At 39.9% G+C, this 144179-nt stretch overlaps 3 protein-coding genes and 1 long non-coding RNA gene across 5 annotated transcripts; 2 read left to right on the plus strand and 2 right to left on the minus strand.

Annotated features, from left to right (window-relative positions):
* The first annotated feature begins 1037 nt into the window (after positions 1 to 1037).
* Positions 1038 to 49655, plus strand: SLC26A4 (solute carrier family 26 member 4). Its single transcript, XM_069462177.1, has 20 exons — positions 1038 to 1201; positions 2689 to 2828; positions 10102 to 10212; positions 12248 to 12432; positions 13024 to 13188; positions 19268 to 19420; positions 19513 to 19595; positions 25022 to 25169; positions 26077 to 26190; positions 29913 to 29990; positions 30132 to 30227; positions 31445 to 31551; positions 34608 to 34677; positions 37042 to 37134; positions 38159 to 38254; positions 38884 to 39114; positions 40773 to 40827; positions 45164 to 45309; positions 47340 to 47423; positions 49632 to 49655. The coding sequence occupies exons 1-20, from the start codon at positions 1038 to 1040 to the stop codon at positions 49653 to 49655; spliced, it is 2343 nt and encodes a 780-aa protein (XP_069318278.1).
* A 21099-nt stretch (positions 49656 to 70754) lies between these two features.
* LOC138376845 (uncharacterized) lies at positions 70755 to 72047 on the minus strand. The gene is made up of 2 exons (XR_011231754.1): positions 71924 to 72047; positions 70755 to 71406 (listed from the first exon to the last, which is right to left on the minus strand). It is a non-coding gene; the product is annotated as an uncharacterized lncRNA (long non-coding RNA).
* Positions 72048 to 72099: 52 nt separating this feature from the next.
* Positions 72100 to 86977, plus strand: CBLL1 (Cbl proto-oncogene like 1). 2 transcript variants are annotated; one of them, XM_069461401.1, is made up of 6 exons: positions 72100 to 72163; positions 77032 to 77199; positions 80628 to 80728; positions 81146 to 81229; positions 82304 to 82377; positions 85238 to 86977. In XM_069461401.1, the coding sequence occupies exons 1-6, from the start codon at positions 72151 to 72153 to the stop codon at positions 86271 to 86273; spliced, it is 1476 nt and encodes a 491-aa protein (XP_069317502.1). In that variant the 5' UTR covers positions 72100 to 72150; the 3' UTR covers positions 86274 to 86977. The 2 variants fall into 2 exon arrangements, with proteins under 2 accessions (XP_069317502.1, XP_069317504.1); XM_069461403.1 differs by having other exon boundaries at positions 80631 to 80728.
* Positions 86978 to 93641: 6664 nt separating this feature from the next.
* SLC26A3 (solute carrier family 26 member 3) lies at positions 93642 to 130645 on the minus strand. Its single transcript, XM_069461945.1, has 21 exons — positions 130587 to 130645; positions 120659 to 120875; positions 120017 to 120156; positions 118506 to 118616; positions 118082 to 118254; positions 116618 to 116782; positions 115252 to 115404; positions 114498 to 114580; positions 111118 to 111265; positions 110893 to 111006; positions 110711 to 110788; positions 106954 to 107049; positions 105827 to 105933; positions 104680 to 104749; positions 104496 to 104588; positions 103155 to 103250; positions 102602 to 102835; positions 100754 to 100808; positions 96609 to 96751; positions 96412 to 96477; positions 93642 to 93665 (listed from the first exon to the last, which is right to left on the minus strand). Exons 2-21 carry the CDS (start codon positions 120787 to 120789, stop codon positions 93642 to 93644), a joined length of 2280 nt encoding a protein of 759 aa, XP_069318046.1. The 5' UTR covers positions 120790 to 120875; positions 130587 to 130645.
* Positions 130646 to 144179: the final 13534 nt, after the last annotated feature.

Below are 144179 nucleotides of genomic sequence, written 5' to 3' on the forward strand. Positions count from 1 at the left end.
GCCCGCATGAGAAATTGGGGGGTGAGTGAGGATCCGGGTGGCCCCTGCGTGATGGCCAGTAAGATTCTCAGCCTTTCCTGTTCGGGAAAGGGAAGGAATGCGGGAGGGGTAGGATTTCTTTCCTGATAGGATCGGCAGGGAAAGACCGCAGCCTGCGTGTCCTTCCTTTCGACCATGGTGTCTCTATTGCTCCGTAAATAAAACGTCCCACGGCCGTGTGCGAGAGCTATAAAGGCAGCGGGACAGCGGTCCGCGGGGCATTCGGGGCGCGGAGCGAGCAGAGCAGGTGAGTTCAGCCCGGGCCCGCGGCGTCGCCTGGGAGCCACCGGTGGCTGAGGATGGGACTAGTGAGGGGGCACGGAGCGGGCGGGCAGGGGGCAGAAGAGCCTTCTTTCTGAGACGCTGAGAGCAAGGAGAAGACTAGGAAAACAGGACGGGGGAAGAGACTTGCCGCACGCGAGTAAAGTTCTGCCTCCGGGAGAGCTGCGACCGTTGCTGGAATTTGCCCGCAGCGCACGCGGCCTCGGGCCCGGGGAGCACGCCCCGAGGGTCCCACGCCGGGCCCGGGGCCTGCGCTTCTCTCCCAGTGCACCCCCGAAGCTGCGTCCTGCGTCGGGTGCGGGGAGGGAGGGACGCTCACAGTGTCCCCTTCCCGCCTCGCACGCGCCCCCGGCCCCTGCCCCAGACCCAGTTTGGGGGAGATTTCAGGACGCGGACAGCGCCCCAGGAGCTCGCGGGAGGGGACTGAGTCGAGCTCCGGCAGCCCCCAAAGCGAAGCTCACTCCCTTCGAAGTGGGGGAGCCCCGGGCAGCAGGTGCTCAGGTGCCCCCCTGCGGGCTGGCGGGGTGCGCCGTGGGGCGGCGAGACGCGAACGCCGGGGGGCTGCAGGACGCGGACCAGGCTCGCCGGGGTCAGCTGCGACTGGTGCGGCCGGGAGGCAGCTAACAGGTGGTTCCGTCTTTCTGCTACTCGCTCTCCACCTGCGCTCGTCCTCCCTTGCGGCATCTCCCTCCCTGCTGTCCTGAGACTCGCAGGTCATGGCTGGGCCCGGAGGCAGATCCGAGCCGCCGCAGCTCCCCGAATACAGCTACAGCTACGTGGTGTCGCGGCCGGTCTACAGCGAACTCGCCTTCCAGCAAAGGCACGAGCGGCGCCTGCAGGAGCGCAAGACGCTGCGGGAGAGCCTGAGCAAGGGCTGCAGGTAGCGGCCGCGCGGGGCGGCGGAGCGGCGGGCCGGGGCGCCGGGCGGGAGGACGTGCCCTGCGGCCGGGCGGGGGATGCGGGCGGCCGGCCCGGGGCGCCGGCGGCTTCTCCCAGAGGCCGGACTCTGGGTCTCGGTCCTCAATGCTGCCCTTCCTGGTCGGAGGGTGGCTCCATGGTCTCCAGCCCGAAAGGAAACTCACCGTTGGGGGACTGGGTCCTGAGAGCCCCATCTCTCTTTTTCCTCTGTCGAGGAAACCTGGAGTGCACCTTGGGGTACAGTGGGTCCCTACTGCCTGCTTGTGAGGGCCCAACTGTGGAAAGGGGGAAGAGCGGCGATAGTTTAAAGGACCTGATGGGTAACCTGAGCAGGAGTCCTTTGCAGGCGGGAGACATTCTGTAAGGGACCCCGGAGGAAAGCTAGACTGCCGGAGAGCGTGTGTGCTCCAAGCACTTCACCAGGAGGCAGTGTGGGGACTAACACCGTCAGTCTCTAAACCCAAATGTGCCGTCCGTAAGTGGCTGTCACAAACATAGGGAATTTAGAGAGCAGTTAACTAATGGCCAGATTTCCTTTTTTTAAAACCTTTTAGTATAGAACATTTCAAATATTAATATATACAAAAGTAGACATAGTAGTATAAAGAATCCGGGTTGCATGATTTTACTCGTCACCAGGCTTCAACAATGATCAGTTCAAATCTTGTTTCATCTATCACCATCCACTTGCCCTGCTCCAGTATTGTTTGGAAGTAAATCCCATATTGTGTATCTTTTTTTGTCTTTATAGATTTTAGTATGTACTTCTAAAGACTCTTTTAAAAAATATAACCACATTCCATTATCACACCTAAAAATAATTCTTAATATCAAAAATTGAGTTGTTAAAACTTCTTATAAATGTCATAATGTTAAAAAACCAATTTATTGAAATCAGCAGTCAAATAATATCCACCTACTTTTGATTTTTTTCTTTTATCTATAGGTTGTTAAATTTTAAAAATACTAAGTAGGAAGGTACAAAGTATACATTCATGTTAAGATGTTTGTAAAAACTAGCTTCAAGCTTTTATTGCCAATATATACAGAGCATGTTTGTTTTTCTCTAAAGGAAATAATAATAATAATAATATGGCGCCTGGCTTAGAAGTCTGAAAATTAATCTCCATCTAGAGACTCCACATTAATCAGTCTCTGGCTGGACAGGAAAATGAGTTCTTGTGTAGGGATATTTTCTCAGAGGATAAGAAAGGCCGGAGGGGGTGGAGAAAATTAATCCTGTCTTCTAGTACAGTACATTTAAAATGATAGATGTTATTCTTGGCAAAAGCATGGTAAGCACTTCAGTGTTAGTATTTTCCATGAAATTCTTATTCTTTTTCTAAATAGTTATAAATATCAGCAGTGTTCATTTCATCACTTTGTTATGGGCAATTGGTTATGGCTGAGATTGGATTGGAAACCCAGTTTCCACTTGCTTTTTGACAGTTGTTCAAGAAAGAGAGCCTTTGGTGTGCTGAAGACCTTCGTGCCCATCTTGGAATGGCTCCCCAAATACCGAGTCAAGGAGTGGCTGCTCAGTGACATCATTTCGGGAGTTAGTACTGGACTAGTGGCTACGCTACAAGGTAAGATGTTGGTGGATTAGCTTTCGAGTGATGGAGAGTTACAGTCTCCAGCAGCAGTTCAAAACTTTCCTCAGCTACCATGAGTCCGTACCAGATCCTTGCTCACCTTGCAAGGCCTTTGTCTTTCCTCTAGAGCCCCTCAGTAGAGAAATTCACCTCTTTTCTCCTCTTCCCTAGAGTTCTCTTCCTGGGACACTGTGCTGCTCCCTAGCTGCATGGCTCCAACTTACAGGCATATGCTATGCAGTGGCCTCCCAGTTTTAATTGACCACAACTCACAGTATGAAATATGTGTCACATTGTGATCTGTACACACATATCTAAAGTTTTGGCTGGGTGCGGTGGCTCATGCCTGTAATCCTAGCACTCTGGGAGGCCGAGGCAGGAGGATTGCATGAGGCCAGGAGTTACAGGTTGTAGTGAGCTGTGATGAGGCCACTGCACTCCAGCCTGGGCAACAGAGAGAGACCTTGTCTCACAACAAATAAATAAATATATAAATAGTAAAGTTCTGCAAAATATTTATCATCACTGCAAGTGATACACTCTGATTTTTAAATTCTGTTCTATTCTTATTTTTTAAAAATGTTGATTGCAGCCCATTGAATTATTTTATAACCCACACGTGGGTCTTGCCCTACAGTTTGAAACTGCCTTAGGGGAAAGCAAAGGAAGTATCTTAGCCTGGGCTATATACATGAGTGTTTTTTCTGCTCTGCTCTTTTTTTTTAATCCATCCTCTTATTTTAATCTTTGGGAAAGTGTTCCATCATAGGTGGTTTTCCTTTCTTTTTTTTTTTTTGACACGGGCTTTATCCCATAATATTTCCACAAGCATCTTAGAAATTTGTTGCATTGTTCCTGCATAGCAGTATGGGCATTTTACTGTGTGCCTCATCCCCATTATCTTGTTTGTGCCCCCCTCACCATTTGGTCCAATTCCCCAAAGGCCCTGAACCATGAAAACAGAAAATTCACTTATTTATTATAATTTTATGGAGCACCTAGTATATCCCACACACCAGGCATGCTGACGTGAATAAGATGCACCACCTGCTTGCAAGGAGCTCATAGTCCAATGGAGAGATAGGTGATAACAATTCAGTGTGAGAAGGGCTGTGGCAGGGTTGCCCACTAAGGGAATGCAAATGGGGCACACTCAACCCAGCCTTGGGGGATCGGGAATGGCTTCCTAGAAGTTGAGTTCTCAAAGCTGAGTTTCCCTGAAGGCTAAGACTGAGTTTGCCAAGTGATGGGAAGTAGAGCGGAGTGGGGATGGCTTGAAAATAGACTATTTCAGAAGTTAGTAATAAATGTTGAGCAATATTGTGAGCTAAAATTTGGCTGTGGAGCTCTCATGATTACCCAGAGCAGGCCAGGTAGATTCCCACAGAGCAGGAGGCTGTCCTATGTCCCCAGTGAGGGACCTTAGCCTGATGGAGCATGTTTTCAATCACGAAGGCAGATGGAGGGGCACGGGTGGAGCGGGGCAGAGGGATGGGTTGTACGGTCCACGGGTTAAGCAATGCCGAGTGTTCTACACAGTCGGCTACAATGGCTGTGATGTGGCAACACCCTGTGACTCCAGGGGGACAGGAACCATGTATAATTCATGTTTGTTTCGCAGGTGTCTAGCACAGAGACTGGCACATAATAGATGGCGTATTTAGAGAAGAGGACTGATTTGCATTTGTTATAATGAATCATCTTTATATAGGAAAAATAGTTTTCAAGCTCCATGTCTCTCCAGTTTTCATAGATGAGTATCTTATATAAGAATTAATTTTGTTTAATAAATATTGAACACTCTACCAAGGGCTTTGGCTAGTTACTTCATTTAATCCTCAACAATCCTGCTAAGTAGGTACTACTATTATCTCCTTTTCAATAGATGAGCAATCTACTAAATCTTGCCTAAGGTCACAAAGCTGGTAAGTGGTTAAACTGAGGTTTAATCCTGGAGTCTAATTCCTACAATCTTAATTTATACACTGTGAAGTTCCTTACTTTATGGCTAATATGTTTTTCCAGAAACGTTATCTCTATGAAGTTATCTTTGTAAGGCAAATTTCTGGGAGGTTAATCTGGCTCATTCGTACATTCATTTATCATTCATCTGCTTAATATTTACAGACTAATTCTGCATGCCAAGTGTTCGGCCATAGGGATTCAGTGGCATACTAACAGGCACAGGTCGGTCCTGACCTCATGGCGCTCATTTTCAGAGATAGAGTTGGGAATTAAATAAGTAGATAAATAGAAAAATAATTATAGAAGATTGTGAATAATTATAGAAGATTGTGATCTTCATTGTGGCAGATTAAATGTGCTGTACTAGGGATTAATTTGGGAAGGGAGGTCTATTTTAGATACAATGGTCAAGGAAGACCTTGTTGAGGAGGTAAAATTTAGTCAGAGACCAGAGGATGACAAGGAGGCAGTCCTGTGACTAGCAGGAAGAAAAGTGTAGTAGGTCAAGGTGCAAAGGCCCTAAGGCCAACTGGAGTTCAGTATTTCTGAGGAGGAACAAGAAGAATTCTAGTGTGGGTGAATGCGGTGGGGGAGGGTGGGTAAACAATGAGATAAGGTTAGTCAGGGCTGGGGTTAGGATGAGAGAAGGGACAGGCTCACTCTCAGGGCATTTTCTCTTTAAATCTTATGCCCTAGGGACCTCACTTGCCTCACCCTATTTCTAGCCCTGTGGGGATATCGCAGTGAATTGGAGGGAGGACAGGTGTGTCAGCTTGAACCAGATCAGGCAGGATATGGAGAGAGCTGCAAGATCTGAGAAATATTTTTGCAGCAAGAATCACTGACATGTACTGATGAGTGTGGATGAAAATCACAGATGCCTCCAAGGTTGTTGGCTTGAGCAACTGGGTAGATAGTTACATCATTTATTGAAATGGCAAAGACTGTCCCAGGAACAGGTCTGGGATGGAAAATCAAGTTTCCTTTTGGACATGCTAAGTTTGAGATGCACGTGAGATACTAAGATGCCAAATAGAGAAGTTGGAGCTACTGCAAGTGTGAAATTCAGAGGAGAGGTCTGGACTAGACATAAAATCAGGAAAGCATCACTTTAGAGGTGATATTTAAAAGAGTGGGAATGCCTGTGATTACCCAGCAAGAAAGGCAGATGGGGAAGAGAAGGGGACTGGAGTACTTAGGGGTTAGGAAGATGAGGACAGGCGCCACCGAGAGCCCAAGAAAGGTGAGCACAGGAAATCAAAGAAAAAGGACAATCACAGGAATGGGGGCTCAGAAGCCAAAAGAGAAGGTTTGGTTTTCTTTTTATAAAAAACAAAACAAAACAAAAAAACAATGGACAGAGAGGCAGATAGTGTTGAATATGTCTGAAGGGTGGTGTATGATGAAGGATTACAGACAGTTTTTAAGAAGTTTTGCCATGAATTGGAGGGAGATAAGAGATGCTGATGGAATGAAGGAAGGGCTTGTTTTTCTTTCTCTTTTCTTTCTATCTTTTTCTCTTCTTCTTCTTCTTTTTTTTTTTTTTTTTTTTTTTTGAGACTGGGTCCTGCTCTGTTGCCTGGGCTGGAGTACAGTGGTGTCACCATGTTTCACAGCAGCCTCTAACTTCTGGGCTCAAGCGATCCTTCCACCTCAGCCTCCTGAGTAGCTGGAGCTATGGGCTCTCGCCACCGGGCCCAGCTAGTTTTTTTTATTTTTTGTGGAGACTGGGTCTTACTTTGCTGCCCAAGCTGGTCTTGAACTCCTGGCCTCAAGCAATCCTCCTGCCTTGGCCTCCCAAAGTGTTGAGATTACAGGCATGAGCCACTGCACCTGGCCCTGTTTTTCTTTTAATATGGGAGATACTAGAACATATTTGTGAACCGGTAGAAATGACCTTGTAGAAATAAAAAGATGTTATGGTCCAAGAAGTAGAGGAGAAACAGCTAGAAGAAAAGTAGTGAAAGGGGCAAGTGTGGACAAGTTTGAGAACAGAAGTAAGAGGATCACTCCTTAAAGGCAGGAGGGTTATGTCTTCCGTTTTCAAAGGAAGAGTGACAGTCCAAATAGCGCAGATGCAGAGAGATTTGGCAATTTGCTAAAAACCAACTTGGAAGTATCTCTTGTGGGGGCTATGTTTTGGATTAAGTATAAGATATGTCTCTTAACTTTGGAGAAGGGGTTGGACAGTGTGAGGTAAGTAGGGAAGCGTTAAGTAGTCGTCTGAGAGAGAGAAAAAGCACCTTTCTGAGATGTAATCCGACTGCCCGGCAGCGCTGAGTGCCTATCTGGGACTAGTGGCCACACATTTCTTGAGAAACTGGTCAGCCGAGGTGTGGATGCCTCCAGTCCTGTTTATCCAGCTGCTCGGAGGCTGTCATGGAAAAGGTAGGCGTTCAGGTTCAGCCAGATTGGGGTTTTATTGGAGAAGAAAAAAAAACGAGAGACAAAGTGAAGCAAAGGAGTGAAGAGTATTTGCAAAATTCCTTGGAATCTGGGCAGGGCAAAGATGGAAATGAAGATAGGAGGGTGCCAAGAATAAGGAGACAGTGGACCAGTTAATGGATTAGAAGCCTCCTGGGGACAAAGAAATGTTGCAAGTAAGGGTTTGGGAGTTAGTGCGCTGGAAGGCTCGGAGGCTGTAGCTGGGGAGAGAGTGGGAGGCTCAGAATTGAGATTTCAGAGGCGGTGATGCAGTTTCCAGTGATGACAAGGTCCGTGGTACAACTGTTGGCTGGGAAGCTGGGGAGTGGTGGAAGAACTCATCAGAGAAAACAGGCTCAAGGGACTGAGAAGCCAGGGCGTTGCTAAAGATTGTGGGATCTTTCTGATTTTTTGAGATTAAAAAAATTGCCGTTAGGCAGTGAAAGATTGATGCAGCCTTTGTAGTGCTATCTTGATTCACGGCTAGAAGCAGTCTGCTGCCCACTTCTATTTTTGACATACATTTATTTGTTTGTTTATTTACTTATTCATTCATTTAAAATAACACAAATTTATTTCTCCAACGTGAAGGCACCTGCAGATTCAGGTTCTGGTGAGGGTCCATCTCCTTGCTGTGTCCTCACATGATGGAAGGCTTTGCCTTTGGATGTTTTCAAGTGTCTGTTAGCACCTGCTGTATCAGTGTATGCCACCAGCATGGGCACCAACACAGAGATTTCATAATTTAAATAAATGGTTTAGGTCTCTTTACAAACTTTATAATTTTAAAAGTGTTATACCAAATTCCTTATAATAAAGATGATTACAGAATATTTGAGAGCTGTTGCCCCTAAATAGGACACTCTATACAAAAACTGAAAAGTCTCCATTTTCCAGGCATATTAAGAATTGCAGAGCCTAGTTCAAAGACAGTTTGAGAAGCAGTTCACATATTAGGACAATTGCACTAATAACGCACATTTTTCTAGAATGCAGACTCTACAAGGGTGGAGACTTTGTTTTACCAGTGCCTGGCACATGGCAGGTGCAGAATCAATAGCTGTTGAATGAAAGAATGAATGCTCACTGTAGAAAATTAGAAAATACATATAAGCAACATGAAAAAATACCTCCTCCGTAAACTAGAAGTCTCCTCTGATCCTACCATATAGATAACCCATTAATATTTTAGTAAATATCCTTGTAGACACATACACATATTAAAGTATAATGAAACATCTGGAAATAATAACCACTAAATTCAGGATAGTGGTTGCCTTCAGTTACCTTCAGAGAGTGGAGAGAAAAAGAGAATGTGATTGAGGAAGAGTATAAAAGAGTTTCAACTGCAACTGGCAATAATTTACTTCTTAAGCTAGATGGTGGATACATGGGTATTTATTATGTTATTCGTTGTCTTTTTTGCATATCTGAATTACTTCATATTATACTAAAAATCTCTCCAGATTTTTTTATGCATACAACATACATGTTTACTTTTACAAAAGTGGGACATACATATGTATCAATTTTGAATCTTGATTTTTCTCACTTTTTTTCCTTTTACTTCTCATCTCTCCATGTTAATAAATGTACTTCTATACATGACATCAATTTCATTCCATAGAATTAAAATGTATGAAGCATAATTTAGTTAACCACTTCCCCCTGTTTTGGGACATTCATTCAGTAAATAATTTTGACTGCCTGTGGGCCAGGATATTTAGGTTGTTGCCACTTTTAAAAAATTATTATAAATGTAATCCTTTATTAATGGCTCAAAGGTCAAAGGGCTTGATTTTCTTTCGTTGTGAGTGAAAGGTGAGGAGGTAAAATGGAGTAAGATGTGCTGACAACCTAAGTATTTAACGAAGGAAAATACTGTGTCATTATCCTCTTCCAACCCCCATGTATATGGAAATGTTGATTTCTCTATAGCCTGACACTCTCGGGCTTTGAGTCTGCTGGCATAGCCTGGTGGAGGAATTGACCACCTTCACCATGGTCACGTTGTCTTGCCTGCTGCTATATATAATTGCCATATTTTTTTCTATGTTTGGATCTAACTTTTCTTCCACAAGAAGAAAGGAGAAAGAGTAACACAACACTGACTGTGTCCCTCAGAACTCAGAGGAATACTGAACTCAGAAAAAACTGTTTACATGCAAAATGGTCTGAGCCTTTGTACTGAATTGTTCGTTCGAGTTTTTAATCAATGACTGACTTGATTGTTTTTTCCCACTGATCTGATCAGTGGATGACTGAGTGACTGATCACTTGAGTTGATTGATTGGAGGAGCTGATGCCCATAGATGCAATCATTTATCCCAACTGATGCGGGTGCTGTTCTGCATACTAGCATAGTCACGGGCTATGTGCAAAATTAAAAGACAACCGAGGACAGGCTGATGTGCTGAAGCTGTAAATTGAGAATATCTGTGAAAAGGTTGTTGCAGTAGAAAGACAGATACTCCTCTACTTGCCATGAGGTTACATCCCACTACACCCATTATAAGTTGAAAATATCTTAAGTCAAAATGCATTTAATACACCTAACCAACCAAACATAATAGCTTAGCCTAGCCTACCTTAAATGTCCTCAGAACATTTATAATAGGCTACAGTTGGGCAAAACCATCTAACACAAAGCTTATTTTATAATAGAGTGTTGAATATCTCATGTAATTTATTGAATACTATACTGAAAGTGAAAAACAAAATGGTTGTATGAGTACTTAAAATATAGTTTCTACCACATGCATATTGCTTTTGCACTACCATAAAGTAAAAAGTCATAAATTGTACCCTCTTAAATTGGGGACCATCTATATGTCATAACTTTTGTTTGTGAATGTAATTATCTTGGATGTACTTTCAGGAATGGCGTATGCTTTACTAGCTTCAGTTCCTGTTGGATATGGTCTCTACTCTGCTTTTTTCCCTATCCTGACATACTTTATCTTTGGAACATCAAGACATATCTCAGTCGGTAATTATAAGCATATTTTATGATTGTATTTGTTCATGTTTTAAGCGTTTTGGCTGTATTATGTGCATTATGCTTCTATATCTTCGTTAATGTTTTTTAGGGAAATAGGGAGTCACTGCTTTGCCTACTTTTTCTATTCAATGATGTTAGTTAGCTTTCTTTTTTTTTTTTTTTTTTTTTTTTTTTTTTTTTTTTTCTTTTGTTGAGACAGAGTCTCACTTTGTTGCCCAGGCTAGAGTGAGTGCCGTGGCGTCAGCTTAGCTCACAGCAACCTCAAACTCCTGGGCTCAAGCGATCCTACTGCCTCAGCCTCCCGAGTAGCTGGGACTACAGGCATGCGCCACTATGCCCGGCTAATTTTTTCTATATAGATTTTTAGGTGTCCATATAATGTGTTTCTATTTTTAGTAGAGACGGGGTCTCGCTCAGGCTGGTCTCGAACTCCTGACCTTGAGCAATCCACCCGCCTCGGCCTCCCAGAGTGCTAGGATTACAGGCGTGAGCCACCGCGCCCGGCCTTAGTTAGCTTTCTACATAACTTTTTTATGAAGAGGAGAAAATCGAAAGACTGACATTATAGCTTACTTTCAAAGTTTAGCATGCTTTGATTTTTAAAAATGTAATAAATTTGACTGCATATATAAAAAGGGTTCTCTTCCAAAATATAAAATGACAGGGATGAAAATCTCACAAGATTTTGAACCAACCATTTTACTCTATTAACTTACCATGTACTAAATTATGTTCATAAAATACATATTCATTATTTCATTAAAGAACATACTTATTTTAAGTTACTTATATCAGGAGACTGGCAAAATCTTGCCAAAACAATTTAGAAGCTAAGCTTGGCTTTCCTTCTTTGTATGGCTCATAATAAGTTTTCCTGCCATTCCTAAAATTTGAATTCTCTTTTGCCAGAATGTACTAGTAAATGAATGTCTTAATGCTATTTTGTGACTTTGACATTTATACTAGAGATAATTTTGCTTCTACATCCATCTGCTGGCTAGACACATCTACCTGGATGATCCCCTTGAAACAAATACAACCATCTACTCTATCCCCAACCCATGTCCCTGTCCTTAGTTGTATCTCCCCCAGTGTCTATCATGTTGCCTTGTCTGGAGAAGGAGATCAGGAAGAAGTTATCGATATGATAGGTTGAGAGAACTTCCTCACCTTGAAGAATTGATCAGTATCAAATGTGTGACCAGATGAGGACCATGGAAGCTGATGTTTCTCTTTGGTATTCTACACATTTAGACACTCCAGGTGACTGGGTTTCAGTTTTGAGTCTGCCCAACCTAAAACTTTCCATGATCAAAGGACTGGATCATCATCATCATCATTATGGATAAAAATATCGGTAGTGAATGAAGCAATTGCTGGAAGAAAAGAGTAGTTTTATAAAACATAAATCTTACAGATTGGCATTTGATATGAAAATAATTTGTCTTACAAAAAGAAAAACAAAAACTATACACTCCCTTTGCTGTTTCTTAATCCTAATTTGGACCCTGTGATACTGATCATGGTACTCAGGTTCACAGAGATCAAGACATTGGACACTCTAGGAAATTAATGAGATTATATGGAATAAAAATTAAGTGGAACAAGTAAGAACTCTATTTACATGCTACTTCTGCCAGGAAACCTTTTTACTGATTGATTGATTTTATTTGATTTTATTTTTTTGGTCACCTATGATAACTCCTTCATGCCAGGAAACCTTGATGACAACTCTAATCTCGGCCTCCACCCCCTAAACACACGAGAATCATGAGATTAGACGCCCTTCCCATGTACTCACAAAGCACCCTGAGTGCTATATAATAATCACCTACCTACGAGTTTCTCTCACCCATTTCTGGGTCACAAATGCCTCGAGACATCTGCTTTTCAGCTTCTTTTGTGAACAAACAATATTTTTCTAGTCACGGCTAATTATGTCACACATCTTTCCAATCCTGTGTAGATATGTTGAACATTTGTAATTAATACCTGATTAATCGTGAGAGACTTTTTTCCCCAGGACCTTTTCCAGTGGTCAGTTTAATGGTGGGATCTGTTGTTCTGAGCATGGCCCCCGATGAAAACTTTCTCGTATCGAGCAGTAACGGAACTGCGTTAAATACTACCACGGTGGATACTGAAGCTAGAGATGCAGCAAGAGTGTCGATTGCGAGCACCCTCACTCTTTTGGTTGGAATCATACAGGTAATGGACTTACGAGTAAAATATAGATCCATGTAATTTTTATTTGAAATTAACCTTAAAGCCTATGGATTTACAGATTCTCCTAAAAGCAAAACAAAATAATTTCCTGGCTCCCAAAGTTATTTTTTGTTTTAGGTCAGATGCTAAACTAGTCAGCAAGACTCCACTTATTAAGGCTCACTTATCATCAAAGTCAGAGACAGAAAAAAAGCACAGAAGAATATGTGTAATTCAATTGAGGATGAGAGAAGGGAAGTGTTCCGGAATCCATAAAAGAGAAAAAAAGTGTTCTGGTGAGCGGAGCCGCAGGACCTGAAAGTCATAGAAATAAGCTACATGATTTTTGCTTTCCTTAGTACTTATATAGAAATACTTCAGGGTTTATATTACATGTTTTCAAATTTTAGAATGGTGGAGGGGAGGGGAGAGACAGGGCATTGAGAAATTCACATGTATCCTACAAGTATTTTTGTGCTGTAGGCAGGATACCAGTGTTTTAATTGGTGTTAAGCTTAATTTGTTAATATTTCCAGAGAGTTGGTTTGTCTCTCTGGCAAACATTTCATTTTTTCTTCCTTCTTCTTATCCTAGTTGATATTTGGAGGTTTGCAGATTGGATTCATAGTGAGGTACTTGGCAGATCCTTTAGTTGGTGGATTTACAACAGCTGCTGCCTTCCAAGTTCTGGTTTCACAGCTAAAGATTGTCCTCAACGTTTCAACCAAAAATTATAATGGGGTTCTCTCCATTATCTACGTAAGTGTTGCTTCTTACTCCAGGGAAGGGTCACTCTTCAAAAAATATACTCTCTCTCTCTAACTTGAGTCTGGAGAACCCATGTTCCTCTATGCATATTTTGGGAGCCATTGAAAGCACTTTATTGCTTCTCTGAAAGAAGCGTTAAATCAGGAGTAGCATTGAAGAAGGCAGATTTGGTTGGGTACAGTGGCTCACTTCTGTAATTGTAGCGCTTTGGGAGACCGAGGTGGGAGGATCACTTGAGGCCAGAAGTTTGAGACCAGTCTGGGCAACATAGTGAGACCCAATCTCTACAAAAAAATTAAAAAATAAGCAAGGCACAGTGGCATATGCCTGTAGTACCAGCTGCTTGGGAGGCTGAGGCAGAAGGATCCATCAGCCCAGGAGTCTGAGGTTGCAGTGAGCTATGATGATGCCACTGCACTCTAGCTGGGGTGAGAGAGCGAGACTCTGTCTCAAAAAAATAAATAAAGGCAGATTTGCAAATCATTGTTCTCAATTGGTCAAAATGGTTTCTGAAATAATTACTGCACTTAAGTCATAAATGAAAACCAAGTGGTCTGATGAAGTAAAGACTGGTCTAGGATGTAGTAGACTTGAGTTTAATCTCTGCTTTGCCTCTGACATGCAAAGTGACCTTGGACACATGAGGTAGGGTAGTGACTGCAAGTTCAGATTTAGAGCTGGTTGAAACTGGATTCACTTTTTTTTTTTTTATTTCAATAGATTTAGTGGGTACAAGTGGTTTTTTGGTTTCATGGATGTATTGTATAGTGGTGAAGTCAGGGCTTCTATTGTACCCATCACCCAAATAATGTACGTTGTTCTCAACAGGTGGTTTTTGATCCTTCACTCCACTCCCACCCTCCCTTTGGATTCAAATTCTGACTCTGCTACCTACTAGCCATGTGAGCAAATCACCATGCCTTAGTAATAAAAACCACCTCACTGAATTGTTAAATAAGAATAGATGAGAAGCACTCAGCTCAGGGCCTGGCACATAACAAGTACTCCAAAAAAAAAAAAAAGTAGTTATTTTGAAATTATTTCAAAGTGTCTTTTCTTTCTTATTTATGAAATGAAATAATTAGAAATGTAGCTCTCAGGCCCTTTCTTACCATGGGAGTCCATAAAATGCATAATATAAATGTCTCAGCAATTATAGATGAAAAGGAACATCAGATTCAAAGATGATTCAATATGCAAAGGAGATGCAGAAGGAGGATGTAGATCGCACTAATTTGATTTGAAAAAGTTCTTGGATCTAAATATATGTTCTATATAAAGTGTGTTATTGGTGCTTGAAAAATGGTGATAATAGTAACATGAAGTCATCCTAACTTGGGGGGAATGATACTACATAGAAATAAAGTGCCAACATTAAGAATGGAGTTTATGTCCTTTTATGACCCATCTATTAGCTTGTAAAACAACGTAAGGCCAACACATATCTAAGGATTAGTGAGGTTGTCAGGAATAGGCTCGATTTTATAACAGAGCCATAATCCCACATTACTCCATCCATTCCACAGATATTATCAAGTGCTTCCTACGGGCCAGGTACTATGCTAAGCAGTGAGGATACCTAGAGGAGGCAGAATAACAGTGATTAAGACTATGGACTTTGAACTTTAACAGACTTGATTTGGAGTCTTGGTTTCACCACCCACGTGACCTTGGGCATGTTATATTTAATGTCCCTAAGGCTCAATGTCTTCAATTGTAGAATGGGGCTAATAATGGTAGCAATCTCTTAGAGTTGCGGGGATTGTTTGCTTCCACATTAATTTGGTCATTCTTAGTTTTTTTTTTTTTCCGTTTTCCTTTCCAAGTCCTCAGTTCTCTTTGAGTCCTTTTGGCTGCCTTATTCCAACAGGATCTGTCACTTTTGCAGCTGATGACACATCCTTCTTTTACTCTCTGCCCATCAGCTGTTCATTCATTTATTCCTTCATTCTCATTCATTCAGTTTATCTATTCAATCAACATTTATTGAGTAAATAATGGGAGTTACATAGGGAGTGAACCCACCCTGTTCACTCCCTATGTAAACCCACTGACTCTTGAACCGACCAGAACATCCCTTACTGAGCAGACTAAGCCCCTGTGTGAACGTTGCCAGCCCTGCATCTACACAGATGGCAGGAGGCCTAGACCAGTGGTTGACCCAGGTCTCTGGCCATGGCTGGATCTTTACAGAACACGGAAAATGGTTCTTCTGGTCTCCTAGGATTATGTTTAAGAAGACACTTCCTGCAAACGATTTCACTTTTGACAGGAATAAAAGTTACCAGGAAACACTAGACCAAGGTCAAAATAGTTCTTAAACCAAATACAACCATTATGTGACTTATCCCCGTTGAATATTTTTCTTGAAGTTTCAGTTTAGTGTGTGTCATAGAATTTTGCAAGAAATTCCTCACAGGCCAGCCACATTGGATGAAGGTATTTCAATCATTCCTGTGTAGTGGTGAATAGAACCTTGCTCTTCTCAAAAGAAAGAATCAGCAAGTCTGGAAATGATTGCATAAGTGTTAAATGAGTCATTCAGTCCCCAACAGAGAATTTTGCTTATGGCATTACTATCGCAATCATTCATGAAAGAAGCCTTCAATAAATGCAGAGCAGTAGTGCATTCTTCCAGGAAGGACTGTAAGGTTATTGTAAAATACTTTGCCAGGAACGTTGTTAACATCCCTTAAGCTGTTAGGTTGTACTTTGGTTTGTCCTGCCTTCTCCCTTAAAGAAGTACTGACAACTGGAAATAATGAATGTAAACATTTGGAGGAGAAAGTATCAGGGAAAAAAGAAAAAATCTTAATTCACAAATGCTAGAGATGCTGGATATGGGATGGAGAAGGCAGAATGACAGGGTGTTGGCAACAATTTAGAATTAGTAATACCCTAGATTCCACCATGTAGCACCCAATTATCTAAGTGAATCTCCGAGTCCACTTGTCTGATTGTCTTCCTATCTCCGTAGACAAGGGTCAGAGTTTTGAAAGCCACCGTTAAGCTTTATCAGACTTGTTACTTTGAACCTAATAATATTTTACTATGTAGAATTTATGTCATTAAAATAAAGAAAGTAACACTTTCAGGGTTGATCTGTATGTATATACACAGAAGATCTGATAGCAGGAAATGCCTGATAGCAAGAGGTGATTATGAAGGGTTTGTTATATTAATGGAGATAAACTTAAATAAATTCAGCTCCAAAAGTTAACTGATAAATTCTTTCATATGCAGTATTGGGCATGATTTGTCCTTATTGCTTCATACACCCAGGTAATACTGGGCAAAACAAAGAATTTATCTAGATGAAATGGTCCTAAAATTCTCCAAACATGGTAGGAAATATAGTAAAATATTGTCCATTACTGAAAAGCTCATTATCATAATTTGAACTATTTAGAACTGTAGGCTAAAATACAGAATCATATGTGTATCCATATTTTAAATATGTTATTATAGTAAGTATTTTAACAGTGAACTAAACTGGAAATACCATTCAGTGCTTTCTTAGAGTCTCATTTCTATCTTTGAGTACAATCTGATGATTTCAGTTTATATGGATGAGTTTTATTTCTACATAGATTGAACTTTCTGTTGTAGAATTTTTTGTAAGAGACCCTGAATGAATATTCAATATGTATACAGGCACTCACATATATACTCATATGCCTTGCTTGATGTAGTTGTGTAATATAAACTGATTTTGGTTTTTGCACCTGACATTACATTTATTTATTTATTTGAGACAGGGTCTTGTTCTGTCTCCCAAGCTAGAGTGCAGTGGCATCATCATTGCTCACAGCAACTTCAAACTGCTGGGCTCAAGGGATCGTCCTGCCTCAGCTTCCCAAGTAGCTGGGACTCAGGCAAACACCACCAACCTTGGTTAATTTTTGTAGTTTTTGTAGAGATAGGGTCTCACTCTTGCTTAGGCTGGTCTTGAACTGACTTCAAGCAATCCTCCCACCTTGGCCTCCCAAAGTATTAGGATTATAGGTGTGAACCATTGTGCTGGGCCTTATTTATTTATTCTTAGACAGGGTTTCACTCTGCTGCCTGGGCTAGAGTGCAATTGCATGGGCTCACACGATCCTGCCTTAACTTCCCAAGTAGCTGAGACTACAGGCATGCACCACTGTGCCTGGCTAATTTTTTTGTAGGGTTTGGGTCTTGCTATGTTGCCCAGACTGGTCTTAAACTCCAGGCTTCAAGCAATCGTCCCACCTAAGCCTCCCAAAGTGCTAGGATTACAGGCATGAGCCACCACACCCAGCCTCATGTTACATTTTTAATACACCAGAGGTACTTTTTATTCAAAGGTCTAAGTGACTCTCATAGATTAAATGGGTATCTACTAGTGATTATTTTTATAAGATGAGAATGTTTTTCTGATTGGGATACCTATTCTAAATGTTTTATCTTTTAAGTTTTGATTTTTCCATCTTGAGTTGAAAAGTAAACCTTTATTGTATAGACAATTAATCAAAATATTATACCTATCTCATGCATTAATGAGAGTCACCATCAGAAAATTAATTATGTAAAGGGCCAAATAGCAATGATGACCTTTAAGCCTCTGAGGAGGCAGGGTTATTTGTTCCTATGTTAAATGCCCTGAGTTCTTGTTATTATGTCTGTTTGTGGTAATTTACCCATTTTCTTTTTCGCCCTGCTGTCACTCTGTCATCTTATTGCTGTCAGTGTATCTGCCTATAGCAATTTTCAGTGACTCTGGAAAGAAGACAAAGTAAACTTGTTAGTATTGGGTTTAAAGTAAGAGCAAACTTTTACTCTGAGTGAAGAAAGTTAAAGAGACTTCCTGCAAGTTAAATGCCTGAACTCCAGTCCAGGCGCTTGGTGGAATGGATTTTGCTTGCACAATAACTTCTCTCCCTACTCCTTTACTCTTGAATGTGTTCCAGAGAGTTGAAGTTGCTGGCAAAATGACTCCTAGGTTACTTAATGTTCATTATACATAATTGGTACCAGATTGTTGTAATTATGTTAAGAATAGTTATTCATAAAAATAAGTAAAATACATGTTATAAACTATAAGGTGCTCCATTCTTTTATCTTCATATAAAAATATATCTATAAAAGGACTCATTCAAAGAAAAGTAATCTTCACTGGGAGATTACTTGTCTCAGAGAGTTGTCTCAAAGATACCTTCTCAAATCATGCCTCCAACAGGACAGAAGTCAATATAACAAAGACATCAATGTTCTTGCCTGGGATTCTTCCTTGCTAATTTCCTTAAAAACATCCTTGATTCCCAGAAACCTCCCGTTTACAAAACAAAACTCTTTAATAGTTTTTCTTGAACTGGCTTGTCTGTATACTTGGGAAGAGTTACTTTTATTTAAGTTATCTTAGTTCAAGTTTGATAAATAAAGCGCCACGTTTATTTCCAAAAATTTATACTTGGCCTATCTATCAATTCAATAGCTTCTCTGTGCCATAAAGAATGGATCAGTCCACCTGTATCCACATAGGAAGTATTTTAGAAATTTTTTGTTATTATCTGTATCATTCAGGTTTAGAGAAGAGCTTTACCTAAAATTTTGGCTAATTGTGACCAAAACAAAAACAAAAAGAAACAATTGGGAGTTTTGAGTTTGTCAGCCTTTAGTCTCAGTAATACCCTATCAACATGGTGAAAATTAGGCCACTTACTTAGTATCTATAAAACCACCTTAAAATATAAACTTTTCAAGTTTTTCTTCAAGTAAAAGTATGTGTATAATGATACTTTTTCTTTTAAAATATCTTCAATTTTATTATAAAAATACAGACAAGCAAAAAGAAGAATATAAGAATCACCTGGTTTTACCTCTCCAAGTAAACCATTATTAATAACTTGGTGTATGTATTCATTGCAGAGACTGCATGTACTTAATGGTCTCTGTAGTAACCAACACATTGTTATGATGCTTTTACATGAAGCTTTCAGGTGTTGTTTGATGATGATATGGTTTTTAATGTGGGAAGATTCATGCGAGAAATGATTTTGTATGTGTGTCCCTGTAGCAGGAAGTATATACAATTATTTTCTTTTTACAGACTTTGGTTGAGATTTTTCAAAATATTGGTAATACCAATCTTGCTGATTTCATTGCTGGATTACTCACCATTGTCGTCTGTATGGCAGTTAAAGAATTAAATGATCGATTTAAACACAAAATCCCAATCCCTATTCCTATAGAAGTAATTGTGGTAAGTAGAATATGTAGTTAGAAAATTCGGTAAGAAATTATTAAAACAAGTGGAGTTGTTTTGAAAAAAAATCCCCTTTTGTTTTATTTCAGACAATAATTGCTACTGCCATTTCATATGGAGCTGACTTGGAAAAAAATTACAATGCTGGCATTGTTAAATCCATCCCAAGGGGGTGAGTATGGTGTTCCTCTTGGACAACACTAATATATTAAATCAGTACTTACCATTTAAATGAAACCTTTTATTACAAGCTTCATTTCCCTGATGCTCCTTCAATCGTCCTATTTGTGTGTGATCTTGAAGAAATACCCATTGTGCAAACTATCAAACAGTTATGGATAGATAAAGTTCAAGTCATTTGTTTAAAATCAGGCCCTGTGTACTCTCTCTTTTTTCTTCATTATCTTCAAATGGGCCGAACATATATAGTTAACACATGACTCCTGATTTAAACTCATAATTACAACATAATATAAATAGAATCATGATTTAGTAACATTTATTGCACTGTGAATGATCTGCTTAAGGAATCAAGGTCATCTAGTCTAAATTATCTGTTTAGTTTGTTCATCTTAGATAATAATTATAGCATTTGTACCTATAAATAAAATGCAGCATCTTCAAGGGGAGTTTTGTAAATGTTTGGTAGTTTGATGAATTAGAAGACTAAAAACCAAGGTCCTTCATTCATCTCTGTCACCATCTAGTTTTGTGGTCCCTGGGAGGTTCTCCTGTAAGACAAAGGTGATGACAACAGCCAAAACCTCAACTCAAGCTTGTTGTAAAACGCCAGGGAGATAGCTCATAAAATGCACAGAGTGGACAAATTGCCCTACACTATAATTTTATCATATGGAATTTAAAAGGAATCCCAGATCTTGATTATACTTGTAACATTAACTCACAGCGTTTATGACTAGACCTGCTGTTTATCAGTAAGTACTCATTTACTCTCCCTTAACACTTGCGAGGGACCTTGTACCAGTCTTTGTTCCATGCTCTTTTTTTTTTTTTTTTTTTTTTGAGACAGAGTCTCGCTCTGTTGCTGGGGCTAGAGTGCCGTGGCATCAGCCTAGCTCACAGCAACCTCAAACTCCTGGGCTCAAGCGATCCTCCTGCCTCAGCCTCCCGAGTAACTGGGATTACAGGCATGCGCCACCATGCCCGGCTAATCTTTTCTATATATATTTTTAATTGTCCAGCTAATTTCTTTCTATTTTTTAGTAGAGATGGGGTCTCGCTCTTGCTCAGGCTGGTCTCGAACTCCTGACCTCGAGCGATCCACCTGCCTCAGCCTCCCAGAGTGCTAGGATTACAGGCGTGAGCCACCGCGCAAACTTACCTTTTTGAAAGCATCATATGAGACCCTATTCTTTGGTATAAATATCTATATTTTAATTATTTTTTATATGTTGATGTATATATTTAGATAGGATATATATTTCTTTACATATGTAAAAATATCCAGATTTATGTGTGTGCGTATATTTACTTCTCTATATACCTGTAGATGTTCCCAGTGTGTGTGAAAACTGCAGAACCACAGGCTGCGCCCCACTGTCTCCTGGTGGCAGGGGTGGCAGCGCACCCAGATGCCCCCTAGTGGTGTAACTCCCGTGAGACTTTTCTGATACAGATTCCTGGTTCCCATCCCAAACCTATTGAATCAGGCTTTCCAGAGGAGGGGCCTGGGAACTCATGATAAAAGATACAGTGTGACTACTTGAGATACGGAGTTTTCATACTAACAGATCATTGCAGTAGTTATAAACAATCACATAGAAACATAGTCTATAGATCCCTTTGTCAGGCTTCCTAATCTGTAACAAGTTATAGGTGGTCCACAGAACATGCCCTGTCCCATAAATCCATGTTCCATCAATTGACTTGGGGAACTCCTTTTTGCTGCCCTAAGGTATCCTTCCTGGCCCTCTACAGAGCTTTCCTGGCTGCCCTCCTCCTGAGAGTGGATCTCTAGCCTCTTGTCCTTGAGTTTAATCAAGTTAAATCCTTTGCTAGACCACCTGGTCAGCGTGGTCAGCTAACTTAACCTGCCTGGCCCCGAGAGCATAAGCTCCGTCACAAGGACAGTGACCCCATTTGTGCTGTTCAGCTGTCTCCCCAGCACAGTACCCATCTCACAGTAGGCGCTCAGAAAACATCTGATGAAGGGATAAGATACCTAAGCCTATGTCATTATGAATAAGCCACAAGAAAGGCTTTTGTTATCTGATCCTGCTTGGTAGCACGGAAACAATTCTAATGATATTAACAAACCTGAAAAAGAAAAAGTGGTGTGGAGAGATGGGAAAAGAGCAAGACAAGCAGCTATTAAAGTGGCCAGGTGAGCACAATGAAAGGAAGAGGAACAGAAAGACTGATAGATCCCCTCTTGATCTCCCCCATGCTTCAGTCCTCCGATAAGGCTGCTGTTGGCAGCTTCCTTTTATCCTCTGGGGGCCAGGACCATATGTTAGGGTCGCTCGGTCCCCAATAACAATGTCCCATTGGACAGCCAAAAACTGTGGCTCCATGCCCTTCTCTCTACTCTCTCTCCTGGTACAAATATGCAGCTTTTCCATGTCCCCACGTCCAGTCAGCATCTGAGCATCCCACTAGGCGTCTCTCATTCTCTCATCGAGGTGTGGTCGTAACCAGCAGACTCTTAAGAGGGCTGGTCACAACATGCGTCTCTTCTCATGCACCTGCTCTTTGTCCTGCAGATCTTACAGCATCCAGTTCCTCACTCCTCAAGCCCAGGCTTCTCTTTTGCCTCCTCTGTTGTAGTGGGGGGTGTGTGTATGTGTGTGTGTGTGTGTTTGTGTGTGTGTTTAAGCCCATAACAACTGCTCTGTCCTCTACATTTTAATCCCTGCTCTAACTCCCTCCTGCCTCATCTCTGATCACAGGTCCTCTCTCCTCGCCAGTGCCAGAAGTTCTCTTTGTCATCATGTGCCACACCATTGTAAAGCGATGTGCTTTGCAGTTGCACTTGGCAGTGTGGCACAAGGGAGAACAGCAGTGGGGAGGCCAAGAGAATCGCAGAGGTTTTCTCCTGGCTGCTTTCTGAGGGCCACGTTTCCCCTGTAGCTGGAGTGTGGAGCATGTGCCAAATGCTCAGGTCTAATCTGGAGTGAAAATGTGCATTGGGCATTATATTTATCCTGCCTGACTCTCCTTTAGGGTTGTTTTTGGGCCCTTCAGGGTCTACTTCTCCCCATCTTCATCTGTTCAGATGACTGTGTGTTCACACGCTCCCCACTTTGGGCTCTTGGTAGTGCTAGCTCATGATCAGGCCTGACAGGGTTGGCTGGGGCCAAACAGGCCCACCGAGTGAGCATAACGTTTGGAAAGAGCTATGTCCGTGGAAGTAAGGCAGGTGCTAGAAGAAAGGCTTATGTACAGTTCATTAGAGGATGTCCAGTCAGGGCCTCAGTTGGCTTGGGACAAACAAGGGCCTTAAGGGCTAGGATGATGGTACAAATGGGTGATAGGAGTTTAGCAGATTTAGGTTCTCCCAACATATACTAAGCACCTACTATGTGTGTGGGCACTAATTACTTACACAAGTAATACCTCATTTAACCATATGTGAAGAGTATATAGCCCTCATTTGACAGTGGAGGAACCTGGAACCTGGCAGGCTTAAATAACATTCCCAAAGCCACTTGCAGAGCAATTCCGGTCCTTTGACTTTAAGTCTTTGCACTTTATACTTTGTAACCCTGGATAATCAAGGACCAGGTAGTATTTGGAGAACTAGGCAGTCAGGCAGGCAATGACCATCAGGTTGCCATCAAAACTAAACTCTTCTCAGGACTGGAAAGTTATCCTGACAAGCCCCAGTTTCCTAAAGTAAGGTCAACTGGATCTCAAGAACAAGTCAGGAGCCTGGTTTTAAGAAGTGTAGTCCAAGGTCAGATTCAAACTAGCGAGTAGCGTGATGCTGAGCTGCTCAAGTATGGGATCCGGGTTTCCAGCATCCTATCTGCCCACGGGTGGGGTTCATTTCAGAGCCTGCCTGTGGGGTAGGATGGGATATGAGGAGAAAAGGAGTTTGAAGATTAACTTTACCTGTAGGGAAAGGCTACAACGGTGGAGGGCCAGACAGATTTTGTTCTTAGAAAATCATCTAATATCTCCCATTTATACCTGGACCTACTAAATGACCTCAAGCAAATCACGTCACTTTTCTGGGTCTCAGTTTCTTTATCAACAAAATGAGAGGCTGAGTGCTGTGGCTCACTCCTGTAATCTTTGGGAGGCCAAGGTGGAAGGATCACTTGAGGCCAGGAGTTCAAGACAAGTCTAAGCAACATATCAAGATCCTGTCTCTACAAAATTTTTTTTTTTAAAAGCTAGGCATCGTGACGTGGACCTGTAGTCCCAGCTACTTGAGATGCTAAGGCAGGAAGATCACTTGAGCCAGGAGTTTGAGGCTGCAGCGAGCTATGGCAACATCATTGCACTCTAGCCTGGGCAACAACAAAATAAAACAAAACAAAAATGAGAGAGGTATATTTAACAATATCTAGGATGCTTGCCAGGTCTAAATTTCTCTGTGTTTTTTCTAAGACTCTTGCTTTTACATTATTTTTGCCACTTCTCTTTAACTATAGGGGGAAAATGTAGTTTCCTATTAAAGGAACTTCTGGCATAAGTAAGGTAGGTGGGGGAGATTTTTTGTGGCTAGCAAGCTCTGGAATGACACCATATGGATAGTTGTCAAGATATAGGTACATGAAGGTGTCTGCAAATTTTCATATTTGGGGACAACCTCATGATTATAAACTTATATTAATTTCTTTGTATGGTTTGTAGAGTAGCTCTGGTTTTGTCAAACAGGAGTCATTTGACCCCACAATCATTGGGATATTTTAGTCACTACAGAGCACTGTTACGATTACATAAATTTAGTCTTTTTTGGCCTCAAGAAGATTTTAAATGTTATGGCTCTTAGGATATGAATTTTCCACTGAGCTTTTTTAGCATCATGTATCTTTCTCTTCAACAGACCTGACATCTCCTCATGCAGAGTAAATCTCACATTATGGCTAGAATATCTTTTAAATCCAAAGAACTTTAAAATGAAATTGTGTAAGGAGAAATATCAATGTGTGAAATGGCATGGATGGAGTTGTATGATATCAAAAAGTCAGTAACAACAGATTTATTCATGTCAGAGGTATAGAAGAGGCAACATATGTAGGCTCTCAAATAGGGGACAAAGAAAGCAGCCAGTGAGATAGCACCAACTTCTGATTAAAAATCGTAAAAGCAGGTGGGGCATGGTGGCTAATCCTAGCACCCTGGGAGGCTGAGGCGGGAGGATCGGTTCAGGCCAGGAGTCTGAGGTTACAGTGAGCTATGATGACGCCACTGCATTCTAGCCTGAGTGACAGGGCAAGACTCTGTCTCCAAAAAAAAAAAAAAAAAACTAAAAGCGGATGCCACCATTTATGTTTCTCATGTGCTTTTTGTCCTCTTCGGCCAAGTACTTTCATGTCTAACGTGGCTGAGTGGGTATAGCATTTGGTGAGGTGGGAAAGACAATTGCGGTCAAATCGTCACAGCATTTTTCATTTAAAAACTCACTAGGTTTTTGCCTCCCACACTTCCACCTGGAAGCCTGTTTTCTGAGATGCTGGCTGCATCGTTTTCCATCGCCGTGGTGGCTTATGCCATCGCAGTGTCCATAGGAAAAGTGTACGCCACCAAGTACGATTACACCATCGACGGGAACCAGGTATGGTCACGCTTTTGCTGACCTGGTTTTAAAGGGCTGAAAACAAACAAACAAAAAAAAACCGTAAAAGATTTTGGTGCCAGCTAAAGAAGAGGTTGGAGTCCTTCATCTGTCCTTACTGGGTTGGTTTCCCTCCTGTGCTTGCTAATTAGAAGTTACTTTGAAATACGCATGCTGCATCCTTTTGCAAACTTTTAAAAATTAAGTTGAAGTAATCCTAATTTTAAAAGAACAAATTCAGTCAGGTCATTAATAACATTCAAAGTTAACATATTAAGTCAGAATAAGAATTCTTCAAGTAACCCAGTGCCCAAGGTCTCCTGGTAATTATTTTTAATGGCAGTTATGATACGACAAAGATAGTTGTGACCACTTTAAATTGAGGTGGTTCACTGTACGACTAATAAACATAAGCAGTTTCTGTGGGCATGTGATCCATTGCCAGGCGAGCTGATTTCACACTGCTTGCAAATCTGCAAGTGTTGTACCTGTATGTTTCTGAAAACACAGCATAGCTCTCTCAGCAGCTAAATGATTAGCAATCGAGCAGAGTAATAGCTCTGCTAGTCACAATATCCTTCACAGCAATGTTCAATGCTTTACGTGAGAACTGCAGACACACCGCTCACCAGGCAGGGAAAAGGCATTTTAGCAAAGGATCAGTTACTGTTGTCAACCTTAAAAATTATTGAGAGCAGTGAGGCCTCTCTTAGCTTGCACGAAGTCGGAGTCCAAAGTCCTGATGTCTTATGAGACCACCGGGTACCTTTAACGGTAAAAATTAAGTTGGACCAACAGGCAGGGTGGGTTTGGGAATTTGCTTTCTTAATGTACTTCCTTAAATACTCAGCGAGGGTCTTGCAGTTATTCTATTTGTAGCATCACTGTCATCCAGTCTCTCCCTTAGGAATTCATTGCCTTCGGGATCAGCAACATCTTCTCGGGATTCTTCTCTTGCTTTGTGGCCACCACTTCCCTGTCCCGCACCGCTGTCCAGGAGAGCACGGGAGGAAAGACACAGGTATGAAGTGACAGCCTGGTGATATCCGTCAGGACAAGTCAGGGGAATGGCGGCTCAGAAAGGCTTGCACAAGAACTGAGCAGGACAATTAGCCTTTGGGACTTGTGTGTCCTGATCTGATTCAGCTGGGCTTTCTTGTTCCACCCCCCTCATCTAAAACCTCTTAAAAGACAACATTTGTGGTTTTCTGATACAGCAAATCTCAAATCTCTTTGTGTCAGTGCTCACCTGCCATAGAGCTACGCTTACCAGCTTTTCAGGGTCAGTAACAACTGACAAGGAATCAGTAACAAAGCATGCTGATTTTTATCAATTTGCTACCTGAGGAGAGAGAGGGCCTAGTAAAAGCACTTCATGGCTTGGTGAGTTATTATATTTTCAGGAAAGTGAAAAGCTCTGTTCACATTTCCTTTACAAGGATCAGGAATTTCCTCTAGAGGCCTTTGGTCCCACAGAACACCAGTTTGCTAGCCAAGAATATTTTTGTTGTAACATTTTTGGCATTTCTTCCTGAGTAAGATTTTTCTTTCCTAAAGTTCTGACTGTGAGTTTAATCTTACCGTTTAAATGTGGTTTTCAGTTGTTGCCTTTACAAGGTGACAAGAAACCCAGCATCCCAGTTAATCTCTGGATAATCCGCCCATCAACAGTCAGAAAACTGGGGAGCCATTCTCAAAGGCCACCCTTCCCAGCCAGACAGAGTCAGATATGCCACATGGAGTCCGGCATGCCAAACCGAGCGGTTGGGGGCAAGGGACAGACTCAGGAATTGTTTCTGTCTGTTATGCCTTGAGGGTTTTATCCTCCCAACACAGAAAGAACTATTATTTGTGAGTAAAAAGTACACTGAGACTATAACAGAGAACAACAAACCCAGCTACGTTGTATAAGACACACACCACAGAGTCTTCAAATGGGTTTTATGAAGGCACAGAGACAAATAAGTATAAAAGAGAATGAGAAAACTAAGGACTCTGACAGTGGCTTGCCCAGGGAGAGCTGTAATTGTCCCCCTGGTGTATGTGATGCTCCTTTCCTATTTCTAATGGCTCTCATGACAGACTTGGAAGAATTGGCCTCTTCCAATTTTTTGGCTCCGTTTGAACAAAAATTTAATTTTCAGAATTTTTTCTTCAAAATAAAATTAAAAAAAAAAAAAAAGAAAGAAAAAAACATTTCCAGCTCAGCAGGAGCAAGTAAAATGATACAGCCCATTCCGGAAAGCATAATCAGAGATCTGTGGCCAAGGGGAAGAGGTCAGAGCTAATTCCAAAAGCTGTGCCCGTTTCAGGCCTCAGCTGTCGACAGCAGGAATTTCTGCTGCTTTCATCCGAGACAGAGCATTGACAAGCTGTCCCGAGTGCATGGTCTTAAGTAGGTGCAGTAAATCCCGAACTGCTGGTGTTTCTCCTGCTGTTACCTCTAGGCTCAAATGAGGCTTGGGCTGGCCGCACCGGTAAGAATGCCCATGTAAAGTGACCTCCCTGGCACAGGCTTGTGGGGGATAATGGTATTCTGGTAAGCTAATATCCCCAGCCACACACTGGAGTGTATTATGTTTAGGAACGAAGGATGCCAGGATTTCAGGACTGAAGAATGAAACAAGTGCAGAAATGTCTCAGTATTTAATTACTGAAATGTATACTAACATTCTAGGGTTAAAAGTCTAAGTACCTGGACCAAAATCCAGGGACTCTTGGCCAGATAAACTGGCACATCTTCTCTTGTGTGGCTTCTTGTGTTCTCTCTTACGTTGAAGCCTCAGTTTCAGCATCTATAAAATGGGCATGATAATTGTATCCATCTCATAGGGATGTTGTGAGGATTAAATAAGAAAGTGTTAAGTCCTAGCACATACTTGTAAATGCTTGTTGTTCCACTCCTAAAGGTAAGAAGAGCATCTTAGTACCTATGATACATATATTGTACCTGACATGTAAGAAACACCCAGCATATATTTGCTGAATGAATGAATGGAAGAATGAATATTGGTGGACATTAACTGGTCTCAGCACATGTACAGATTATAGAAAAACTAAACATTGCAACCCGCTCTTTCTCTCACCCCCAATCTGACTCCTACTGACCCATGAAAAAGTAATTCTGGTTACAAACTGTTCTCTAGCTTTCATTACCCTGCACTTAACAGAATAATTGATTTTCTAGTAATTGAATCTGCTTGTAAATATAAAGTCTAGAGTTTCTCACAAACCAGCCTTATAAAGTAAGTACAAATAATTGATCCCTTATAGATTTTAGTATAGTGACCAAATTAGCCTTGGCCCCCATTAATGGAGATGACTTATTACATATACTTGGCAAGCAGGTGGCCACTCTCCTGGCAGCTGGCTGTGGTCCCTGTCCCCAAATCTCTGTCTCTCACTGAGGCACAGAGCCCTGCATCCACAGTGGGATGCAAATGGCTCAGGAAATACTGGTTAAGTAAGAAAGTTAAGGAAGGAAGGGGAGGGGAGGGGGGACAGAAAGGAGAGGGGAAGGAGATCAGCTTCTCCTTTTAGTAAGGAGAGGGGAAAGCTCACCAAGGTACTGGGCACCTGTAGGTGTTACAGTAGGAAAAGCATAGAACAGGGAGCCAGACGTTTAGTACATCAAATACATAATATTGCCCCAGGCTGACCCAACTGTAATCCCAACATAGATGATCCACTTGCCAGGTGGAGTGAATGCTTGCCTACTAAGTTCTCTAATTTTCTAGTTATAGTGGCTGTGTCTGCCCATCTTCCTAATTCAGACATCTTGCTCTAGGCAGTGCTTGTGCTCAACACAACCTTCCCGTGGCTTCCTCTCTGACTGCTTTGCTTCTGGCTTTCTGTCTCCTTTTCTCCTTTGTTTCAGAGCTTCTAGTCTTCACCTTGGCCCTGCCCCAGCTGTCTCAACAAAGAATTCCTTGGTCACCTAATCAAACCAGAGAATAGTCCCTACCCCCTCAGCCTCTCTCCTAACTATTTACGGATCTTAGGAAAGCTTTTTTTGCCAGCCAAGGTAAAATTCCTGAAGCTTCCTTTTACCCCTGCTATGGCCAGGTCACTCTGAAGCCACTGTTCTGGGTTGCTTGGAGGCAAAGCCCTGAGCCTGCCTCTAAGGAACCGTCAGAGGAAGCAGAAGATGCTGTCCCACCTCTCCATGTGCCAGTGTGCCATTTTGAATTTGCAATAGGACAGGCAAATTTATTTTCTCTGAGACTTTTATGGGAACCGTGTGCTACAAGGATGAAGCGTTATCAGAGTTGCTGCTATGGCTGCTGCGTCAGTAATGCAGAAGAATCAGACACATGCCAAGAGGATTTATTTCCCAAGAGTATGGCCATGATGTCTGTTGTTGGGAAAGGGTGGTGGTCCATGTTCCCTGGCAGGGGAAATAACTAGGTTGGCTTCCTGAATTGACACCAAAATGATAAGGTTATAGGGGTATAATGTATCCAAATGAAATCAGGTCAAACTGGCTTTACTTTAGTAGGCTCAGTCTCCAGATTTTCTTACTTTCTCTGCCATAGCATATATATATATATATATATATATATATATATGTGCCATTTTTGTTTTATAGAGTTTGAGCAAATCTCATTTCTGTCAACAGTATTGAGCAGAAGGGGGGAAGTGGGGAAGCATGAAGTGAGCCTGGGAACAGGTTCTCACACACCCAGCGAGCTGGAAGACAGGAGCGGGGATGAACCCTCTTCATGGGAGGTGTGTGTCTTTCAGATTGCTGGCATCATCTCAGCGGGGATTGTCATGATCGCCATTGTGGCCCTGGGGAAGCTTCTGGAACCCTTGCAAAAGGTATAACCCTGCTTCCTCGCACACCGATTGCATAACTTCCCTTCACCACTCTGCTACCAGAGAAATAACAGGAGATTTAAAAATCATCACATGGAAAACCATTCCCCTGAATAACACAGCCTTCCTTGTCTCTCTTGGCAGTCGGTTTTGGCAGCTGTTGTAATTGCCAACCTGAAAGGGATGTTTATGCAGGTGTGTGACGTTCCTCAGCTGTGGAGGCAGAATAAGATTGATGCTGTAAGTCACTCACTGCTCATTTTTCTCTGAAATAAGATTTGGTTCTTATATGCTTCCTACCATATCATCATGTTCCCCTGTCTTCTAAGTCTTACTTGCAGTTTGGAAATCCCAGAGCAGAAATTAGAATTGTGTGGATAAACCAAAGCCATGAAGTTCTTCCACTTGAACTGCATTTTGTGAAGATCCTGTATCTCTGGGAAGATCCGTTTCCAGCAAGAATCCCATATGAGGCTCATTTATATACCCTTGGCCTTTTGAAGCTAAAAAGCAAACAAATTTTTAAAACCCTAGATTAGAAGGACAAACAAAATAGAGCCAGGCATGGTGGCTCACGCCTGTAATCCTAGCACTCTGGGAGGCTGAGGCAGGAGGATCACTTGAGCTCAGGAGTTGGAGACCAGCCTGAGCAAGAACAGACCCTATCTCTACTAAAAATAGAAAAAATTAGCCAGGTGTCATGGCTCGGGCTTGTAGTCCCAGCTACTCTGGAGGCTGAGGCAGGAGGATGGCTTGAGCCCAGGAGTTTGAGGTTGCTGTGAACTAGGCTGATGCCACAGCACTCTAGCCTGGGCAACAGAGTAAGACTCTGTCTCAAAAATAAATAAATAAGTAAGTAAAAGAAAAGAAATTTAAAAAATACAAAAGAACATAAAAACAAAATACAAAAACCCATGCTCATTTTAATTCTGACTAAAGTAACCTTCACAACTATTCTAAGGAATTGTAAAACCAGAAGCTAAGTCCTTTAGAGTTCTGCTCTAATTTAAACCTCGACCCACAAAAAGAATGAGAAAACTTCCTACATATTGATATAGAAAGATCTCTAAGACAAATTGTTAAGTCGAAAAGAGACCGAAATAGAAATGCTGGGGAAAAGTGCAGACACACACACAGAAATAAAAGAGGATCCAAGCAGAGAGGGAGGTTGGGAAAGGGTGGAGAAGGGAGAGGGTTGTGAGCAAGAGTTTTCACTGTATAACCTTTGAACCATGCTAAGATATTACCTATTCAAAAATTTAACAATAAGTAAAATGGGACAGTTGGTCTTTATTAGGAAGGCCAATTTCTACTTAAATATGAAATAAGTGAAGTCATGATATTTTTTAAAAGCTATAATTTGTATGTGGATAATTGATGTTATTTTTACAGGTAGTCTATCACCTGATGGTGCCTTGTGAATTAATATAATTATTTTCATTTCCATTTTTTTCTAGGTTATCTGGGTGTTTACGTGTGTAGTGTCCATCATTCTGGGGCTGGACCTTGGTTTACTCGCTAGCCTTATATTTGGACTATTGACTGTGGTCTTGAGAGTTCAGTTGTGAGTAATATAAAAACCAGATTTCATATAAACAGGACAACATGCCCTGAGCTTTCTTATGCCGTTTTGATAGATATAGTGAAACCACTTTCTTTCATTGTAGTTACTATACACTGAGTGTTTCTATGAATTAAGCACAGAGTGCTTTACAGATGTTATTTGACCTCCAAAACAATCCTATGACTAGGCCGGACACAGTGGCTCATACCTGTCATCCAGCACTCTGGGAGGCCGAGGTGGGAGGATCACTTTAGGTCAGGAGTTGGAGACCAGCCTGAGTGAGAGCAAGACCCTGTCTCTACTAAAAATAGAAAAAATTAGCCAGGTGTGGTAATGCACGCCTGTAGCCCAAGCTACTAGGAAGGCTGAGGCAGGAGGATTGCTTGAGCCCAGGAATTTTTGGTTGCAGTGAGCTATGATACTCCACAGCTCTCTAGCTGGGGTGACAAAGGGAGACTGTCTCCAGAAAACAAACAAACAAACAAAAAACAAAGAATCCTATGAATAGGTCTGATTATTCTCATTATACAGGTGAGACAACTGAGCTCAGAAAGAGTAAGAACCTCCCCTAAGGTCACACAGCTAGTAAGGGGAAGAGCTAAAATTTGAACCCAGTTGTATTTTACCCCAAAAATCTATTCACTTAGTCACATGATCTATTGCTGTGCTTTCCTTGTAGTCATGGTAAGACTAAAAGATACATAGTTCAGCCAAAGATTGGGGTTGCTTTCTAGTTTAGTTTTTTTTTTTTTTTTTTTTTTGAGACAGAGTCTCACTCTGTTGCCCAGGCTAGAGTGAGTGCCGTGGCGTCAGCCTAGCTCACAGCAACCTCAAACTCCTGAGCTCAAGCGATCCTCCTGTCTCAGCCTCCCGAGTAGCTGGGACTACAGGCATGCGCCACCATGCCCGGCTAATTTTTTCTATATATATTTTTAGTTGGCCAGATAATTTGTTTCTATTTTTTAGTAGAGACAGGGTCTCGCTCTTGACTCAGGCTGGTCTCGAACTCCAGACCTCGAGCGATCCACCCACCTTGGCCTCCCAGAGTGCTAGGATTACAGGCATGAGCCACCGCACCCGGCCTCTATTTTGTTTTTGTTATTTTGCTTTTGTTTTTTGAGACAGGGTCACCCAGGCTGGAGTGCAGTGGCGTGATCACAGCTCACTGTGAGCTCCAACTCCCGGGCCTCTTCCAATTTCTTGACTCCTTTTGGACAAATATTTAATTTTAATTTTCTTAAAAAAATTTTTTTTCCTCCACTCCTGGCTCAGCCTTTCAAGTAGCTGGGATTGCAGGTGCAAACCACCACGCCCAGCTATGAATAATTTTTAATTTTTTGTAGAGACAGAGGTCTCACTCACTATGTTACGCAGGCTGGTCTTAAACTCCTGGCCTCAAGGGATCCTCCCACCTCAGCCTCCCAAAGTGTTGGGATTACAGGCGTGAGTCACTGTGTCCAGCCTATAGTTTCTTCTTTTAAATGAGTTGAAGTATGTGAGGCATGGTTCCAAGGCTTGGGACAAGACAGCTGCTAAATCTATCATAGCTCATTTTCTTCTTTTAAGGCTAGTAACCCAGAAGTTACATAACACAGAACAGGAGAACTTTAAAATAGTTGATTATAGCCAGAATTCATTCAGATCGGTCAAAATCCAACAAGCTGCAAAATTACGTGGGGCAAACATCGTTAGCACATATGCAGAGTGAAAGCAGCAAATGCACAACTTAAATAAAGAAAAACAGCCGGCGATGGACGGCGAGGGAGCCTGACAGTGGTGTTTTGGTTGGTTTTGTTTTAACTCTGAGAGGCTTTAGCCACATGCCCTCCTGGGCCCAGAGGGGAACAGAGCCTCTCTCCTTCCTCTGTGCCGCCATCGTCTTTCCGCACTTCTGGGCCCCTCTCTGCCTGCACTTGGGCGTGAAGGAAGAAGAAACCTGGAAAAACATCAACATAGACGTCTCCACTTTAGCACAAGCTCGCCTCTCCCGTTCCACCAGCCAGTTTCCTTCCTGCCCTTCTTCCCTACCCGGGCGCGTTGGTGCCTACCCAAAAGGCGTGCGTTCTCTGCCTCCGCACCCTGAAACGGTTGCCCAGGGGCCTGAAAAAGTTCGCCAGCTCCCAAAGTGCCCAACTCACTGCTAGGAAATAACTCAGAAACTGTCCTTAGAAGATGCTACCTCTTATGCCGTATATGCCTCAGCGTCTATTTTTTCTTGTGTAGGTGTGGTTGGGAAAAAAGGGTTTTATCGAGAGACTAGCTTATGCGCTTTAAGTTAAAAATCAGCACAACACAGTAAGCCAAGCAAAAACTGGTGGCAGACTTTAGCTGCCGGTTTGGTAACTAGGCTTTTAGCCAACAAAAAGCAGCACCCTGCACGGTATTTGATTTCCAGTAATTATAATGTTGATCCAGAAAGCACAATGCTGAAAGTTACCCTAAACAGATACTCTTTCTTCAGGAATTCTATTTAGTGTATGTCCCTAGTCATACTTGAAGAATCAAGAAATATATCCGATTCCATCAGGAACAGGAAATCAACAGTCTGGTTGATGGGAAGGGCTTATTTCTGGTCCTCCCAGGCTCCTATTTCTATAAAAAGAGACTAATTTGATCCCCAGCAGACTCTCCATACTTCATCAGGAAGTTGCCGTAAGTCTCTGGGCCTTTTCTAACATCTCTGAATCTTACTTGACTTAGCAGTGAAAATAAGGCTATTACTGCTGAACTCTTAGGGTTATGGTGGGGCTTAAATAAGATTTCACACGTGTGAAAGCTCATTGCTCATCCTACAATGTGTGGTGCACGTGAAAGTATGATGCTCATTATTTCTCTCAGCCATCAAAAGTGAGGCACAGTTTCTGCTTCTCCCCCACTGCCACACAAACACCAGCTGTTCATTTCAGAGTTAGCAACAGCAAAATGTCATCCGCAATAGAGACAGAGTCCAAAACACCAGAATCATGGGCTCCTTAGTAGCTGTTATTTGTTTTTAACTTTTTATTCCAAAATATGACTGTTCCCCAAAAAATCTTGACCTTGATTTTTCTTTTCAGTCCTTCATGGAATGGCCTTGGAAGCATCCCTAGCACAGATATCTACAAAAGTACCAAGAATTACAAAAATGTAAGTGCCTCTGTGAGATACTGGCTAGACTTGGGTTTATGAGCCTGGAATTTCAGGAGTTGCATATTTCTCTTTTAGCACATCTGGTACAAGGTAGCTAAAGGGGGAGACTTCTGTTGGGAAAGTCCATTAGTCCACAGAGAGTGTCATGAAGACTTTTGACCCAATGTACCTCCCGACATCCATGGCTTGTATGAATTTTGTCCATGGTAGCTGGATATCATTGTAATGTAAAATCATTGTAGGAGGAATTTAAAAATAATAGGCAATTAAATTATTTCCAGATGTTCAATCAAAATTTTATTTCTCTACAATATAATTCTTCTATGAAATTGCCTAAAATCCTTTTAAGATTTTCCTTATTCAGTTATAACAAGAGATTTTCAAATTCTCTGTCACCAAGGCCTTATTTGACATTTTGCTTTATCCTTGGAATTGGAAGAAATAATATGTGCTATAAGAAATGAAAAACAAAGAAATTAAACATCCCACTGATGAGCTTGTGTTGCCTGCAAATAAAATTGCTTAGTGATCACTAGGGGAAACAAAGATGAAAAAGCAGAGAAAGTAAATTGAGAAAACATAAATTTAGCTAAAAAAAAAATTTAATGTGAGCCTAGGAAGTTGTCTAATTTTACCTTAAACGTTAAAGAAATGTTGGACACTGAACCTGGAATTTTAGGAGCTGCTACTTATTTCCACAATCTTTCTGTTACATTCAAGTGCTATCAAGAGCTAAAAATCATTTCAGAGAATTTTTGGCTCTGGGCAAGGAACCCTAGACTGAGTTTGGGGTTCTGAGTTCTAGGCACCATCTTGGTGAGGTCTTGCCCACATCACTCGGCCTCTCAGGGCCTCAGTTTGTTCATCTGAAGCAGCTAGGCTAAAATTGCTATGATTCTATGATTCATGGATTTTATTTTTGGTGTGGCCATTGTGTACCAGGGTAAGAATAAGCAGATGACATTACAGGCCTCAGTTCCTGTAAATCTCCTTGATTTTGCTATTTTTTTTTCTTTGCTGCTTTTAAAGAATTTTAGCAAAATCAAGAGGGTCAATGGTATTAACTTGAGGCAAATCACGTCACCATTCTGAGCCTCAGTCTCTTCATCTGGAAATCAGAGGGTCAAATAATTACATCCTAAGGCCCTTTCTAAGTTTGACTTCCTATGGGACTGTGGAGGTCCCTGCGTTTTGGTAACCTATTGCCTCCCTGCTGGGATGAAGCTTTTATTCGAGAAAGGTTGAGTCTGCTGCCCAGCTCCTCTGAGCAGTCGTCATCTGGCTCTTTGCTGTTGACAACTTAAACAATAAGTGACTGAAAATGAGAGTCACACTCAATTGGGATTTATTAAGCCAAAGTCTGAAACACGCCCAGGAAAAGCACAAACCACAGAAGCACTTGTGGCCTGGGTTCTCCACAGAAGGAGCTGGGAATTCAGTATTTAGGGAAAGAAAGCGTATAGGGGAAAAAAAGAGGGGTAGGGGGTGAACAGTGAGGCAAAGGGTTACATTCTTATGAAGCTCTAAGTGTAGTGCCAGTAAATTACATTTTACATAAGATGAGGTGAACACTGAAGCAGGAAGTGGAGGAAATAGTCAATGACTAGTTTTCCCAGAGTGGACAGAAAGGTGATTGATCTTGTCCTTGGTCTGCATCTGTGGAGATAAGACTGTCGGGTGTGAAGCGGAACAGAACTCAGGTTCAAGAATTTATTTAGGCTGCAGTCCTATGGTTATAATTGGCCTGTGCTTGCTTTATAGGGGGCTATATATCTTGAAAAGTTTAGGGCTGAAGGGAATCAAAAATATTTTCTCCCAAAATACATTTCTTTGACATATTTTGAGACGGATGCCGGCAGGCAGAAATAATGCTGCAAAGCTGTCTCGTGAGGGGGAAATTTGCATCCTGTGAGAATCTCCATCAATGCAGCCAGGTCCTCCTAATCCGCTGTAGGAAAGATTAACTGAGAGTCTGACAGCTTTAAAGGTCTGAACAGAAATATTTACCATCTGTTCTCTCCGAGGGCTGTTACCCCTGAGCCTTTATGTGCATAACAAGACCACCTTTGCTAGCCAAGCTTCCATTCTCCCTCCCATAACCCCTCATGCTAACAAAAACCTGTTCAGTCATAATCCAAGTCCCCTCATTCTTCAAAAAGCCCCCTCCGTACCTCATTGAGGAGTTGAGTCTGGGGAGAGGGTGGCAGCGCTTTGTGACTCAGTTCCCAGGCTCCATTCTCCCTTTGGCATAATCAATTCTGAGGTCCTGCGATTTTATTTTTTCTTCACACTGAATAGCCTGAAATTTTATTAAATACTTGAGGCCTGCAATTGTTTAACTTCAATGTTTTTTAATGCCAGATTGAAGAACCTGAAGGAGTGAAGATTCTTAGATTTTCTAGTCCTATTTTTTACGGCAACGTTGATGGTTTTAAAAAATGTATCAAGTCCACAGTAAGTACTTCATCCCTAGAACTTTCGTTTCTAACCTCCTTTGAGACTTTATTCATTCTACTAGTATTTACTGGATACCAACTGGGAATGAGGCTCTATTCCCCTATTCCCTTTGTGTAGGGTATTAAGAATTATAACATAACATCCTTGCCCTCACATAATTTACAATCTATTTAGGGACAGAAAAAAACATGAGCTGGGCACAGTGGCTCATGCCTGTAATCCCAGTGCTTTGGGAGGCTGAGGTGGGAGGATCACTTGAGGCCAGGAGTTGGAGGTTACAGTGAGCTCTAATCATGCCACTTTCCTCAAGCTTAGATGACAGAATGAGACCCTGTCTCAAAAAAAAGAAAAAAGAAAAGAAAAGGAAAGAAAGAAAGAAAAAGAAAAAACATGTATGATAAAATTCAGGTAGCAGTAACTATGCCAGACAAAAGCATCTAGGCAGAATTTGAGTAAGTTCCAAATAAGCAGTATAGACAGTAAATGTTAAGAGTTCACTCTTTTTGCTAAGAATTCCATTTATTTAGAATGGCATCATGTTTAGAATGGGGAGGGTTGCCCAGTTGAAACAAAGAGTAAAAAGTGGTGGTGGAATATATAAGCAGGAAATTCTTGTCTTGAATACCATGCTGTGCTTCAAACTTGGAGTTTGCCTCTAGAGCAGTGTTTTCCTAAGTGATTTTCAGGGCAAACTGGTTTGGAGAAATGTTCATAGCTTTTCCAATAACAGAATGGCTCTGTGATGTCAGGGAAATTTGGAAAGCGCAGACATAAAGGTTATCTTTGCTGTTTTGTCTTTTACTGTCTTGGAGCCTTTAGGATGCTACTGTCTTCCCGGAGTCTCTGGGAGGGGGTAGGGTGGCTTGGTAGTGGAGGAGGATCCATTGCATCAGACCTTGCTTTTTTTTGCCAGATGTCTCAAGGAATATACCCCTTGAGAAGTAACATTTCCAGATAACAATTGCCATTAATAAGCATTAGGAAACAGGCATTTTAAGTAACTTGACATTTATTTCCAAAGGTTGGATTTGATGCCATTAGAGTGTATAATAAGAGGTTGAAAGCACTGAGGAAAATACAGAAACTCGTAAAAAATGGACAATTAAGGGCAACAAAGGTGAGACGTCTTTCTTTACCTCCTTAAATTCTGTCCTTTCTCTGATGAAAACAGTTAGATGCTCTAAAATTAAATCTATCCCCTTTGGTATCCAGATGTGTACAAGCACAGATGTCTTATGTATGTCAGAGAACAGCTGAGCTGGTCTTGCAGGCAACAGGGAATGGGAGGGAATAAAATGAAAACAGCAGGGTTCCCTGGAAACACAGGGTGTAATTTTTTCCCCCATCACGAATGGCATCTGTATAATTTTTGTATAATTTATTTTTACTGAAAGGAACAAAATAAGTATAAATTCAATCCCAGAAAATTACAATAGAAGGCAGTAAGTTCATAAACTCTTAGAGCTACTAACTTTTCCTCAGACACTGCTGCAAATATATTTCTTGGCAAAGTTCCACTATCTTCCAGAAATCAAGAGTTTCCTGGCTCCTCTGTGCTTCCATTTTTCTTCCTAGAGAACATCAAAGTTAGGGCTGAGATATAACTCATTGCTTAAGAGTTCATCCCCTTGATGTTTTGCTTGCTAAGGAACAATGTGTATAGGACTCTTAAATAATTTGAGATGAATGGTTGAAAAGGCATTTCACATCATTGGCAACTAAGTTGGCACTGTCTTCTTTGCTTAGAATGGCATCATAAGTGATGCTGGTACATCGAATAATGCATTTGAGCCTGATGAAGATATTGAAGATCCAGAAGAACTTGATATCCCAACCAAGGAAATAGAGATTCAAGTGGATTGGAACTCTGAGCTTCCAGTGAAAGTGAATGTTCCCAAAGTGCCAATCCATAGCCTTGTGCTTGACTGTGGAGCTATATCTTTCCTGGACGTTGTTGGAGTGAGGTCATTGCGGGTGGTAAGACTCTGGTTTTCTGAATTATAGATCTGGAACTTTGGCAACAGTGAAGTGAAATGGGTTATCCAGTCTTGCAGAAAAGCAAATGCATGGGCTCTGTAATTTTTCTAGGTGAATGTTTTTGCAATCAAGTGTAATATTTTAAAGCGCAGGCTCTGGAGCCAGACTACCTGGGGGAGACCCTGGCTCCACCACTTACTAGTAGCAGTGTGACCATGGACAAGTTGTTTAATCCATCTGTACCTCCATTTCTTCACCTGTAATATGGAGGTAATGATGGTACCTACTTCATAGGGTTGTTATGAGGACCAAATAAACTCATAGATATAAGGAGTTTAGAAGACTATCTAGGCCGGGCGCGGTGGCTCACGCCTGTAATCCTAGCACTCTGGGAGGCCGAGGTGGGCGGATCGTTTGAGCTCAGGAGTTCGAGACCAGCCTGAGCAAGAGCGAGACCTCATCTCTACTAAAAATAGAAAGAAATTATATGGACAGCTAAAAATATATATAGAAAAAATTAGCCGGGCATGGTGGTGCATGCCTGTAGTCCCAGCTACTTGGGAGGCTGAGACAGGAGGATCGCTTGAGCTCAGGAGTTTGAGGTTGCTGTGAGCTAGGCTGATGCCACGGCACTCACTCTAGCCTGGGCAACAGAGTGAGACTCTGTCTCAAAAAAAAAAAAAAAAAAAAAGAAGACTATCTAGCACTTAGACACCCCTCAGCTAATATTAATAATCATTATGAGAATGGAACATGGAACATGAAGAGGAGAAAAAACAGGCAAAAGTTTGTGTTAAGTATTACATTTCTATTTGTTATGCGAACTCCACTGGGAAAAGGAACACCAGGTCCATTGTAGGACTGGAACAACCCATCATTATTAAGAGGTTAGAGTAGGAAGCAGGTCAGGCATCTAGAAGTCAAAGCAGAAGTTGAGAAGCATGCAAGATGGAAACATTCATGATATCAGGAACTAGTTATGCAAGCTCAAGTTCATTAATTCTTTCAACAATAGATGTGAAACGTCTAATATGTGCTAAGCACTCTGCCAGATACAAGAAACTAGTGATGAAGTCGCCATAGTTCCTGCCCTCGTGGGACTAAGCAGTCTAGAGGGGAAGGCAAACATTTAGTAATCTTATAAATAACAACTGTGTTAAGTGCTCCAAAGCAGATTAAAGAGGGTTTCACCCAAAGGGCCAAATTTAGGTGAAACTTCAGGTAGGTATGAGAGGGTCAGGCAGAAAAGTGAGCAGGTTCAAGGCACCAGCAATCAGATGTAATAATATGAAACAGACTCCTAACTGAGGTTTAGCTTAGGCGGGGGCTTCTTGGCTACCTCCGTAAGGGCAGGAAATGATTCCAGGATGTGGGTAGTAGGTATGCAGGGTAGAGAAGTAATTATACTTGGCAAAAGAGTGTTAGAATATGCTGACAGGTTCTGTTCCAGTTTTCTTAGCGGATCTGGTTATCAGCTCATTTGAAAATACACTCTTGTTCTTTGTTGTGCATATTACTATAGGCATTGGCTTAGACCCATTGTAGTTGAAGTCCTGATTAACCATGAAAATATTTCTCCTGAACAAGTAATTGAATGCTACTGAATTATGGGCAGATAAAGTTATTCATTATTACAAACTCTCCTTTGTTATTGTTAGATTGTCAAAGAGTTCCAAAGAATCGATGTGAACGTGTACTTTGCATCACTTCAAGGTAAATACATATACCTACATATCTACCTGTAAGACTTTCACCTAAGCCCTTTCTCCTACCTTAGAATATGGGCACATAATGTCTGAAGGCCTATTTTTTCTTTTAAAGATCTCAATTGGCTTTATTTGCAATTCTAGAATCAGGCCATGCTTCATTCCATAAAATAGATTAAGTGTTCCAATGAGCTGAGCAGAAGAGGTTGGTCTTATAGACAGAGAAGCGCTGAAGAAATCAAAAGCAAAGAACAAAGAATACATCAGTCCTTTCAAAGTTCCTTTCTTGTAAGTCTGGACAGGGAGACAGAATAATAGGGAAAATAATGGATTAACATTAGGTTAGGTCAGGCTACCTTTTTTTATGTAATGATTATAGCAGAGGAAACTTCATTATCATGCCAACTGAAGGTTTAAAACTGGTCTTTTTGGAAAGTTGGCTATTCTTTCTCCTGATTTCTCAGAAAGTCAGACAACAATTTAGTTTAGGTTTGATGACTTGGAACTTTAGCATGGGTTTCTGATCTCAGCACGTCATTTATAGGTTTTGGTGTCTTCTTCATTATCATGAGTTTCTTTGAGTTTTCCTTGACTTAACTGGGCCTTCCCTAGAGCAGTAGTCTGAGGTAGGATCAGCCTCCTAGAGCAGCGGTCCCCCACCTTCTTGGCACCAGGGACAAGTTTCATGGAAGATAATTTTTCCACGGACCGGGGTGGGGAGGGTGCAGGGAATGGTTTCAGGATGATTCAAGCACATTACATCTGTTACATTTGCAGTAGCTCCCCAGTGCTAGCATCACCACCTCAGCTCCACCTCAGATCACCAGGCATTAGATTCTCATAAGGAGCACGCAACCTAGATCCCTCGCATGCACAGTTTACAGTAGAGTTCGTGCTCCTATGAGAATCTAATGCTGCCACTGATCTGACAGGAGGCAGAGCTCAGAAGGTGATGCCAGCGATGGGGAACAGCTGTAAATGCAGATGAAGCTTTACTTGCTCCTCCGCAGCTCACCTCCTGCTGTGCGGCTCAGTTCCTAATAGGCTACGACAGGTACAGGAACATAGAAAGACTCCCATCTCAAAAAACAAAAATGGAACTTTAAGTCAATGTCTTCCCCATTGTAAAAGTTTCTAGTGGTTTAGGTGCTGAGAGGGAGAAGTCCTTACAAGTGGAGATTTCCTTTATAAATGTAAATTCCTTTCACAAAGCGTTTCCAAATAGCTAGCTAAATGTCAGAAAGTTGTTATTTTGGAGCCATTTGTTTGATAGGTAGTCTTTTCAACTTGCTTGTTTCTTAATTGGATTACCAAGTTCAAGGCAGAGACATTTAATGGATAAATTAGACTACCGACTTCAGGGTAGGGCCCTTTAATGACCAGGACAAAGAATAAGTGGTAGGAACTTACTGGAGCTTCCCTCAAAGCCCATCAGTCCCAGTGGTTAACACAGAGATTATTATCAGAGGGTGGCAGCCTGTTTTGGAGGGCTTGCCTCAAAATCTTTGGGGGCAGTCCCTTTTCTAGTGTCCTTGTAGTTTGCACAAATGGCAACACATGTTTAGAAATTGTTGTTTTAGGGGTCACTTGTTGGAGAAGTGCCCTGGGGCAGACCTAAAAGTCATTCTAGGTTGTTGGTTGCCATGGAGCCGAAACTGTTGGAAATGGCTTTCAAAGGGGTCATTTTCAGTCTTTCAGGCTTTGTCTGGCCCCTAAGTGGATGAGGTAGGGCTTGTCGGGTAACATATTCTGCCTCCTTTACCCATTTTTGGGCTTTCCCCAGTTCCCACAAACATGTGTGTTAACGGGTAGAGATCAAGGACCTGGTGTCATAAGTTCCAATGAAGGCCCTGAATCCTTCAGAAAACTTCTGAAGGTCTTCCCTAGGTTTTGGAAATTTGGAAAAAAAAAAATTCCCAGATCTTCATTTTTGTCTAGGGAGTGTAAGTCACTCGGGGACTATTTCCTGAATTTTCAGGTAGTTCTATCGTATAAGGAGACTGTTTAACTGTTTTTGTAGAGAAGAAAGGCAATTCAGACAGAAAGTTAGTAGACTATGAAGATTCAGGCAAAGTAGGATAGAAGGAAGCAGCAGGCGTCAGTTTTACCATCCCTGGTATGGGGGATATCTTGCATTTCTAGCTTTTCATTAGCTGTTCACAATGACTCTTTTAAAAAGCCTTTTTTTGTTTTATTTTTAAGAGATGTGGTCTCTTTATGTTGCCCAAGGCTGGAGTGTAGGCACGATCATAGCTCACGGCAGCCTGGAACTCCTGGGCTCAAATGGTCCTCCCTCCTCAGCCTCCCAAGTAGCTGGGACTATTTTAGAATCCTGTTGTCTCTTTGAGCCTTCTGAATGCCAGTAAGCATCCCCTTCTCTCTGCCTAATTCAGGAGGCTAGGGATTCAAGTGCACTTCTTAGATGAATGGTCTTGTTCATCTGGACTGTTGCACGTACTGGCCATTGTAATTCTGAATGAGATTTAGTAAGATTGATTTTTGCGGCCGGGCACAGTGGTTCACACCTGTAAGTAATCCTAGCACTCTGGGAGGCCGAGGTGGGTGGATCGTTTGAGCTCAGGAGTTCAAGACCAGCCTGAGCAAGAGCAAGACCCTATCTCTACTAAAAATAGAAATAAATTATATGGACAACCAAAAATATATATAGAAAAATTTAGCTGGGCATGGTGGCACATGCCTGTAGTCCCAGCTACTCGGGAGGCTGAGACAGGAGGATAGCTTGAGCCCAGGAGTTTGAGGTTGCTGTGAGCGAGGCTGATGTCATGGCACTCTAGACTGGGCAACAGAGCGAGACTCTGTCTCAAAAAAAAAAAAAAAAAAAAAAAGGAAGATTGATTTTTGTCACTTTTGTAAATATCTGTAGCTCCCAGGGCCAGAAATCTTGTACAAGGAGAGGCAGGTCTACCAGAAGGTGAAGTACTCAGCTCCTTAGAAATTAGAAATCCCATTTTTATGCTGGATCGTGGGTTTCTCAGAGCTGAGATGCTCTGGCTCAGAGATCTCCTTGACCAACTTAGCAAATGATTTACCCGTTTCTGTCTGACCCAGTCAGACACCTGAGTCCTCCCTTACCTAAGTGTGCAAGAGAAAAGAATCCACATACCTGCAGATTCTGAAAGCTAGCGCCCTGCGGTGGTAACTACTTACAGCAACTGCTGTCAGTTACCTTTAAAACCTTTTCTGCCAGTGACTAGATCACGGCAAATGCAAAGGATGTGCCCTGCCACGGCACAAACTAACCTTAGCACCCCAAGTTAAAACACTGTCTCACAGAGCAAACTAACATTCGGTGTCCCGAGAGCCATAGATCAGGGTGTGCAAATGCAAAAAAGAGCAGAACTCAGACCTGAGAGGGATTCACAACTCTTGGGGCTCCATGAGGAAGACACAGTGCCCCTTCAAGGGGTTAGTGGGGCCTTTTCCTGTGTTCCTCAAGGGGTCCTGGGATCATGAGCAGTCTCCTTCAGGCCCCTTCATGGTGGCCAGATCTGTCAAAATACAACACATTTAAAGATCTCCATTGGCTTCATTTGCATTTCTGGAATTGGGCAACACTTCATTCCATAAGATAGAATCAGTGTCCTCCCACATATTTTTAAACTATTTTTTAAAGTGCAGTATAGGGTAACATAAAACTTGTCATTTTAGTCACTTTTTAGTGTACTGTTAATTCAGTGGCATTAATTACATTCACAATGTTGTACAATCATTGCCTGTGATCTATTTCCAAAATTTTTCATCACCACACACAGAAACTCTGTACACATTAAGCAATGACTCTGAGAACATTTTTGAACCCCAAAGGACATTACTTCCAATTTGTGCTACAGACCTGATAATACATGGGAACGTATATCCTGACATTGGTGCCAGACCAATGGGGGCATTGTTAGGAGCAGAGCAGAGCTGGAGATGACCGGGACCCCGCAGAGTAAGAGGGCTCTCCAGGGTGTGAGTCTCTGTGTCAGTGTGTGAATGTACGTGTGTAGGGAGGTGCTAGTGCTTAGGCTGAATTCTCTAGAAGCAGAGCCAAGAGAGAAATTCTCCAGAGAGGGGCACAGCTGTGAACCATCAGCCGCTGGAGGATGGGTACACTGGCCCGGCAGAAGGAACATGGTCGTGCACCAAGGCTGACCACCACCATTATGGGGTAACCATTCTGTGTGCTTCTAGAAAAGAAACTCAGTCTAGAGCAAGGTCACATTTGGAAATGAGACAGAAAAAAAAAAAAATTAAAAGGAGGAGCTACAAAACCTTAGTATTGGTTGATGCTACAAAAATATCTTTTCCTAGAGACTAAATATTTTCTTTCTTTTTTCAAGATCATGTGATAGAAAAGCTGGAGCGGTGTGGATTCTTTGATGACAACATTAGAAAGGACACATTCTTTTTGACTGTCCACGATGCTATACTCTATCTACAGAACCAGGTGAAATCCCAAGAGGGTCAAGATTCCATTTTAGAAACGGTAAATATTTAAACTTTCTACGTATATGTCTCTCCTAAACTATCATGATTTCTGTAAATGGCAAAAATTACACAAATGTAGGCTTGAATCCCAGCCTGGCTGTTGGATTTTAGGTTATCTGCATAACTTCTTGGAACCTCAGTTTTTTCATCAGGAATATGGGAGTAAAAAACATTCACCTTGCTGGGTAGATGTGAAGACTAAATAAGATAGTTTATAGGAAAGTACCTGGTAGTACTCAGTACATGATAGTTCTATAATATATGAATTTACTAATAAAAGTGGGCATTAGCTATAATGCCTTTTTAGAATTTAGCACTGAAGCCAGGTGTGGTGGCTCATGCCTATAATACTAGCACTCTGGGAGGCCAAGGTGGAAGGATCACTTGGGACCAGAAGTTCAAGACTAGCCTGTGCAAAATAGCGAGACCCCATCTCTACAAAAAATAGAAAAAAATTAGCCAGGTGTGGTGGTGCACACCTATATTCCCAGCTACTTGGGAGGCTGAGGCAGGAGGATCAATTGAGCCAGGAGTTTGAGGTTGCTGTGAACTATGATGACACCATTGCACTCTACCCAGGGTGACAAAGTGAGACTCCGTGTCACAAAAAAAAAAAAAAAAAAGTAAAACAGAGCAAAGGTATCAAGTTCTTTTTAAACATGAAAATAGTTGTTATTTGTTTACACCCATTCTTATCTAAGATCTTAGGCTGCGAAAGCCGTAAAGACCACTAACCAAGAGTGTACCTACTAAATTAGACTCAATCTTGTTTGCAATCAGGGAGGTATTGTGAGTGCCTAGGATGTATTTATTTAAAATTTGAGACAGGGTTTCACTATGTTGCTCAGGCTGGTCTTTAACTCCGGGGCTCAAGTGATCCTCCCACCTCAGCCTCCCGAGTAGCTGGGATTACAGGCATGAGCCACCACACCCAGTGCTGGGATGGATTTTTTTTTTTTTTTGACCCTGACTAAATGTTAGACTGAATATAAGTGAATGCTTATATTATATACTTACTGGTCCACTGGATAGTGGGTTGAGCATTACTGGTGGCCTGTGAGATCGGGAACCTTATACTTTTGTATCTCCTCAGGGTCTAGCACAAAGCCCTGCATATGGTAAATGTATAGTGATGATAAACTTTGCCTGACCTGTGGTACCTTCTTTTCCTTCAGGAAGAGTCACTGTGTATTGTGGATATTGTGGCTGCGGTGATATGACCTTCTCCATATTTTATTTTACCATCGCAGGACTATGCCAGGACAGCCCCAACTTATAGTTACGCCCAGCCTCTACCTTTCCCATTATGTCAAGACCATTTGCACAGGGACTTAATCCTCTAATTCATTTCCACACTAGCAAAGAGAATTGGGTTATTTTTGAGATGAAAAATAGCTAAGTAGACCTGCAAAACATCATTCTAGCCTAGATACACATTTGGAGATGCTATGGAAATGTCCTTCTTTAAGCATATGAAAAAGCCCAAATTGTTCTTGGCTTCCTCTGTGTAGAAGATTAAATTACATACTACCCCTAAAAACCAGAACTTTTCTGAACAACCAACTTGATCCATAGACATTGGTTTCCATCTACAATAAAATTAATTTCCATCCCATTCAATTTGGGACTGTTTGTTGTCACCAGTCACAAGCCCTCCACTGTACATTCACTGCATGCTCGAGGCTGCACTAAGTGCTCTTAGCTTAGCCACTGAAAGAGAAGCGTCACTCATGCTGAATCATTTAGGCAGAAGGGGCGACTTGTTAAGAGGCCTACACTTCAGAGGTTGGAGAGCTGAAAAGGAGTTTAGACAATGGAGAATTGTACCGGTTCACATTTAAATGTGAACACATGATACAGGGAAACTTCCAAGGTGGGAAATATAAAAGAATGAGAAAGCTGAAGAGGACTCTGAAGTACGTAAAGCATGATGAGAAGCACCAGCAAAGCTTCAAATCATTTTCAGTGGAGTACCCGGTGGGTTGATGCTGTTATATTATATTTCCACTCTGTGCTTTCTTTTTTAAGATCACCCTCATTCAAGATTGTGAAGATCATCTTGAATTAATGGAAGCAGAGCTGATTAAAGAAGAACTTGATGTCCAGGATGAGGTATGGTTATTTTCTTCTGAAGAAAATAATTTGGATTATATCTTGAATAAATAGGGTATGCATATAGTGAATATATCTGATTAAGAACTGTCAGGGAAAATAATTCCAAAAAATACCAAAAGGGTGGCTTCATAGAAGGGGAAAATGGAAAACAAGAATTCTCCCCCTTGAAGAAATTAAGCACTTGGGGACATTTGGCCCCAGGCATATAGGATGATCAGCCACTGGCAGCAGCTAACGCACAGGTCCTAATTTTATACCTAAGCCTCCATGTAGCTCTCTTCCAAGGCCGTGGATAGGGAAAAGGTGTTTGGTTTAAAGTTAAAAGATTTCTTAGAAATCAAGTAGTCCAATATCCTAGCCCATGCAGAAATCCCTTCTATGACCTCCCCGATGGATGTTCACTTAGCTTTCATGTGACCATTTCTAGACATTCCAGTGATTTCTCAAGGGAGTTTGTTACATGGACTATAAATGTTAGCTGTGCTTACAAAACTGAACTTGGCCTTTCTGTCATAACCACCTAGTGAAACTGATCTCAATCTGCCTTCTTTGTCAACACAAATCTTTCCACTGAATAGCCCTTCAAATATTTGAGAACAGCTCTCGTGTCTCCACCAGAATCTCTTCCAGCCAAGACTCCTCTAATACCTCTGGCATTCCTCATAGATGCACAGTTTGTCGATGCTTCTTTGGCCAAGATGGGGACACAAAATTCCAATGCGGTCAGGCCAGCATGGAGATTATGCAACCATGACCTTCCTTTGTCTCATCAAATTAAAAATGTGTTTACTTTCATAATAGCTACATCAAAATCTGGGCTTCTATTAAGCAGGGGTCAACTAAAGACTCGGGCATTTTTTTTTTTTTTTTTTGTTGAGACAGAGTCTCACTTTGTTGCCCAGGCTAGAGTGAGTGCCGTGGCATCAGCCTAGCTCACAGCAACCTCAGACTCCTCGGCTTAAGCGATCCTACTGCCTCAGCCTCCCGAGTAGCTGGGACTACAGGCATGCGCCACCATGCCCGGCTAATTTTTTCTATATAGATTTTTAGTTGTCCAGATCATTTCTTTCTATTTTTAGTAGAGACGGGGTCTCGCTCAGGCTGGTCTCGAACTCCTGACCTTGAGCGATCCACCCGCCTCGGCCTCCCAGAGTGGTAGGATTACAGGCGTGAGCCACCGCGCCCGGCCAAGACTCGGGCATTTTCACACAAACAGTAGTCCAGCAGGGCTTCCCACTTATACTTATTTAATTGGTTTTTGACCCTAATGCAGGACTACACAGATTTCTGCAGATTGTATCTTGTTTGTTCCAGTTTATTGACGTAGTTTTGTATTTTGAATCTACCATCCATCATATGGACTCCCTCATCCAGCCACATTGGTGTCATACGCAAATCTGATAAGGATGACTTCTCTGCCTTTTTCCAGGTCCTGATAAAAATGTTGAAGAGAAAAACATTCAATCCCCCTATGGTAAAATCATGCAGCAGGGATGACAGGCAGGGATTTTTGTGGCAGAAATATATTGCTAGAGTAAAAATCACAGGCCCTGCATCTTAGCCTACCAGCTTAGAGAGCACAGGAAAATCCTTACTGAGCTGAGAAATCCTTTCAGCTTTAGTAGTTTATGACTCTATGAATATAGGGTAGGCTTAATTTGAATAAAAACTCATATATCAAAATTAGAACTTGAGAAGCTGCCACATTATAGGATATTTGTTGATTGCCACATAAAAGAATCATTCAGATAGGGTTTCTACAGATGGTGAAGCAGTATAGCAGAGTGGTTTCAAGGGTGTGTACTTTAGGACCAGACAGACCTGGGTGCTTGTACTGGTTCTGCTACTTACTGGCTGTGCAGCCCAGGGCGAATTACTTACCCTGTCTTAATTTTCGTATCTTCATGTATATAGAAATAATACCACAGAGTTGTGAAAATTAAAGGATGCATGTAAATTAACAAGAACAGTGTCTTGTACATAGTAAGTGCTCAATAAATACTAATCACTGCTTTTAAATAAATCCAATTAAAGTATGATGAGGTACAAAATTAAGTTTTTACCCTAGTTCTATTGTGATGATGGACACCTATGGTGAGTAAAAGTAAGCAACCAATACTATAAAAATGTATTTGTTAAAAAAATAATGTAGACTTAAGGAGAATTCAGTTACATCAACGCTTTGTTTCCCCCTTGCTCCCACAGGCTATGCGTAAACTTGCTTCCTGAAAGCGGGCTCAGGAGGTCTCTATGAGCAAGGACTGCAAGACAAAACTGACCCAGCAATGTCATTCTACACAAACATTTTCTATATTAACTATTTCTTCAGACTTGAAACACTCATTCTTTTTCTATAACATTTTTTTAAATCTTTGATTTTTTTTAACCCCTTAGCCATTGAAAGAGAAGCACTAAAATTGTTCTTACACTTTATTTATAAAATAAACAGCTTACTTCTAAAATGTGTAAAATGGTGAGGAGAATTATTCAGGTCATTCAGCAATGTCCAGATCTGCTGATGTTTTAATATGCCGTTGATCCCTCACGACAGATTTGCTAACAATGTTCATGTGGGTACTGGCGTGTCTCTGTTCAGCTGGAGTGAGTGCTGACCCAACAGCCTGTGGTCAGGTGAGTCAGGAATGACTAACCATAGAGAAAAATCAGTTTTTGACAGAACTTGATAGCCATGAGCTGCACTGATCACAGTGCCACACTCAGTAAATGCTGAAATGTAATTATTAATGCATTCATCAACCAAAACCTGCAAAAATCACTTTGGGGACATAATTCAAAAGTTTTTAGAATGCAAGTTTCGTTAGTACTTAATAATGAAGTGCTATTATATGGTAACCGGATATATAACTAAAATTCAGGATCTTTTTGATCCTGGAAATGGTTTACTTAAAAGCTACAGAACTAGGCTGATATATTTTAGAAACACTGATGCAGAGAAATGAATCGATGAGATTTTCATGGTTTATAGAAATCATGTTTTGATATGATAATCATGGATCACAGCTGAGATCAAAGAAAAGACCATGGTGATTAAAATGAGTTTATATTTTTTCTGTAAAATTTTGGCAGTATGTTGGCATCCATTAAAGTACCAAGAAAAATAAATAAATAAAATAGACTTTTAGCAGTATGTAATCTTTAACTGAACTCTGACCACTTTTCGAAAAAAATCTAAAAGTGAACTGCCTATAGGAGTCTATGTTTAAAATGAGTTTTTAAAGACAAAGCAATTCTATCTGAACATCATATAAAAAATTGATTTGGAATATATATTGAAAATACATAGGTTTTTAAAAAAATCCATATTTTAAGCTAAAAATTTTTATTTTAGATCTTTTGTATTTACTTAGTCTTTTCTGAGTGCCAACAGTTTTCTAGGTATTATATATCACATGTAGGCTTTGGTCTTAATGGACTATTTCCATATATGTCACGCTGGAGTAAATGAAGTACTTCATTCTAGAGAAAAATAAATACCCAGGTCTCCAATCGAGACAATGTCTTGCTTGATTGAGAACTACTCTTGGTGTATTCAGGGGATTGGTTCCAGGACCCCCACATATACCCAAACCCATGCATACTCATGTTCTGTAGTAGGCCCTGTCCAAAGGTAGAATGTCTTATCTCTGTTTTTCTTACTAAACACAATCAGAAATGTGCATCTACTTCTGAAGGAATATGATCAGTGACCATATCAAATTGTTTGATATCTGGTCACAGCATAACCAGGATTATATTGCTGGCTATCTACAGCAATACCTAATTATTATTAATATAATGGCAACAAATCATATATCTGAAGAGTATGTAATAGTCTTGCAGAAAATGAATGAATACCTCTGTTTAATAAAGGCAATATGTACTGCTCATTTTTTTTTTAAAGGAAATACCAAAGTTACATTTTACAACAAGGCTAGAGTTTTGTAAATTTTGGGTCCATTTGTGACTATATGAGACCACAGTTTAACTTGTTCTCAAGCACACTCTAGAATACTGTCTACTCTATGCATTTTGTGAATAGTAAGCATACTTTTAATTCTGTATTGTCAATGGAAATTTTACTTTTAACTTGTCTTTTGCTATATTTTTAACCTGTAGAATAAGATTTCAATATGTATATGAGTTTCATAAGTGAAAGAAAATGAAATCATGTACATTTAGAAATATTTGCACATATTTTTAAATAAATGTAAAGTTGCCTTCTAAACTACTCAGATGTATCTTTTCTGAATAAAACTATTAAATATAATAAAAAATGAGCCCAGTGTGGTGGTGCACACCTGCAGTCTCAGCTACTGGAGAGGCTCAGGCGAGAGGATTGCTTGAGCCCAGCAGTTGGAGTCCAGCCTCAGCAACATAGCAAGACCCTGTCTCAAATAAACAAACATACAAATAAATAAAATGCTATATTCCACGTTTGCTATTACCCTCACAAGTCACCATTTTGATGTAATCTTTATAGCTCTACTTCTGTTTGTGTGTAATTTCTTTTTGTAGATTTATCAATGCAATAAACAATGTTATGCACAAGTATTTCAGTCAAATCTTGTAATTCTTACCCAAATATTTCCAGCTTATTTTGTGCAATGGTTTTTATTACTGTTATTTTATTTCAATAGGTTTAGGGGCCCAAGTGGTTTTTTGATACATGAATGAATTGTACAGTTGTCAAGTCAGGGCTACCTGAATAGCATATATTGCACCCGCTAGATAATTTTTTGATCCCTCACCCTCCTCCCACCCAGCCCCCTGCTGAGTCTCCAACATCCATTATACCGATCTGTATGACCATGTATACCCATCATTCAGCATCCACTTATAAGTGCATACATGTGGTATTTGTTTTTCTGTTCCTGAGATACTTCACTTAGGAGAATGGCTTCCAGAAAGGGGAAATTAATGGAAGAAAGAGCAAAGAGGAAGGCTAAAATAAAAGGTGGAGGGAAGAAGAGAGAGTGATCAGGAAGAAATAGAAAGGAATAGTGGGGTAGAGAATTTGGTAGTGGGAAAAGAAAATTCAAATAGAGAATTGATTTCCAATACAATCACATCCTTTAAGAACTCAGAGAAGTGGTCAACATTCCCTCTCCCACATGCCACACCATCTTCTGAATTCTTGGTCCCCTTACCTGGCTCTTTTTATCACCCTCTAGTATGCTCTATAATTCACCTATTACTGTTGCCCTTCCTGCCTCCTCCCCTCTGCTAGAACATAAGCTCCACCAGGGCAGGGTTCTTCGTTTTGTTCTGAGACATATCCCACGTACTTGGAAGAGTGAAGCATGCCAGACACGAGGTAGATACTCAGTAAGGATTGCTGGATGACAGGAATAAGCTGCAGTCAGTGATGCTGAGTAAGGACCACATGGTTGAGAATGGCAGTTATCAAATCATGTAAGACATTCAGTTTCCTGACCTATTGGGCCTATTCCTGAGGCTTACTACAACTGACCTGCTTGCCTGCCTGTCGTACCTGCCGGTCTCCAGAAAAGGGGCTGGGGACACACTTGGATGCTAACAGAGAGTTTCAGGGAGTTGGAGGCCCTCTTAGTCTCTGTGTCCATTTTGAATATGCCGAGCAAGTTGGCCCACTTCATCCTTTCTTCAGGAACATCCCTGGGCCTGGACATTGAGGTACTGTTTTTGCATAGGCCATTCCCAAAGTATTGTTTTAGACCCAGTGCCCCAGTGCTCTGAGACACCTCCCCCCTCCTTTAAAACTTTTTATTTAGAAATAATTATAGATTCACAGGAATTTACAAAGAAATATATGGCAAGATTCCCATGTACCCTTCACCCAGCCTCCCCAAGTGTTAATATCTTGCATAGCTACAGTACAATAAAAAAAAAAAAAAACCAAAAAATTGGCATTGGTGCAAGCCATAGAGCTTATTCACATTTCACCATTTATACATGCACTCATTCGTGTGTGTGCGTGTGCATGTGTGTGTGTGTGTGTGTAGCTTTATGCAGTTTTATCCCATGTATAGCTTTGTGTAAACACCACCGCAATCAAGAAGCTTAACTATACCATAAGCACAAGACCCCTTCGGAGAGCCCTTTTAAAAATGTACTCCAAGCACAGATACACCACTCTTCCTAACTTCAACCCCAGACTTACAGCGGAACAGGGACATTCTGAGTTGGAGAAGTACTTCTGATATTATACTAGCTATGGCCAGGGTAAGTTGAACACCTCATATTCTACTGTAGAATTTGTTTGCAATGACTTTCAGTGAGTCTCCAATGAGAACATATTCTTTCTCTGCAACTTCATTTTTACCCACGGCCATCCCAGTCAGGGAGGCGCTCTAAGCAGCGCAGGAGGAGCAGCTAAAGGTCATCCTTTAGATGATGTGAAAGAATGTTACAAGTCCCTGTCCAACCAGCGCTACAAATTGGAAACTGTTTAGAAGGAAGACCAGGTACAGGTCTCTTCAAGGCACCTGTGAACTAGTGAAACTGCCCAACACTTGACAGTTCTTATCTGTGTGTTGATCAAAGTAGTCAAGCCTACCCTCCCCAGCTGAATTCACTTGCTAGCTTACCAATTTGTGGTAAACCAACACAGCGGGCTCCTTTAACCCATTCCCTCAAGGCTATACCATGTCCAAAACGAGGAGGCCTGGGCATCCTTCTATACCCTGGCCCAGAAGTATTTGGGTGAGTAGGAGAGGTCTAGACCATCAGAACACACAGATGAGCCCTGACCTTTCTCTAGCAAGTTCCCACTTAAGTGTGTAAGCGAAGGAAGTGGTGAGAAATGACGCTGGAAGGTGGACGGGGGCCAGATAACCAGGAGCCTTGTATACGGTATTAAGGAGTTTGGATTTTCTCCTCTAGTCTGGTAAGAGATAAAAGCAAAATGGCTGGGTTATGTTACCTAGCTAATCCAGTCAGCTGATCTGGGTATCCAGAAATGAACTCAGAAGGTACAATTAAAGTAGAGATGAATGAGGCTTTTGTTTTTTAGTTTCCAAGGAGCAAGTAAGAGATGAAAGCAGATGTATTAGCTTTTGTGATTTAGAAATAAAAGGCTTGCTCCATGGATGTGATTTTTACTTCCATAGTTTATCCTTTTAAGATAATTTTAGTATTCTATTATTTATAATCATATGAGGCATTACTCTTATGATTAGGAAAAGAATGGGCTATTTTAAAACATATAAGGCAGAAGTAGATACCGATTGAAGATTGTGGCATTAATATTTCCTTATAAGCATGTTGCTGTTTCTAAGTGAGAGTCACTGTCTTTTTTCTGGTTGTACTTGCTTGTAATACAGGAATTTTTTGGTCCCTAAAACAAAGGAAGAGGTGATTGCTTAACATGTCTGTTTAAACCAGTTATTAAACATCTGTGACAAAATACAAGTTCTGGCAAAGGAGTGCTCTGTGCTTACTGCCACCTTCTCCCAAATAGTTAAAGGGCTTGAACCTTTTTTTTTTTTTCTATATATATTTTTAGCTGTCCATATAACTTCTTTCTATTTTTAGTAGAGATGGGGTCTCGCTCTTGCTCAGGCTGGTCTCGAACTCCTGAGCTCAAACGATCCGCCCACCTCAGCCTCCCAGAGTGCTAGGATTACAGGTGTGAGCCACCGCACCCGGCCTGCTTGAACCTTTTAATTGGAAGTGAAGCTCTGCTCTCCTCTTTCCTCAGCCCTCTTCTCCTCATTGGGTTGACCAGAGACACAGCCAGCCACGCAGGGTGAGGAAGCTTAGGCTGAAAACCCACGGGGGTGGGCGGGGGCAGGAAATATGGAGGCCAAACTTGCCTGCTTCAATAGCTGAAGCTAGTTTCTCTTTTTAGTTTGATCTGCTTCCGCCCACCCCTACCCCCCACTCCAAGGCACAAGTTTTTCCGTCAGTTCCTCACCCATTCCTTCCTTCCTTCATTTACCAAATGTTTACTGTGTGCCTATTTTATAACAGGCACAGAACTAGGGGCTGACTATTCCGTGAGTGGTAAACAAAACAGAGTTTCTGTTCTCATGGAACTTACAGCCCAAGGTGGGAGACGATCAATGAGGAAGTTAACATACCTATAAATATATAATGACTATTTGCAGTAGACACTTTGGAGGTGACAATTGGAGGGTGATGACAGAGAGTAAGTTAGGAGGCTGGCACACTCTCTGAGGAGATAGTATTTAAGGAAGGCGTTGGCTTGTGCAGATCTGGGGAAGATGTTCTCAAGCAAAGGGAACAGCGCAGGGAACCGCCCTGAGGTGGCCGAGAACTCAGCTTGGCAGGACTGGAGCATAGTGGGAGAGAGGGAAGGGGAGCAGGGCCCTACACATTCAAAAGTCCATAATGGAAAGGCACTGAAAAGCTTTAAACCGGGAAAAATATGGTCAGATTTGTATTTTTAAAATATTATTCTGGCCGGGCGGTGGCTCAAGCCTGTAATCCTAGTACTCTGGGAGACCGAGGTGGGTGAACCGTTTGAGCTCAGGAGTTCGAGACCAGCCTGAGCAAGAGTGAGACCCCGTCTCTACTAAAAATAGAAAGAAATTATCTGGACAACTAAAAATATATAGAAAAAAAATTAGCCGGGCATGGTGGCACATGCCTGTAGTCCCAGCTACTCAGGAGGCTGAGGCAGGAGGATTGCTTGAGTCCAGGAGTTTGAGGTTGCTGTGAGCTAGGCTGACGCCACGACACTCACTCTAGCCCAGGCAACAGAGTGAGACTCTGTCTCAAAAAAAAAAAAAAAAAAAAAAAAAAAAAAAAAAAAATTCTGAGAGGCTTGTAGACTCGTTTCTATGTGCAGAGTATCTCTCTCAGGATACACAAGGAACTGGTCATTCTGGTTGCCTACAAGAAGGAAGTGGGTGGCTGGCGACAGGGGCAGGAGGCAGAATTTTTACTGTAGACGCTTTATGAACTTCTGATTCTGTACCATAAGATGGCACTATATGTATCCCAAGCCTGGAAGCAGGAACAGGAGGAAGGCTATTGCAGATGTCCAGGACATATCTGAGACGTACATAGGAAAACTTCGTGATCAGACTGTGTGAGAGAAGAAGAGGGAGGAATTAAGATAGTTCCTGTTTTTGGATTCTGGATTGAGCAGCTAAGAGGATGATGATGATAATTACTGAAATTGGGGAGAGTTGAAGAGGGACAGTTTGGGGACATTGGCAGCCCCAGAGTTTCTATTTAGGAAGGCTTATTTTTATGGATGGCCAACTAGTTGGAAGTAGGGGCTGAAAGAAATTTGTTTTAAGTACTTACTTGCATCGCATTTGTATCACTCAGGATAGATTTAATCATACTGCAGTGACCTAAAACACACACGTACTCACATGTCTGTGTGCACATACACCTCAGAACTAAAAAAAGTAAAAGCCTTAGTGACTTATACAAGAAAAGCCTTTTGTTTGGTTTTGGTTTTTTTATTGCTCAATATTTGCTGTGAGTCAGGGCAATTTTTCTCCATGTGATGGCTCAGCATTCCAGGCTGCTTTGATGTTACATCTCAAACAGGATCACCTTGGTACAAAAGAAGGCAAAGAAAAAAAAAAGAAAGCAAGGAGAATTGTGAATCTGCTTTAAAATATTCCCACCCCGAAGTAATGTGTAACTTTCACTCACATTTCAGTGGCCAAAGTAAAAGAGGTAGACAAACATAACACTCTCAAATGACTAGGAAGGGAAGGAGAACTAGAAATATTGATGAGCACTAATAAAGTTTACCGTGACGCTTTACATCAGAATGAAAAAACTTCAAATGTCTGTATCAAAGAACAGGGTGAAGGTTATGGAGAGAGGTAGAGCTTGGACCATCAGTGAACACCCACACTGTTCAGTGTTGTGTTTTGTGTGTATGCGTTGGGGGAACCCAAGAATCCCAATTTTGGACACGTTGAATTCAAGATGTTTTCATCCAAGTGGAGGTATCGAATAACCAGTGAAATCAGGTCAGAGGACAGATCTAAACTGAAAATATAAATTTGGGAGAATAAAACATATATATCTGCAGTTGGACAGTGGAAAGTGAAGCCTAACAAGAGTGGTCTAGGCTGGTGTGGTAAGGAATAAGATTGCCAAAGGAAATGTTTAGAGAATAATTAGAAGAGATTTACCCTTTTAATTTTGCCAATTAAAAAAAAAGAAGGAGAGTGCTGTGGACAGAGCCCTGCAGACAAACAAAATTAAAGGGTTGTTTGGAAGGGAAACTGAGAAGGAACAATCAGAGATGGAGGGGGAGAATCGAGCAACATTATTAAAACTAAGGGAAAAGAGCTTTAAAAGGTATGTGTGTTTCCGTTCTTATCAAAGCAGAAGGCAGACCCTCCACTCGTGCAAGATCCCCTTCCCTTCTGCATCTCAACTCCTTTTCTCCACTGAATTATTCTTATTAACATTTAACCACGTGCTGGTGACAGCTCTCATCTTATAAAACAAAGCCCACCTCTTTCCTTCTTTCTAACCACCATTGTATTACAAAGCTCTAGGCACATGGGTACCTTTCAGTTCCTCCAATGTTCCAAGTTCTTTAGCACCTTTGCACTTACTCTTCCCTCTGCCTGGCTTTCCTTCCAGGTTTGACTAAAGTTAACTCTTTCTCATCTTTCAGGTCTCAGCTTAGATATCATCTTCCAAAGAGGCCTTCTTTGACCCCACTTTATAAACCAGTTCTCCATCCCCACCCGAGACCCACAGGTGCTTCCTATCACATTGCCCTGCTCTATTTCCTTCATAGCATTTACAATTCTCTGAAATTATTGTTTAATTATTTATATGTTAGTCTAACCCCCAAAAAGCAAGTTCCAAGAGGATACAAGGAAAGCTTAGTTGGGGAAGGGGGATGAGGATTGGGGAGCATAAAGAGTGGTCATTCCCTCCCAAAGTGTCACGTTTTCAGCAATTTGAAGATAATGCTTTTTTTTTTTTTTAAGAGATAGGGTCTCACTGTGTTGCCCAGGCTGGAATGCAGCGGCACGATCATAGCTCACTGCAGCCTCAAACTCCTGGGCTCAAGCAATCCTTCTGCCTCAGCCTCTAGAGTAGCTGGGTGCGTGCCACTATACTCGGCTGATTTTCTTTAAAATTTTTTATTTTTTAGAGACAGGGTTTCACTGTGTTGCCCAGGCTGGAGTGCAGCGGCACGATCATAGCTTTTTAAAAATTTTTTGTAGAGACAAAGTCTTGCTAGGCTGGCCTTGAACTCCCGGCCTCAAGCAGTCCTCCTGCATAGGCCTCTTAAAGTACTGGGATTACAGGTGTAAGCCACTGCACCCGCTCTTTAAGATGATATGTTTACAGGAGAGTTGATACTATGATGAAACTAACTTTGAGTAAGCAATCTGAAATTCAGATTGTCACACAAGCAGAGAAGTTAGTCAAAGTGTGGCCCCTTTATAAGGGCTTGCTGTCCCACCAACCAATGTTGTGGAGCTCACCATCTCCCTTGTCCTGGCCCCAGGCCAGATAACTCTGCTGTTATATTCTGGCTACACCCTTGGGGTAACACATCACCTGTCTATACAGCACAGGGCCTAGAACAGTGTCTAATGTATAGTAGGTGCTCAATAATTATTGAATAAATGACTGAATAAAGAAATAAAGGTCTATGAAGTCAATGGTTGTAAATCTTGCAGGCAGTTTAGCTAGGTTTGCGCTGAAATCCACCAATGATTTTGATATGAAGGAGTTCATTGGTAACCTCAGCAGGGACATTTTCAGTTGAGTATTGGCAAAATGGCCAGACTGTGGGGAGTTGAGAAGAGAGTAGAAAGAGAAGAAAGAACGTGAAGCCAGGGAGACTGCTCTTTCTAGAAGATTGGCTGCAAAGGAGAGAAAGAACAGGATAGTAACTATAATATGCAAAATGAAGGGAGAGTTTTGATTTGTTTTAAAAGGCAGAGACTTCAACTTCTTTTATATGCTTAGAGAGCAAAGCCAGTAATGAAAGAATTTAAGATGCACAAAAGGGACTAGGTAACTGATGGTATGTGGACAAGAGGCAAGAGGGGATTTAACATGGATGGGACAAAAACCTCCCTTCCTCTGGGATAGGAAAGAGGCAAGGATGGGCTGGGGGAGGGGGTGGAGAGGCTGAAGGAGTAGTCCTGCCTCTGCCTGTTTCCTAAAACAGAAAGCTCAGCCTAGACTGACTTTCCAAACTGCTCTTTTCAACTTCCTTCCTTACTCAGTTTAATTAGGTTCTGCATTTGTTTACATCTCCTCTTCACTTTTGCCCTTGTATGCTTTCTTTTCTGCCAACTCTTCCCTGTTCTGGATCCGTCACCAGCACCTAGAAATTCAGCTGGTTCCAGTCTTCTGGAATCACTCTGCCCTTTGATACCCAAAGGACAAAACAGTCTATCCCATGAAACTGTAGGAATCCCAGGCTTTTATCCAATTCATCTGCATTAACAAGTGCTTCCACAATTTAAAACAGTTTATCACCTTAATTCTATAATTCAGTCCCAACTGTGTAATAATCCAGCCCAAAGATGGACATGGCCCTATCCTTTATTTCCTTAAGACATAACTAGGATACATTTAATAAGATTTTACTTGCAGGCCGGGCATGGTGGCTCACGCCTGTAATCCTAGCACTCTGGGAGGCTGAGGCGGGAAGATCGCTCGAGGTCAGGAGTTCAAGACCAGTCTGAGCAAGAGCGAGACTCCATCTCTACTAAAAATAGAAAGAAATGATCTGGACAACTAAAAATCTATATAGAAAAAATTAGCCGGGCATGGTGGCACATGCCTGTAGTCCCAGCTACTTGGGAGGCTGAGGCAGGAGGATCGCTTGAGCCCAGGAGTTTGAGGTTGCTGTGAGCTAGGCTGACGCCATGGCACTCTAGCTTGGGCAACAGAGTGAGACTCTGTCTCAAAACAAACAAACAAAAAAAAGATTTTACTTGAAGGCTTAGGGACAATAGAAAAGAATCATAAGACAGAAAAGTAAAAAAGTCTTGTAACCTAAATGTCCAGCCTATTTTGTTCTTGCTTTACTATGAATTCTCAGATATCAGAAAAACATCTAATTGCAAAAGCACTGTTGATCTTATCACATAGAAAAACTTCTAAAAACCTTACTTGAACTTGTTTGCTCTTCCAACCAAGGTGCTATACCTATGTAAGCTGTCTGCTTCCTTCTCCTTGGCCCTAAAGAGTTTCCTCCCACAGTGTGTTAGGCACAAAATCTCTGACCTTCAACAGAGTCCTTCTCCACATCACACCCTGCTACAATGTAAGTAGGAGGAATAGATTTATGCAAAACAAAAGCCCTTTGGCCGGGCGAGGTGGCTCACACCTGTAATCCTAGCACTCTGGGAGGCCGAGGTGGGAGGATCGCTAGAGGTCAGGAGTTCAAGATCAGCCTGAGGAAGAGTGAGACCCTGTCTCTACTAAAAATAGAAAGAAATGGTCTGGACAACTAAAAAAATATATAGGAAAAGATTAGCCGGGCATGGTGGCGCATGCCTGTAGTCCCAGCTACTCGGGAGGCTGAGGCAGGAGGATCACTTGAGCCCAGGAGTTTGAGGTTGCTGTGAGCTAGGCTGATGCCACGGCACTCTAGCCTGGGCAGCAGAGTGAGACTCTGTCTCAAAAAAATAAAAAAATAAATACATAAAAATAAAAAATAATTAATTAAAAAAAAAAAGAGCCCTCGTTTGTTAGTAAAACCTGACCACCTTAACTACAATCCTGAGATGGTGCAGGTTAGTATCACACACCACACCCAGAAACAGAATGGGAGGGTTTCTCAGTTTGTCTGCTGACCCTTCCAGATCAGAATCTTTTGGGGTCTGAGAATCACAAACCAGAACATGTTTGACTGGTAAGATATGATTTAGGTAATTATTATGGATGAAATGCTTAGTTTGGGGGTTACAATACGGATCTATCTACATATGTACACTGCATATTGCCATTGTATTTTATTTCCATCTCTTCATGACTTCTGAACTTTTGATGAAAGGGGAGATTTTGTTTAGCTGTGGCTGGTGCCACCTAGTGGACATCATCTCCTCAACAGGTTTGAGTTTAGGATTTTTACTTACCTGGAAAAGATGGTGAGGAAGATGAAGATGACTAACATTCATTATTTCTTAGGCACTGTGTAAGGTGTGATGCTAATTTATTTAAATTCATTGGCTAATTTAATCTTAAAAAACCCACTACAGGTGGGAACAACTCTCCCCATTTTACAGGTACTTGGAACTGAGACAAGGAAAGGTTAAGTGAGTTGTCTAAGGAAGGCCAATCAGAAAGTAAATGGCAAAGCTAAAATTCCACAGCCCAAACCCTTTAACTACTATACTAAAACACCGAGCCAATTCTATAATTAAAGAAACCATTACAATGTGTTTGCATACTGGTAGATGAGTGAATGTTGATGGTGTCGTTAGCACCCTGGAGATGGTTGAAGACAAGTACAAACAGGTTCCAAGAAAGCAGCTTGATTGTCCCCTGGGGCATTAAGAAGGGGCCAAAAAATGTCCTGTACTGGACACTGGGTAAACAAGATTCATTCTGAATTCCTCTGGTGCCTTAGCTAAGTGTTAAGGAGGCCTAGGCTATCATTTTTATTGTCTCTTATTGCAGGAGATAAGCAAACAGTAACAATAAATGGAATAGCTCAAGTTGAGTGAAGACTGACACTCTCCTTCCCCTACAGCAAATTAGAAAGCCCACAAAGAGAGTATCATCCTCTAGCCCCTCAGTGAGAAGTTCATTGCACTCCAGTGCCTATTTTTTCTCTGCCAGGTAAACTTTACAGCTATCTTTATGGTGCTGTCAAGGACTTTCCGTGTAACCTGGAAAAATTAAATCATTCCCGTATGCATTAGTCAGCTTGGGCTGCTGTAACACAATACCATAGACTGGGTGGTGTAAACCACAGAAATTTCTTTTCTCACAATTCTGGAGGCTGGAAGTCCAAGGTCAGGGTGCTGGCATGGTTGGGTTCTGGTGAGAGCTCCCTTCCCGGGTGGCAGACAGATGCCTTCTTGCTGTGTGCTCACAAGGCCTTTTCTCAGTGCATGTACATGCAAGCTCTCTGGTGTCTCTTCTTATAAGGGCACTAAACAAACCCACCATGAAGGGCCTACCCTCATAACCTCATCTAATGCCAATCAGCTCCCCAAGGCCCCATAGCCAAATACTACCACATTGGGGGTTAGGGCTTCAACATGAATTTTGGAGGGATACAAATACTCAGTCCATGATATTCTGGCCCCCTAAAATTCATGTCCTTATTGCATGCAAAATATATTTATTTCATCTCCCACACCCCAAAAGTCTTAAGTCATTCTAGTAACAACTCAGAAATCTAAAGTCCAAAGTCTCTCTAGATCCCATGGAGTGTGAGGAAATCAGCTGCTAAGAAAGAAAAAATAAAAGGAAAAAAAAAGTTCAGACTCATCTAAATATCATTTAAATCAGATACAGATGAGACTTGAGGTATGATTCATCCTGAGGCAAAATTCCTCTCCGGTTATGAACCTGGGAAACCAGACAAGTTTTGTGCTTCCCAAATACAATGGTAGGGCAGGCATAGAACAAACATTCCCATTCCAAAAGGGAGAAATAGGAAAGGAAGGAGTGATCAGTTCAGGCAAGTCCAAAACTTAGCGAGGCAAATTCCATTAGATCTTAAGGCTTGGGAAAATTCCTCTTTGGCTTGGTGCTCTGCCCTCTAGGCTCACTGAGGTGGCAGCATCACTCCCACTGCTGATGGCGCAGCCCCAACCACGTGGCTGTCTGGGAGAGCCCTGCCCCTGCAGCCCTTTCAAACCAAGGTGGAAGCGGTCTTGCCCTCTCCCTTCCCCCAGGCTCCTGCACTCTGGGCCTGCGGTGGGAGTGGCAGTTCTGATGATCTCTGGATGACCTCTGAAGTCCTTCTTTTTCCTGAAGGATAGCACATGTTCACAGCTGAATAGTTCTATGGTCCTGTCCTGTAAAATCCAGGAAGTCCAAATGACTTCCTTCATTTTGTGCCTCCTTCTTTGTCCCCTTTAGATCAAACTGGCAGTGTCTCTGCTGGTATAATCCCATCTCTGTTCCTGGTTTCTGTTGAAATGGCTGATTAAGCCCATGAATAGCACTCATGATCGTTTTTATCAAATCGGCCACGTGCTTAGCGTTCTCTTCAGAGCAATCGTTCTTGGTTTTTACCATATGGATAGGCCAAGAATTTTCCAAATATTCAATTTCTGGTTTCTTTTTGCATAACAATTCCTTCTTCAATTCATCTCCTTCCTTTCACATTTCACTATAAGCAGTCAGGAGGAACCAACCTTCTTCAACACTACGCTTAAAATCTCCTTAGTTAAATATCCAATTTCAGCCTCACAAGTTCTACCTTTCACAAATACTAGAGCACAGGCCAGCCAAGTGCTTTGCCATTTTATAACAAGGATCAACTTTCCTCCAGTTAACACGTTCCTCCAATGATATTTTCCTCCTTTTTTTCTGAGACCTCACCAGAATTGTCCTTAATGTCTGTATTTCTAGCATAGACCTCAAAATCCCTCCAGCCTTTACTTATTATCCAGTTGCAAAGCCACTGCCACATACTTAGGTATTTGTTACAGCAGCATCCCACTTCTTGGTACCAAAATCTATATCAGTCAGCTTGGGCTGCCACAACAAAATACCATAGACTGGGTAGTATAAACAACAGAAACTTATTTTCCTATAGTTCTGAAGCTGGAAGTCTGAGATCAGGGTGCCAGGATGGCTGGGTTCTGGTCAAGATTCTCTTCCTGGCTTGCATACAGCTACTGCCTTCTTGTTGTGTGTTCACATGGCCTTCCCTCGATGCATGTGCGTGAAGAGAGAGAGCAAACAAGCTCTTCAGTGTCTCTTTTTATAAGGGCACTAATCTCATCAAGAATTAGTGATTAGACTCTGACTGCTTTACAATAGATGCTATCTTTAATGGAAAAGTTCTAGTTTTAACTAATTTTATTTGAAGTTGGTACAACAAAAAGACATGAAGTAAAACATTTTTTTTCTTTAATATGAGAGGTATTCTTTTCTAAAAGGTCTTGCTAGGTCAAGAAATTAAGGAAACCTCCAAGAAGTTGAATTTGTCATTCTTAATACAGTTATACATTGTTTATTGACAGAGATATGTTTTGAGAAATGCATTATGTTGTTGTACAAACATCGTAAAGTGTACTTACACAAACCTAGACGGTATAGCTTACTACGCACCTGGTCTATATGGTATAGTCTATTGCTCCTAGGCTATGAACCTGTACGGCATGTTACTCTATTGAATATTATAGGCAATTGCAACACAATGATAAGTATTTGTATATCTGAACATAGAACAGGTACAGTAAAAATACGATACAAAAGACAAAAAAATGGTACACCTGTATAGGGCCTTACAATGAATGGAACTTGCAGGACTGGAAGTTGCTCTGGGTGAGTCACTGAGTGGTGAGTGAATGTGAAGGCCTAGGATATTATTGTATACCACTGTAGACTTTATAAACACTGTATGCTTAGGCTACACGAAATTTATTTATTTATTTTTAGACAGAGTCTCACTCCGTTGCCCTGAGTAGAGTACCGTGGCATCAGCCTAACTCACAGCAACCTCAAACTCCTGGGCGCAAGCGATTTCTGTCTCAGCCTCCCCAGTAGCTGGGACTTTATAGGCGCACACCACGACACCTGGCTAATTTTTATATTTTCAGTAGAGACGGGGTCTCGCTCTTGCTCAGGCTGGTCTCGAACCCCTGAGCTCAAACAGTCCTCTTCCCTTGGCCTCCCACAGTGTTAGGATTATAGGCGTGAGCCACTGTGCCCAGCTACACTAAATGTATAAAAAAATTTTTTCTTTCATCAACAGTAAATTTTTAACTTTTTTTTTTTTTTTTAAGGCTAGCCAAGTGAAGAAGGAACAAAGAAATCTGTAACTGGTTGTGATCAATTAGTTGTAAACACCATTGTACTTGGACCAGCCAATTTTTTAACTTTTTGATTACTGTAATAAAACTTAGCTTAAAACACACATTGTACAGCTGTACAAAAATGTTTTTCCTTATTCTATAAGCCTTTTTCTTTTAAAATTTCTGATTTTTTACTTTTTAAACTTTTTTGCTAAAAATTAAGACACAAACACACACATTAGCCTAGGCCTACACAGGGTCAGGATCACCAATATCACTGTCTTCTACCCGCACATCTTGTCCCACTGGAAGGCCTTCAGTGGCGATAACAGGCCTGGAGCTGTTATCTGCTTTGATAACAATGCCTTCTTCTGGAATAGCTCCTGAAGGGCTTGCCTGAGGCTATTTTACAGTTAACTTTTTTTTAATAAGCAGAAGTATACTCTAAAATAATGATAACAAAGTATAGTAAATACATAAACCAGTAACATAGTCATTTCTTATCAAGTATTACATACAGTACATAATTGTTATGCTATAATTTTATGACTGGCAGTGCAGTAGGTTTGTTTACACCAGCATCACCACAAACATGAGTAATGTATTGTGTTATGTTATTAAGCTGGCTGTGACATCACTAAGCAACAGGAATTTTTCAGCTCCATTATAATCTTATGGGACCACCATTGCATATGTGGTCCATGGTTGCACAAAATATCGCTATGTGGAGCATGACTATATTTTAAACTACTTTTAAATTCTAAACAGTGAAGGTAGATGATTTGCAAAAAATTAGTACTTACCTGCTTTCTGTCCCCTTTGTTCTTTAGAATTTTCCCGTTATATTTGTTTTGTCCAGGTTTATTACATTTACCTTCTATTCTGCAATCAAAATTTCTATAGTTGCTTAGTATTAGTAAAGTTGAATATTTATTTATTTATTTATTTATTTTTTTGAGACAGAGTCTCACTCTGTTGCCCGGGCTAGAGTGAGTGCCGTGGCGTCAGCCTAGCTCACAGCAACCTCAAACTCCTGGGCTTAAGCGATCCTACTGCCTCAGCCTCCCGAGTGGCTGGGACTACAGACATGTGCCACCATGCCCGGCTAATTTTTTGTATATATATATTTTAGTTGTCCATATAATTTCTTTCTATTTTTAGTAGAGACGGGGTCTCACTCTTGCTCAGGCTAGTCTCGAACTCCTGACCTCGAGCGATCCACCCGCCTCGGCCTCCCAGAGTGCTAGGATTACAGGCGTGAGCCACCGCGCCCGGCCGTAAAGTTGAATATTTAAACCAGCTATACTTTATTAGAGTATGTTTTGCACAGGCAAAATAAGTTATTTGCTTTGTTAACTGATGTATCTGTAGTGCCTAGAAGAATGTCTGACACATAGTAGGCACTAATAAATGCTTGAGTAAATTATTTTACCAGTTTTTCACTTCCTGAGTTTTAAATTTTAATTTCTCTAATTGACTAGATTTCATTGTTGCGTATACATATATGTATAAATAAACACACACATATACACAGAGTAGCCCCACCCACCACCCCCCAAAAAGCTCAGGCATGTTGTGTTGCTTAAGTTCCTTCATGATTGAAAATGACCGTCATTTGCCTGTATGCTTGAATATCATCCTCACTGGACATAATATTGTTTGGCTGTACGTCCCCCAGCAGAACCTCTACATGCATGGGCCATTATCTTCTGGCATTGGATGCTCCTTGCTCATTTTATTGAGTGAACTCTGAATATTGGTTTAATAAATTGTTCTTTACAATCCTAGTTATCAGTGTCCTCGCAACATAAATTTTTTATTTAAGCTTTTAGCCAGTTATTTTGCACATTCATGTGCAAGTTTTATTTTTTTATTTTTATTTTTTTATTTAATAGCTTTAATGAGATATAATAGACTTGTAATAAACAGCACATACTTAAATTACACAATTTAATGAGTTTTGATGTATATAAACCGCTAAAACCATCATAACAAAATCAAGAAAACGCAATAATGAACATAATCACTCCCCAAATTCCACAATGTGTTTGTATCCCTTTGTGCAAGTTTTAAATGTTTTTAAATTTTGACATGGCCATATCTTTGATGATATTCTTTAGTAGGTCAACAAACATTTTGTGAGGACCTTCTGCTCAGTTCTGTGTATCATACAAATATGAATGAACAATGGACCCTATCCTTAAAGGAGCTTTATTTTTAGGGTGGATAAAATAAGCATGTTGACACAGCACAAAGTAGAAAGTGATATCTTAAAAGAAACAGTGCCTGGGTGTTCTGAAGGTGCAGTAATTATCAAGAGGAATAAAAGAAATGAAAATTTATTGAAGGTCCATTATTTCGCAAGCAATAAAAAGCCTTTACAAACGTCATCTCCTTTGATCTTCAGGTCAACTCTGGGGAAAGCTATCATTATCCCCATTTTACTGATACAAAAATTGAACTTAATTAATTGTCCAATATCACATAGGGAGAATTCAGATTTGAACCCAGTTCTGCCTGATTCCAAAGCTTATACTCTTTCTCTACTACACTGTATTACCTGTTGCAAAAGTGAATCAGAGAAGGCAGCATGTGAGCAGGTGCCTTGATGGGGAGGTAGTTCTTAAGGTCGGAGTAAGAATTGCAAATCCATGCCTAGTACTTTCCCCAGTGGAAAGACTGCTGGGTGTTAAATCTACCATTAGGAATTGTTTTTTGCTCCTTTGGAGTTCTGGAGGTAGCCATTATCAATTATAAGAGAAACTCCAAGTAGCTGTGTCTTAGGTTTCCTGGCATTCTTTGGCCTTGGATATCTATCTTCTTCCTTCTTACCCCTTTGCACAGATGTATAAGCTCTTCAAAACACCATGGGAGATATAAAGCAGTGGTTTTCAAACTTAAATGACAACCCAATCAGTGTACTCTGACATCATTTTAGTGTGTTGTAACCAGCACATTTTTTAGAGGGGCAGAATAGAAATTGCAGAGAGCACTGCATATAGAAAGGGTAAGTATAGTTTCATATCACTTACATGTATATTTATGTGTGTGAGTTTGTGTTTATATATTGGGCTATGATGTAAAACATAGAGATATATTTATTTAAACAGTAACAGGGTCTATTTACAAACAAATAAACCAGGTGTGTTAGTCTGTTTGTGCTGTTGTAACAAAATATCTGAGACTGGGTAATTTATAAACAACAAAAATTTATTTCTCATAGTTCTGGAGGCTGGAAAGTCCAAGATCAAGATGTCAGTAATCTAGTGTCTGGTGAGGGCTCTCTGCTTCCGAGATGGCACCTTGTTGCTGTATCCTCACATGGTGGAAGGGCAAGAGGGCCAGGCAGCTCTCTAAGGGCTCTTTCATAAGGGCATTAATTCCATTCATGAGGGCAGAACCCTCATGACTTAATAATTTTCCCAAAGGCCCCACCTCTTAATACCAACATATGGTTCAAATTCCAACATATGAATTTTGGAAGGACACATTCATTCAAACCATAGCACCAAAGAAGCCTGTTACAACTGGCATGGAGTGGCAGCTGAGGTTCGGGTCAGGGGACCCACAGATGAAAGCTTTCTTAAGTCTAGGAAATAGTATCACAGATTACTTGCTTATAATATAATGGCATAGCCAGAGAGCAGTTTAACAACCTAAGCATTCTTTCAGGAGTAAGATGAATAAAAAAGGAGAGAGAAAAAACAAAGCAATTAGTTTTTAGCAAAGAAGCTATAGGAAGGAGCGGGCATACTCAGCTTAAAGGATATACATTGCAAAATTTTCCTTCTTAGAAAAGAAGGAAGTTTGCAGGACCTATCTAAATCAAAGGGCTTCTTTTCAAATGGTTATGTATATTGCCAGGCCTCAAAGGATGTAATCTTCTTAAAGAGATGAGTGAGAAAATGCCTTGAATCAGCAATGTTCAGTCCTTACAGTCTTTATTTCCTTCTTATTCCATGAATCTGTCCCTTGCCTAGTTTTTGATGGTGTTGAAAAAGCTGGCCATCATAATTTGAAAAGGCATATATTTAACCAGTATATTCTACTGCCTCTTCCATCCATTTCTACTTATCAGACTTGTTGGCCCGTGCAGTGGCTCACGCCTGTAATCCTAGCACTCTGGAAGGCAGAGGCAGGCGGATCACTTGAGCTCAGGGGTTCAAGACCAGCCTGAGCAAGAGCGAGACCCTGTCTCTACTATAAATGGAAAGAAATTAGCTGGACAACTAAAAATATGTAGGAAAAATTAGCTGGGCATGGTGGCACATGCCTGTAGTCCCAGCTACTTGGGAGGCTGAGGCAGAAGGATTGCTTGAGCCCAGGAGTTTGACGTTGCTGTGAGCTAGGCTGATGCCAGGGCAAAAGAGAAAACTGTCTCCAAAAAGAAAAAAAAAAAAAAAAATAGGGAAAATGAATATAGAGCACAGATGCTAAAGCAATGCATGGAAGTAACAGATGTCAAATCAAATCAAATGATACATGCTTAACATTTTATCAAATCTAAAATAAGTGAATCTTTTTTTTTTTTTTTTTTTTTTGAGACAGAGTCTCACTCTGTTGCCCAGGCTAGTGTGAGTGCCGTGGCGTCAGCCTAGCTCACAGCAACCTCAAACTCCTGGGCTCAAACAATCCTCCTGCCTCAGCCTCCCAAGTAGCTGGGACTACAGGCATGTGCCACCATGCCCAGCTAATTTTTTCTATATATATATTTAGCTGTCTATATAATTTCTTTCTATTTTTAGTAGAGATGGGGTCTTGCTCTTGCTCAGGCTGGTAAGTGAATCTTCTTTCAGTAAATTTTCATAACTTATGCATCATAAAAGGCTGACAAAACTTTTGACTTATAGATTAAATTATATAAGATACAAATTGAAAGCTCTTTTTAATTCTAATTCTTTAGATATTAGCATCAGTTGACACTAATAATATTATTTTGAACCTGATTTGCATCTATCTGAAGTTTAGCTGATAAGCTAAGCATGATTTTTTTTTTTTTTTTAAAAAAAGCACTTCCTAGGTGAAAACTATCTTCTTTTATATCCCCAAATTGGTAAAAAATGTCTGACCACATCAGCACTGTATTTAAAGAAACAAGGAGGTATGGGAGAAAAGTTGAGCTTTCTCCAATCCCCAAACAACAATAATCTCTCAGCAACTGAAAGAATCTTGAAAACCACTTAGTAATACAGAACTATACATTGTAACAAAAGCAAGGATAACTTTGATTCATAAATGTCTTAAGTTCACTCTTATCTTGGGCCAAGAAAAAGAAGTCCTTTGTTGTGAATATACCTAAAAACGTGTTTATAAAGCCGAATGTATAGAGTAAAAGTCTTTTAAAAGATCCCAGTAAAATAATCACCAAATAACATGGTACATTTACATAGTATCGATCATCACAGTATTATTCAGAGCTGTTATTGTAACTAGGCAGATATAACACACGGCTACGCATACTTTATTTGGAATTCTGTGCCGTGAAAACATTTCTGTAAGAGGTCAATATAATAATCGTTTATTGATCTAGGAACTCTGGCACTGAAAGCGTGAATAACCCAAGGTAATGATGTCGTCACCAAGGGACGACAAGAATAGAACCCAAATCCCTTGACTCCCAAGCTTGTGTTTTCCACTAATTGTGCTCCTTTCTATTCATCTGAGAGCATCAAGTGTAAAGGGTTGGAGAAGGGAGTGGACACAAATGAGCCAAGTCTGCGAGGTGGAGACAGCACTGAAGGTCCTAAGGAATCGCCCTTTGGCACTTTCCTTTTGTTTTGGCTGAAGAAGATGAAAGCAGCAGCAACCACAAACCCCTGGGACCAAGAACTGGAACTAGGTACCGCCTGTTGTGGTAACTCTCTCTTCCTCATTGTAGGCCTTTCCTTTTCAACCCCTCCCTTCCGGCCAAGCCCTGGCGCTCTCTTCACCTCCCTCGGTTTCTATCTCCCCTCTTCGGCCCCACTCTGCACGGTGCAGCCAGGTGTCCCCATAAGGGGCGGCTGCTGCGCCGCACTCGCCCTCCAGCCGGCCCTTGCGTCCAGTCCTTAGGAGAGATGCTCCAAGGGTTCGTAGCACCACAAGCGTTTTCTCTAGAAAGTGAGTGGTAGCCAAGCATTACGTTTCAACTGTTAGAAACTTAAGAGGGGGGAACGGAGGCATATACCAGGTCTGCTCTGTGTGAGTCTAGGAAGCTCCGTCACGACAAAGCAAAATTTAGACAATAAGCATAGAGCCTTTCTCTCTAGCTGGGGGCTTCACAAACCTCACCCGTCCCCTGGGCAACCTCCCACTGGAGGACGCCTTCCAGAGCGCGCGTGTTTACGCTTTTCCTAGACCGGGCGGAAGAGAAGCGCGCTGATCGACCCCGGGGGATTCCAAACCGTTACTCCGCCCGCCGGGGTGTGGCCAGCGCAACGGCCGAGCCTGCGCAGTAGGCTTGGCCGGCTCCAGGGCCCCGGAGCACTACAAGTCCCAGAAGGCACCGCTCCGCGGGGCGGGCGGCCCTTACCTGCTGCGAGCTTATTCCTTCGGCTTCCTACGCTCTCCCGCTCTCCCCCTCCCCCGTCGGTGTCCTTTCTCTTGAAGCACATGAGAAGCCTCAGCAACCTTAACACCGAAGCTCTTCGCGTACTCGCTCTTTCTGCCTCTGCTCGAACTATGCCTGACTCCCTTACCGGGGTGGGATAGTGGATAAAAAGGAAGCCTTCGCAGGCCAAGGCTGGGGCAACCTGGTTGCACTTCCGCCTCCCGGGCTCCGGAAGGTATCGCGCACGCGCTTGCTGCGACTCCAGCGCGGTTGACTTCCGCTCCCACTGTGCTCTGCGAGCCGAATCATGGATCACACTGGTAAGGAGGCGGAGGCAGTGGGGGTCCCGGTTCCATGCCCCCTTGGCCGGTCTGGGACTGGTTGCCCAGCGGGCAAAAGGAATTATGCTCGCTCTACAACACTGGGCTGTGGCAGTGAGAAAGAAATCTCACAGACCCCTTCCTGTACCCGGCAGGGGCCTGCTGCTTCCCGGCCTACCCTCCGGTGCGGTACCTACCTCCTCGGTGCCGGCAAGAGCCGCTTCTTCGCTGGTTCTGTTCGCTTCGAGCCGGGACGGTGGGCGGCGCAGGCCTCGTGGGAACGGGAGAGCTTCGGCTCTTTTTTTCTCTACCCAACTGCTCTGCCCTACGTTATGGGGACTGGCGGGTAGATTCCACTCTCCGAGTTGGGGAAACCTCGTTACGCTGGAAGTGGATGGGCGAGAATGGGTTGGAGACATACTGCTGTGTCAGTCAGCTTTGGGCGGGTGCTGCAGTGGTCACCTCTTGTCGTTGTCTCTCTCCGGTTCTTCATGGACTAGAGGTGAGAGAAGAGAGTCGGATATAGTTTTGGGGACCAAACTCAGAGCAACTGTTGTACCTAAGCCCGAAGCATGCCCCGAGCTTCGGCCGTGGTCCTTACTCATCATCATTTGGGGGTATTTACAAAGGAAGAAGAGCTTAAAATCAAGACATTCTCAGCCCTTTCTCCAAGTAAGAGTGGCTCCACCCTTTGTTTTGTACTTTTGGCTTTTGCTTCCATGTGGTTCTTGGATATTGAATGAGTGCACTTGGAGTTAAAAAGTGCGCCGGCTGCTCTATCGACCGCATCACAAGTAGAGAAAAAGGCTTTTTTCTTAAGTGTTGATGGAGATGTCCTGATTTATCAAATATCTGCTTAATTACATAATGACGTGTGTGGGTGTGTATGTATATGTATGTGTATATATATAATTATGCCAGATACCTACAGATACATGTAGGCTTGGAAATGGAATGGTAAACAAGACAGACTGAGTCTCTGACCTGATGGACCTTACATTCTGTTGGGGAAGACAGGCAATAAACAGGTTTTTTAAAAAACTAAATATTTACAGATGATGATGAATGCTTTGAAGAAAATAGTGCTGGGAGACTAATAGGAAATTTCAGAAAGGGTGGTCAGGGAGTGTCTTTCTGGAAAGGTAACGTTTAAGATGAGATCTTTTGGATAAGAAGAATCCAGCCATGGGTTCAAGCACGAGGTAGAACATTTCCAGCAAGTACAAAGGCACTGAGGTAGGAAAATGTAGAGAAGGACAGTCACCTGTGGCCTTGTTACAGCCAGAGGGTAAGAGCCCTAAAATGAGATTGGAAAGGAAGGCAGCTGTCACATCGTTCACGACATTGAAAGTCGTGCTAAAAATTTGAATTTTAATTTAAGTGAATATGAAACCATTGAACAGAAGTAGAAGAGGAACATAATCTCTTTAAAAAATATAATAGGCTCTTCTATGGAGAATGGTGGAAGAGAGGGAGGCAAGAATAATGGTAAATAGCCAATTTAAGAGGTGATTGCAGTAGACCGTTGGGGAGGGTTGGTTTAGTGAAAATGAAGGGGAATGGGAAGATTCAGTAAGTATTTTGGTATTAGAACTCATTTTACTGATAGATTGGTTTGGAGGTATGTGAGAGAAAGGAGAAATACCTAGGTCTCTGGTCTGAGCAGCTGGGCAGTGCTCTTTACGGAGCTGGGGAAAACTAGGAAGAAAGCAGTCTTTTTTGGTAGAGATGGGACACAAGAATTTGGGAATGAGAGTTTGGTTTTGGACCGCTGAGTATGAGAGATGTATTGAGTCAAAAGGGGGGAGATGTCAAGTGGAGAGCAGAGGAAAGATCTGTACAGAAAATAAATATTTGGGAGTTAGTATCTCATAGCTGATATTTTAAAGCATGAGGATGGATGTGATCACTTAAGAAGAGTGAGTACAGAGAAAAGGGCCTAGAACCAGGCTGTAAGGAACTCCAGTGTCTGGAAATCTTACACTGTTGAAACTCTGGGATCTTGATGTTAGAGTAGCAAACATTCAACTCTAGGAAAATATTTCTCATTTGAGTCTGTTACTGGAATTGGGAGTCAAGTCCCTGCCACCGGTGGGTAGAGGCTGTTATGTTAGGAAATCATAATGTGGATGATGGGCATGTAAAGATTATTTATCTTCATTCTCAAAGTTAAAAAGTTTCCTAAGGAAGTAAGTCATCCTAACATGAAAATATTCACTAATGAGCTAACCAGTTAAAAAAAAAAATAGTTCCCATTAGTTCCCATTCATATCCCTTATCCCCACCATAAGCTAGTGTTTAGCATTAGCTGCTTATCTGTTCTTTGAATTTCTTTGTGAGTCAGTCTCCTTGATGTTTCATATCAGAAGACAGTATCAAATACTGTGCGTTGATTTTATGAGGTAAAATTAGAAAATTGGCAAAAGATTCAGGTTTTCATGAAATTCATAAACATGAATTTGATAACTATTCGAATCACAAATAAAGCCTTTGACAAATGAGGAAATGCCAGTTAGCTAGTTAATTGAAGACATCATGTCAAGTTACCATCTCTAAAGAATTATTTTAGTATCAAAAGATTAAGGAGTCCTTGGGAAAATTGATGAAACCCTTGAACATTAGGCAAATATGACCCATTTTATGATCATGCTGAAAAATTCAAATGTAAAATGAAGGTGTTCTAATAGAATTTTGCCAGAAAAACTACTCCAAGAAACTCCTGGTTAATGTTAGTCATTCTAAGAATTAGCACTTTTCTAATTGCGACCTAAACTTTGTAAAATATTTCTTGGTTCCTTTTATATAAGATAAAATCCTAAATAAATATTTTTAAAAACTACGAGTGTTACTTTTTTAATGTGAATTCACCTTGAATGGCCAGTTGTCATTAGCACTTTCTGTGTAATATCCAAGAACTTTCTGTTGTTATGGGCTTTATGTTTTGTTACTATATTCAAAAGGAAATTGTGCTATGTGATCTGCTTCTTAATTATGAAACAAAAAAAAAAAAAGGCAAAAAAGCCCCAAACAAAATCAGAATGTTACCACTATTAAATGCTATACTCCATGAACTTGCAATTTTGGTGGGCAGCAGTAATAAGGAGCAGCAGTCTCTTGAAAGTGATAGGCTGTCCAAGCAACAGTAGAGACCTCAAGGCTTCTGGGTGGTGTAAAAAGGGCTTACGGTAAGGAAGTGTAGGTATTTTCGTCATTCAAAGGAAAAATCATTAAAAGTCCTTGTAATATCTGAAGGACAGCATTGAACTGTTAACTATCTACAACAACTTTTACTTCATTGAAAAGTCAGGAATACTTTTTAAGCAAGACAAAAGTCATTCTGTCATATGTATCTTTTTGCCGTTGCATTGATTGGAAGTGCTTTTACATAAATAAGCAACTACAATGAAAGCAGATGAAATACATTAATCAACTTGTTGGTCCATATAGTGAAATGTTGAAAGTTGATCAAGTTGAGTTTATCCTAACTCAAGATTTTAGCTATCCATGTAATCCCTTCTCCATGATTTTTTTTTTTTTTTGAGGATTAGCTGTTATAAAAGCAGAAGGTAGACTGAAAGATATTTAAAATCATTAAGGATGCATTTTGAATTTTGTTTTATATATTGTTCAGAAAAAGTGAAAATTAATGTGAATTTAATGTGTAACCCTAGTAGCCTTGGAGGTTATTAGGGCTTAGCTTACTACAAAATTTGGCTTTACTGAATTTAATGTGGACAGTTTGGCTATGAATCTTGATTGTAGTATTTCCTGCAGGGCAGCCACACAGCTGCCTTCAATAACTTGTCATGTCTAAAACATTACAGTTTTTGAAAAATTATGTTGTTTGCATTTTCTATTTCAGAGCATTTTCCCTTTTGCCTTTAGTGGGTAAAGCTGATTATTTTCTGTATTCATATATTTGAAAAAAGGTAACTCTTAAGCTTTATATAGAGTCAGTTCTTTGAAATAATGTTCCTACTCATGGGACAGGAGTTAATTTATCTCATAGATATAATAATTTATATCATAGATATAATAAGCAAAGGTACAACAAGGTATCAGTTGTTTAGACCTACGTGAAGCACAGAAACCATGTATCCTCCTAAATTGTAATTTTCCATTACAATGCTAAGAATAACTCAGTCACGTGTGTATCTCTAGAAATGTTATAGCACAAATACACTATTGCATGTTTCCACTACTAAATATTATAGTAATTTTTGCTATATTCCTGAATGCTTTTTAGAATAACTGTTTTACACTTAAGAGAATAATCACTTTGCTTAAACCTAACTTCATTTTCAAATGCATTATTTAATTTTGCCTTCATCGTGTTAGCTTTGTGCTTTCAGTTTTATTGGTTGTGCTAATATAAGTTAAGCTTAGTAAATTTATTGAGTGTTTACTTTATGATGATTAGTAAATTTATTGAGTGTTTACTTATGATGATCATACTTTATGATTAGACATGGAGATAAGGATGGTTTTGTTTCTTTTTCTTCTTTTTTTTAATCTCTTGTAGTTGCTTCAAGACAGTGGTTCTTATGTTGGGATCATGAATGGTTTTATGTTTCTGTAAACTCCTCTGGAATTCTATGGGAAATTTTTTTGTTCATTTTTCTAGGGAGAGGTTCTATAACTTTGATCAATTTCTTAAAGACTTCCATGTCTCAAAATGGGTTAAAAAGTATTGCTTTAACGGTTTATCCAAAATAGAGAAAATGAGCCATTAAACTTATGTCAATATGATATTTAAAATCAGAACTCAGATCTTTAACTCTTGAAAATGTTGAATATGTTGTTTAGTACCTGTGGCAGAATAATCTTCAAAAAGAAAAACTAAAGTTACAACTTTTTTCCTAACATAGACAATGAGTTGCAAGGCACTAATAGTTCTGGATCGTTGGGTGGTCTTGATGTTCGCAGACGAATTCCTATAAAGCTCATCTCCAAACAAGCTAACAAAGCCAAACCTGCACCTCGAACTCAAAGGACTATAAACAGGATGCCTGCAAAGGCTCCGCCTGGTGATGAAGGTAATTTATTGAAACTAATAGCTCCAACAGTCTTTCTATTTTTCTGATTGCACCAAATTGTCTATATAATCTTATTTACTTGTAGCTATCTCTTTTTTTTTTAAACTTACATACTCTTTTCATTCTTCAACTTTTTTTTTTATTTCTTTTGGCATGTTGTACTTTTCTCTTCCTTTATAAATATTTTGGATTTTTTTATTTAATTTTTCCTTCGAGGCAAAGTCTTGCTCTGTCACTCTGGCTAGAATGCAGTTGTGTCATCATAGCTCACTGCAACCTCAAACTCCTGGGCTCAAGTAGTCCTCCCGCCTCAGCCTCCCAAAATGCTAGGATTACAGGCTTGAGCCACCACACTCAACTGGGTTTTGTTTCTTTTGTTATTGAAAGTAACACTGCTTATTGTTTAGAAAAAAATCTAAACAGTATTGCAAAAAACATAACATTAGAAGTAAAATTTGCCCCCTCCCCCAACAATCCATGTTTCCAAAGATAGTCTCTGTTAAGACATTATATACAGAAGTATTAATTTTTTGTGCATAATTCCCTTTTGTATGTAATATGCATTTGAAATTTTGTCTTACCAGTACTTAAAAATGTACCTCATTAAAAAAAATAGGTTTAGATATTTCATTTATGGATATACCATAGTTTATTTAGCAGTTTTTCTAGTTGTTATGAACAATGTTACAGTAAATATATATACAGTTTTTAGTATGTATACTTTGTAGAATTTATAACTGCACAAATTTGGACAGTTTAAAACTTGATAGATATTGATTGTACATTTTAGAATTTGATACTGTCAAATTGCTCTTCAAAAAAGGTATATTAATTTATATGCCCACACACTAATATGGAGTACTACTATTAGTGACCTTTTACAAATTTTGTTTTGATATAAATTTGTTTAATTATAAGTGAGTTTGTGTATCTTCTCATAGTATTGGTCATTTCTTTTGCCTAGAATCTTTTTGATCATATCATTTCTCCATTTTTCTGTTTGGTTGTCTTTCTCTTGATTTTTATGAGTTCCTTGTAAATTGATAAAATTGGCTCTTTGTTATAAATTGTATATATTCCCCATTTATCTTTTGAATTTTGTATGTAAAACTTTTATTGTAGAGAAGTTTGAAGATTCAATATAGTCAGATATCCAGTCTTTGCTCTTAGGTCTTTGGGATTTTATGACATTCTTAGAAAGGCTTCACTTTTCCATTAGTATAAAACAGTTTTTTCATCTTCCCCTTCAGTATAGGTCAGCAAGCTATGGCTTGTGGGCCAAATCTGGCCCTCTTTTTATAAATAAAATTTTACTGGAACATGGCCATGCCTATTCATTTAAGTATTGTATGTGGCTTTCACACTTTCATGGCAGAGTTTAGTCATTGTGATTCAGACCATATTGCCCACAAAGCCTAAAATATTTACTGTCTGGCCTTTTACAGAAAAAGTTTGCTGGCACTGTTTTGGAACATTTATGGATATATATTTGGTTATTAAGAAAAATAAAAAATGGAGTCTGGCTTTATTTTTTCTTCAAAACAGCTAGCCATTGTCCCAACCATTGATTAGGAGTTCCACTGCTATCATATATGAATTAAAGTTCTAAAAGTATTTGTGTGTATTTCTAGACTTTCTATTCTATTCCAGCAATTTGTCTATTATTTCTTTTTTAGAATCAGACTGCTTTAACATGCCTTATATTATGGTTTCTTTTATTGTGGTGTTTCTCTTCCCATCTAAACAAGTATGCTTGAAGTCAAAGTGCTATAAATTATAATAGTAACAACCTAGGGTCACTGTTGCACTCTCTGTAATTTAGGCTCCCCACCTCTCTTTTGGCTTTTTTAAAAAACCGCATAGTAATGTACAGATATATTCTTATTGTAATAATACAAACAATGCAGAAAAACCAAAATCCTCTTCTATCCTTTTCCTCTGAGGTATTCTCTCTCCCTGTCCCTAAGCCCACAGCCCTTTCTAGACAGAGCACTACTGTTACTATTTTCTCTCTTAATAGAGCAAACTGAGGCTAAAGATAGTTACTGGATACTTTAGAGTCACCTATTTGAAGTTAAAAAAAATTGTTTTTTTCCTAGGCATTAATCAAAATGTTGAATTTGGGGTGCCAGTATGGTATCTATACAAATATATGTAGTTTAATGAGAGTGCAGTTTGAACTACTCTGAAAAATGATAATGTCCTCCTGATTTCTTTGGCTGTTGATCTCAATAATTTTCTGGGTTTGAAAAATTGATTTTCATTATTTTGAATTTTAGATCACACTAGCTTTTTTAAGGTATAAATGGACTATATAGGAGCCTACGGACACTTGGGTGTAACTTATAAGGGTACCCTGACTTTGAACTACATGTTATTACTTTGAATTACATGTGTATTGGAGATAAGTAAATAGCAGTACACTAGAGTGTCTTTCAGCTTCAAAAAATTCTTGCATCCTTATTTGTGAGTGTGTCTGTGTGTGTGTGTCTCTGTGTATAGGTGCTGTAATTTAGCCATGTGGGTAAGAGTTAAAACCTGTGTGCTTGGCTACTCTGTTTACCAGATCTAGGGCCAAAAGAGTCGTGAGAAGCCTGGCACCTTGGAGGGGATATATTTGTCTTCTCAGCTTTACTTTAGGTAATTGGATTCTACCTAGAATTCCCATCAGACTGTTCATTGGTTTTCTGTTCTTTTGTATGAGATGAGAAGATTGGCATCAGCTTTTTAATTAGGCCAGAGAAACTGAGCCTATCTGACCTTCATATTATCTTAAGTTTATTGATACATGCAGTGTAGGAGAGGCTACCTAAGAAGATAAGATATGGCTTTTTCTGCCTGGTTGATTAACTGGGGAGAGGTTTTAATTGACAGGATAAAATATGAATATGTTGAATGTTTCTAAAATCACACACAATCAGAAGAGGATATCTGATTTACTAAGTCTTAAGAAGAAAATCTACAGAATGCTTTATGTTTTTCTTTTGTTCTTTTGGCAATAAAATCATTCTCTTGCAAAATGATACCACTTTTGTAGATAGACTAGAATAAATGATAATATCTTAAAAAATATACAAGCGTGATGATGATAATCAGTAAAATTTTATACTGATAGTCTAATGAATTGATAAGAGTACTTGAATAGGCATCAAGAGATCTGAGTTCTTGACTTTGTCACTAATCTAATCTGTTGAGTTATTATGAGTATATAGTAATATTCTCCATTATGAAGTAAAAGATTTGGACTAGATCATAAGATCACTTCTAGTTGGTGTTTTAAATTAGCTTTAATTATCTTGTTCTTAGAAGAGCATTAAAAGGCATTAGATGGGCTTTTCAGTGACTAGGCCTATTTTGCCATTTACATGTATTTCCAAAATGAAATTTGAGGTTTGAGAAGTTAATGAGTAACATTTTCTTTTTTTTAGAAGGATTTGATTATAATGAAGAAGAACGATATGACTGTAAAGGGGGCGAACTGTTTGGAAATCAGCGAAGATTTCCTGGACACCTTTTTTGGGACTTTCAGGTATAACTTAAAATGAAAAATTTTATTAGGACAAGAAAATATTTTAAGTATTAAAAATTTTAAGTATTCAATACTTAAAATGTTTTATTGGAGCAATGCAAGACACATAAAGAATGTCTGGAGTGAACTTTTATTACAGCTATGATTTTTAGCACACACATTTGTTTATTAATGCTCTATTTCCAAAAATAATTCAAAGTAATTTTCAGTAAAATCAATAACCATTAACACTATTTAAGAAGAAAAATAAACTGATGGTAGTACAGCTGTAATGGTGGGGAATATGTGGGGATTATACCAAGAAACCTCTATTTCTTACTGTTTTAACTTTTATAAAACACTAATTTGTTGTGTAAATTATAGATACAATCTTTAGAATTGCTTAAGAAGGAAATTTTAATTATATCATTTCAACAGATTAACATCTTAGGTGAAAAAGATGATACACCAGTTCATTTCTGTGACAAATGTGGATTGCCTATTAAAATCTATGGGCGAATGGTAAGTCTAATTAAATAAAATATTGCTTTTGTAGATGTAAGCATTTGCATAGTGGTAGGATTCTGAAATTTAATTACATAGGTTTATCATTGTGTAATTACTAAGTTTGTGACATTTTAAATAAGTATGAAATATTTGAGGGAAGTATTGGAATACTATGGATTTAATATTATCGTGACAAATTCTTGAATTCTTATAAAATATTACTTTATTAAGGACACCAATTTCTGAAAACTAAATAATTTCTTTGGGCTATTTGATACCAGCTAGTGTACATTTATTCTAGTTTATTAAGGAAAATTTTTTTTTTTCCTAATAGAACAGAATAAAATCAATTATTCATTTCCGATGGCCATAATTTTTATATAAAACTAAATAAATAATACTTATAATTTCTGAAAATTGAATTCTAATCATTAAAAAAATTTTTACAACCCTAACTGTAATTTTATAATAATTTTAATATGTCCTTGCTCAAGAAAAGGTAGTTTTGCATTTGTGTTTGAAAAAAATTGATTTTAATATGTTAGTGATGGCAGAAGGCATTGATTGTGCACAGTTGCTTTGCTGTATATCATAGCAAAGTAATAATGGGCTGTGAGTTTAAAAATGTGTTTTTAGCACTCTGTCCTTCTTCATTTTTAGGTTTTTATGAGTTTATTAACTTAAGACTACCAGGGGAAAATACTACTTATATTAAATGTAGGAGATACTTGTTATTTTATTGCTTTGGAATAGTTTCAGGAGAAACAGGGTAAGATAAAACATAATTACAGTGTTGTTCTTCAGGAGCTTTTAACCTGCAGGGACTATGAGTGGCAATTTATAAGGTTTACACCTCTGGAAAGTATAAGCACATATGCATGTATACATTTATTGGGAAAAAGGCATAACATTCTCAGAAAGCTTTGTGATTGAAAGAAGTTATTACTTTTATATAATTAGTATTTAGTAAATGTTCATTTTAACCAAATAGTTCTCAAGTGCCTTCTAAGTCACTAAGCTTACTGTTTTTTTTTTTTTTTTGGAAATAATTTGTTTTAGTATACTTAACTATAATGTCTTTGTTTACAGATTCCATGCAAGCATGTTTTTTGCTATGACTGTGCTATTTTACATGAAAAAAAAGGAGATAAAATGTGTCCAGGGTAAGATAAGATCATCATCATATTTTTAAATGGTAAAGTTTGTAGAGTAATGATTTATAAATTAGATTAAAGATTAGAGGGTGATGTAAGCCAGGCAGGAAATCAAATGTGTAGGCATGGCCAATCTTTCTCTGTGAGCCAGGAGTTGATTTTAGCCTTTTTTTTTCTTTTTTTTTTTTTTTAAATATAACGGCTATGTAGCCACTATCAGTCAGTTCAAATTGGCCAAAGGGAAGAAATCTATTTGCCATCATAGAATTAGTACACAGAAAACAGTTCTTTGTTTTTTTGTTTTTTTGTTTTTTGTTTTTTTTTGATGGGACACTAGAGAAAGTAGTAGTATGGTGTGTTGATTGAGAACAAAGACTACAGAATTAGAATTTCAGGGTTCAAATCCCTGTTCTGCCATTTATTAGCTATGTGACATGAGCTGTTTTTTTATCTGTAAAATGAGGCTATTAATACCTACCTCCTTGGATTATAGACAGATAGATAGTAGCCAGTATATAGTAAGCATTATTTAAGTATAAGCTCTTATTTATTACCTTCAAATCTGATCATTTTGTCTTGAGTATATCTTAGAACACCATCATGACATAGACTCACACAAGTTATAAAGACCTAGATCCATTTTGGGATGGTTTTGAAGAAACCAGAATAAAATTAGGAATTTTTATTATCAGTTAAAAAAGGAAAGCTTAAGAAAGGCTGTGAGAGAAACTTCTTTGGAACAGCCGTAGGATTCTTAGATTCCTTATAATAGTTATTAGTTGATAACAAAGCTATGGACAATTGTAAGGGATGATTTCCTTTTACAGTATGGGGAAATTGACATCACTGAGAGGGAAAGGGATGATTTATTGACAACCCAATGACAACTAATTCTTTTGGCATGTTTTTATTAGGTTTTTAAAGTAACCAATTATAAAATCTGTATTGTGGGTTTAAAGACTATTTCGTCTATAGAATTATAATTCAGAAAAGTTAGGAAATTAGAAGTATATATCACTTATTTTTTGGGTGTTTTCTCTCATGCCTAATTTTCCAACATGGTGTACATTCACTTTATATAGTAAATTTGGTTGCTTCAATGGAATAAAGGATTTCAGATGTGATGAAACATTATGTAGAGGACTTGAAAAGTTTTCTTTTTTATGTAAGTGTTCTAATGTTAATGTTTAAAAGGAATTTGTTTTCAAAGTACTAAATGTAACTCTGGTAAGCAGGTTGCTTTGTGTGGTCATTAGCTATTTTAGGACAGAAGCCTATCTGGATTAACAGACCCAGATCAGGAAGTGAAAAGAAATGGTAACCAAAGTTAATGTAAATATTTTTATACTACTGCTTTTAAGCATCACCCAAAAGAAAGTGCCTTACATTCTGTTAATGTGAAGATGTTTCTGAATTTACAGTGAATTAGAAGCAAATCATGAGAAGTGTGGCACATGGCCAATGAAGGGAACATAGTAGTATGAATAAGGAGTGCCAGCCGTATAACAAGAATGAAAAATAGGCACAACTCAAAATCAAGAATATAGGCCAGGAGCGGTGGCTCACGCCTGTAATCCTAACACTCCGGGAGGCCGAGGTGAGAGGATCATTTGAGGTCAGGAGTTCCAGACCAGCCTGGGCAAGAGCAAGACCCCATCTCTACTAAAAAATAGAAAAAATTAGCTGGGCGTGGTGGCGCATGCCTATGGTCGCAACTACTAGGGAGACTGAGGTGGGAGGATTGCTTGAGCCCAGGAGTTCAAGGTTGTGGTGAGCTATGATCATGCCACTGCACTCAACCCAGGGTGACAGAGCGAGACTCTATCTCAAAAAAAACAAAAAACCCCAACAATATAGAGCCATTTAATATAATGCAAATGACCTCACACACATAGCCAGTGATAATAGCCTATATATATATACATATATAGTACTTAACTATAGTGACTAAATATTGGCACTTTCATTGTTTCATTTGATCTTAAGAATACTCTCTTAAGTAAGGCAAACAGATAAAAAAATGTTGTGAATTAGGTGGAGTGAATATTTTAACCACATTTTGCAAGGGAAGAAACAAACTTGAAAACAGTTATGTGACTACTCCAAATTACAGAGCTAATAAGATCCCAGATCTTTGTATTCCTAGTTCAGTCCTCTTTCCACTATGTCAAGAAGACTTTAACGGCAAGAATGGATTAAATGTAGTGAAATGAAGAATAGCTGTAGTTTTCATCCTGAATCATTAAGAAAATGTTAAGTTAAATTTAGTGCTCAAAATTTAGAAAGGCAAGAAAGTACTCCTTCGTAGTAGTAAATTGTCTTGACAATTCGGCAACCTCCTTCCTTAAGAGGCTTTAGATAATCAAGGTTTGAATTTAAATTGCTTATGTTGTTTAAGAACTCTCATGATTAGGCTGATCTTACTCATTGTGGTAGTCCTTGCAGCATCTAGTGTCTTCCACTTAGTAGTATCTGCTGAACAAATACTTACTGCTTAATAATACTATACAAGTTTGAATTGCATGATTATAAGTAGTCCTTTGGTTTGTCTTTGTTAGATTTTTTTGCAACTGCATACAAAGCATAGAAGTGTTTGAGAAAATTAGATAAATTCTAGGTCTTGGGAGGAATAAGATCTCTTCTTAAAACATAAGTCTGATATTAAGGGTTTGGAGGTTGACAGAAATGCTGATACTTAATGGCCAATGGACAACGAGGTAGAGAAAATTACAGGTTCACGCAGAGTAATTTTTAATTGTGACCTTTTGCTATATATTATGTAACAATTTTTGAGATATTTTAGAAAATTAGTGCATTATTTTTGTATTCTTTTTTTAGTAAATCAAATATTTTTTCCTTTCTAATTTAGCTGTAGTGATCCTGTGCAGCGAATTGAGCAGTGTACACGAGGTTCTCTCTTCATGTGTAGCATTGTTCAAGGGTGCAAGAGAACATACTTGTCTCAGAGAGACTTACAGGCTCATATCAACCATCGCCACATGAGAGCTGAAAAACCTGTTACCTGTGCTTCGCTGGAAAATGTTCATCCACCTATTGCCCCACCACCAACTGAAATCCCTGATCGTTTTATAATGCCACCAGACAAGCATCATATGAGCCATATTCCGCCAAAGCAGCACATCATGATGCCACCACCTCCTTTGCAACATGTGCCACATGAGCACTATAATCAGCCACATGAGGATATTCGTGCTCCTCCAGCAGAATTGTCTATGGCTCCACCTCCACCTCGTTCGGTCAGTCAGGAAACCTTTCGTATTTCAACAAGAAAACACAGCAATTTAATAACTGTCCCTATTCAGGATGACTCAAATTCAGGTGCTAGAGAACCACCACCTCCTGCCCCAGCACCTGCTCACCATCATCCTGAATATCAGGGTCAACCAGTGGTATCGCACCCTCATCATATTATGCCTCCACAGCAACATTATGCACCACCCCCACCTCCTCCACCACCAATAAGCCATCCAATGCCACATCCTCCCCAGGCTGCAGGTACTCCTCACTTGGTATATAGCCAAGCTCCACCTCCACCAATGACCTCTGCTCCACCACCAATAACCCCTCCCCCTGGACATATTATTGCCCAGATGCCACCTTATATGAATCATCCTCCTCCAGGACCTCCCCCACCTCAACATGGTGGTCCACCTGTAACTGCACCCCCTCCTCACCATTATAATCCTAACTCTTTACCCCAGTTCACTGAAGATCAAGGAACTCTGAGCCCTCCATTTACCCAACCAGGGGGAATGAGTCCTGGTATATGGCCTGTACCAAGAGGGCCACCTCCTCCTCCACGAATGCAGGGTCCGCCTTCTCAAACCCCACTTCCTGGACCACATCATCCAGATCAGACAAGATATAGACCGTATTACCAATGATAATAGTATTTTGAACTGAAGATATGATGAGGAAAAAAACTTATGTATAGTCGATCTTTTAATTAAGCTTTGACTTTTGGGAAGGAAAAGCACCTCTTACTGAGGTGGCTATAAAACATAGGGTCTTTTCTCTTAAAATGCTTTTAAATCTTGACTTTAGGATTGATTTCAAGTACTATACTGTAGTGCAGATAAGTGGCTCAGTTGAGCACAGCTATATTTTAACACCTTTGTTCCCCTAGTGTGGTAAATTGACCCAGAGGTGACCATTTGTAAAAAATTTGAAAAAAAATTTCATTGTTCCACTTTCAAAAGTATTGCTTTTGTTAAACCCAATGTTTAGTTTTTCTTGTGATACATTTTGTTAACCTGTGTAAAAGGATTAAATTTCAATATGGTTGTAAAAATGCTATTTTTATGTGAATTTAAGTGCAGCCACATACTGTTTTTTAAAACCATATGTTTTACCACTAATTTTCCCAAAGTTACAATAAAATCCTAAAAGTAAAAATCTACTAGAATTTGCTATAAGGCAGACTGTTAAATGATAGAGAATTATTTCACATTTTAGGCACTGAAATTTTGAGGTATAATAAGTATATAATGCACTTCACTTGGATGCCTTTTCATTTTTAGGCAGCCTCAGGAGCACCAAAATACATTGGAATTCCAGTACTGAGATATATTTATGTTTGTAATATTAAAAGGCATTACTAATTATTTGGAAAGATACGGCCAAAGTAATCAACTCTACAGGCTTCAAGCTGGTGGGGGGATGCTATTATTCATTAATGCTTTTTTACTGAATGGTTGGAATCACATGATACACCACGCATATTAAGCTTAAGTAACATTATTTTATAGAACTGTTTAAATGGTGTTATTTAGATAAAAATGTGTTCTGTTCATTGTCTTAAACTAAATATTTAGGGCTGAATAGGCTTTATATAATTCCTCATTTCATGGTAGAGTTTGATCCTGTGTTTAAGTGGGCTCTTGTTTATTGAATTTTAAACTGCAGTTTGATGCCATGGAGGAATTTGAATAATGTATTAATGAAGGACATACTCCTGTAATCACAAACTTCCATTTGCTCAGGTTTCATTGCTGTGTGATAGGATTTTTCCTCTAACTTGAAATTTTAAAACTGTTATTTCCTATTCCTTTTGTTGGTAAAGTAGTCTGAACTTGGAACATTTTAGTATAGAGTCAACAGCAAAGACTACCAGATAATTTTGTATTGGACAAGAGAAAAGCAGTGGCTAAATTGTGAATTTCAGTGCTTTATACGGTGCCTTTCGAGTCAGCTTTTGCATTATAGGGGCTTATTACAGTCCAACTAAGATGACCACTTACAGTTTATACAGAACTCGTATGTATAAATCAACCTTCTTAGGATATTATTCTATATCCTTTGAATTAATCCCTGTGAAGTTTTCCTCCCCCCTAAAATGGTGCATAATATAAACATGACGTGTAGTATGCAGATATCATTTATTAGATAGTTTGTAGTGTATAAATTTGGAACATACTTCTTTTGAACTGATTGCTAATTTACCATTTTATTCTGTCAGGTACAGGCAAAACAAATTCCCATCTTGGATGATCAGATGCAAAATCATTTCTGAACTTAGAGCAGAAGTTAGAAATAATATAAATGGCCATTTCAACCTTGACTGGCCAGAAATAACTAATATACTTTTTTCTTTTAAGCAAGTGACTTTTTTTACACTTAGTTTGAAAGTTCAGTGTTAATGCAATATTTCTAGTGAGAAATGCTTGTTATTAAAAGCATGGGAGTGAAATAGTGTGAAATGTTGGTGGTGAGTGCATCTATCATATTACTGTAGGTACTTGGACTGGTGCAAACTTGATTCCTTTTCAAGCCCCTGTTTAGGAGCTGTTAAAATATTACTGATAAAAATCCAAGCCATTGTTTCATGTAATAAGAAAATAACCAAATTTACTTTAAAGCTTCTCAACTATTTATGAAGAGCTCTCATGCTTTTACTGAAATTCACTAGAGTTGAATGTGGTAAGAAACCACTTAGCCTACGTATTGGACAAAAAAAGTCAGTATCATGATAAACTTTCATGTTAAGAGAAATCTTGTAGGCTTTTAAAATGATTTATTTTCAGTTAGCTGTAAGAAATACTTGTTATGCAGGGAGGCAGATAGGATGAATGTCTTGTAGCAGCAGACAATTTTAAAATGGTGTTAGACTTGAATTGATCAGTTATAATTGTTTGAATGAGGGTGGGTGGGTAGAAGGATAACAAAGTTACTGTTAGTGTTTCTTTCCTTAAGGAAAAAGATGTGAATCCCAGCCTTATTTCAGGGAAGCCTTTGAAGCTATGATGGACATAAGTCTAAATTAAATGTATGTATGTTTCATTATATTGCTCTTAAGACTACTGAGGTGGCAGTTTAATTCTTAAAAACAATAAAATGGAAGCATAAATACTATTTTGCCTAGATGAATTTTTACCTAATGATGACACATTTGTGAGAATGCAGAATTTTCCATGTTTGTGTTGATACCACATTCTGTGGTAAAATTAAGTTCACTTTTTTAAAGATTAAGACCAGCAAATTGAATGTTACATTTCTTCAGTAGCATGTTTAGAGTGTAATGTAGTATTTTAGGGAAAGATCCATTGCAAAGACCATAAGAAACTATATCCCTTTTGCCCTGTAAAAACCACTTGCTCAAAATTACTGTATAAATGCTAATGAGATAACCACTGAAATATAAATAGAAAAGATACTTGAACATTTTTTTAAGTTCATAATAAGTGGCTATTCACTGTATGAACTGCTTTAGGCTTTGTTCTGACTAATATATTGGAAGAGTATCTTTCATAAATCTTTGTGGAAAAGCTCCACGGTTCCAGGTTTCATAAATTTTTTGAAAATGCCCTATAAGTACATGAAAAAAATGCATGAGTACCCAAAACAAAGACATTTCTCTATTAGGTTAGCCATCAAACTAATATACTGATGCTAAATGAAATTTGACATAACCCACTCATGTTGTAAACATACTATATTCTGATTGAAGTGGATTTATTTATCTTCACTGGTTTGTAACTAATTTGTTCAATTATGGCCTAGAAACCAAGTTTACTTATTCTATATATGCACAACCTCATAAAGCAGTATCCATTATACTAGACTTGAAGTGAAGGGGTAAGCCAGGCAAAATACTTGGTAGTGATACTAATAAAAAGTGACTTGGAATTTTAAACACCTTGTTTTGATTCATGACTCTTCAGTTTTCCATCACTGAGGGAAAAAGTTTTAAGGTGGAATTTTTAAAATAACACTTTTAGTGTTAAAGTTTATTTTTCCCATGTCCTCTGTTTCTAAATATTGTGAATTTTTAGGCACTATGGAATTACGGGATTGAAATGAACAATTATAAGTTACAGATTTAGTTCTCACACATGGGTAGGACCATCTTTTTTTTTTTTTAATCCATTCATTTAAAATTGTTAGGTTATTTTATTCTATGACCTAAGAAATCCCAGTTTATTCTTAGTAGTTTTAAACACCAAGTTTCATACTGCATTTAAGCCTCTTTCCTATTACTCTGCCTTTAAAATTGTTCTCTATTCAGATTGAAAAATCCTGCTCCCTTTCACTTTTCTTCCTGTTACATTCAAAACCTTTCATTACTATTTTGTTTTTAAATTTGTACTCATTTTCAATTACAAAGTAAATCTTGTGGGAAAAATTGTAATATTACAGTAAAGGTAAAGATCCGCTTGACCACTCTCCCAATGAAGAGTTTCCTCCTTGGAGGTAAGTGCTATTACGTTTTTGGTGTGTATATCAAGTCGTTTTAGTTACAGATCTGGTAACTAAATAGGCTCTATTTGCTGGTAAGCATCCTCATCCATGCTAAGTGTAGTATTTCATGACCTATATGCAGTAATTATATACTGAGTATCATGTGGGATGTAAAGATTCATTCAAGCATTTATATGCTAGAGACAGTTCTGAGCATTTGAGATGCACCAGTTTCTAGAGACAGATGATCCATAAACATCATTAAATTATATACCATGTTAGAAGTGTGATAAAATCCTATGGAAAAAAGGAAAAGTGCGGATAATTGAGGTCTTGGTAGGTTTGCAATTTTAAATAAAATGGGCAGGGTAGAACTCACTGAAAAGATGACATTTCAGCAAAGGTATGAAGTAGATGAAAGCCATGTAGATAATGTGGGGCAGAACTTTCCAAGCAGAGGGCACAGTCTCAGGCCTTAGAGTGGGATTGTGCCTGGCATATATGAGGAATAGCAGGGATACTGGAGTGGAATGAATGAAAGAATAGTGAGAGGAGGTTAGAGGCCTTCTAGGCCACGGACTTTGACCTTACTCTGATGGGCTTGGGAAGCCATTGTGTTCTGAGCAAAGGAATGGAATACGGCTCTTTGCAAAAGGATTATTTTGGCTGTGTGTTGAAAAGAGACTAGGGAGGCAAAGATGGAAGCAGAGAGACCAGGAAGAAGAGTGTTTTAATAATGTACACAGAGATGGTGATAACATTATAGGTATCAAGAAGTGGGAAGGGGGCGACTTGTGGAAGGATATGTATATATTGTGTGAAATATATACTTATAACACCAAACACCCATTATATGTTAGATACAGGTATATAATAACAAAATAGATACGGTTCCTGCCCTCTAGGAGCTTACACTCTAACTTATCTAGAAATTGTTCTTTATAGTCATCCCTAAATTTTCTTCAAAAAATTTTCTTATATTTTTCAAAGTATGGTGGCCAGGGAAAAAAAAATTTATGTTTAAAAATATATTACCAAAATACATAACCATAATGAGAGGGAAATATTAAATGTATTTAATTCTGAGCATTAATAATATATTTCCTAATAGCTGTTCTGGATATATTTTATTGCACAATGCTAAATTAGTGACTTTGGGACAAATCTGTAGAATGTACCTATATTATTCCTGAGTTTAGTCTTGCCTTTAGACAGGTCTTAATTTCTTTTAGGAGGTAATGTTTCCTAATTAATTAAAAGCCTGGGCTCTGGAGTTAAGACTGTCTAGACAGATTTCTGGCTCTACTACCTGTAACTATATAACTTTGACTAGTTACTTACCCTCTTTGAGTCTTGATTTACTTTGCTTTTCTAAAAAGTGGGTGTAATCATAGTACTTACCTTTTGGGGCTATTTTGAGAATTAAATGATTGTATATTTTAAAGGTAGAGTCAATAGGATTTCCTGACATTTTTCAGCTTCAGCAGCTTGAAGAATGGAGTTGTTATTAACTGAGATGGAAAAGATCAGTTGATCAGTTTTGACATGTTGAAATGCAGACGGAGATGCCAGAAAAATGGTTTAAATATCCCTCTTCTCTCTTGTTCATGCAGTGTAGGGTCAGACTTGCATTTAAAACATTTCATTTTATGTTTCTAAGTGGTAAGTTACAGTGTTTAGATAAGAATATGTAGCAAATGCTTAAATAATTATTATAAAATGATTTTAAAGATAAACTGCTGAACATGTATTAGGTTCAGCCTTTCTTAATTTTAGTGATATATTTGTCTCTTCCCAAGTTGTTCTGTCTCCCAGTTGCATCCTCTTCCCTTCAATCCTGCTTTGGTTTCTATGGCCTCTTGACCTCTTCCTAGGTCAGGGATCAGAGCTTTGTACTAGTCAATTTCAAATATTTGCTCTGAGGCAGGCAAGTAGAGGCTTGGCCCCATGTATTCCCATTATTCAAAGCATATCCACCTTAAAGGCCTAAGAGAAAAAAAACTTTATGGATGGGTATAAGTGAACCTTCAAGATGTTAAGGTTGAGTGTATTGTGATGTGGGCACAAGTATTGGAATGCTTGTACCTTTTTTCTGTTTTTGTTTGTTTGGATTTTTTTTTTGGTTGGTAAGAAGAATGCAGAGGGCACCTTTGCTTGGGAAGATGCAGACATCTGTGACAATCTTGTATAAAGCATTTGCTTCACCCTCAAGCCAAATGATCAATTAAATAGGCTCCTGTTTTCAATTCCTACTTCCTACCCTCTATAAAAGAAAAGCTCTTAACCTGAGATTTATGGGGCATCATATATAAATGTATGTATGTATATATATATTTTTTCTTCTAAAGTCCACAAGGTGCATGAGACTATGAAGTGTTCATGACTCAAAAAGCTTAAACATTGCTATAAAGAGTGTTGATATTCTAGTTTTTTAAGATTGGCTGTGTAAATAACCTTTATTTTACCTTTCTGTATTTGATTTTTAAGTCCAATAGACAAGCCCTGTCAGTAAAGACACTAACAAAGGATGGAAGGGTACTTTGACAATAAACATTCAGAGGCAGGATCTAAAACAATTGGGACAGCTTTTCCCATTGACAAAGTGGTTTGATGTTTAATAGAGGACACTGAATCCTTTTCTGTTGGTGCTGATGTTTAATTTCTATTACACAAATAAATACAATTTTCACCAAGAACAATGTTAGTGAAAAAGAAAATCAGGGCGCTGAACCTCATTCTCCAGCTAAATTGAACCCTAGAGCCCTGTTATTCTGCCCTGTAAGTTACAAGGACCAGCAGTGAATAAACAAGAGTCATAGTTTTTCCTACCATCTGTGTTCTTTCCTCCCAGTGAGACCAGGAAGAATTGGCTACCCATCATGGTTTCTCTTTACTTTTCACCTTCTTTGCTTTGTTGTATAGCTCCCATTAGCTTATGCAGTTTTCATACTAAATCTGTATAGTTACAGGTATTACATAAGAAGGATTGTGTTTAAATCTGGATAGGAGGTTGGGTGCTTTAAAAAGCTGGATTGGTAATCGTAAAATCTGGGCAAAGAAGCCCTGTTACGGGGGTTTATTACAAGATTCTCATGTAGCAGGTTTCCAGCCCGACCACTATACAGGAGGGGGACCCACAGCAATATGTTTCAGAAAGCTAACAAGAAATTTAACAAAACAAGACACATCCACTGTACAACTAAATTTTAAAAAATGAGATGTATTAGTATGACCTGTATAAATTAAGAGATTCAAAACAGTGGTGTCAGTACAGTGTAAAACATGTGCATGAAGGCAGTGACTTGGATGGAAATCTGTCAGTGCTGCATATACATATAAACAAAATAATTTTCATCCTTTGATAAACCTATAAGATATAAAATTAAGAATATTTACATAATTTCAAACTAGATGTGAAAAATATACAATGCTAGAACAATCTCGTTCCAAAGTTTGAAACATAATTCTGTCAAATAAAAATATTATTCATACAATGTATGAACTTATCGATAACTTTTTGAGTATAAAGTTGTTCTTTATGTGATAGATGAGGATCCCTCTGAATTATATTTTGATTAGAATCTCGTTTCAATTGGTACCTGGAAGAAGACAGAAAGTTCTTGTTTTACAAGCTTTGTTAAGTTCTGTTGCTTTCAATAACCATATCTTGGGAGCTAGAATTTACCAGAGTCATCAACACATTTTTTGTTTTGAATTTTAATGATCAAATACCTTCCATTGCTACTTGGTTAACAGCGATAGATACACGTGATACCATGTTGTAATAGTGTGTCTTTTAAAGGCTTAAGTTCACTTAATCAAAATAATATAATAGTACAATGTGTTGTAGCGATATATTATTTCACATTTGTTCCAAAGGGCTATGTGTGCTGGCCTGGCACATTCAGCTTTTACCCCAATCACCACTGGTGGCCTATCCACAACTGCTGATTTATCGCCCTTTAAGCAAGGCAAGGAGCTGGTGTTAAATGTTTCTTTTTATTTCATATGGGGAAGCCAAGGTACGGCATTGTGCTGACTACATTCTGTCAGATAATCGGTTCTAAATCTTGGATCAGACATTAAGTTTGTTCATGCTGTTCATAAGACACCATGCTGTTTCTGTGCTTTATCCTTTAATAATACTTGGTGACAGTTCTGAATTCCAACCACTGTGGAGAGGGTTGCTGTTATGGGGCTTTGCTTATAAGGCACTTGGGCAAGGTGCCAGATTTGGGTTTCTCTAGAATGCAGTCCTGGGAAACAGAATCATGGTGCTCAAGGCTTTCTTCTCACCTCAAGTCTATCCAACTTTTTGGAATGACCTTTTCTACTTGATATCACTCTTAATAATGTTCCAAGTTTATCTTATGCTATACATTTATTTTTCTTTCTTTTTTTTTTTTTCAAGACAGGGTCTCATTCTCTTACCCTGACTAGAGTGCAGTGACATTATCATGGCTCACTGCAACCTTAAACTCCTGGGCTCAAGCCATCCTCCTGCCTTAGCCTCCTGAGTATCTGGGACTACAGGTGTGAGCCACCATGCCTGGCTAATTTTTTCTATTTTTTTTTTTTTTTTTTTAGAGACAGGATCTTGCTCTTTCTTGCTCAGAGCCAGACTTGAACTCCTGGCCTCAAGCAATTCTCCTGCTTCAACCTCCCAGAGTGCTAGGGTTACAGGTGGTTTTTCTTTTTTCTTTCTGTTTTTTTTTTTTTTTGAGACAGAGTCTCGTTCTGTCGCCCAGGCTAGAGTGCTGTGGCGTCAGCCTAGCTCACAGCAACCTCAAACTCCTGGGCTTAAGCGATCCTACTGCCTCAGCCTCCCGAGTAGCTGGGACTACAGGCATGCGCCACCATGCCCAGCTAATTTTTTATATATATATAAATGTATATATATATATATTTTTAGTTGGTCAGATAATTTCTTTCTATTTTTAGTAGAGACGGGGTCTGTCTCTTGCTCAGGCTGGTCTCGAACTCCTGACCTCGAGCGATCCACCCACCTCGGCCTCCCAGAGTGCTAGGATTACAGGCGTGAGCCACCGCGCCTGGCCGGGTTTTCATTTTTTTTTTTTTTTTTTTTTGTTGAGACAGAGTCTCACTTTGTTGCCCAGGCTAGAGTGAGTGCCGTGGCGTCAGCTTAGCTCACAGCAACCTCAAACTCCTGGGCTTAAGCGATCCTACTGCCTCAGCCTCCCGAGTAGCTGGGACTACAGGCATGCGCCACTATGCCCGGCTAATTTTTTCTGTATAGATTTTTAGTTGTCCGTATAATGTCTTTCTATTTTTAGTAGAGACAGGGTCTCGCTCTTGCTCAGGCTGGTCTCGAACTCCTGACCTCGAGCGATCCTCCCGCCTCGGCCTCCCAGAGTGCTAGGATTACAGGCGTGAGCCACCACGCCCGGGTTTTCATTTTTAATCTAAATTCCTTTTCTCCTGTTCTTAGACCTTTCTTCAACTAAGAGAAATCTCACCAGCCACCTCCCATACTTGAAGACAATCATTAGATTCTTTCTCTTGTCCCTCAATCCCTTAATCTTTCACCAAAAGATAGAGGGGGTATACTATACTAAACAGAAGACAGGTCTTGTCGTCAGGCAGATCTTACTCTGTTCAAATCCTGTTGGGCTCAGGTGGTGTGTGACCTCCAGCAAATTACTTAAGTTCTCTGAGCCTCTTTCCCAATTTCCTCATTTGTAAAATGAAGATATCTTTTTTGTATATTGTTACAAGAATTGAAATAATGAATGTAATGCACCTACTATATATGTGGCCTATAGCAGAAACCCATTTTGATTTGTGATTCTGCTTTTCCCAAACTAGAGACATTGCCTTAAAGGGTTGAATGTTCTAGAAATGAGTGTTATAGACTGAAATGAAACTAGTTAAATGATAAATTGGCAACTCATTCTAGTAAGGAAGGAAAGAAACTTCACTTTCATTGCTGTGCGTTCACTGTGCTAGGGACTTCCCGTGCACCTCAGGAGGTGCGTGTTAGCGTCTCACCTCTACCACTAATTCATCTGTAAACGGAAATAGATCAATACCTTCCCTGCCTCATTGATTATTACAAGGCCAGAATAAGAGCACTGTTGTAAGTACTTTGGAAAAATAAAAAGTTATGCTCACTGTTGCGTTAATAGAAATCTACTATCACTATTTTTCATCTTTTTTTGTTGTGGTCTGAGTTTACTTTCCCCAAAATCCCAGGTGAGGCTGGTTTTCTGGGGGTGGGGCCCAGAGGGCGAGAGACGCTCTGCAGCGTGCTGGGAGGGGCCTCCCTACTTCTACACTCGTTTGCTGTGATGTCCAGGTGAAGATAACCCTGTTGAAGAATCTTACCTGAAAGTCCCGTTTACGTAATCTTCCATTTGTATTTATGGTAAAATCAGGTTTCATTTCTTTTTCCTGAGAAAAAGAGAATGGAACCATGGATTAGAGACCAATTTGTTTTTTCTTAGGTGTTGAAAAATAAAGGGAAATTTAGGAAGTATAAATAATCGGTTATACAAATGTGAAAGTCATCAAAGAGCTGGTACCTGAATGGCATTAAACTTTGAAGTACTGTAATCTGTCTTCATCAAAATATGCAAAACAGCATCATGGATTGTTAAGAAAACCATTGAGCTCTGGACTTCATCGTCAAAAAATTTACAGCGAGTAAGCTTCTCAGTGAAATCATCTGAAGAGGGAAAAGAAACGGTAACCCTTAAGAAGAAGTAATTGGCCACAAATTTCCCCTGGAGGCAGGTAATTGGAACTTTCATTTGCAAATATGCTTTTCATTGATGATTGGTGGATTGTAATGGTACAATATTGGTGTATCGTTAGTGCATTGTCTTCTGGAACTAATGGCTGCATTTCTAATAAAAAATGTATTGAATACCCTAATGTGAAAAGGAAGAAGGAAAAGGTTCAAATAGGAAAAACTTAGTTTCTAGAAGAAAATTAATCCACTTTCATTTGGGAAGGAGCCTAGTGATTTAATCTCCCTACTTAATGATTTTTTTTTTTTTTCTCTGAGACAGAGTCTCACTCTGTTGCCCAGGCTAGAGTGCCGTGGCGTCAGCCTAGCTCACAGCAACCTCAAACTCCTGGGCTTAAGTGATCCTTTTGCCTCAGCCTCCCAAGTAGCTGGGACTACAGGCATGCACCACCATGCCCGGCTAATTTTTTCTGTATATATTTTTAGTTGTCCATATAATTTCTATTTTTTTTTTTTTTTTTTTTTTTAGTAGAGACGAGGTCTCGCTCTTGCTCAGGCTGGTCTCGAACTCCTGAGCTCAAACGATCCACCCTCCTCAGCCTCTTAGAGTGCTAGGATTACAGGCGTGAGCCACCGCGCCTGGCCTCTACTTAATGATTTGGAGCATTGAGTGTGGTTTGTTATTAAAATTTGGTATTCTGCCAAAATAGAACATATACTTATGGACCAGTGATATGCTGTGGTTCTTGACTGCCAGACCTATTATTTACCAGTGACTTAACTGTAGCCCATTTTCCCAAAGCTGCTGGGTTTTATCAGAAAACATCATCTTTAGCACCTACATTATCTCTCCAATCACTTCAGAAATCTCATTTTTGTAGGCACTAAGCAGCATTAGTTTGCATAAATCATTCAACCAAATCTTACCTGATGTCTACTATGTGTAAAACTCTGGCTGGGTAATAAGAAGAATTAAAAGATAAATAAGACTTGAATCTTGCCCTCAAGGAAGATAGAACATTTATGTATAACTATAGTACTGAAAGTAAAAGTGTTGTATAATAAGAGGGCAAGAAACAATCTAGTTTTTTCCTTTATTGTTTTCTTAGTTTTAATGTAATTCCCAACACATAGTAGGTCCTTCCTTCTTGTGTTGAATAAATAAGAGAGATACAGATCATGGACTGTGGGTATTCTGGGAAAGTAGGTAAAGACTGTTTCCTCTTGGTGGGTATCTAGGAAAACTGAACTGAGTAGATACCTTTAAGATACATTTAAAGGTGCCTAGGATTTGGAGAACGGTGGAGACAGAGAAGACACTAAAGCACAGAGGTGGGAGAGTTTGTTCACGGGCAAGCTTTCACCATAGACAGGACCTCCCAGTGACTGAGGGAGAGGGAGAGAGGAGGGCATTGTCACCAGAACCTGGGAGGGAGGTGGGTGGCATGCAATGGGAAGGAAGGTGATGATGTTTCTTAAAGATCGAGAAGAATGTGGGGCAGCAGAGACAGCAGGAATAGACACTTGCCCATGATGGGGAAGGAGTAAAATTGCTTAGTAGACTGCAAGGTTATTTGGATCAAGAGAATATTTTTACTTATAAGGAAGTCTTGAACTGGAAGATATCTGGAGATTTTAGGGATAGGAACCAATAGAAAGGGAGAGATTAAAGATGCCAATTTCTTGCCCTCCTGAGGACCTGTGTACCAGTTGTCCCTCCTCTTTAAAATGCTTCCCCCTAAGATACTGTCAGGGTTGATGCCCTCACTGCATTCCAGTCTCTGTGCAAATGTCACTCTATGGACATCCTCCATCGCCAGCCTACAACAGCACCATCTCCATTGCTCTCTTTCTTAACCCTGCTTTTTTCTTCACAGCACTTAGCGCTACCTGAAATATGTTTTTATTTGCTTATTATGTGGCTTTCCTATGAGACTATAAGCTTCATGAGGGCAGGGGCTTTGTCAGATTCACTGCTAGATCCCCAGCACCCAGAACAGTGCCTGATAAATAGTAGGTGCTCAGTAAGTCTTTACTGAATGTCTGTCACATCCTAGGAACTAGGCAAGAGACAAGCAATAAGCAGGTAAACAAGACTAACACCTGCTTATTACAAGACAAACACAGGAGTGCAGAATGATGTGGTCTGTGTGTATTCTGTAGATGCAAACAGTGCGAAGACCCAGTGCTCTGCCTGGGGAAGCAAGGAAGTCTTCAGTTATTGTAGGAAAAATTCTGGAAGGAAATTTCTAGTCAGCAAATGGGATGGGATAATATTATAGGGATCAATAACGACACTAATTAGAAAGTCCTTCCAGAGGGCCTGGGTGGACATGGAGAGGAAGAGACTGATTTAAGAGGAAATATTTATAAGACCTGGTGGCCCACTGAAGGTAGAGGGAAGGAGAGAAGGAGAAATTAAAGATGGCTTTGGAGTTTTACTTTGGGCAACGGGGTGAGTAGTGATGCAGTGACTGAGATAGGAAAGGAGAAGGAATAGTTTTGGGAGGGAGGGTCATATGTTTAGTTTTAATTATGTGTCTCTGAGATGCCTGGGGGCCATCCAGACAGTTGAGTACATGGGTCTGCAGCCCAGAAGAAAGGTCTGGGCTGGAGGTATAGTTTGGGGATTCATTAACATGTAGATACACTTGAAGTCATAAGCATGGAGGACATTGACTAGAAAGAGTCCATGGAATTAGAACTACTGAATGGAGTTTAAGGTTGAAGCTTGGGGAAGACTGACTGGTCCAAGGCATGGGAGAAGAGCCAATGTCAGAAACTGAGGAGCTCTCTGAGAGGTAGGAGTTGCAGCAGAAGAATGATCCTGTAGAAGTCAGGGAGGGAGCGAGTTTCAAAGACAAATGCCAAAGAAAGGAGCAAATGCTAAAGTGAGCTCCAGCCAAAGGAGGCCAACATGGAGGCAGTTAATCTTGACAATCTGGCCAGGCGCTGGCTCACATCTATAATCCTAGCACTCTAGGAGGCTGAGATGGGAGGATTGCTTGCAGCTAGGAGTCCAAGAACAGCCTGAGCAAGAGTGAGACTCCCTTTCTACAAAAGATGAAAAAATTAGCCAGGTGTGGTGGCATGTACCTGTAGTCCCAGCTACTGGGGAGGGAGGCAGAAGCGGGAGGATTGCTTGAGCCTGGGAGTTGGAGGTTGCTATGAGTTATGGTTCTGCCACTGCATTCCAGTCTGGGTGACAGAGAGAGACTCTGGGCCTCCCCACTACAAAAAATATTGACAATCTGAATATCACTGTTAACCTCTGCAAGGGCTACATCTCATTAGCAAGGTGAAGCAGCAAACAAGTTTTTATGGGCTCAGGAGTGCAAGGGAGGAGAAGGAGAGAGACAGAATACAAGGCTACTTTTTTCAGGAAGTTTAGAGTAAAAAATGGTTAACATATTCACTCGTTTGCTGACTACTAAATTAGGATTCAAACTGTAAAATTCATTTAATTACATATCAACACAACTAAAATATAAAGATCCACAAGTGTGTGTTTGTTCGTTCGTTCGTTCCTTCCTTCCTTCCTTTCTTTCTTTTGACAAAGTCTTGCACTGTCACCCTGGCTAGAGTGCAGTGGCATCATCATAGCTCACAGCAACCTCAAACTCTTGGGCTCAAGCCATCCTCTTGCCTCAGCCTCCTGAGTAGCTGGGACTACAGTCTTGTGCTGCTATGCCTGGCTAATTTTTCTGTTTTTAGTATAGAGATGGAGTCTCACTCTTGCTTAGGCTGTTCTTGAACTCCTGAGCTCAGGTGATCCTCCCACCTCGGCCTCCCAGAGTGCTAGGATTACAGGCGTGAGCCACTGTGTCCATAAGGGTTTCTATTGGCCTGGCTGCAAATTAGGCTCCCTTCTTGATGATCACGTTAAATCCCTGTTGTTTGGAGAGGCTGTCTAGGTTGAGAGTTGGCAGTGAGCCTTAAGTGACTGTCAGAACATAAAGTAAAAATAAAACAACTTACCATCAGTTCCAACAATATACACGTCTACGTTGATCCTGATAAATTCTTGCAATATCTGTCAAAAAGAAAGTACATCTTCCTTAGGGAACATTTTCACTTGTCAGAAATGTAAAGGAAACTATCATAACTATATCTGACAGGTGATAAATGCTTTTAGAACCTTTTACATTTTGAAAAGAGATAATAGTATAAAGAGATACCAAAGTTAAAAGCAAGGCTCCGTGACAGAAAGAAATATACCCAAATAGAAGAGCCATCCTCCTCAGTAAGAAGCTAAAAATGATCATTCTTTAGGGAATTATCATGGGAAAATGTACTGCCTCAAACTCACAAGAACAATTCTGATTTAATTTTAAAACAGTATCTTCTAAGAGCCTTCTCAACTAGAGCTTTATACCTACAAACAGTAAAACAAAACAACAACAACAAACGAACGAACAAAAAACCCCTATGGCCCATAAGTTGTTAATTATTCCTGTTTACAGTGACTGGACTCTTTATCTGTTTTCTAGGTCTCTAGGCTAAGAACAAACGCCAGTAGCGATATGAGTAAGATCATATAAGGTAAAAAAAATAGCTTATACTGTTGATCAAGTTAGGTGGTCATTAATATCATCACCATTGTCAATGAATACTTTTAGAACCTCTACTGGGCACTGAACTAAGATAAGAATTAGGGCTTTAAAGAAACCCAAGTCAGAGTCCCTGTCCTTTGTGCTGTACTGCTAGGATCAAAAATTAAATGTGTGTGTGTGTGTGTTTCTCCTAAGCTAAAATAAACAAAACTAAAGACCAAGAAAGAAAAGAAAAAGCAAGCAAACTTGAGAGTTATGTGATGTTAAAAAAATTTTTAAAGATAAGTTTGAAGGATACTAAATTGATCCTGTTTTCTAATTTTGTATAAGTTCACCTGTACTGAATAGGTCTTATCTTAGGGCAGCTCTCGTTTAGGGAGATTTTTGTAAAATACCAAGAAAAAGAAATAGATGTAGAATTTCTTAAACTTTCTTTATGTATGTTAGAAACTAATTTATTTTAGAAATGCTGACAAAACTATGGAAAGAAAATAGATGGCAATCTGTTTCAGTCCTGTTTTTAAATCACATGTGACATTTATTCTTTCCTATGTCTACTTGGGTTTTTTGTTGTTGAGACGTATTTTTAATAGCTGAGTGAAATTTCATCAGCTTATAATGGATGAGGATAAAAACAAAAGGATCCACTATTCCATTTTTTTTCCCAGGACCTTTCTAGATCTTTTCTGATTTTAGGGTAATTTAGATACAATGCCCATGAGGACTTGAAAACACCATCCAACTGAAATTTGATAGGAGACTAAGTGCAGTTGTCTACTCAGTCTTAATCTTAATGTACTTTAAGATTATATTAATAGGCCGGGCGCGGTGGCTCACGCCTGTAATCCTAGCACTCTGGGAGGCCGAGGTGGGCGGATCGTTTGAGCTCAGGAGTTCGAGACCAGCCTGAGCAAGAGCGAGACCCCACCTCTACTAAAAATAGAAAGAAATTATATGGACAGCTAAAAATATATATAGAAAAAATTAGCCAGGCATGGTGGCGCATGCCTGTAGTCCCAGCTACTCGGGAGGCTGAGACAGGAGGATCGCTTGAGCTCAGGAGTTTGAGGTTGCTGTGAGCTAGGCTGACGCCACGGCACTCACTCTAGCCTGGGCAACAGAGTGAGACTCTGTCTCAAAAAAAAAAAAAAAAAAAAAAGATTATATTAATAATTGACTTCTAATTAAGTGTCTTATCTAAAGGAGCATCCTTCCACAAATACAATTTTTACCTTTTGATCATGGTTGTTTCCACTAAGAAAACAGAAATTACCTTTTTGAGACCCCTCATTGAAGAAACGTCCAGAAAGGACACTGCTGAAAAATCGAGAATGAGGCTGTGGAGGCTGATTCTGGGGACGTTAATGTTGACGGGAAGATCGCCATTCCAGTCAATCTGGAAGGGCAGGTCTGCAGTATTGATGGGCTGATCCAGTTCTTCTATGTGATTGTTGTCCAGCTCTTCGTCGGAATCCTTTATGGTGTCGATGGTGCAGATAACTCCTTTCTGCAGGAGAGGATAACAAGCACGGTAACTCCGAGCAAGAAGTACATTGTGTATGTCAAGGATAACCAGTGAGTTTCTGAAGCACAGATTCAAAGTTGGGTCAAACAGAGATTGTAGACATTTGTCTTTGGTACTTTCCCCAGGAGAATTAAGATTTTAGGGAGACCCTCACAGATGCCATTTAAAAATACGCCATTAATTGACACAGGAAATACCATGTTTGTCTGGCATTTCATTTAAAAGAATGGAACTGACACCTTGAATTATACTTTCCTAAGTTTGTAACTGTACTTCGCAGAAACATAGGGAAGAAACTTACTGGTGTCACTTGCAGCAGGCCTTGCTTCTGCAGTTTTCGGATTTTCTTCACAGCTTTGTTGCGCTTGCGTAGAACACGGAGTGGACTAAAGCCAACCTGAGAAACCCATTACTGTGTTACAAGAGTACTGAATATTCTGCTAGTTGTATAGCATAATTCTAATAACGTTCACTGGGATGAGTTGAGGGATTGGGACAGAAAATAAAGATATTCGTGATAAAATTTACAAGTGGTTTAAACAAAATCAGCAACAACATTGTGTCATACCCATGGTCTGCTCAGTCTGTATGCTGTTACCAACAATCAAAAACCTCTATACAGTACAGGATTTATCCAGGAATGGATATAAACCCTATTTGAATCTGTTTGTGTTTTGAGCCTATTTAACTCAGGGGATTTTCTATCTATTGAGGTAGGTAGCACCTACATGGTATTCTGCTTCTATATAATTTTTATTTTATTAAAATGTATATGATTTTATAATATTTATTATTATATAATTTTATATTATAATTTTAGTACTGTATTTGGGGCTAACCTTTATGTTCCTCTTTTCAACACAAATATGTTCATATTGCTGCAGTATTTAGCTCCCCAGTAATAAGAGAGGAGGATCAAGTGATGTAATAAAAAATGTTTGACAAAAAATGTAGTTAGATGGAAAGATACTAGATTAAGTGAAAAGGGGAGTATAGAAAGCCATGTACACAATATAATCCAATTTTTGTAAAAAAAAACAGTTGTATAGAAAAATATCTGATGCATATCAAACTAATAATAATAGTTAGGGCCAAAGGCAGAAGCTCTATGCAAGGTATAGAGTAGATCAAAAGGCATATTTCCAGAGAGAATACTGAGCTTTTTTTTCTTAACCTTAAAGACTGTTTTCTTGTCTTCTCTCCAATTTTCCAGGGCCCCTCAGTATTCACTGTTATTTAGTGTTAAACATTCATTTATACCTACTATCATGAATCTCTTTAATGATGCAGTTAAATAGTAAATGCTCCCTTGTTTCTGAAGTTGATGCCCAAGAAAAGTCCGTAGGATGATATCTATTAAAAATCAGTAGCCCAAAACCTTATGGTAAGTCTTTTTACCATATAGCAGATTTGATAAAAGGATTCTATATTGGAATCCATTCAAAGAGGCTTATTTTCCTGACATAGTAAGAGACCCCCTATAAGGTAGTTTCACCTCCTCTGGGACATGGGGAACAAAAACACTAACACAACCCAGATTCAACAACATACGTAAAGTCAATGACCTTCTTGTTAAAGAAGAAACACTTCATTCCCAGATATTCAGAATTTTTTTTTAAAGTTAAATAACCCCAAACCTTACAGCATCTAGAAGTTTCTGCCTAAAGAAACGAATGTTTGCAAAGTAGATAGGAGATGGACATCTGAAAATTTTCACTCCTTCTGGCTCATACATCTGTAAGGCAGAGAAATAATATCAGATGGTGCCAATTAGATTGATACTAATATCATTTAGCAAGTCAAAGAAAAAAATGAATTTCCCTTACATCAAAATAATCTTTTCTATTCTTATAGATGTTGCTCCTTCCAACATTAGCCAATGTGGTGCACTTTGGACTGTAGGGAAAAAAACAACACCAAGTAAATCACTCTGCGTGTTTATTAGCCCAATAAGGCTAACACTGATTTTTTTTCTAGCATACTAAAGCAGGCTCACTTTTCAAAATTTAAAATGCTGGGGAAGCATCATGCCATCAGAAACCCTGGAAGGCAAACACCTTGTTTTACTTATCACTGTGTCCTCCCAAAGCTGCCAAAACAGTGCCTGCCAGTTGCCACGTTACAGTTTATAAAGCACTTCCATATGCTTCCGCCATTTTGATTCTGAATGTCACGGTTCTTTGGTGAGGCGGATAGGACCACCCAGTTGTATGGATGAGGACATGGAGAAGCAATATGGCTTGCCTGTGACCATTCAGTTTGTCTCTATGTTTGATGGGTCCTCAGTAAAGAATCGAGTGAAAATATAAATGAAAGAAAGAGTACGGCAGCATTTCAATGCCAAGGTATTCCATCAGTCTGGGATTAACTATAACTACGACAACAACTCCTGCTCCTGAACGTCTTAGTTCCCAAGGAGCTTTATTCCTCTGTCATACCGTGTAATCCAAAATAGGCTGAGTGGCCACATGGTGGTGATATTATTTGGCAGAGATTTAAAAATCAAAATGATGCTTGGACAGGGTGACTCTTAAGAATCAAGAATTCCAAATGACTTTTGTGGAATTTTAGGGGGAAAAGGGACTTTAAGATGTTCTCTGATCCAGCTCCATGGTTTTAAGGTGGGAGTACAATCTAATAAGCTATGAAAAGGGTGAGCCCTCCACTAACACATTCCCATGTTTAACAAGTCTAAGGCAAAGACATTAAACCTGGTAAGAATAGAATTACTTTTGGTTTACAGCTGGGCAAACAGACTTAGAGATTTATAAGATTTCTTTTAATTGGCATCAAAGCATGGAGCAGACCATAAAACTGGGCCATTCTTCAGGCCCTGGTGGAGCCACCTAAGGAAGGATGTACAGGCCAGTCCTGGTAGATATGCAGGCCTATCTTTTCTTAACCAGTGATGATTTTTTTTCTCTTCTAATTTGGGGAGGTCAAAGCCCATCACAATGCATGACAAACACTCACAATTGGGTCCTGAACACGATGGTTAGCAGCTGAAATGCCACGCTAGCTGCCAGACCTAACCCGAGTCCTAGGACAATGGCAAAGATGAAGGTCACGACCCAAATTAGCTGTGAAAAGAAAGCAACACATATACTACAATTTATTTTGATTAAAGTACAATGTCTTAGGTTCAGAGATATGAGAAAGCATGAACTTCTAGGGCCAAAATCAGAGGTAGGAAGTTGTCATCTTGGGCCAGGGAGCAAAGAGCACAGGAGAAGACACTTGTCCCAAAGAGGTCATTTCTGCTGGCTCACGTTCTGGGCCACAGAAATATGAGCAAATATGAAAAAATCCAGAGACTGTATCCATTTCTAATCCTGTCCCTGACCAGTCAAGGAAGTAGGATTGAGTCTATCTGCCTGAGGAAAAATTTCAGAACCAACTGCTGTTCATTAAAAGCAACAAATGAACTGGGAGAGCCCATACTGATCTCTTATTCTTAGTCTATTGATTTAATTAATGGCTACTATCACTATAAGAATTTTAGCATGCCAAAAGAGTATTAAAATCCCCCACAATTATCTATTAGGAACAAAAGTGAACCAAGTGTAGTTTACTGGTTTATGCTCTTACTGTACCATAGAGTATGTTAACAAGCATTTTCATACCACAGACTTTGACCCTGATAAAGTTATGACCTCTGCTTCTTACAGCAAGGCAGGTTGAGAACAAGGGGACCCTTTCCCCCCAAAAACGAGTATTTCCAAAAGAAATGTTCAGAATTTAAATTCTTCACAGATTCTCTAGAAACTAATCCATTATGTAATGAAGAACAGAAACCATGCATACCCTCAAATTCAGAGAGTTTCTGCAGCAGTCGGGGCGGCTGCATGAACTTTTAGAACAGAGCTAAGGAAGTTCTACACTAGTGTTTCATGGAGCACTTCCTACTTGCAATAGCCCATCTTTTAAAATTAAAATCCCAGAGAATGATCATTAAAGTATGCAATTTAAAGATAGCAAATAAACTAAGGTTATATAGAAACAAAATTTCACTTAGTTTACAATATAAATACGCATTTCACATTGGTATTAAAATGCCATTGTGATTTATTCCTCTTTCAAATACCATTTTGTCTACTTACACAATCATACTTATCCTTTTTCCACAATCTGCCTATTTCAGCAAACTGCATCAACATTCCCTTTAAGTTTCCAAGTGCTAAAGCTGCCAGGACAGACTGTGAAAAACATAAACACCAGATGTACTTTAAGTTAATCAAATAAACCATATAGAAGCAAAGGTGAAGGCTGTAGATAAGCAGGTGTTTTAAAGGGCCTCAAAGCATATCAAGGGATACACCCTCTTCCGGTGTGTGATGCCATGCTAGGCACTACAGAACTGGGCCTCTGACCTGTCCTCATGCATGACTTTGTCCCCGCCAAAGTGACAAGGGCTAGACTGCTCTTTGTGATTATGCCATGGATGATCTGATGGCACTTAGCCTGCACCTTGGAACAAAGAAAGGCAGATCTTAAGATCTATGACAGAAAATCACTGTAACAAATTCTTCCCAAGCAGAGATAGTCTGATGTGTGTCTGTTTGTTGGAGTACAGGAGATGGGGGTTGCTCTTTATAAAAAAAATAGCTTGGGGAGCTTGAGGTCCTGGAATGAGAATTCAAACCTTTGATGATTACTAGCAATCATGCCATTTTGTAAGAGGAAGCTAAAGATCACAAAGGTTGACAACGACTCGTGATGGACTCTCTGGGACAGCATGAACCTTATCTGTCTTGTTACTGCTGTATCCCCAGAACCCACTGTGGCAAATGCATATAGGAGGGGCTTAATAATAAGTCAGTAAATGAGTGGATGAGCTAATGAATTAATGTTTCCCAAGCCAGCACTAACCACTCAGAACACAGCCTCTTTTAAGCAGCCCTGATGTTGACACCCTCCACCACGGTGGAGTCACTGAGTGCTCGGGGCTGTAAGCTGAGCTCTGCCATAGCCCCATTTCCGCCTTCTCATTCTTCACACGCCAGAATGTGACCATTTGTCTTGAGGGAATTATGGTAGTTATGGTGCAAAATGCTGAATAGTTAAGTATATACTCTCTTCCTTCTTTGGATTTTAACACATGGGTAGGATCATGCCCTTCTCCCCAAACCCCCCAGTTTGAGCTGTTCCATTCTAAATGAGTATGGAATTTGTATACTGACTGCTTTCATGCCATGAAAGTACAGTGTACAGAGAAAAGCCAGCTACAGTTCTTATTTTCATATCTTGAAGATAGTTGAACTAATCTGGGTATTTTTAATTTTTATAAGTAACTTTTATAATTTTATATCTGAGCAGTTAGTTTTACTCAGTGAGAACCGAAGTCATTGTTTAGAAGAAATATGGTCTTAAGTGACTTTAAAAAAGAAATGGCACACAAGTGAATGACAGTTAAAAGATGGTGAAAACTATAAAGTCTGTCATCTACTTAATCATACCGTACTAATGTCAGTGTACTGGTCTTGGTTTTGTACTCTAGCTATATAAGATGTCACCATTGTGGTAGCTGAATGAAGGGTTCAAAGGATTCTAGACAATAGGCTCCCCCTTTTGCAGGACTTTTATGTAAGTATAGAATGTATCAAGGGACACCTGTCAGCAGAGACATAGTCATATTTTTTTCATATGGGAATTATTAGGCATTATTTCCTACCTGATCAGCACTCCATGGAAAAACAATTTGAAATAATTTACATATACAATGGAGTACTTTTTGTTTTTATTTATTTATTTTTTTGAGACAGAGTCTCCCTCTGTTGCCTGGGCTAGAGTGCTGTGGCATCAGCCTAGCTCACAGCAACCTCAAACTTCTGGGCTCAAGCGATTCTACTGCCTCAGCCTCCCGAGTAGCTGGGACTACAGGCATGTGCCACCACGCCAGGCTAATTTTTTCTATATATTTTTTAGTTGTCCAGCTAATTTCTTTCTATTTTTAGTAGAGACGGGGGTCTCGCTCTTGCTCAGGCTGGTCTCGAACTCCTGAGCTCAAAGGATCCACCCGCCTCGGCCTCCCAGAGTGCTAGGATTACAGGCGTGAGCCACTGCGCCTGGCAAATAGAGAACTTTTTAAAGTAAAGATTACAGAGCATTGAGAAACCACAGAAAGGAACGGGGGACAATTTTCCCAGGAACTTGGTATTCATCCTCCATTTAATATAAAGGATTAAATGCTTATAAAATACTTAGAACTCTGCTGCTGCTTAGCACTCCGAAAATATTTATGGTTAGCTATTATTATGTATTATTTTGCCTTCATGTGATAAAAAGAAGCAAAGTAGCTATTCAGGTGAAACAAAGACATTCCTGACACAGTGGCCTAAGAAGAACTTCTCATATGATCCTTTATAGAAGGGCTTGAATTAACATCTTGGACAAGGTACTGGAGTGTGGTTTATTCAGGAGAGAGACAGGATTTTAAATGATAATCATTTCTGCAGTGTCTTCAGATTGATGTGGGGAGGCAGAGCCCATACGTACGCCTCGGCAGCAGCACAGTAGGGCAGAATTCTCCTCTCTATAGGGGTGAGTGTGTGTGTGTGTTTATTTTTATTGAGATATACATGCTTGTTTCTTTAGTGGTGACTTCTTGACTCCTTTCATGCCATTCATTTTGAAATCAGTAGTTCAGCATCTTTTTGGCAAACAGTACTCTGCCCTGCTTGAAGACAGATGTGAGGCTCTTTGGGATGACCACACTGGCAGTCCAGAAACCTGGGGTCAAATTCACATTTTGGCTACCAACCGAGAGAAAAGTCCTAGGTAACAGCCAATAGACACTGGTGGGCTGCATCATACCTCTAAGTCCTTTGTAGTCAGAAGTGCAACAGTTTGTAGAATGGTAATAATAATAAAATTAACAACAATGCCTATCATTTATCAAGTGCTTATCCTATGCCAGGCCCCTGGCTAAGTACTTCACATCATTATCTCATTTAATTTTCACAGCCACTGTGTGGGCACGTACTATTTCCTTCCCTTTTTTATTTTTTAAATTTTATTTATTTTTTTTTATTGTATACCTCAGGAGCCCAGATCCCCTCCCTTTTTTTAAAAAAGGTGCTCTTGAGGTTCAGAGAGGTTAAGTAATTTGCCCAAAAACACACAGATAATAAATGGCAGAGCCAGGATTAGAAGTGGGTCAACACAACTGCAGCACCAGTGCTCCAAGTACCAACTCAAAATCATATTAAAACTGCAACGGACAACGTATTTACCATCATCTTGTTTCCTAGAGGTCCTATATTTTCCAGGGTCCAGTGCTTTTTAAATTTGGGTGCTGCAGCAGTTTACAAAGCATTAAACCAAACCCTTAAAATTACGGCCAGAGGAGTATGAGGAAGAGGATGGGAGGTTTGTGTCTGGCTGTTCACTCCCATCCTACAATCTGACAGTGTTGGTCTTGGAGGCAAACCAAAGCTCTAGGAGCTGCAGGGCGTATTCATAAGAACGGTTCGTGTGGCTGGTAGCACCACTCTCTGAATTAGATAGAGGGGGCCTGATTACCTCAACCTGCCAGAAAATCTTCACTTCAGTCCATCCCTGTCGAAGCTGCAGTGCCAGGGTGCCTTCCGTTTCAACATTAGTTATACTCAGGGCTACACCCATGCAACGAGCAGAGTAGATAAGACCGGTTTGGCATTTGCATTCCTAATGTTCATAACATGCTGCCAGGGGAAAAGAAACATTTTTGGTCCACAGCGTACTGGCTAAGAAGAGTATTTAAGAGTTTGTAGTTCCCTCATTTTCCCTAGTTTAGTTTGTGCTGTCAGAGTTTAAGAACCAAGGTCCTTGATACATTACCCAAAGGAGAGATGTTATCCAAGGAGAGAGTAGTGTTACCTTTTGTAGTGGCTCCAGAAGAAATCCAACGCCTACAATGACAATCAGCACAACGACAATGGAGATAAGTCCAGCAATCTGTAAAGATAAAAAAATTCTCATCACAAACTCCACTTTTCCCCTGGCTTAGTTTCCCAGTTACCAACGCTAGGACGGCCCTTGCAGCAGAGATCTTGAAATACCTGCGTTTTGCCTCCTGTGCTCTCCTGAACCGCTGATCTGGAGAGGGCGGTACTCCCCGCAAATCCTCTGAATGCTCCGCTAAGTATGTTCCCTATTCCCAAGGCTATTAACTCCTGGCAGCAGAACAAAGAGGAACCTTTTTTAGAAATGGCACCATTGATATTACGTTTACAAAATATTATTTAAAATTGTCTAATTAGACCCAGGGTAGGTTGCATACTTGCCTGACTGCCATCAAGCTGGTAATCGTGTTTGAGGGAATAGACGCTGGCAACCGAAAATGCCACTGCAAAGGCAACGATTGCAATGCCGAAGCTATCTCCTATGGTTGATGCGAAAATCGTCATGTCAGGTGTAATAGGGGCCTCAAATCTAAAATTGAAATGAAACAAGTCTGAATATCACCAACCTGCTTAGAAACTCATATATTAAAATCGTTGGTCAAATCAATGAAAGAAGGCAACTTAGGCTGAGCTGTGCCTCACTTTGAAGCATGATTTACAAGAATTTAGCCCCACTGAAAACTTTGGAATCTGCTATCTTGTTGTTGAAAAGCAATACTGCCTGAATTTGATAAAAGATTGCAAATTCAATCCAATGATAGTCATTAATTAGATATGATTTTGCCAGTATAACCACATTGTAATGTACATGTATATGCCTATTAGCTTCATGTAAAATGTCTTAGATTCCACTTGCATTGTTACAATGGGTTGCAAAGCATCACTCACAATGCCTCCAACAGTTATCCATGGATGAAGGGTCTTTGAGCAAACATAATTCTGAGACAAGGAAAGCAAAAACGTCTTCTCCCCATTGATAACAATAACCATTCATGGGAAACCCCTGGCAAACAGAAGGGTCCTGGACTCTGCCCTGCACTCCCCAGAACTGCTAGAGCCAACCATGGCCCCGATGGGGAGTGGGTTTCACTTTAAAGTGATATAGTGTCGGAGAAATTTTCAACTCACACGGGATAGTTCTGCACTTATGCCTCATGAACTCAGAGCAGTGAAATTACATTTACTAACTGCTGGGTGCATGTATCTGAAATTCAGTATCAATTTACTGAGATACTCAGCTCCTATAGACATCTGTTTCTGACCTAAAACTTACTGCAAGTGGGTTAATTGGATCCAGTCAACTTTTGCTGAATTGCTGTTCCATGTTTGTGAATATCTATGGTAGTACATTTTCAGCTCTAATTTTGAAGAAGTGCTATTATGTCACACTCTGTTGCCATTATAAATCCAAAAGTTAACTGAGAATGTTGCTTTATTTTTTAATAACCAGGACCCTATTATTCTTTTGGTCTGGCCTCGAAACACCATAGACAGTGATGTGATGGAGATTTACAACCTAAAGACTTGGGTTCATTTCCTGGCTCTGCCACTAACCCTCTTCTCTGAGCTAGTTTCCCCATTTGTAAAGCAAGGATAAGAATACTTGTTCTTTTTCCTTCATAGTTTTGTCATAGGCTCAAATATAATAATACATGTGAATACTATTTATACACTGTAAAGTACAAAGTGCCTGTTAGCTATTATTATAGCTGTGGAATCTGAATATATCATTTGTGTTTCCTTTCTCGTTTCAAGGAGCACTTTTCTTCAGCCAAGTTATTTGCATTTAGTGTGTGAGACTTCACAAAATAACTTCTAAGGTGACGTACTCATTGACAACAGATTAGCAATAATTAAGAATCATTACCTTCCAATTATATTCTACTTGCAATCAACAGAAATTTAAAAAGCCCACTCAATCATCACCCAGAAAAAATGGAAGCATAAAAAGCACGTTAAATGCCTAGTACCTCATTTAGGTGTTAAATTGTAATGACAGTGGTGTAGTTTGAATACCCATTGTAAGCCAGACACTTAAGCAAGTCACACTATTAACTCACTTAACCCTTACAAGAATCCTATGTGGTTGCTATTGTTTTTAGCCCCATTTTTACAGCCAAGGACATTGAGCCACAGAGTTTCGTAATTTGTCCAAGTTCAAGGAGTGAGTCAGAATCAAATCACAGGCACTCTGCCTCTAAAACAGGAAGGTTATACTGCCTCTCACTAGAGTGTAATGGTTAATAAATTCGGGCTACCCCCTCCCCTACGCCACATGCCTTGTGGTGCTTAAACCATTGACATTTAAAATACCTTTACTAAAGAAGACTATTATTTAGGTCTGTAAGATTTAATTCAGTGATCTTAAATTTATCTTTTATTTTGAAAATCCTTCTGAGAAACCGGGTGTGGTGGCTAACATTTATAGTCCCAACTACTATAAATGTAATAGCTGAGGGAGGCTGAGGCAGGAGGATCACTGGAGCCCAGGAGTTCGAGGCTCCAGTGAGCTACGATCACACCATGCTAGCCTGGGCGACAGAGTGAGACTATGTCTCTAAAAACAAAAACAAAAACAAAACAAACCCTTCTGACAAGATTCTCTTTGATTTTGCATTTATTTATTTTTCTATATTGGTTTTTGTCCCTCAAGACATTTAAATAAAGTATAATCACTTGAAAGGTACAGGGTGGAGGGAAACCCTAGAACTAGTCTTTCAGTTTCAGACTAATTTGCACTTTAAAAGTTTTTAAAGTAAAAGTGACTTTGAGATTCATTAAGGGTAACACATGAAGATCTGGTAATAAAAAAAGATATATGTATATTTGGCTTTAAAAGAGTTTGGCTGTTTTTAAGACAGTAATACATATAAATGCCGATTTCTGGAATTCTCAAATACTTGTTAAGGATGGCGAGGGAGAGAGGTCTTTAAAAAAAAAAAAAAACACAAAATAAAACAGGAAAACAACCTTTCCTTGGTAAGTAAGTTGGAAGAAACTGATACTATGGTTAGAGGAAAGAGGGCACAAAACTGGATCTTCCCTCTCAATCTACTAAATGAAATACATTTAAAATTCCTTGTACAATCTGGACTTCCCATCCTTTTGCAGAGGTAAAAGTTGCTCTGGCCTTGTTTTGAATTTGATCATGATAAAGGACAGAGTGTGCCTATCTGGATTGCTCAAGCGGCATGCCAGTATTTCTTCGGTGTCTCTTTTGAACTTTTGAAACTTGGCTCCAGGAACCTCAAAGAAAGCACTACTTATTGTTTATAGTAATTTATGGACAAGGAAATCTGGTTTCACTTGGTGCTCCTTGATGAGGAGAAGTGGTTTATTTTGCCTAGTTTTCTACTCTCACTACTTTGCTGACTTTTATTTATTTATTTATTTATTTATTTTTTTCAGGGCTAGTTGATTCGGCAGGTGAGTTGTTACACACTCCTTAGCGGATTCCGACTTCCATGGCCACCGTCCTGCTACTTTGCTGACTTACTTTCATATGAGTTCCTGCTGCTCTGAGTCCCTGCATGGTCTGGTTTGTGAGATCTTCTAAAAGAAACTTTCTGATATTAAGAACTGTGGACCTTGACATTCTCCGTAGCTCCTTCCTAGAAGGAGAGAAGCTAGACTTCCTCACAGATGCAGGGTGCAGGGAGGGTTCTGACGAGGATTAATGCGTTTCAGATTATACGTCTCCTGTAGCTACTGCTTACTCTCTGCTTAGTGCTTGGAAATGCCATTGTAGGAGACCCACTTACCCTCCTTGCATGTTCCCAACCACAGCCACGTTAAACTTGGTTTGGAAGTCACAGCCATAGGATATACCTGCTGCAATCACAGTCTGCAAAGTTGTAAATTGCCCAAGTTAGAAATATGAGATGCAACTTAGAGTCTTGCTTTGGGGAAAACAAACAACAAACAAACACACAAACAAACAATTGCCAAAACCCAACCTCGGACCTGTTAAGAATCTCCAGCCCAGGCTTTGTTACCTTTAAAAAAGTTCTGAGGCAATTCTAACATGCCACCAGGGTCGGGAATCACAGCTGTAATTCAAATAGATCTATCACCACATCTTGCTAAAGGTCTTGCTCTCTGCACCCTCCTTGTCTTACATGAAAAGAATAAACCCAAAATCATAAGAGGAAGTTATTAAATTCTGAATGAATAGAAAATCATACTAAAAATTATGCCTAGAAACTGCAGAGGTGGCCTCTGCCCCACCAAAACCTCCTGATCTACAGGTCGTGAAGTGTATGCAACATATGAACACTAGACTAGCTATGAAAGAAAATCATAAAATGGGCCGGGCGAGGTGGCTCATGACTGTAATCTTAGAACTCTGAGAAGCCCCGAGGCAGGAGGATCACTTGAGGTCAGGAGTTTGAGGTTGCTGTGAGCTAGGCTGACGCCACGGCACTCTAGTTTGGGTGACAGAGCAAGACTCTGTCTCAAAAAAAAAAAAAAAAGAAAGAAAGAAAAAGAAATGAAATTCTTAAAATGATCATTTACCACGATGAATTCAATTGGGATAGGCACTGGAAGTTTGTCTTTGAAGCGCTGATTCATTTCTTTAGCCACAAATACGATGAGCAGGACAATCAGGGCCGTCACGAGGTCTGCAACATTAGTTTTCTGTATTTGTGAGAATATGGACACTAGTGTCTGTAGTTATAAAAACAAAAAAAGCCAAAGTCCTATATTAATGTATGATTTGGTTACAATGCTTATCTGCAAATAGGTAATAAACATTGAAGCAAAAGCACTGACATAGAGTGATAGCGGTTTGCTGTTCTGTTCATGTTAACCAAGAATGTGAAATTGTAGAGACTAGCATGGAGATATGAGAAGGAAAAGTTAGCATAGTGTAGGTGACACACTGGTTTGAGGAGGCTTCCAGCATTTTTGCCGTGAATCTCTGGCCAGTGTCAAATTTTGTTGGATGCAATGGGTCTTTTCTGCTTCTGGGTCTCTTTGGCCATTATTTTTTATTTCACAATCATTCCTACTATTATGTCCAGGGAATAACTTCTAATCTTTAATATTTTTTATTAGCATGTATCACCTTAATTCCTGGCCTTTTGAGGAGGGCTTAGACACTTCACATTTCTTAGCTGACTCTCCATGTCACTTTTGGAAAACTGTTTCCTGGCTAACTAGGAAACCGCGCACTATGCATGGTCTTACTTCTTGAAGCCAGTTGGGTTCCATATCCATGGGCCCAGGACAGATCAAGCAGGCCCAAGCTGGATCCCAACTTGCATCTAGAACACTCCACTTCTGGAATAGTTCTGGAGGGGAGTGAGAGAGCATTGGTTCCAATTTGGAGCAAGTTCTGTCTCAGACTCCCAAGGATGGTCTTGATAGAAGAACTCAGAACACTATCTGTTCTACTTCACATCTTCTGGAGGAGGGGAGAATCATTGCCCTAGCTACATATCAGTCAATTTCCTTTTGCTTTCTAAACAGGGATGCATCAAAGGCCCAAGAACTGCAATTCTCGTTCTTTAGAATTTTTGAGAAATAGGAAAACATTACAACTCAATTAGCAAATTTCTCTCAAAATAAGATTTTGAGAAAATTTTAAAAATTTGGGACAAAATAATAAAGCTTTTGATAATAGACTTTTTTTTTTCTTTTTGAAAATACTTGAGTCAAATCTAAGAAAAGTGTTACTTAATTTTTATTGTTAATGTTAGCTGTATGGTAGATGTGTTCAATTTTTGCTGTTGTCCTATTTGCTACTTTTTCTTAATGTGAATAAATTTCACAACCTGTAGTTAGGTTCCATGGCAAAGGCACTAAAGGAAGGTTCTTCAGCAAACACAATGGTGAGTTTCATGCATTTCAATATTTTTTAAGCAAAAGAAATACTTACTTTGAAAAGTGAAAATGGATCCGTGTGTGATGGGACTGTCAGCTGAAGAATGAATTTGAGCTGGGAAACCAAAACATGAACGGCAGCAGCAGTGGTGAAGCCACTGATTAGGGACTCAGATAAGTATATCACTACAAATCCGATCCGCAGAACCCCCAGGATCAACTGGAAAAAGAAGAACAAAAGCCTTTGTTAGTGCAGATAGGAGTATACCTCAGCAAACTAAAGGATCAACATTGAAATGATTCCAAATGTAAAGACTCAACCTGTAGGTACATGCCTTTGAGAAGCAGATGTCTCTGCCTCCTGAATACACCCAGGGTTCCTCCCTCTCCTTCCCTTCCACCCCATCTCCCAAGTTGACTGTTACATCGTGTTCAAATAGGATGTAAGTCTAGTACGTTCCCAAGTCCAGTATCCCTCCTTATCCCCCCACACATATTTTTAGGAAGGACTCACTCATATACCTTTCACAGCAAAATCTTATCTAGCATCAGCCCTCATAAAATTGCACATGTAATTTTAAGTTACACTTTCTAGTCACTGTATAAGTGAGTGTCTATTCATATTTCATCAAAAAATTGTTCAACTTGCTTAAGAAATACCTAACTGCATGTTGGACATCGGAAGTGCTCCATTTTAGCTGGGGGATAGGGTTGTTAATTCCTTCCCCAACGCATCATTGTTTTGCAAAAAACTGAATTGGATGGATTCTCCTTCTCTTGGATATTTCGTCTATCTTTCCACTTATGTCTCCAGAATGCGGCCAGAGCTGTGGGTACACAAAGTCCAGCTGGGTTCCATTTCTATACTAGGTTTAGAAATATATTAAGAACTAATGAAATTGTCAATAAGACACACACTTATATCCTTGTAGAAATTGACTTTTCTTTCTTTAAGAAATGGTCTTAACCAATAATATCATTAACCGTAAGCTTAGGCAACATCCCGAAAAGTCCATTCAGCAATGGTGTCAGGGTATGGCTTGGGAGTGAGGTTTCAGGCTCCACTATAATCTTGTTCAGCTTTCCTCATGTCTTTGATATGAACACCTTGAAGTGCAAAGCCCCCATCCCTTCCAACCAGATTATAGCCTCTGAGGAATTAGAAAAAAAATTCAAAACCACCAATGTCACTATTACTTGCATACAGTTATGTTTCTTGACTCTATCAATTCCCAGGCATTTTATTGAATTAAGCAATAATAATTTCATTCCTCACTACTTGTGCCTCCCTGTTTCCATTGTTCCTTCTATCTAGACTCACATTCACTCATATTTGCAATGTGGATCCACCACTCCCCATTTGGTTGTGATGCGTGACCCTTCTTAAATTATTTCCTGTGGGCCACTGAAGGAGGGCCACAAACCAAAGGGAAGATGGAGAAGGATAGCAGGAGGGAGAAAAAACAGAAAGATGTGTACCAGCAGATTGGGGTGGTAGGCTACATGAGAAAGTGCTCACCTGGATGATTCCAGAAATCACTGTGACTGTTGCAGCCACCATCACCTTCTGATCCATTGATGACGAACTATCAACTGCTGAACTATTTGACGATTGTGTAGTATTCGTACTGGCATCTGTGGCCATGCTTGAAACTACTGCTCCCAACATCGTACTCAGAATTGGAAATGGACCTAATTAACAGCAGATGAATTGTGGTAAATATGTGCCTCCTTAAAATATATTGTCTTTCAAGCACAGTGTGGCATCTAAAAAGCCTGCCATCTATGGCCCTGCCCTCCTTCCCAAACCCCAGTCCTAATTCTTACAGGAGACTATGACTCTTCTCCTGGATTATGCAGTTTGGAATTGATACAATGTATGGCTAATAAAATTCATAAAGAAAAAGCAATGTGAGCATTAATCAGCCCAGTAACTGACTTACCCACAGATATGTGTCTAGAAGTGCCCAAGAAAAAGTAGACTATGCCTGGGAAAAAGGCCGCATACAGCCCATAGATTGGAGAGATGTTGACCAGCAGAGCAAATGCTAACCCTGTAAACACACAAGCAGCAGGGTCCTTATTTTGTATAAGAGGAATCATAGAAGTTTTCATCAGGTTCTGGTATTTAAGATTGGACCTTAAAAAAAGTTACTTTATTAACTCAAAATGTATCAAAGATGGAACTGTAAGAACCGAAACTATACAAAGTCTTAGAAAAGAAAAAATAGGTACTAATCTTTGTGACTCTGGATTAGACAATGGTTTCTTAGGAATGACACCTAGAGTATAAGCAATCGAAGAAAAAACAGATAAATTGGACTTCATCACAATTAAAAAATGTGTACTTCAAAAGATACTATCAAGAAAGTAAACTGATAACCCACAGAATGGAAGAAATTATTTGCAAATTGTATATCTCATTAGGATCTAGTACTTAGAATATAAAAATAACACATGCAACTCCACAATAAAAGGACAAATAACCAAATTTAAAAATGGGTAAAGGATTTCAATAGACATTTCTCCAAAGGTATACAAATGGCCAAAGAGCACACGAAAAAAGAATGCTCAACATCATTAGCCATTAGAGAAATACAAATCAAAACCACAATGCAATGCCACTTCACACCCACTAGGATAGCTAAAATAAAAAAGACGGACAATAATAAGTGTTGAGGTTGCAGAGAAATTCAAATCCTTTTATATTCCTAGTGGAAATGTAAAATGGTGCAGCTACTTTAGAAAATAATTTAGCAGTTCTACAAATGATTAAACATAGAGTTACCATATTACCCAGCAATTACACATCTAGGGATATATCCAAGAAAATTGAAACATGTTCACGCAAAAACTTGTATACAAATGTTCAAGATAGCATTATTCATAATAGCCTCCAAGTAGAAACAACTCAAATGTCCATCAACTGATGAATGGATAAACAAAATGTGGTCTACCCATACAATGGAATATTATTTGTCCATAAAATGGAATGAAGTACAATATATGCTACCATATGCATCAACCTTGAAGATATAATGCTAAGTGAAACAAACTGGACACGTTACACATATTGTACAATTCCTTCTATATAAAATATCCAGAATAGGCAAATCTATAGGGCAGAAAGTCATTGCCAGAGGGGTGGGTGGAGGGGGGGATATGAAGTGGCTGCTAATGGGTAAGGGATTACTGGGGAGTGGTGGTGGTGAAAATGTTCTAGAATTATTAATAGTGGTGATAGAGGTACAGCCTAGTGGATATACTAAAAACCACTGAATCATACACATTAAAAGGGTGAATTTTATGGTACATGAACTGTATCTTTAAAAAGTTACCTTGTAAGGGGGGGGGAAGGCAATATACGTAACCTAAACTTTGGTACCCCCATAATATGCTGAAATAAAAAAAAAGATTCACATAAAAAACAAAACAAAACAAAACAAAAAGTTACCTTGTAGTACAGCTACAAGTCCTGTGCTGATACCAGAAACGATGTCACTGAGCAGCCATTCCTTTAGCCGATACCCAGGTAACCAAGATACAACGGGGAACAAAGAGAGGACAATTCCCTTGGCCTTTTGTGTGGAACAGCTGAAAACATGGAAAACCACAGGTCAGTCAATTAATATCAAATTTTAAGTTGAGTACTTAACTGTAGGTGGGAAATTGGTAAAGATGATAATATAGTAAAGATTAAATTAGTAATTTCATTTTCCCTATCATTCCCCTCTTTATCCGTATCAGCTGCTGCCTGGTCACCACCAAAGGAATAAAAAAAAAAAAAAAATGCCTGCTTTACTTAACCATAATAAAGCCATCATAAAGCCTAACTGTCATCCTCAGCTTGAACTGTGCAATATTTCACTGGAGAGTTTGCCTCTGTTCCCATCTGTTGGCTGTCTGATTTGGAAAGACTGTGTTGAGAGCTGAGATGGTGTTCATTTTAGACACTGCCTTTCCAACTCTGGCAGAGAGTAGGAGGTTTGGAAACCAAAGATCAAAGACTCCAGAGAAAGCAGAGCTTGAAAGCTAGAAAATTTAGGAGAAAGTGCTTCATTTATTCCTAATGCTAGTACTTTAAGATATATCTTACCTACAACATAATTTGAGATGATCCAGAAATGTCTTATGGTATCTGTTTTTCTTCTTATGTTCTTCCCCAAACGCATTTGAAGAATACACTGGCCTGGCCACAATGTACTGATTCCCAATGGGTTCGATCATTTTGCTTTCTTTGGGGCTGTGGCAAGTTGAAGACCTTTGGAACTATGTGGTGAACCCTTCTTCTTGCCCTTAGCAGGTTAAAATGCCTGAAACCAAACAGAGCTTGGTTCTTAAATAACTCAGAGATAATGTGATGCAATTTACAGATGAGTGAGCTCCGAACTGAACGTTACCACCTTTTGAGATCAAAAAAGGCAGGATTAAGGGACCTAGATTGTGTTTTGTGACAGTGATATCACTTTTTACTCCAATGAGCTGGATAAGTAAAGAAGAACTTTTATTTTATTTTTTAAAAAGATTGCCAAAAAGTAACGAAAATCAACTCAATTTACTAATCAGTGAGTCCACTTTTTACTTGTGCAGTAAGATCGTCTCATCAATGTTTTTCCTAGAAACATTTCTAAAGTTATGGCATCGGAATCCGGGGACAGATTAAATTTAAAGTCTATTTATTGCCTCTAACTTCAGTCAAGGCTGTTCCAATTTACCTATTAGAATTTTTATAATATCTTATAAAATACTTTTAATTTGTGAAATTCAGAAATATTATCTGTTTCAGTTATTTTCTTATTGTTTCTAGGAGTTAGATTATTTTACAATTTATAAGTTGGAAAAACTGAGGCACAAACTGGATATTATTTGGTTACTTAGTTCATAAATGGTAAGGTCTTTTATAAGGAAAAATCTTGGGCAAGTTACTTCACCTCTCTGAGCCTCATCTGTATAATTGGGATAAAGATACCCAAGTTTCAAGGTGAATGTGAAGATTAAATGAGGATGTTTCCAAAGCATCTAGCATTGTGCCTAGCATACAATAGGCATTTACTAAATGGTAGCTATGGTAGTTATTATTTTAACTATTAGCGTTTTCTGCACAAGATGTTTAATTTTTTATTCTTGTCTCAATCCTGCTTCTATTATACTTAAAAGGTCAATTTTACAAAACATTTTTATGCATGTTACCAATTTAGTCCTCATAATCCTTTGATGCGCTTACTGTTATTATATTATTATTATTACTATTATTTTCTTCTTACAAATGAGAAAATAATCACACACAACCCCAGCCCCCAACAAAATCTAAGTACTTTTTCTCAGATCATTCAGCTAATAAAGGGTCTGAAATGGGACCTGCATTTTCAGATTTCTTTGCTATTTTTTCTATGACATGCAGCTTCTTTATTGTCCAATAGGAACATAATGGAAGAACATTCCAACTAAACTGTTAGCATTTTTTCCCCTAATCTTGGTTCTGTATTACTACCCATAATGCCCAAGTTTTGTCCCTTGACTTAAGTCATGGTGTTTAATTGAATTATTTCACACTAGATTGTATCTTGTTACACGGTGCTCTCATATATCTCGTGGGATTTTCAGCATGTTTGCAGAGCTCAGGTTATAACCAGGAATCAGACGCTGGCCACAACTGCTGGCCTCACTTGACCTCCCTCTGACCACCCGTTTCTCCCCCCCAACCTGATTCCCCAGCTTCCTCCAATATCTTCTGTGCTGGCCTTCTCTGACCACAGCGTAGTGCTTCTGCGCCACCCTCTGGCTTGACCCCCCCCCCCAGAATGTGAGTCCCTTTGAGCTCAGTTATGACTTCTAGATCCCCCTTTGCTATTCCTTCTGAGTTCCCCACCCCTTCTGTCCCCAAGCTGCCTGTCTTCCCTTTTGTCCCTATCTCCTCTTCCATGTCCCCACCCTCAGTTCCACGGGTCAGAGCCCACTACCTAGACAGTATGTCCCATTATGGGAAGAACTTGCTCATGAAGTGGAGTTGGCTTGTGCATTGCTGTGCATAGCATGGATTTTTGTCCTTTTTGCCAAGTACCAGCAATATGGTTGGGGCATTAACAATTAAGATCTCCATGGTCAATAACTTCTGACATCTTGGATCTCTCCCAGAGGCTGTCTGGAGTATCTTTTGAGAACAGATTTAAATCCTGCGAGGGATGCAACGTAGCCAAACTGAGGATGAAGAAGACTCAAGCACTGTGTATTTTTAGTTCTGTCAGATGCTGCCATGGACGGGGGGGAAAAAAAGGCTTCTGTCCTTTGATTGCTTTGCTCATGTTTTTTTCATCAAGGAGTTCACAGAAACTATTAGAGTTCTTTTCCTTAAAAAAGATACTAAAGGAACTTTTTTTTTTTTTAACTGGTGGTTGTATGTTTTCTCTCTGCTAAGTTATAGCCCAGTTTTTTCCTTGCCTGTGACAATGAGGGCAGAAATCACTTCACTTCTCTTCAGCCTCCTTCCCTGAGGGTGGCCTGGCTCCCTCACTCCTCCAGCTGGATTGGGAGCCTGAGCTCCGGCCTTCTCGCTGCAGACTGGAAAACGCCTCCTCCTCACACCCAAGCGCTGCCTACAGGGGGTGTTCAAGGGCAGGAATCTGGGCAGCTTAAGAAATCTTTCCAGAATTTAGAGAGAGATCTTGAGGGCCACATTCCAGTCTTTTGTTTTCTTTCCTTGCTCCCATCCCTGTTTCCAAAAGCTGCCGCCTCAGATTCCCCGTGTCACAATGTGAGCCCCTGAACCAACCACCCCAATGGCACCTCTGCTGAAGAGACGCTCCAGATAGTCATAAATTAACATCATTCATTCTCTGTTTTGTCATTTCTGAGATTCTTGAGAATGACCTACTTTAGTTAGGAATTCAACAGCGATTTTTTTAACTTTTTTTTTTTTTCACCTGAACAAGCTACTTTTTCTCCAGAAATTTTTGGAAAACATTTTTTTGGTTCCTGGAATCACAATTCCAGTTTCAAATATTACACCCATATTAACGTATACCTTTTTGTGCTCCATCTTCATAGCTCAATTCTCTGCAGGTTCATTGGGGTGTCAGTGAGCTCGGGGGGATTGAAATGCATTCTCAGGGTCCCTTCCTCCTAAAAACGTTAGAACTCTGAGCCATATTTGTATATATTTCCACTTTTATGTGCTTTCTTGTGATGTGCTTTCTATAATGTTTTGGTCTGTAAGATATACATATAAAACATACATAGACACACACATGCATACATACATGTACCTACATACCTTGGCGCTGCAGTTAGCTTAGTGATATACATTGTTGTTCTTGCTCTTTTTTTTTATTTTTTTAAACCATCCTAAGTGAAGTTTCTTTTATTTTTTTGAGCAGAAATTTAATCCTAGGATTAATTTCTGAAGTTTGGTTTCTCAATTTAACTATTCCAGTTTATTAACAACTTTTTGATATTTCTAGGGATTGTCCTGTATACACCTCTGCTCCACCCCTCCAAGTTCTGCTCGTTTCCAGCCTGCAGCCTAAGCACTGAGGTCACCCCTGGCCTCCAGTTACTTGGGAATATCCCCATTCTGCCTGCCTTACTCTGTTGAGAAGTGTCTTAGGGCCCTGCATTTTCCACTCAGTCTTTATCTTGTCTGTGTTCCAATCTCTCAAGGGTCTTCCCTTGTTGCTGGGAAACAACTCATTTCAACCAAGATGCTCATAAGCAATGCTAGGATTGGACTTTAATTAGTGGCCATTTGAAAACTGGAGGCAAGCAAGCGCTCAGAGCGTCTCCCAGGCCCTCCCCTGTCACATTAGGTGCTTCCACACTTGCACGGGCAGCTCTTAGTGACGCCGCCGGTCAATAGCTGTTCAAGCTAACGAGGGTCTTCATAAAGACATTGCTGATGTCTTTATCATAAAATGTCTTTTTTTCCTTTGGGTATATGCCTTGTAGTGGAATTGCTGGATCAAATGATATTTCTGTTTTTAGTTCTTTGAGATATCTCCAAAGTACTTTCCACAGAGGTTGTACTAATTTGCAGTCCCACCAGCAGTGTAAGAGTGTTCCTATCTCTTCGCATCTACACCAGCATTTGTTGTTTTGGGACTTTTTGATAAAAGCCATTCTCAGTGGAGTTAGACATCTGTACTCAAATGTTTATGGCAGCACAATTCACAATTGCAAAGATGTGGAAACAACCCAAGTGCCCATCAATACATGAGTGGATTAATAAGATGTGGTATACGTATACCATGGAACACTACTCAACCATAAAAAGCAATGGTGAAGTAGCATCTCTTATATTACCCTGGGTGGAGCTACAGCCTATTCTTCAAGGTGAAGTATCACAAGAATGGAAAAACAAGCACCACATGTACTCGCCATCAAATTGGTACTAATTGATCAACACTTAGTGCTCACATGGAAGTAATATAAATCAGGTGCCAAGCAGGTGGAAGGGGGTGGAAGGGGGTGTTGGGGGTGGGTAAACTCACAACAAATGGGTGCGGAGCACACTGTATGGGGACGGGCACACTTGTAGCTCTGGCTTGGGTGCTGCAAAGGCATTATATGTAACCAAAATCTTTGTACCCCCATAATATTCTGAAGTTAAAGAAAAAAGAAAATAAGTAAATAAATTTGGGGGAAAAAAAGACATTGCTGAAAACGCCATGCTGTTCCTGAAATCTACTGAAAACACTCCTCCTTTCGTGAATCTCGATACTCCTGGGCCAGTCAGTGGAAAACCAGAGGTAAGGCAGCCATCTTTCGTCTTTCGTGAGTTTGTCCTTGGACAACGGGAAATACAGCAGTGTCCTGATAACTGTACTTGCGGGAGGGGACAAGAGGTGGGAGAACAAGCGGAACAACCGCTCCAGTGGGCACCTGGAGAGGGACTGGAAATCAAGGGCACATAAAGCTCCGCATTCTGGTTGGTGTCAAGCTGGGTGGAAGCACAGAGACGATGGCATCAGAATCGGAGAGGGTTGCAGTGGAAACTAGGAAGGGAGAGCATCCCAGCACTGGCGTTGGTAAAGGGAGGTCAAAAGAGAACAGAGGTTGGGGTGGGCAATGATTTCCAGTTAAATGCTACAATTCTTGTGTGCTTCAGTCACTTGTGAAACGGAGCAGGGTAATTAATTAATTAAGCTGTGTTATAGATGTATGTATACCAGAGGAGAGAAATAAACAGGTACATTATTATTCAGAACATGGAAAACTCTCCTGTGTTTCTCTACCATTTAGTGATAATGGGTTCAAAGCTATTAGCATCTTACGAAGCCTTCCGGATTGTTCTTGAAGCCAGAGTCATTCCCCAGAGAGAGAGAATAAGCTGACATAGAAGGTGTTTAAAGGTGATGGAACTGGGGAGGGTCCAGAGGGTGCGGAGGCAGTTCCCCCAGATACCCAAGGCAAGATGAGTAAAGGAAAACATTCTTGGCTTTTTTTTTTTTTGGCCAAAATTATGTGGATAATTCACACAACTCTAGTTCAGTGTCCCTAGTGGGCAAAAACATAACAGATGTCTTGCATTGCTAATTCAAGAAGTCTGTTTATGTGTTTTATCAAATTTTACAGTGACCTTATCTCCTAGGAACTTGGTTTTAGCTTAGTTTTAGTTTATGCACTAAACTTATTGTTATCGTTATTTTTCGTCAGTCCTATTACTGTTAGGTCTGGAGCCGAGAGAGAGACACATGAAGTCTCATGTGTAGCAAAATGCTGTTTGAGTATCTGGGTGCAAATGGGTGGAGGTGGAGAGGGGAAAACCTTGGGTTTTATGGAGTGTTTCTCAGGGATGGGGGGAGTAACACTACAGAGATAGGAGAGGGGGTAGCTTTGGTCCTTATCAGGAGGGATAGGAATGCCGGAGTGGCTGCAGCTGCCTGTGTCGAAGTTAGATTTATGACCTTGGACTCTCCAGACTCCTGTGGCTTTCGTTTCACAGGCTTTATGATATTTTTTGGGGTTCAGAAACCTAACAATTACTGCATTGCCCATAATGCTGAAAAACTAAGTCAAACCTAATTGAGTTAGGAGGTGCAGTAGAAAAGGGTGAGAATTTGGCAACTAAATAGACCTGGTAGTGTTAGGATCTCTGGCTCTTCTCGGGACAAGGGTTCCCTGTTTTGATGCTGTTTCCAGCAATTGCTCCACCTGGGAAGAAGGATAAGGGCGGGCACTCCATTTTGGTGTTGCCCCACCCTTAATCCTATCCCCAGCAACTACTACATCTGGGGAAGGAGGGAATGCTTTATCAATCTAAGAATTCCCCAATCCGGGCATAATATTTAGAAAGTGACCTACAGTAACCTAAGGGTAATTAATATGCCATTAAGCTTGAATCTGCATTGCAGTTCACCCCCCTACAGGTGGGCTTTCTTAGAGGGAGCTCATATATATGTAGATGGAATTTTGAGGAAAGCTGTTCATCATTTGATAACATCTTACACCTCCCAAGAGCCCCCCTCCAGACCGGGCTAATAAAAGGAAACAATCTGAGAAGCAAGGAAGTGAGCGTGTCAGTGAGCGAGTGAGAGGCAGATCCATTTTATTCTACAGTAAAGAGCTGCTTCTGTGAAACTGCTCCCTGCCTGAGGTTACGCCGTTGTATTGGCCTTGCCGGTGATTTTTCCACGAAAGGAGTCAGAGGACTGGGATAATAGTCCAGACTTGACTCTTTGGTGTGTCTGCTCATTCTTTGGCCAAGAGCATGTCAAGAACCGAGGGAAGACACCCACCCTGACATCTCTGGTGCAAGGATTCTGACAGTTTCCAATCCTTGCTTTGCCATTTCTTATGTTTGCTACAGGCAAGTGATTCGAGCCTTAGTGTTTCTAATGGCAAAAGGGGGAGACCATTATCTTCCTTGCAGGGCTGTTGTCAAGACTGAAGTTAAAGTATACAAAGAGAGACTTCTTAGCCTTAATTTCGTAGGAACAGCCTCAGGACTGAATTTAATATTGACTGTTTAGACTACACAACATGACAAAAGTCAGCTGGAACCTGTTGGAAAAGGTGAGTGCTGCCAAGTTTTCTATGACTTCATGTTTCGGCTCTGGTGTATCCCACAAGCTTCTTCACTCCTCCTCCACAGTTAGAGTAGGTTCCCAGCACACCATAATGTTTAACATGGTCATGTCTTGGCACACATTGTTTCCTTTATCTGCGTTCTTCTCCAACACCTGGTAAATTCCAATTGATTCCTAAAAATACTCAGCTGTCCCTGACTGCTAATTCCTTTATTGCTTCAACAAAACATTTATTGGCCTATTGTTAGGAACTCAGTTCCTAATATAGCTGTAGAAGATAAGAAAATGCTGCGAAACCTTCACGGATCCCCCAGATAGAGTTAATCATTACCTTCTTGCAAGCACCTTGTACTTACTTCTATTCTATATCATACAGTACGGTTATTATTAATGTTTCTCTTCCCTACAAGACTGAATTTCCCAAGGGCAAGACCAAAGTCTTAATCATATTTTCCCCTTTTGCATAGGTCTGTGATAGTAAGTACACAAGAAAGGTTGTTGAAATAAACTGAACTGTTAATAACTAGGTATCTAAATGAGTAGTCCTGAACTCTGAAGGTTCCGTACACAGGAGAAGGGCCCCAAATGATTGGTGCAGATAAGAAATGGAAAGAAGGAAGGAGAGTGTGGGTTTTGGTTGGGGAAAGTTTCATGAAGGAACTGTGGGTCTTGAGTTAGACCCTGAAGAACAGGTGAGTATGGGAGGGGTGATGAGAAATTAGAGGGGTGTAAGCAAATCATGTTCGAGGGAGAGTGGCAAATCCAAAAACTGCAACAGAAGGCTTTTGGAGCCAAAAGACTGAGCCGTTAGAAATTTTGGGATGAGCTACAGCAAGGCATTTCAGTCTCAGGAGGCTCAGAGAAGAACAAAGGGGATCCCTTTTCCATTTCTATAAGGCTGTGAGATGTTCTAAGCACTGTCGCTTTTCCTCCCTGAGTCTTAGCTTCTGAAGGAGGCAGAGGGGCCAGGCATTATTATCACCAACTTACACATGAAGAAATTGAAACAAGAGAAGATAAATGACTTTCCCAGGCATCTAGCTAGCAAGTGACAGAGCCAGGATGAGAAGCCACGTCTTGTGAATACCTGACTTTCTCTACTGTACACATTCTTCTCTGCTACTTGACATGTCGACAGGGTTGGGGGAGGCCGTTAGCCCCTATCCCCAAGGGACACTAGGCAAGAGAACAGAGCTCCAGGTGAGGCACCCTCAGTGCTCTTGCCCTTGAGCATAAGAGCTCACACCCTAACCCCCTACTCTCAACATCACACACACACACACACACACACACACAATGGGAGCCTGTGTAGCCTGCAGGTAAATGTCTTTGAGGTGACCTGATTTATTCTTCCCTCTGTTCCTCAACAAAGTGAAACAGAGGCTAGAGGAGGCTCTTCTTTTCACTTTGTTTGGAGAATCAAAGACCTTTATTGTGGAGAAGAGCTAGACTATGTTTTTACTTATTCATTCCAGTAATTTAAAAACATCGATTCTCATTTCGTGAACAGTTTTGTTCCTTAGGTGAATAAGAGCTACCTAGCAGGTATTTATACATCTGTTAATTTATTTGTATACTTACATATTCATTTATTCAGAGGGAGAAGGCAATATGTGTACTGTACTAACCCATTATAAAATGCTTGCTTCTGAAATCAAATAGTCGCTTCCTAATTTCTCTGTAGGAATGATCTTTACGTGGTTAACTTTCATGACACTGTTTCCACAAATAACAAATTTGCAGGCCTGGCACACTGGCTCACGCCTGTAATCCTAGCACTCTGGAAGGCTGAGGCAGGAGGATTGCTATAGCTCAGGAGTTCCAGACCAGCCTGAGCAAGAGTGAGACTTTGTCTCTACAAAAAATAGAAAAATTAGCCAGACGTTGTGGTGTGCACCTCTAGTCCCAGCTACTCGGGAGGCTGAGGCAAGAAGAACATTTGAGCCCAGGAGTTTGAATTTGCTGTGAGCTATGATGATGCCACTGCACTCTACCCAGGATGACAGAGACTCTGTCTCAAAAACAAACAAAAAACAAATTTGCTTTGGAAAAGAGAATTATTTAGTACAACGATATAATAAATTATTTCTTAGTTGCATATATAAGGAATGTTGTATAATCTTTTCTTGACATTTTAAAGAATGAAATAGATTTTATCTTGGTAGAGTCGGTAATCTATGGGATAAGTATGTATGTATGATATTATACATATTTTATATTATACAACTTGTGGCATAGGACACTGTCACTTTCCAGTGATGGTTTTTTTCTCTCTCTCTTCCCTTTCCACTGTCTATCCTTCTTGCTCTGATTATCTTTTCTCCTCTCCCTCTTTTCCCTTAGTCATTTCTCCTCAGAAAGTCTGGGGTGTCTGACAGATAAATCCTCACATTTGTACTCTGAACCAGATGACCTTTCTTTCCTGCTTTTTTTTTTTCCCTCAGAGAGATGAGGTTTCACTATGTTGCCTAGGCTGGCCTCGAGCTCCTAGGCTCTAGCAACCCCCTGCCTCAGCCTCCCGAGGAGCTGGGACTACAGGCATGTTCCACTGTGCCTGGCTAGGACCAGAGGGCCTTTCTAAGTCCCTTCTAACAGATGATTCTATCTCCTGGAGAAACTCTTTCCTAAAAGCCTGCTTTATTTGCCAACCTTCAGAGCAGATGATCTACCTACAAAGTCATATTTGGTTGGAGAACTAAGGAAATTATCTGAATAATTAAGACAAGAACCAGTGTTATCTTTGAAAAAGCTATTTATGCCTTAACAACACCTACAACCATTTGCTTGGTAAAGTAAAGGCTACCCAAATATTTAATTCATATTGCTAGTGCTCTAGACATGCACATATAGCCTTTTAGTGGAATCATTCAAAATATTCACAATCATGGAATAAATTCAAGAACATAACAGTAACTTCTAAGTAGGCTTTGATCAGGAAAAAAAAAACATTTTCAAGAAATAGACAACCAGTTTGAATAAAATAATCATAAATTTAGTTCCTACCTGATACACACTCAGGAGCTTCAGCAACAGTGGACAATTTTTGAGGTAAAGCAGCCCAGTTTTTAGAGACAGTGTCCATCCACTAAAAGGCTCTGTGTGCATCCATATGTATGGGGATGTCTATATATAGTTTATGTAGGGCAGTGGGCAAATTATCGTTCTGTCAGCTTTAATAATTAACTTTCATTAACTTTTACAACAATGGAAAGACTGCAGTGTGGTCTTGACCTTTGAGACTTTGATCCGCAGAAGTGATGCTGACAACAGCTTCCTCAAGTTCCTTGTGAGAGATTAAGCCACCCGTTGCACTTGTGTGCATGTGGATTTCATTGGTTTGCAGAGATTTGCACGGGAGATGTGCACATGAAAGTAAAAAAATAAACAAATCTTCTCAAGGGTTATCTCTCTGACATTTTTACCTATCAGTTTAGATGGGAGTTCCGAGGTGGTGTTTCTTGGCTGGATGACTCATAGAACTCTCAGGGCAGCCAAAGAGTGGCACACAATTTAACTCCCGGTATGATAAGGGCCCTTCTTAGGAACACTCTCCCAGCTCCCGGCAACAGGCCTCTGTCTGCGCCCCAGTTTCTGCCCTCACCAGTGCTCTGCCCAAGAGCAATAGACCCTATGTTGCTAAAGGCAGTGAATACTTTCAGCTCTCTTCTTATTTAGTCTCTTGGTGTTTGACCCTGCAAACTACTCTTCCTTGAAATGTCCTGTTTTTAAAACGTTAAAAATTTTATTTTTTAACACGCTTTTTCACCTCACACTTCTTTGCCAACTCCTCGTCTATCTAACTCTTTCTCTGGCATTCCCCAGGGTTCTGTCCTGGACTCCCTTTTCCTCTCTTTCGAGCCTCTCAGCGTCTCACGGCTCCCAGCCACGTACAGATTTCCAACTCTAGCCCTCTAGATGCACATATTTAACTGCCCACTCAGCCTCTCTGTGTGGATGCCCCGTAGGCATCTCAAACGTGGTACATCCCAAGGTGAACTCGATCTTTTCTCCCAAATCCGCTCCAAATCTAGTCTTCCCCATTTCAGTAGAGAATACTCCTCTTCACTCATGGCAGACACCTGGGAACCGTCCGTGTCACTTCCTCTTGCAGACATCCTCCCCACCAGCAGCCAATCCATCACCAGGTCCCACTGAGTCCACCTCCAAAATACATCACGAAGCCATCGCTTTCCTTCCTCTCCCTCTTGCCTCCCTCACTGAACCGCTGCCATCTCTCACGAGCGCCTCCTGCTGCACCTCCTGGTTCCTCTTGTAACCCTGCCAGGCTCTTTGCCACCCAATAGCTGGAATGACCTTTTCATGCAAGTCCTCTTCATGGGGCTAACGACCCTGCTTGGGATACAAGGCCTCCAAAGCCTTGCCCGGTCTCCCCCTGCCCATCTCCCCAGCCTCAGCTGGCCCTGCTCTCACCTTTGTTTTCTCCACTCCCGCCACAGTGGCTTCTTGTAGTCCCCTGACTCTGCCACCTCCTTGCAGACATCGTTTCCTTTTCCTAAATGCGTTTCTCCCTCCCTCTCTTTCTGTCTGTCACTTAGCTTTGATGCCACTTCCTCAGAGAGAGCCCCTGTGACTGACCAATCTCAGTGAGCCCTTCTCGTGGTATTCTGTATTCTGCCTTCTTGTGACAGCATGTACTTTGTTTTTTTTTTTTTTTAATCTCTTGGTCAATTGCATGTACTTTTTAAAAAAATATAGCATAATTTAAAAATACACAATTATTTACTTGGGTAATGTTTGGCTTCCTCATTAGAATGAAAGCTCCATGCAGACAAGCACCTTGACTGTCTTATTCACTACCGTGTCCCCGGTAGCTAGAATGACATTATCACAGAGCAGCCACTCAATAAATATTGGTTGAATGACAGTTAGCTAAACTATATTTGATATAACACAACTCCAAAAGAACTTGGACAGGTACTAGAGTTCTAAACTAATCTAACCTGTGTTTTTAAATCTGGTTCATACATGTACTAACTGTGTAATTGAATTAGCTGTGGTGTCATTTATTTCATACTTTTATTAATAATAGTTAATTTTAATGTAGTGTATACTATGGGCCAGGAACTGTGCAGTGTATTTTGTTGGGTTTATCCCATTTAATCCTTATAAGAATCATATGCAGCATAGTATTTTTATTCCTTTTACAAATGAGTATATTGAAATTTGTTCTAAGTGGTAGAGCCAATTAGAACCTAGGAAGCCTAACTTTAATTGTAATGTCTTTATTATTTTTATTTTTTGAGACAGGGTCTTGCTCTGTTGCCTGAGCTAGAGTGCATAGCTCACTGCAACCTCCAACTCCTGGGCTCAAGCCATCCTCCAGCCTCAGCCTCTTGAGTAGTTGGGACTGCAGGTGCCTGCACCTGGCAAAATTTTCTATTTTTTTGTGGAGGCGAGGTCTGGCTCTTGCTCAGGCTAGTTTTAAACTCCTGGGCTCAAGCGACTCTCCCAACTCGGCCTCTCAAAGTTCTAGGATTACAGGTGTGAGCTACTGTGCCCGGTCTTAATGGTCATGTCTTTAACCACCATATAACACTGCTTTTGGTTATTTTAACAAATGTACAGCACATTTATTCAGAACCACTGTGCATTGATTAAATTGTATGTTTCGGTTTGGTTGCTGAAAGAATGGAGAATATTGCACATAAATGTAGAGTCTCAGAACCATTGATCAGATTAAAAATGATTTATTTTAGAACAAATAAGAGAGTTTTGCAAGATTGATGGATATAAGCTGAACAAAGACAAATTAAAAGCATTCCTATATGCGAACAATAACCAAGCAGTAAATGTAATAAAAAGAAAGATACTATTGGCAATAGCAACAAAAGCTGCAAAGGAATAGGAATTATATATATAGTAGAAATAAATCCTATCTAAAGATACATAAATTTTTGGAGAAATTTGTTAGAACATCATTAAGGGACCAAAAAGATCCCTAAGAAAATTATAAAGACATACATCTTCATGGATGTGATGGTTCAATATCATAAAGATGGTTTCTTCAAATTAATCTATTACTTAAATGCTATTACAATTAAAATCTACAAGTTTTTTTTCCCATAGAACCAGGCAAACTTGTCCTAAAACTTGTATGGGAGCACAAAGGGCCGCAAAAGTCAAGACAATTTTTTTTATTGGTACATAATGGTCGTACATATTTATGAGGTATATGTGATTTTCTGATACATGCATACAATGCATAATGGTCAAATCAGGGTAATTATGATCCATTATCTCCAACATTTGTTATTTCTTTGTGTTGGAAGAATTCCAAATCTTCTCTTTGAGCTATTTTGAAGTGTGCAATAAATTGTTAACTACAATCAGCCTACCATGCTATCAAACACTAGAACTTATTTCTTCCATCTCACTGTACATTTGTGACCATTAACCAACTTCCCTCTATAACCCCTCCCACCTCCCCTTCTCAGCCTCTGATAACCACCATTCTACTCTCCACCTCCATGAGATCCACTTTTTAGCTCCCACATAGGACTCCACAACTTTGAAGAAGAAAAAATGGAGAGACTTACTCTTCCAGATAGCTTGACTTATTATAAAGCTAAAGTAATTACAACAGTGCCATGTTTGTGCTGTGGGAGATAAATATACCAATGTAACAGATCAGAAGGCCCAGAAACATATATTGAAACTTGAGGCTGGATTCAGTGGCTCATACCTGTGGTCCCAGCATTTTGGCAAACCGAGGCGGGAGGATTGCTTGAGGCCAGGAGTTCGAGACCAGCCTGGGCAACATATAAAAACCCCATCTCTACAAAAAATAAAATTAAAAATAAAAAAACCAATCAGGCACAATGGTTCATACCTGTAGTCCCAGCTACTTGGGAGCCTGAGACAGGAGGATCACTAGGGCACAGGAATTTGAGGGTGCACTATGCTATGATCATGCCACTGTAGCCTGGGTGACACTCTATCTCAAAAAAAAAAAAAAAAAGAAACGATATATGATAGACGTTACATGGACGGCAGTAGGCAAAGGATGAAATATTCAATAAATGGTGCTGAAACAACTGGCTACCATGTAGGTCAAATAAAATGTAGGTCTCTTTCACATCAGGCACACAAAATTTTTTTCCATTTGACTAAAGACTTAAATACAAAAAACAAAACTTTAAACTTTTAGAAGAAAAAAGACCATTATACCCTTGGAATAAAAATATTTCTTAAGTCACAAAAATGTGCACATATTAAAGGAAAAGATAAATTCAACTTCATTAAAATTAAAAAATGAAAGACACTGTAACAAAAGTGAAGATAAGCTCCAGACTGGAAAAAATGTTTACCCAATTAAGTCTTACAAAGGACTAATATCCAGAAGATATAAAGAACTCCTACAAATCGATAACACAAAAGGCAAAATTCACAGAAAACTTGAAGTGCCAATTTAACATATGAAAAGATGTTCAAGTTCACTAGTAATCAGGGAAAAGAAATATAAAACCACAATGTCACACCCGTCAGCTGCTGAGCGGTAACTACCTTTGGTGGGTCTTAAAGCTTATGCCATATGTGGATCTCTGTTTAAGAAAAAAGAAAATACAAAATTTCAGATCTAAAATTAGTGACAGGGCCTTTGAAAAGGCCCATGCACATCAAAGGTCCTGAAGCTCAAACTTCGTGGTAAATCTGCTTTTGTCTATCAGATGGTAAAAATGAAATGCCAGAAAATACCAAGTGTCACAGAGGATGTGGAGCAACAGAAACTCATACTCCTGTGGTGACTGAGTTGGGGCGGTCATTTCCAAGAGCAGCATAGCACTATCTTGTCAAGTTGAAGATACATATCTTCTAAGACCTGGCAAATCTAGTCTTAAGTATGTGTCCTTAAGAAACTTTGACACAGTGTTTGAGAATGCTCCTTGCAGCAATGTTTACAATAGCAAAAAAAAAAGGAAATATTCTAATGTTCATTGATAGGAGAGTGGACAGTAGAAGAAATCATGCTTTGTGTACAAAATGAATTCCATATAATGATTAAAATTAATGCATTAAAGATTCACATAACAGCATGAGCTCATCTCACAGAAATCAAATGGAAAAACAACTTATTAAAGAGCAAATGCAATATAATTCTGTTTATAGAAAGTTTAAAAATATGCAGAAGTGGGATTGTTGGATCATATGGTAGTTCTATTTTTAACTTTTTGAGGAGTTTCTGTACTGTTTTCTATAATGGCTGTACCAATTTAAATAATTTCTGTACCAATTTACAACAGTCTCACTCTGGGTATATATCCCAAGGAAATGAAGTGAGTATGTTGAAGAAATACCTGCACTCCCATGTTCACTGCAGCATTATTCACAAGAGCCAAGATATGAAAACAATCTAAGTGTCCATTGATATGTGATATTAATACATTGGCCAGGTGCATTGACCAATATTTTGCTAGTAATCCCAGCACTTTGGGAAGCCAAGGTGGGAGGATTGCTCGAGTCCAGGAGTTCAAGACCGGACTGGGCAACACAGCAAGACCCCATCTCTACAAAACAAACAAACAAACAAAAACTAGCTAGGTGTGGTGGCTCATGCTACTTGGGAGGCTGAGGCAGAGGATCACTTGAGCACAGGAGTTCCAGGCTGCAGTGAGCTATGCTCCCACCACTGCAGTACAGCCTGGGTGACAGATTAAGAACCTGTCTCTAAAAATAAAGAAGAAGAAGAAAGAAGAAAGAGAAGGAAAGTGAGAAAGAGAGAAGAAGGGGGGGGGCGGAAAGAAAGAACTGAAAAGAGGTGTATATACACAATGGAATATTATTCATCCATAAACAAAGAAGGAATCTTGCCATTTGCAACAACACAAATGAACTTGGAGGACATTATGCTAACTAAAGTAAGCCAGACACACAAAGACAAATACTGCATGATATCATTTTTATGTGGCATGTAAAAAAGTTGAACTCATAAAAGCAGTAGAATGGTGGTTGCTAGGGACTCAGGCATCTTGTAAACTTTCGGTTATAAGATGAATAAGTTCTGGTGACGTAATTGTACCACATGGTGACAACAGTTAATAATTACTGTATTGTGTACTTGAAATTTGCTGAAAGTAGATCTTAAGTGTTCTCATCACAGGTGCACACAAAAAAGGTAACTGGTGATGGATGTGTTCATTAGCTTGATTGTGGTAATCATTTTACAATATGTACATATATCAAATCATCATGTAGTGGTATGCTTTAAATATACACAATTTTTTTGTTTATCAGGAAAAGAAAAAGACATGAAGAGTTTCTATTTTTGTCCTAATAAATTTCAAAAAAATAAAAACATGCAAAAATTGCTTATGATTCATAGATCTATAGCAAAAGTATAAAAACAAACAATGGAATGACAAATAAGAAATTAAGGTAGTGGTGACCTCCATGGAAAGAGGGAAGAAATTTACTGGGGAGGACTATGAAGTGGGCTTCAACTGTATCTGTAATCTTTTATTTCTTTGTCTTACTGCAGACTTTTAAAAAAGACTCGAGGTATGTATTAATTTCTTAGGACTGCCATAACAAAGTGCCACAACTGCTTGGCTTAACAGAAATTTATTCTCCCAGAGTCTCAGAGGCCAGCAGTCTGAATCAAGGTGTCAGCAGGACCATGTCCCTGTGAGACGCTGGGTAGAATCCCTTCTTGCCTGTGTCTAGTTTCTGGTGACGGCTGTCAATCCCTGGCATTCCTGGTCTTGCAGCTTCGTTCGCCAGTCTCTGCCTCTGTCGTCACACGGTGTTCTCACAGTGTGTCTCTGTCTTCTCCCCTTCTTATAAGGACATCAGTCACTTCGGATTAAGGGCTCAGCCTATTCTAATATGACCTCATCTTAACTAACTACATCTGCAATGACCCTATTTCCAAATAAAGTCTTTCTGAAGTACTGGGCATTAAGACTTCAATATATCTTTTGAGGGGGCACAATTCAATCTATAACAAGGTATAATTTACACGCAGTGAAATATACACAGATGTTGAAGGTATTAATACATTTTGATGAGTTTTGACAAATGCCTATACCTATGCGTATTAGTTTCCTATTGGTTCTGTAACAAATTACCACAAACTTAGTAACTTAAAACGATACAGATTTGTTGTCTTACACTTCTGTAGATCAGAAGTCCGACATGGGCCTCTCTGGACTAAAATTAAAATGTAGACAGGGCTGTGTTCCTTTCTGGGGCCCGCGGAGGATATGCTATTTCCTTGCCTTTTCTAGTTTCTAGAGACCACCCACATTCCTTGGCTCATGACCCCTTTCCGTCTTCAACGCCAGCAGTGTTACACCCTTCTGCCCCTTTTTCCTGGTGCCATTCTCTCTCTGACCACAGCTGGGGAAAGGTTCTCTGCTTTTAAGGGCTCATGTGATTAGATTCAGCCCACCCAGGTAATCTCCCCATCTCAAGGTCCTTAACTGTATTCGCATCTGCAAAGTCCTTTTTTGCCATATAAGGTAACATATGCTCAGGTTTGGAGTATTAGGACAGGGACATCTTTCGGGGCCATTATTCTGCCTATACCACGGAACACCTACCATATAACACCTACCCCCCAAAAGTAGAGAACATTTTCTTCCCTGCAACCCCCCAAAATTTCTTCATGCCTCTTTTCAGGTGATCCCAGACAGTCCCCAGAGGCAACCTCTGTTCTGATTTCTATCATCTTTCATTAGTTTGGTCTGTTCTAGAACTTCATATAAATGCCACATACAGTATGTTCCCTTTTGTGTTTGACTGTTGTCTCATAGCATATTTTCAAGGTTCATCTGTATTGTGTATCAGTTGCCTGTTTTTTTTAAATTGTTGAGTAGTATTCCATTGTATGAATATGCCAAAATATGTTTATCTATTCTCTTGTTAATGAACAATTGGATTGTTTCCCGTTTGGGGCCACTATGCACTTTCTTGTACAAGTCTTTTGTGGGCACATGTTTTAATTTCTCTTGGGTCCTGAGAGAATCACTAGGTCATGGGATAGAACTATGTTTAGCTTTATATGAAACTGCCAAATAGTTTTTGAGAAGTAGTTTTGCCAATTTAAATTCCCACCATTATTATATGAGAATTCTAGCTGTTTGTCATCCTTGCTGTTGTTTGTTACTATCAGTCTTTCCAGTTTTAGCCATCATGGTGGGTGTTTGTTTTATTTTACTTTTTTAAAAAGAAGCAAAAAACTTCCTCAAACACCCAAATAAGGCATATTCCTTAAAAGATTAGCCCAAATTTCATGTAGTAAAAGCTTTGGTGGTAGATGTGAACAAACTATTTTTAATGCCATAGTGTGATAATTTAGAAGCACACTTAATAATTTAAGAGTTGAGCCTTAATATAACAAATTTATTGATTTACCCATATATCCTAGGAAACAAATCTTTTTCTAGCCTGTAAATTTTATTCTTATAATTGACATGATGACTTGAATTAAATACTTCTCTTGGTTTCTTACCATTCTCCCACCTTGTGAAGACAGACAGAGTTATATTTATTTAGTTTTCCATCCTGAGTTGGAAAAATCTACAGTGCTTGGCATATAGCCGGAGTTCAATAAGGCTGTTGAGTCAATAAACAAATAAATAAGTGCATTTGTGTATTTATTTAGAAACATAGTCTCGCTCTGTCACTGGGGCTGGAGTGCAGTGGTGTCATCATAGCTCATTGCAAACTCAAGCTTCTGGCTCAAGCAATCCTCCTGCCTCAGCCTCCTGAGTAGCTTGACTACAGGCACGCACCACCATGCTGGCTAATTTTTTTTTTTTCTATTTTTAGTAAAGACAGGGTCTTGCTTTTGCTCAGCTTGGTCTCAAACTCTTGACCTCAAGTGATCCTTCCTGCCTCAGCCTCCTAGAGTCCTAGGATTACAAGCGGAGCCACCATGCCCCACCAAGTGCATTAATTTAAAGCATGAATATGAATGACTAGAATTACCAGTTTTTCTTTTAATGGAAAAAACCACAGTTTCAAATTTATGCTGAACTCTTAATTTGACCTAATTTACAAATTTCAGTTAAGATAAAAATCCAATTTTATTCTGTTCCTCATTTATGGTGGAAGAAATCTGATTAATTTAAGAAGAAAATTAACATTCATTTTAAAAAACGGATTTTTTGATGTCCATATTCTCCTAAGCCATCAAGTTGTCTACCTGCAAGGTTATTTCTCATGTGATAACGTGACTCATGTAACTTTTGAGAGGGGTGTTTTAATATTTAGCGTGTTATCACTCTACGCCACTAAAAGGCATGGCCTCCTGGCTATACTGAATTCTATTAGAAGCGAGAATCTCTGGATAACATTGTCATGACTCAAAATCAATTTAAATGTAACAGAAATGCCTACCTGGGTACCCTCAGGAATCTGTGGTTAGCATTCAGGGACTCTGTTAAAGCTCTGCAAAAATGCATGCGTGTATGTGTGCAAGTGTGAATTTTTCAGGGGTAATGTTCTATAGTTTACATCCGATTTTCAAACATGAAGAAATATGAAATGTTATAGAGCAGACTGAACAGATTTAATATTGTGGCTTGACTGGTCAGTTATGACAATTAGTGGCTCATTTAAATAACTTACGTAATTCTTCTCCTGAGTTGACCACTTAGCATTTGACTGAACAGATCAAGACAAGTTTTCTGGCATTATATAAGTGCATCCCCAAACATCACTGACAAAATGGACAGAGTGTACACCAGGAGGCAAATCTCTTGGTCATGGAGGGAACAAAACTTCACCTCCCCTAGACTTACTACTATGTCTTGAGTTCAAATCATACTGATTTTTCTAATAGAATCCGGGCTGCCATTTCAAAGGCCCAATATGCCCATACAGAGGATCTCTTTCTGTTTCCTTGAGAAGTTTGGAAATGAGACAGTCATTCTTATACATTTATAAAGATTGACCCATAACGGAGTCCAATCCATCAAGGGAAATAATTCCCTAGTTTAATATGAATCTCAATCCCTCTTAATATCAAGATGAGTCCAAAGACAGCAGGTGGACACTCATATTTCAGAATGGAGAGAAAAGAGTAAAACCAGCCAGTAATTACTGGTTACAAACAAATTATACTTTCTAGTGTCTTCTCATTTGGTCAAAGTTGAGACTTGAGAGTACAAAAGGAAAACAAGAAATAATCCTGTAGAATACAATTTTAAGGCGTTTTCCTTTCATTGGAGGAGTTCGGATTAGCGTGCCATAGTGGAGTCGGAGTCATCCTCAGACATGTGGGAGGTGGGGTGGTTGAGGAAGTGAGTGGGACATGGTGCTGAAACATGTGCAGGAAGTACACACTGTATAACCTTGACATCGGTCACCTGGGGCCCATGACTCTCATTCAAACGTAAGTCATGTTTCCTTTATTGCTTTTTATTTCATTTTATTATGTGTAGCAGTATGATTAAGATGTACAGCAATATTGGAATGAGAATTAAATTTTTATATGTTTAAATATAATATGATAACCTTTTGTCCTCAACATGTCAGGCCTCCCTCCCATTGCTAGAGTCTCCATTGTAGAGGTGAGACACCTAGTAAAATAATGGGCGTGCAGAGTACACCCATTGGGATGGGATGGCTGAATTGGTCATTTTGAAAGTACCTTCCACTTTATTGCCAGCATTATTTAACATTTTGGAAGTGAGCCAACTTCATCTGTGGAAGAATTTAAAGAGCTGGCTGGGTTTCCCACCCAGGGAGTAAGTTCTAGTGTTCTACAGCATTGTATGATGACGATAGTTAACAATAATATATTGTGTAGTTTCAAATAGCTGAAAGGACATTGAATGTTCCCAACATGAAGAAATGATAAAGGTTTGAGATGATGGATGTGCTAATTACCCTCATCTGATCACTATACATTATATGTATTGAAACATTGTTATGCACCCCATAAATATGTGTAATTATTATATGTCAATTAAAAAAAAAAAGCCAGAATGGTGGCATGTGCCTGTAGTCCCAGCTAGTCAGGAGGCTGAGGGGTGAGGATCGCTTGAGTCCAGGAGTTCCAGGCTGCAGTGTACTATAATTGCACTGTGACTAGCCACGGCACTCCAGCCTGGGCAACATAGCAAGACCTTGTCAAAAAAAATTATATTGCGTACAAGAATTTGCATTGCAGCAATTTTTTGTAGTTGCAAGCAATAGTAGTGGCAGCAATAACATCATACAAAAACAATCCTACTAAATACAGCCAAAATACTTACCAAATCAGAATTGGTTAAGTATAGTACCTCCATACAATGGAAAACTACTCAGCCTTTAAAAAGAATGGGGCATATCTGGAAAGCTCTGTATTAAAAATATACTGTTAGGGCCGGGCGCGGTGGCTCACGCCTGTAATCCTAGCACTCTGGGAGGCCGAGGCGGGTGGATCGCTCAAGGTCAGGAGTTCGAGACCAGCCTGAGCAAGAGCGAGACCCCGTCTCTACTAAAAATAGAAAAAAATTATATGGACAACTAAAAATATATATATAGAAAAATTAGCCGGGCATAGTGGCGCATGCCTGTAGTCCCAGCTACTCGGGAGGCTGAGGCAGGAGGATCGCTTGAGCCCAGGAGTTTGAGGTTGCTGTGAGCTAGGCTGACGCCACGGCACTCACTCTAGCCTGGGCAACAAAGTGAGACTCTGTCTCAAAAAAAAAAAAATAATAATAATTATATATATATATATATACACTGTTAAAGGCAATGTAAATAAGAGCTAGTAGTGTATGATTGTTATTTGTGTGGAAGAAACTTTCAAGAAAGAACACACAGGAAGCAGTTAAATAGTCACTGTGGTTCGAGAGTAGAATTGGGAAAGGGAGACAGAGGCTTTTTACTTTTCAGTGTATGCTACATTGTATTGCTTCCTTTTTAAAAATACTTAGTTTTATTGTTAACGTTAAAAAAACCCACTTCTTTCTTCCCTACAAATTATCTCCAATTCCTTTCCCATCACACTTCTAACACCCTGGCTTGGGGGGTTGGAATCAGCCTTGATTCCTCTTTTATTTTTGATTCTTTTGTAGAGTCACCCAGTCCCCTTCCTGCTCTACCATCTCTCAGCTTCATCCCTCCCTGTCCATGACGGCCACTTCTGCCCTGGTCCTGGTACTTCGCCACTCACTTGCTGTGAGCCCGGGCAAGCCACTTCATCACTCTTTAATATCCTCATATGTAAAATGGGAATAACAGCAGCTCCATGATGGAGGGGGGACTACTTTAGGGTTAAATTAGGTAAGAAAATTAAGTTTCTGGCACAGAGTATGTGCTCCATAAATGCTATTTTCCCCTTTTCTGTAGGGTTTTTTCCTATTACTACTGTATATCTTCTAATTCATACTCCACACTGCTCCAGAGTTGATTTTCTGAAAATACTGTTTTCATCATTGAATCCCTTTGTTTAACCCCCTTTTGTACTATGCCCTCCCCTGGAATCACAGATTGATAAGTGGTCAGCGTCATTACAGCTGGCGAGCTGGTGAGGCTCTTGGGGAGTTTCTTCTGAAGGAGGAGGGATTGCTATTCCTGTCACCATGACTCTGTACTGCAGTTAGGGGCGACTCCTGGAGAAAAGATTTCCAACAGTCAATCCCCTTCACTCCCATCCTTGAGACCCCTTTGCAAACTCTCCTTTCTCTAATTTGAGTAAAAACTAATGGGTGAGCAGAGCAAGGCCCAACTGTTCTACTAAATACTCAAGATCTTGCATCAATTAGCTTTACCATCTCTCTTTGATTTTTTCTGCCTTTCCTTAATTTAACTCAAGTCAATTCATTTCTCTACAGTCTTTCTCATGTTCATTTTCAAAATAGAAAACTTCTTTTGGTGCAAAAGTTACACAGGTTTATTGTAAAGCAATTTTTTTAATAGAATAAAAATGAAAGTCCCTTTCCATCACCCCAATGTTACTTGTCAACAAACAAAGCTAACCAAGAGTTAGTTAAGATACAATTCTTGGTTGTGTCAGTGTACTTAGATGAGAAGAGAAACTATAATAATCAATTGCCTTTTGTATCTGTTTAAATAGCACTGATTTTTTTTTTTTTAAGGTTTTGGTGGAGGGGAGGCAAAAATTCTGTTCTCTGCATGTGCCCATAGGACAGACAGGCACTAATGTTCATTCCTATTGCTGAACAGAGGAGCTACTAGAGAAACAAAAAATAACAATGAGCAAAGAAGACAGGGTCGATACAGGAGGTTCCCAGAGCCAAGCACAGCTTGGGTAAAGGGAGACAGTGTCCAGGACAGCCAGGTATCCCAGTCCTCGGGCTCTCTCTCTGCTCACTGGCCACGCCAGGGGCCTCCCAGGTCATGTGCGAGGCTTCCCTTACCTCCATCGACTCTGCCCTTTCTTTTTTTTTTTTTTTTTTTTTTTTTTTGAGACAGAGTCTCACTCTGTTGCCCGGGCTAGAGTGAGTGCCGTGGCGTCAGTCTAGCTCACAGCAACCTTAAACTCCTGGGCTTAAGCGATCCTACTGCCTCAGCCTCCCGAGTAGCTGGGACTACAGGCATGCGCCACCATGCCCGGCTAATTTTTTGTATATATATATTTTAGTTGTCCATATAATTTCTTTCTATTTTTAGTAGAGACGG

This window comes from Eulemur rufifrons, chromosome 29 (assembly GCF_041146395.1).
Source record: "Eulemur rufifrons isolate Redbay chromosome 29, OSU_ERuf_1, whole genome shotgun sequence".
Classification (NCBI taxonomy): domain Eukaryota; kingdom Metazoa; phylum Chordata; class Mammalia; order Primates; family Lemuridae; genus Eulemur; species Eulemur rufifrons.

Bases quoted from the DNA above. Each gene is read 5' to 3' on its own strand.
- CBLL1 (XM_069461401.1), top strand. The intron at 77,200-80,627 runs GTAATTTATTGA...TCTTTTTTTTAG, and splicing joins GGCTCCGCCTGGTGATGAAG to AAGGATTTGATTATAATGAA. The intron at 81,230-82,303 runs GTAAGTCTAATT...CTTTGTTTACAG, and splicing joins TTAAAATCTATGGGCGAATG to ATTCCATGCAAGCATGTTTT.
- SLC26A3 (XM_069461945.1), bottom strand. From the start codon at position 120,789: ATGATCGAACCCATTGGGAATCAGTACATTGTGGCCAGGCCAGTGTAT. The intron at 104,750-105,826 runs GTGAGTGTTTGT...TTTTCCCTACAG, and splicing joins ATCGTGTTCAGGACCCAATT to TCCAAAGTGCACCACATTGG. The intron at 100,809-102,601 runs GTAATTTCTGTT...TCTTTTTGACAG, and splicing joins CAATGAGGGGTCTCAAAAAG to ATATTGCAAGAATTTATCAG.
- SLC26A4 (XM_069462177.1), top strand. From the start codon at position 1,038: ATGGCTGGGCCCGGAGGCAGATCCGAGCCGCCGCAGCTCCCCGAATAC. The intron at 12,433-13,023 runs GTAATGGACTTA...TTCTTATCCTAG, and splicing joins TTTTGGTTGGAATCATACAG to TTGATATTTGGAGGTTTGCA. The intron at 47,424-49,631 runs GTATGGTTATTT...TTGCTCCCACAG, and splicing joins AACTTGATGTCCAGGATGAG to GCTATGCGTAAACTTGCTTC.